This window comes from Cyprinodon tularosa, unplaced genomic scaffold, assembly GCF_016077235.1.
Source record: "Cyprinodon tularosa strain WSP-4 unplaced genomic scaffold, ASM1607723v1 ctg339, whole genome shotgun sequence".
Classification (NCBI taxonomy): Eukaryota; Metazoa; Chordata; class Actinopteri; order Cyprinodontiformes; family Cyprinodontidae; genus Cyprinodon; species Cyprinodon tularosa.
In genome coordinates this window covers 74,090-189,334 of record NW_024039051.1, presented here as the reverse complement: position 1 = coordinate 189,334, position 115,245 = coordinate 74,090, and the positions used below count along the sequence as shown (strand labels likewise).

Genomic DNA, 115,245 nt, shown 5'->3' with positions numbered 1-115,245 from the left:
ATACACAAAAGAAAAACATAACAGAAACAGAAACCTGACACTAATTTGTTTTTTTCATTTAACCCAAACAGAGCAAGTCATTTCTCTTCTTTACCCGTATTTTTTCCATATAGCAATCATACCTGCCATCTGTGTGCAGTTCTGTAACAAAACCCAAGATAAAGCCCAAAATAAATGTATTCAACTCTTCCAAAGTCTCAGTGGAGACAATAGCAAACACAAACCCCCATTTACTGTAAATAATAATAATAACTTTGATTTATATAGCGCCTTTCAGGACACCCAAGGTCGCTTTACAAGAGGTGAAGTAAGGGGGGTAGGGACAGGGAGGGGGTTAGGAAGGGTAGGCAAGAGAGAAAAGGTGTGTTTTAAGGTGCTTTTGGAACTGTGTCAGGGAAGTTGCGGAACGGATAGGAGGGGGGAGGGCATTCCAAAGAGCCGGGGCCACTGCACAGAAAGCCCTGTCGCCAAAGGGTAGTTGGCACCACTTTTGCATATCAGTTCTGCAGAATGTAAGTAGATAACCCACCACTCTATAGAGCCTGTTACCCACTGAAATTAGCGGATTAACACAAAGTTTTTCAAACACAGGTCGACCAGCTAACAATCTGCATTTGCATCTCTTCCTATTTACAAAATATTTGGGGTCTGACACCCACTAACAAGCTGCGTGGCCTCTGTCCCCCGACTGCTGCATGTCTGGTGACGCCATCGCGCTGGGTTAAGGCTGATTTATACTTCGAAACTAGGCCGTCTGTGTAGGTGTCGCAGTGAACGCAAAGACGACCCGTCCGCAGACACTCTACCGCACCTCTCCCAAATTGTAGGTCAGTGCCGCAGACAGGAGGCCGGCTTGTTTTGATTTTATGACTGCAATTGCGGAAAACAACTCGTGAAGTTGGACCAGCTAGAAGATCGAGGTGCGCGAGAACGCTGGGATCCTTTTTCCACCTGGATCCCCGCTCTTTTTTGTCGTCATGTCCCTCCGTTGTCAGACAAACTTGTCCCCACTTCCTCACCGCCTCGGCCGTATCTGGACCCGCAGCATATAGCGCAGACCACGCTTCAACATTGAAATGTCTGCGTCAAGCTCACTGCGACACACAGCTGCAGGAGGATAACCAGCCCTTTAGCGTTGATGATGTCACCAGAGTGACAGAAATCAGGAAAGTAAACAATGAGAGCAACAGAGCAGAGAGCCAGGGTGTAGTCAGGGTGCTTCATTGTTTCGTTCTTTTGTTCCTCAGAATCTCTCTTACCACGTTAATCAAATGTAAGCAGAGGTGTTTTGGCTTGTTAGGTGCAACTGTCGCTGTGTTGTGATGTCGCGTTCAGTGGTATCACGTAAATAAGCGGGTCGAATTAAGTCTGTTGGAGCCAATCTGTTTGAAGGCAATTTTAACCCAGGTCCCTTGTCATGTCGTTTGACTCAGGTCAACGCAGGTCAGTGTGACGTTCCCACTGCCACTAAAAGCTGATTGTTCGGACGTTGAAATGGGATTTCAGCCAGTGGGAAAGGGGTATAAATGCACAGGAAACGTGCTGGTGAAGATTCTCAGTTATCCAGGTCATAGTCATTCCAAAAAAGTAAAAAAAAAAAACAAAGCACTGGACTTTGTTTTCCAAGTGTGAAGACGTTTCTCTTCCCATCCAGGAAGCTTTTTCAAATCAAGACGTCTCAATTACCCTTGAGTTCCAACAAAGCCTTGTTATGGCAGGCCAACAACGACCTCAACAACTCTCCTTAACTAAGGGGTGGACCCGTTCGTCCGGTTCAATTTGTTTTTCTAAGCCATAAAAAAGCTCTGTTGAACTAAGCTATAAAGCCTGGAACTCAACACTAATCCAGACATTTTGAATTGAAAAAGCTTCCTGAATGGTAAGGGAAGCTTCTTCAAACTTGGAAAATAAAGTCCAGTGTAGGGATGCACGATATTGGGATTTTGGCCGATATCCGATATGTCGATATTTTACAACTCATGTAGCCGATAACCGATATCGATACCGATGTTAAAGCTGAACAAAAATAAGTAGTCATTGAAAATAGCAGTTTTGTTATCCATTTCTGACACTTTGAAAAATAATATACTCAAATATATTTTCATATGCTGATATCAAATTGATTTTTAAAAACGCGGTATCGATCTATTTTACTTTCAAAATCTCGGGAAATTTCATCGTTCTGTTACAAACTCTCGTGATATTTTGCAAATTCTTGTGAGATTTTGTTAGTAAAATAGATTGATACCGCGTCAATATATCAACATATAAAAATATGGCAAAATTTCGTGAATTTTCGGGGGATTTTGTAGCATAACGATGACATATAGCAATATTTCATTAGTAAAAGAGATTGATGTGGTGTTTTTAAATGGCAATATATCAGCATATGAAGATAGTGTGATATTTTAGTGTTTCAATATTTTTTCCCTCGTCTTTAGAAGTTTTTAAGTCTGTAAAAAAGAAGTTTTTGAGGAAGAAGAAGAAGTAGTATTTTTTATTTTTTTAGACTTTAGAAACTCAGAAGCTGATCAAATATCGGGTTAAATATCGGTGGGGTGGCCGATGGCCGATACAGGCCGATACCGATAGGGGGCCGATTATATCGTGCATCCCTAGTCCAGTGGTTTGTTAATTTTCTTTTACCTTTTTGGAATGGGCAATAATGTTTTCTGAATGTTCTCTGTTGAGAAAAAAGTAGATCTCTCTGGCCAGCATGCAGAATGTTGACAGCACATCAACCTGAATGGACAATTTCTATGATAAAACATGGTGGCCTCATGGTTTAGGGAGGCTTTTCTTTAACAGGGTGAGAAGATAAAGGATGGTTTAACACAGATGTACACAACACTTTTTTAGATTTTTATTAGTAAAACAGTGCAATACTTTCCTTGTACTTTACATTAATGTGTTTCTTGGTGTTGATATAATACATGGAATACTTTCAAATACACAGGTGTTAGGGTGACAGAATATAAAAAAGTAAAAGCAAGTTATTGTACTAAGTAGGTCCTTTTTTATTGTTATTTTACATTTAATTTAATATGTATAATGACATAAAAAAATAGGTTTCAGAACAAATCAGGACTTCAGCCTTTAATGACCAACATGTCTGTTAGAAGAAGCTTGCTGCTGGTGGTGTAAACTATATTAACTGAGACATGAAGATTGTCTCTTCAGACACCTGTCTGAAGAGACAGGTGTCTGTCTCTTCAGACAGACAACAGCCATTGACTCATTAATCCTGCAGCTGCTCTCATGCCTTCTGGCCCATTTGTTCATTTTAAAGATGCATCGTCTGACTGAGTTAAAAGAGGTTTATCAGGACTTTTAATATAATCCATACTGTATACAGAATGAACACAGAGTCTGGGTCTGTTCACACTGCGGAAAAATATCGGTTTTATTAATCAGTGTCGTGTGTCAAAGGAAAAGACGAGGGATCATAAATATTCAGTCTTTTCCCTAAAGCATCCAAGCCTCAACATTCCTGGAATTCTGCAGCTGATCTCGTCACTGTGGTGCTTCAAAGGAAACAGGCTTAATCTTCGAGTGTTTGGGGATTTACATGGTATGTTTCAGCATTTCCCAGATCATCTGTTACATAGCAGAACAAAAACCGTCTCAGGAAGGATGTCTAATCAGGGCTGATCTGCGTTGTATTCCCCTGGCTAGAAGAAAGCTATGCACATTACAAGCAACTTCCTTTACTCTCTTAGACTCAACAATTAGATGTTTTTCTGGGGTTTGTTCTTGAACATTCTCCGTTTACCCATATTAAGAAGAGCAGCAGTTAGGGATGGAAAATTATTGTCAAAATTATGGCAAACAGTCAAAAGTAATTATAAAAGATTATTTGGTTTGTTCAAAATCAGTTCAATCTTGCAAGCAAACTCTCACAGTATTAAAGTATTAGATTTTACTAGCGCATGAAATTTGAAAGACATTGAAGAAAAGTGTTTTCCTTGCAGAAAACTATGTTCAAGCAAACATTAAGCCCATTTTCAGTCTTTTTTTAATTCATTCAGTGCCATCTCTATAGTATAACCTGTTCTATGTTACAATTGCTACCTTTTTATAATTTAGTTTTAAGTAAATCTGTTTTGGAAAATCTCAGGAAAGGGGGGTTCATGTTTAGTTTAAATATTTAGTTAAAATCTTTAGAAGTGTGAACTAAGAAGTCAGAAAAAGGTTTAAAAAATGTAGTTTTAATGCAATCAGCTGTAAATCACAATGGTGGCAGTGTCATGGTATGGGGTCCACTCACCTCAGTTGTGTTTATTATATTTTTATTAAGTTTGATGGAATTTTAAGGGTTTGTATTCACATTTTTTTTAATTAAAATACAACTTCCTGTTCATCTTTTAACTTGAATAGGGACCCAAACACAAATGTAATAAAAGTACAACACTATTATTCTTTTACTTAGCTCCCAAAGAGCTCAGTTTTGACTGGATTTGATCAGTCTAGACAGGCAAGGCTTAACTGAGAGTCTAAAATCTTAATGAGGAAGTTTATTCAAATTGCAAAAAGTACAACTATAATCAACTTAAATAATATTGTTATTTAAAACCGGAAATGTCTTTGAGGGTGCTCAATTAGAGAATCTCAATTGGTGATTCTCATGGTTTAGTTTTAAGTTGGACTCAGATGTGGATAGGCAGCAAATTGTCTTTTGTCAACAGAACTTCTAAAATGAAAGACAGGGAACCAGAGGAGAACAAAAAGAGAGAATCCATACAGGATGCAGTAAATAACCAGGTTAATAACAAGAAGCAGCAGTGAGAGCAAGAGAGGAAGCTAAACACCGGGAATGTGAATGCTGAAACAACAGGCCTGACTGAGAGAAGAGAGGCTGAAGAGAAGGAGGAGAGGGGGATTAAAAAGGAAAATGCAATGATGAAGAAAAAAACTAGAAACATAGAATATATAAACTAGAAAAGACCACACTAATTGAACGAAAGGAAGACAACACAGCAATGATTAAAACTAGAATCAAATGACCCAAAGAATGCAGATCCTGACAATTACTTTAGGTAATTTCCCATGAAAGCAGACTTTGGTGAAGTGATTTTCCCACAATTCATTGCTGCATGTGATGTTTTAAAGAAAAAGTCCGGTCAGCAAGGATTAATCAATGGGTCATTATTCATACCTAAACTAATATGTTTGCCTTGATTGATTGAATTTAGCGTTAATCAGTCAAAAAATGAACACAATACTAGTGCTATAGTTAAACTGACAATACCCATGACAATACATCCAACATCGGTCAGTTAGAGAAAAAACACATAATATGTAGCCAACATTTGGAAGAAGAATGTTTTCAAGATGACTTGGATAATAGCACATTGTGACAAACACCAGATAGAGCACTGGTAGGTGGAATGGTGAAATGGTGCATCTGTTCTCAGTCTCTGGTTATCGATTTAAAACCTTTTTGTGGTTTCACCCTCATGCTTCAGAACTGAAGGAGACAGATCAGATTCTGAGTTGTTGCATCTTCACTATTGCCTCTTTATAATTCCAGGAAGTTCTTATTTTGTCTTTAAAATACATATTTATAAATAACTTTATATTTTTGTCTTTATGATTAGATCATTTTTACATATTAAATGAGTTATCATTACTTACCAAATAATTGAGTCATTTCTCGGTTGGCTACTTTTCACTTTTTGAGTAAAAATATGTAAGAGTATTGAGTAAAATGTTTGGCTATTTAACCCACCTGTGCATTTTAAAGTAATCAATATTTTTACTTTGTTTTAGTTAATTTTTTTTTAGTAAAATGTACCAGATTTACCTTTTTATGTACATTTTGGTAAATAAAAAGTTAACAAGCAAGCCACGAGTTAGATAAACGGTGGCAAAAAACAAACATAGACTTTATATAACTCACGTGCTCCCCCTATATAGTGTGATAGGCGTCTGTTTATTAATATAATAATCACCCTAATATGTATCACCTGGTTTTGGATGACTTGTTAAGTCTTAATGACGGTGGATGGCGGCTGTGAAGTAAGTTTTCAGTTGGATATTCCTGCTCCGCGCATTGGACAGATTTAGATCACTACAGGTGTTACAACAATATCTGTCATCATACATTGTGACCCAAGCGCGCGATGTGACCTGTTTATATTCTACTAGTCCCTAAATTCGCAGGATTCACACCTATATCTAATATCACAAAATTAATATCTAAACCTAAGATCTTAAGACATATACCTAAACCTAAAGAGGTATATGGTAAGACACATGTGAAGCCGCTGTTGGTCACAATATATAATGGGTTACAGAATATAGTGTAACACCGGTCCAAACAGTTAGCGAACTTCGTACCTCGCAGAGCGCAAACATCTAACCTAAAACTAACTTCCTCACATTGCAAGACCAAGGGTTAAACTTAATGTTTATTACAATGTATTGTTCAAAATAAAAAGTACTTAGAGATAATATGGTAAATGGCGACGTATATTATCTCATCTGTGTGGCGGTGGAAACTGTACACATCCTTCGATAGCTCAGTTGGTAGAGCGGAGGACTGTAGTGGATACATAGACATCCTTAGGTCGCTGGTTCGAATCCGGCTCGAAGGACATGTGTTTTTTTTTCTTCTTCCGAGTTTCCCTAATTAATGTCTTTTTCACAGTAGTCCTTCAATACTGAATTTACGGTAATTGAAATTATTTGAACTGGCACCAACGGCAAGAAAAGGTTGTATTATACATTTCTCGTGTTTTTTCGGGGTATGGTATCTATATTTTTTAAGAAATATAATCTCATTGTTATTTTAAGATATGATTCTATAATCATTATAACAAAATGTAACTCCGTAAAAATTCAAAAAATATCTAGGGGTCGGTCGTTTCTAGGGGTCGTTAACGACCGAGCCCTAGAATCATAGACAGTTTCAGATATTACAGGCTAACGATGGAACTAACGACCCATTCATCGGTTTCCATTGCATGTTTCCAAGCGATACAAAGCGTTGTCTATATAAGACTCAAACTCACTGCGGATCCAGACATTTGAATTGAGAAAGCTTCCTGGAGAGGTGGCGAAACGTCTTCAAATCTTGAAAACCAAGTCCAGTGGATATTTTTTGAATTTTTACGGAATGACTATGACCTGGATGACTGAGAACCTTCATCAACAAAATGTAACGTATTAATATAGAATTTTCAGACGATAAACCCAGAGGAAGCAGTTTATGGGAAAGTCTTTCATTCAGCAGAGATATTATACTCAGGTAAAAATATGCTAGTTGAAAGTCTTGTCCTAGACAAATGTAAAAAATGTTGAAAAGGGAACATAAGTAAGAAAGGCGTTTGGAAAATTCCTTTTTCTTGACAAATTTTGCAGCTTTGCCTGATGATATTGCAAAGGGCCAGCTTCTAATGCTGTTATGGAGACCCTAAGCAATTCTATTATCATTATTCCAAATTTCCCGTTTGGTTACGAAGCATTTACTTAAAAATTATTTAGGTTGTTTTTATAACATTGAAAACGTTTAACATCTGACTTTTGAACATATCTTTGTGATAATTCTTGAGGGGGGAAACAATTTATTAATTCAGATATTTGATATGAAGCAATGCTTTTCTAACAACTATTGTTAAAACTCATATTCATGTTTTCATATAGTCCCCTTAAGATTTAACCAACTAGCTTTTGGTATTAGGATGTTTGCAAACAATTTTTGCTTCCTTCTCGTACCAGTTCTAAGCTACTTGGTTTTCTGTTTCTGTTTGTTTTTTCTGCTCACAACCTGCAGGGGGCAGTATTGGATTTAAATCTGAGCAGGCTGGTCTTAATAACTTCAGCTGATTAAGGTTTTGGGCCTTTTGATTTGAATGCATGTATATGTCCTCCCACATTAAAAAAACACAAGGTTTAAGTCAAATTAATCTTTCTTTTGATCTAAATTTAACAATAGCCACATCAATCATTATGTCAAAAGCCTTAGAATTGAACAATACAGAATTTATTCAGAAAAATGTAGAAGTATCCAACTTAAATTTGAGTGCATATATAGTTAAAGCATTCAAGAGTGAGAAATAATAAATCAAACTAAATCCCTGGCATGTGATTGGTGGTACCTGTAACACATGGCTGAATGAGTGGTGCAGCACTTTAAGCCTACATGGGGTCAGGAACCTCTTCTCATTTTCTGGCTGAAAGTATCTGAACAAATACTACTGTGTTGGCTCCAGTCAACCTGGAAAATGTAAAGAAAACAGTCTTTGAAATCTCAGGCTTTACTGGAGGTTGAGGATGGGGGCAGATTTAGAGGCTCACCCAAGAACCCCCACCGTTTAGGCAATGAGCCTCTGCTGAATTATCTCTGTAAAGTGCCTTAAGATGACATGTGCTGTGAATTGTTACTATAGAAATAAACTGTATTAAATTCAAATGAAATATGCGCTAACAAACAAGACTGTTACTGCTTTGTCCCTTAGACCAGTTTAATATTTAATATCTTTTCAATTTATTTGAAAAAATATTTAGAATTCAAAGAAATGTATGGTTTGTCACTCAATAAACTAAAAGAAATGCTTTTGCTCATTTCTTTTTTTGTGTGTGTGTGTGTGTTACTCTTTTTTTTGCCTATATAAAAAAAAACCTGCCCCACCCTGCTAAATATAATGTAATACCTCCACTGTTTTCACCATTCTGAATAAATGTACACATGTTTTATATATTCCATTATGAATAAGCTTCTTTACCACCTTTATTATTTTAGTGACATTTTTATTAATAATTTACTGTTCAAATCAGCCTCCTGATAAATATGCATCCATAAAGTAAGTCACCAACAAAGCATGAAGATTATAATGTATTGTACGTACAAGAAAGAGGGTCTTATTTTCATCAGCTTTCCTGATTATTGCTAAAAGATATTGCCATAACAATAAAACAAGACACTCAGTGACTGCAGAAATAATGAAACTTACAGCAATTTTATTTATACACCAAGAAAATTTGATAAAGATTTGAACTAGAGATAATAGAACCTAAATAATTTGTAAAATTACATTTAAAGTTCCGGTGTATAAATATCCTACCAGCGAATAACTACACACAATATATCATATTTAATCAGAGGAAGATTACTGGTACATCATTAAAGGGATATCGTGTAAGAATTACTGCCGTCTAGTGGTGAAATTGGGGTATTTCACTCAAACGAACACTATGCCCTAGCACGCCACTGCCTCAAACACGCATTGCAGCAACAGTAGCTGCTGTGAATCAAAAAGCCTCGACAGCTGAGATGTAAATATGTCTTCTGAAGTGAAGTCTCTACAAGCTGACAAACTGTGACATAAATCCAGCGTTCACTGCAGATTTGAAAGCTATTGTAACAGGTGGCTCCAGTAGGTGCTGCACCCTCTGTAGCCTGAGCCAGGAGTGCACCTCCTGTGTCTGGGACCAGGGGTGTGGTGGATCCATGCTGCCGGCTGGCTGGGGGCCGCATTATTGGTGTTCCGCTGGTAGCATTACCTGGGCGTTTGGTTGTCCAACGCTGCAGGGTTGCGTTTTTTTTGTTAGTCCGCTCAGGTTGGTATTTGCATTTAATTTATATAGAATAAAGATTGGGAAAATTACTTATGTTTTGGTTATTCTTTCCCTTTCAGCCACAGCAACCATAAGGCGTTCCTACAAATAAAAATTAAAAACAATCCACTGGACTTTGTCTCCAAGTTTGAAGACATTTCGCTTCCCATCCAAGAAGCTTTTTTAATTCAAAATCTCAGGAATAGTTTTAAGTTCGAGGTTATATACAGTGGGGGTCATTTGGCTTCCATTTGACCCCCATTCCAAAGGGATGGACTCTTTCATCCATTTCAATTTGCCTGTTTTCAACTGTTGGGCAACTGTATAAAACCTCAAACTCAACGCTATTCCTGAAATTTTGAATTGAAAAAGCTTCCTGGATCGATAGCCAAACGTCTTCAAACCTGGAAAGTAAGTCCAGTCAGTGGATTGTTTTTTATTTTCCTTTTTTGGAATGACTGAGAATCTTACCAGCATGCAACCATAAGTCGGTGTCATGAAGCATTAAACTCACATTTAACCCATAGAAACCCCAAGTTAGACCTGTAACATTTAGCTTTGCTGGTAGGCTTTGTGAACCTACAATTCTATACAAGCAATGTATGTTTGCAGGATCTACTGTTATGCTTTCTATGGTAGGCAGGATGGATGATGATGGATAGATCGTCATCCATCCATCCCTCATGATCCATAAAGCAGTACAGGTCACAGTCGTTTTAAATGTCTTATTCTTTTCCACTTTCTTGGGGATTTTTTTGTGCTGCTGCGCATGCATGGTCCTGCATTGTGCTACAGTCCTTCAGAAGTTGTTGGGTTAGCATCTCCAGATTATCTTCACTATCGCCTCTTAGCTACATGCTGTTATTCCGTGCGTTACTGCTACTTTGTCCGTCGCCAGCGTATTTAGATTCAAGATGACAAACTGTCATGGCGCTTTGCAAACAGATGATCAGCCTTATGTATAAACTAACTAAAATTGTTGGCTTTTGAAAATGCATCTGATTATTAGTGCAGGTCATCGATTTCAGGCGGTAAAAAAGAGAAATTGTTACACAATGTCCCTTTAAAAGATGAAAAAGTAAAGAAGCTATAAAAACTGCATTAGCATCAGTAGGCGTGAGGAATACAGGTTTTATTTCTGTATGGTAGGGAAAAATATAAAGATGTTCAACAGATGATCATTTCCAAGAGAAATTAGCCAACGGTAATGTGTGTTGCAGAGTTAGGAACATATCTGACTGTCAAATGAGGAACTTTACAGGGTTTTACCAATAATTCATCCTCATTATGCTCCTTGGTTATCATTCCAGGTAACTTGATTTTAGGGCCCGTTTCACTCATGACGGAAACGCTTCCTGGGTGATGCTGGGGTGTCCAAGGAAAAGGCGGTGGGAGAACAGGGTCGAGACTCTGGGACATATTCTCTCTGATACTTGTCAATGTAAGGCTTGGCCACGTTCCACACCTTAGGATGCAAATACCCAATAAAATTAAATAAAATTTAAAATTTCAAGTTTTATTTCTCTCCTGTAAAATGCAGTGAGGTTTATTTGACTTCAAAATTACAAATGTTTAGAAATAAAATAATTTAGAACTTGCCTTCTGGTCAACTAGGAGACGGTGAACGGCTTCGATGTCTGGAGACATGAACCGGTCTTTAATCCAGGGCCTGTTAACAGTACAAGTAGAACATTAGAAAAAAAAAGCTACTAACTACCTTGGTTTTTGTTGTTGAGGACTGTAAGCTGCCTCACCTGACAACCGAACGCACCAGGTCATAGACCTTTTCCAGGGGGGTGGTGGTACGGAGCGGACGGAGGAATTCGATACCCTGACAGGCGGCCAGCAGCTCTATGGCAAGCACTGATCACAACAAACATCCATTCAGCTCGCTAAAATTAAGGACATCTTATAAATAAAAAATATAAATAAATAAAGAACAAGAGGGACAAGGGGCAGCACCCCCCTCCTTTGACATCTTGTGCAAAACATTACCTATTGTCTCTCATGAGCAATTCAATTCAGTTTATTTCTATAGCGCCAATTCACAAGACATGTCATCTCATGGCACTTCACAGCTCACCAGATCATCCATTCAAATTGAGTCAAAGTTTTCTATCTAAGGAAAACCAGTTGATTGCATCGACCCAAAGGCAATCCCTCACACTAAGCATGCTTGTAGCGACAGTGGAGAGGAAAAATCCCTTTTAACGGGAAGAAACCTCCAGTTGAACCAGGCCATATTCTTCTCACTGTGCAATAACACATGCAAGTACTGTGTGATTTTTTTAAACCTATTTATAAGTTCAGTGCATCTCTGCAGCGCATGTGCAATAACCCAAGTCAACTACTGCGTAATCTACCCTTAGCTCTCTATTGTGCAGATATTGTTATATCTACGGCAAACATATTCAGGGACATTTCAACTTTTTTCTTTTATTATTTTTTTTTGTATTATATACACTCTTTTTATACTGTCTTTCATATTTTTATCTTTAACGGCATGTTGCTTTAACTCTTTGAACTCTATATAAGCTACTGGAACCAGAAGGAATAATCCCAAGAGATAAATAAAGTTGAGTCTAGTCTAGGTCTATCTTTCCCTGCTTATGGTTTATCTGGTGAAAATGATAGAAATCAAGCAGCATCTGATGCACGTTCAGTCATTAAAAATAATACAACTTAATCCCTGGACATCAGACTCATCTATATTTTCTTCCCAAAGGGTAGACTTGCCTCGAACCTTTTTAAATATTCTTTGTTGATAATTTATTTTGGCTTTCTGAAGGCCTTTCAAAGTTGTTATTTGTGTCTGGCTTTCAATTTTACATGCATGATCAGGATAAAAAAAAAGTACTTTAAAATATCCAGTCCAGCTGATAAATTAAATAATAGAGTCAGCTCTCTCAAGCATCCCATCCCATTGACAGGATGCTTCATCACCTACTCTGTGATACAGTATGATTTTTTTTTTTAATAAATAGGCCTTTTTGAATTACTGCTATTGGTTGTTAAATATATCTCTTTCTTCTAAGAAAACATTTTCCTATGTATTTAATTACCCTAGTTTTAGTTGAAAAAAACAAGTCGGGCTACATGAAAACCACCATAACAGAAAATGAGTGAAAAAGCAGCCATAAAATATTAAAGATCTTAAAGATCTTAATATTAAAGATATGAAACTAGAATATAGAGATTTTTTTTAATGCTTTAAAGCTCATTAACAGCAGCATTAAAACAGCAGAAGTAGAGAATGTGATTGGATTATTTCCAGGTCTGGCAGGGTGTCGTAAATATCTGTATTTCCAGACTTTACATCCTCTCTTATTTTTCTAAATAGCTCCATCCATCCATTATCCATCCATTAATCCATGCATCCATTATCCATCCATTAATCCATGCATCCGTTAACCATCCATTAATCCATGCATCCATCCTTCCATTAATCCATGCATCCATCCATCCATTATTCCATCCATCCATCCATTAATCCATGCATCCGTTAACAATCCATTAATCCATGCATACATCCATCCATGCATCCATCCTTCCATTAATCCATGCATCCATCCATCCATTATTACATCCATCCATCCATCCATTAACCATCCATTAATCCATGCATCCATTAACCATCCATTAATCCATGCATACATCCATCCATGCATCCATCCTTCCATTAATCCATGCATCCATCCATCCATTATTCCATCCATCCATTAACCATCCATTAATCCATCCATTCAATATTCCATGCATCCATCCATCCATTAATCCATGCATCCATCCATCCCTCCATTAATCCATGCATCCATTCATCCATCCCTCCATTAATCCATGCATCCATTCATCCATCCATCCATTAATCCATGCATCCATCCATCCATCCATCCATCCATCCATCCATCCATCCATTAATCCATGCATCCATCCATCCATCCATTAATCCATGCATCCATTCATCCATCCTTCCATTTATCCATGCATCCATCCATCCATCCATCCATTAATCCATGCATCCATTAATCCATCCTTCCATTTATCCATGCATCCATCCATCCATCTATCCATTAATCCATGCATCCATTCATCCATCTATCCATCCATGCATCCATCCATCCATTAATCCATGCATCCATTCATCCATCTATCCATCCATGCATCCATCCATCCATCCATCCATCCATCCATTATCCATCCATTAATCCATGCATCCATCCATCCATCCATCCACCCATCCATCCATCCATTAATCCACACATCCATCCATCCATCCATCCATCCATCCATCCATCCATCACCTTGCTCCACGTGCTCCACCACCCTCAGAGCTTTCCGAGCGGCCCAGCCTCCCATGGAAACATGGTCTTCTGTAGCTGCACTTGTGGACAAGGAGTCCACAGACGAAGGATGGCATAAGACTTTGTTTTCTGAAACTAACAGAAATCGAGATTTAGTCAAATTTGATAAAAAAGCAAGAAACCCAGAAGGGCCTGAAAATGTAGAGAAATATAAAGACTCTCAGGTAACTACTTCATTAGCTAAAACTACTAATCTAACCTAAAGAAGCAGCAGTGCAGTGAGCAATCATGAACCCTGAGTTGAGGCCCCCCTCGTTCACAAGGAAGGCAGGCAGCTCACTCAGGGAGGGGTTACATAACCTCTCGATCCTCCTTTCACTGATGGAAGCCAGCTCATGGACAGCGATGCATAGAAAGTCTAGAGCCTTTATGAGAAAATAGGGCATTAGGAATAAATCAAATCCACCAAGATCATAAAAATCCTTATTACCCACAAACCTTTGCTGGATATTCTCCATGGAAGTTCCCACCTGAAATGGTTTCACCTCGTTCTGCAAATACCATCTTGTATGGCCGTTAAGGTAAAACCAAAAGGATGAAAATGTAATAAGTCGTTTAAAAAAAGGTTTCAGATTGACAGAACAGTGTGAAAGCTTTGTTTAGTCGACAGTGAAGGATACAGGGTTGTCCGTTGCGCTGTTGATTTCTGTGTTGATGATGTTCTGCACAAACTTTATGGTGTCATTTGCGATTCCATGGACCTGAACACGGTGGAAAAGATTACAGTGCAGCCTTCTAAACTCTGACTGTTTGACTGTATTAGCAGCATGTGGGGATTGTTATCACAGTTTGGATGGTTTGCTTTTCATTGAAGCAGTTTAGGGGGAGAGTAGAGGGGGTAACGGCTGCCTTCTGCTGTTCATCAGAGGTACTGCTACATGTGCAGTTCAATAAATTGCAGTTATTTCAGTAATTTTATTTTACAAAGATTCCTCACAGTTATATTATTCAAGTGTTTATTTTATGTGCAGCTTAAAGCTTGTGAAAACTCAAAAGTTTTGCTTCTCAGCTATGTTGAATCTTTCCTGAGACAGAAATTTTGATAATCTTTATTCACTCAGTATGAGTCATGGGTCCTATGACATGAACGAGGGAATCTATGGAGCATAGTGTGGAGGTGGGGCATAAATGAAGCCCTGACTCCTTTTAATAGCGGTCTTTAGATCATCAGTACTGTTGGTTCTGATCCTTTGTTCTTCTTTTTGACTTGGATCTCTAATGGGTTTGGGAAAGGCCAGTTTACTGGCCAACACAGTGCAATGATACCACAGTCTTTAAACCAGGTACTGTAATGCTTAGAGGGCAAGGTCATATAGAATGAAAGCATCAAAAGGGAAGCTTAAGGGTATTTTAAAGTTCTCCAATGGCAGCTGCTCTGATGTTGGACTGGATAAAAGACAGTGGACCATCACCAGCAGATGACTTCCCTAGTTACCGGAAACTTCACACCAGACCTCAACAAACTTGGATTCTGATCCTCTCCACTCTTCCTCTAGACCAGAGGTCATGGATTAGTTGACCGTGGTCAAAATTGACCCACCTGCTGGTTAATCTGGACCCAACCTGATTTAAAACATTTATAAATTACTGCCTGTTGTCTAACTTCACTTGTGCCGCTTCTCCTGTTAATAAGGTAAAGACCATCGGAGCGTCCGGCACCAGGCTACTCGTGATACAAATCAGCCAATGAGCTGCTGTCAGTCAGGGCTGCTGCTGTGAGCCACTTTTAGACACAGCAGGCAAACCTGTGGCAAGCCGGGCGATGGGAAAGAAGGAGAAGACAATGAGAAAAACCGAACTGGTGAAAGAAAAGTGAAATGGCGTGCTCAAAGATGATTTCTGCACATTTAGAGGATGTTTGGCTCAACCTGCTGCTGTGAAGCAGGATTCTCCTCCATGAACAGAATCAAAAATAAATCTGGATTCAGGCTCAAAATGAGCACCTTGATATGTACTTGAGAATGGCTTAGTCTCCATTCAAACCCAGGTTTAAAGCCTTGCAGGGCAGCCTAAAGCCCACTTCTCTCATTAAGCCATAGAAAAATAAAATAAAAAAAAACAATAAAAAAACGGCCAGTTCAGGTGTTTTTAAAAATATGTGAATCAGAAAACTGTCTATATACCGAACTGAACGATTGTTGCTCTCTACTTCAAAAAACACTTTAGATTTTAAAATGGAAAAAAAAAAAATCAATTTTTTTATTTAAAAATTCAATGTATAGCATGGATGCATAAACACCTAATTTTATTTCAGTGTTACATTCTGTTTAAAGTAACAGATTATAATTAAAAATATCTCCAGACCTTTACTGATTGATGGTTTTCTTTATTCGGACCCCGCTGGTTTTTAATTGGTTACCCCAGGTGTAGAGTCTGTAACCTTGCCTTCTAAATTAAATTAAAAAAATATCACTATCATCTTAAAAGAGGACTTTGCAACAGTTCACTTCTTTTCCTGTTTAGTACCAGAAAGACGCATCTGATATTTTCTCTGGTTCAGGACTTAAAACTTCAGACTCTGACTTAGACAGACAAACTTCAGACTTAGACATAAAGTTGAGTCTAAGTGTAAAACTTAATGCTAATTCTGCTTTCCTCCGTCTCAGTATTCCATGTTGCTTATGCGCCTTCTTCATTCACAGTTTTTCCTTCCACTAAACTTTCCGATGAGATGCGTGGAAACATCTCTTTGTGATCAGCCAGTGTCTTTAGTGAAGTCCTTATGTCATTTTCCATCCTTTGGGAGAGCTCCAATGATTGTTGAACCTTTATCAGGTCAGTGGTCTTCCCCATAATCACATAGACCACAATAGTAATAGAACGTAGCATTTCTGTCCTTAATAATGCTTTTTTTATTTGTCATATGAGATATTGTTTTTTTCTGAGAAACAGAATGTTGAATTTTGTAATCATTTGTAAGTCAAGAAACTTAAAGGTATACTATGCAAACGCTTTTCCAGCGAGGCTCCCCCCAGAGGGCGAAAGTAAAAGTGCACTGTCGTAAATATGCTTCTCCGTCAAGCCAGGCGCGGTTGTTTTGAGCTTAGCAGACAGGCGAACGCAAAGAATCACCATGTCTACTGGGGTAAGTGACTATTTTTTTTCAAATTTTCGAGTTTGAAAATTCTCGCCGGTTCCGCCATGATAACTGCACAAATATCACCACTGCGCTAGCAATGAGCATGCCTTTCACTGGCGGCGTGTAGCAGTTCTCGGCGTAAAGCAAGACCGACTCTCGCGATGCACGAGACTTCTGAGCCTGTGGGTGCGGGCCGAGGGCTCCTGCAATTGCAAGTACTGTATTTCCCCTACAGACCACCAGGGCGGCCGAGAAAACCTTTGTTCAACCTGAAATGACTCATTTAATCATCCAAAACGTTATGGAACACATTAATTAACTGGAAAATGTTGCATAGTATGCCTTTAACAAAAAAATATTATGTATCACTCTGTGTGTAATTAATCCAAATGGTTTAATAATTAGAAATACTGACGTTTTTGTGTTTTTCTACACATGTAGTAAACAATCTGGGATAATAACTGACTCTAAATGTTTTAGATAATTTCACTACAAATTAACTAGAAAAGATTTAACTATCTTATGGAGACCCTGAGCTGCTTAACCTCAACGGTTTAATTATCTGATTAATCACAGCCAGATTTGACCAGAAGGTACCTGAGGACAGCAGCGCATGGTGTAGGCGTCCTGGACTCTGTCACAGAACCTGTGGCTCTCTGAAAATACACGTTCACATCACACACATGAATCAGACACCTAAAGGGCATAGGGGAGACCTAATATAATAAGAAAACACGGTTGTACCAAATCCACATGGGAAAGAAACAAGGTTTGATCGTTCTAATCAAAGATCTGAGACTGAAGTATGGTTTGATTGCTAGAGGTGATAAAAATAGCATTCCTATCTCCCCACACCTGATTATTGGTGGTATATTTAATGTGGGTCACTATAAGAAATGGGTGTCATTGCATTAATCCTGCTTTAGAGTATGGGTTTGTTTGCTGACCTGCAATCTCAGATGGATGGTGATCAGAGTCCAGCAGCGAGCGAAAGCGTAGCGCGACCTCCGTCTGTCCTGGGTGGGGTCGCAGGGAATGGATGTCTATTGGAGGACAGCAGTGTATAAGCATTTATTGTTGGTGGTGACATACATGTGAGCATGTACAGCTTTTATGCGGATTTATTCACATCTGCCGCTCCTCACCGCTGTCAAAGGCCTTAGTGGTTCCCTTCAGCACCTCCAGAGTAAGAGCGGCGACGATGTCCGCCTGCTGGGCGATGGCCTGGGCGCGCTCCACAGCCTCGGCCCCTAAAGAGGTGATCATCTGGGTACCGTTGATCAGAGCAAGGCCCTGGGGGTATGAGGGAAAGAGGAACAGGTGCCTATTTTGGTTTGTCAGCCTACAAATTAGAAAACAGTAGTTAAAATGGGGAGATGTTCTGTTCTGGTCCGAAAATGATCGACACTTGTAATCGGCAAGAATGTGACAGATTTGGGATTCCCAATTAATTCTTTAAACCGGAAATAAACTGGAATAAACTCAGGAATAATGATAAATACAGTTTAAGTAATTTTCAAAAACAAGATTTACGTACATATGTTATGTTCAATTTATGGAGAGGCTCGCATACACCTGTACTTCACTGCTTAATCTCTAAGCAAGGTACGGGTTTATAAAACTCATCAATTTTTTTTATTTTATTCATTCACTTTTGTAAAGTTTACTCCATCTTAAACATTAAGTAATTTCCTCCTGCTTTAGATGTGAAGAACGTGTCAAATATACATTTATTAAGAAAAAAACTATCCATTAATTGTGGCAGCAGCAAGTACCTTGATCCCTTTATCTCATATAAACAAATACTATACCACGTGTATAGTTTTAAGCGTTACCTCTTTGGGTTTCAGAGATATTGGCTTTAGTCCGTGGGCCTCCAGGACCTGACCAGGAGTAAAAGAAGAAAGAACGTGAGCAAAGTCAGGGGTAATCAAAAAGCAAACATGTTTTCCCATTGAACCTCGCAGCCTTTCGCTTTTCCAAGAACGAGGCTCATTTCCTTCAGGTATTACAAAGTCGATGTTTTGAAACTATGGAAAGGTGACTGTACATATTTGGCATCTGCCCATCCGCTCTTGGGGGACCACATTTTCCCCTCCCCCATCAGTCCCAATGCGAGGTGTGAGAGGGGGGCCAAGTCTCCACTTGCTCCAACAGTTCCCTTCTCTGGAACGAAGGACAGGCAGGAAGCTGGGAGGGCAGAATAAGCGGGAGACGAGGGTTAGTCATGTGACAGTCGGCTTTGCAACACTGAACCTTTTAAAGAGGTTATCAGCATAGATTGAGACACCGATAAAACATATCAGCTTGGGTAAACGGTGCTGGCGGATCTAGCTGCAGGTTACCATTGAAGGCTTGGATCATGGCTTGAAGGGTTTCCAGAGAAATCCCGCTGTAGCCTTTAGCTAAAACATTGATCCGCAGAGCGAGCAGCATGCGGGTCCTCTCAGGGCTCAGCGGGTTCCCCAGCCCTATAAATCACAGCAAATCTCTGAAGCCTTTTCAAATACATCAGCGTCTGAGATACAAAATGCTCATAAAATGTCACTCTCAGGGTGAGCTATAGAGACTGTTCAATCACCTGCCGAGTGGGACCGCACCAAGTTTTCCTGGAGCTCCCTGTGGAACAGAAAGTGTGCGTTACATCAAAATCAAAGGAGGCGGATTCTACCGCAGTGATCAGAGATTAGAGCGTAAATGTTGCCTTTACTTGAGCTTGCTGACAGGGATGACGGTTCGGGCAAATTTGCCAAAACCTGTCGTAATTCCATAAACGACTGTGGGAGCAACAGATTCAGAGAAATAAATTCAGTTATCAGGATTCTGTAGTAGCCGAGTGACATAACAGCGTCCGCAGTGAATTAAGTCTTAAATGTGGGTTTTTAACCTTTGTTTTCTTTGACAATGGTGTCCAAAAGTTCTCGTGATTGCACAACTTTTCTCTCTGCCTCTTCAGTCAGCTGAAAACAAGTTTGGTGGAGGGAGGGAGGGAGGGACTACATTAAGTCAAAGATTACCACAGGCAGAAAAACAGAGAGTGTTTGATCATTACCTTTATCTTGTAGAGTCCTCGGCCTAAATTGACCAGATCTGTGGAGGTCAGGCTGTTGCCATCCAAACTAATGTACTGTACAGGTGAAATATGTGTCACAAGAAACTAATTTGAGAACATTTCTAAGACTTTTAACAAAAAAATAAAGAAAATCAGACTTACTTCTGCAGGTTCTTTATATGCTGCTGTGCTGTTTTGTAGTCTGATTAAGGATAAATGTCCAAAAGTATCTTTGGATTCTCAGAAGTCAACATGTTGTTAATAATTTTATTCAATTTGTTACCTATTTCTGTTTTGAGTGAACAAATATACTCAGCAGGTTTAACCCTTTAAAGCCCGATCCAAGAATAAAACAAAACAGAAAAATGACTTTTTTTGGTTTGAATTCCTTATTTTCCCTTTTAACAAAATATTTAAAAAGAAAAAACAGAAATACATTTTTTAATAATTTATTAATATGCGATAAGTCAAGATAATTTTTTTGTGTAGTCTTTTTTGTGTAGTCTTCTGTTATCAGGTATAGCCTATCTGATTGTGTACAATAGGATTTTGAGCAAAGTTTTTACCATTAAATTATGCAAAAGGTGTCAGATGCAAAACATTTCAGAAACCGTATGTATCAAATATGATACATTTGGCATTATAGGGTTAAGGATACATATTAGAAACTCCAGGCTCACAGGGAATAAAGTCTGAAGACATAGTGTCTCCTTCAATAGCTGGAAGATATTTAGAAAAAAATAAATACTCTTAAATTACTCAATTGATGACCTTATGTACTGATTGTTAACTTTAATTCATCACTAAACCTCTGTGTGTTCATTACCAAGCTCAACAAAGTCATTATCCTCCAGCACATCATCGATGGTGTCCTCTGCGTCCAACAAACCCAAACCTTGGCACCTGCGCACAAAGAAGCGCGTCTCTTTCACAGACCCGATGCCACCGTTGTCCGGCTTGTTCTTCATGTACCGTTTCAGGGCTTCCTGTCCGAGCCACTGGATGGTGTTGGAGGTGTCCCGGCAGGACACCGCCAGCCATTCATCTCGGATGTGGACGGTGAATCGAGGCATCGCGCGTCAGCGAGGCTGGTCGGCAGTGAGCGCCGCGCTCTGCGCTCCGGGGTTCCATCTCCAGCTGCGCGCCCCGCGGACACCAATCAGAGGAGGCTGAGGCGGACACGCCTCGCTGGAGTCACACTTTTTTTTTTTTTTTTCCCGGAGACCAGTGACCTCAGGTCGTTCACACAGATGTAGTTATGTGATCTGAGTCCAAATCACGAAATAACAAGGCGAGGACAGAGGCCTTACATGTGGAGCTGCTGGAAATGATTCACACTGGCTTTGCTGATTATGGAAAGTAAAATAGATAAAAGCTGCTTTTAAATGATGCATCTGTGTCTGGCTACATTTCTTTACACATTTCTCTGTTATGACGTGTGATGATATTTGAATGTCGCAAACTTTGCAGTGATTACTTATTGCACCACTAAGGCCCTTTTGTTTCTAATAAAATACAGGAAGTGTCCCTTAAAATTTTACACAGGTGTATCCTGTTAATTCAGTACTGAACTAATATATTCCAAATATTGATCCACTTTGTTCCTTCTGTCACATCGAACAAGAAACATTAACCCACCTTTTTTGGGAATGCTCTTTTAGCAAAGTTTTTTGGTGTGACTTCAATAATTTTGTTAATGGGAAATGCAATATACTTATTGCGCTGAATGTTAAATATGTTCTGTTTGGTATTTCCAAGGGCAGCATGTCTGGGAAAGAATATATAAATTTTCTTATTCTATTAGCCAAGTTCCACATACATGTTTGTAAATTTGCTAAAAACAAACCCAACTTTTAGAGCTTATATAAGTTGTTTTTTGGACTCCTTAAAATATGCACCAATTCTAAAGCTATGAAACTTATAAGCCTAAGTGGTGAACTTAATTTGTAATCTTTTTTTTTCCTGTTTCATAGAATCCTGTAGTTCTGTTACCCCAGTACCTCCAGCATACTACTGTCTGCAATTGTATATTCTTTGTTTGTAAATAAAGTTTGTTAAAAAAAAACAACAACAAAAAACACTAAGGCCTTTATAGGGCATACCCCTTACAAATAGAGTCCCCCCATCATTCAGTGAGCTCTAGAAGCACAAGATCTATATCCAGCCATTCAGTAAAGATGCTTCTACATGGCTGTACATCTTATTTTGACATTTGACTAATTAGATGAGCCCTTGAATGATAAATTACCTACTGGAAATTGAGTTGGGGAAAAAATTTACAAGAAAAAAAATTAATTGAAAAGATAAAAAGCTAAAGTTAAAAAGTAAATAGGCCTAGTTAACAATTATATTTAGCTTTATAAACAAAAAAATGTGTCAGTATCAGCATTAATGCCTCTTTGGTTATGTTGTACCAAACAAAAAAAATATGTTTCATTTACTCTCAGAGTTTTATTCATGAATTCCTTACAGAAGCACTTTTTTAAATTTCTCTTAATATATTTAAGCAAATTGGTATTTCTTGTTATAACATGGATTTTTGCATTTTTGTTACAGAGGTAATAAGGTCTTGTCCTGGATTCCAATAACACTATTGGCTTGAAATTTTGATTTTCAAAGTGTTTCACTGAGTGACCTAAATTGTGCTTTAAATTATCCTTTATGTGTGTGTAATATGTTGAAGCGTCTAATGACAACAGCTCCCGGATTATAATGTAAATATGATGGCTTCAACATCACATTTGGCTCCAGACATGTTTTACTGAACCTTTAAAACATTTGTATTATTTGGAATATCTTTAACATAAAAAGCTAAGATTATAGATAATACAGCATTGATAACATGTTTTTAATCCTAACTGATTTATTTTAGACCGCCTTTCTCCCAGAATAAACAGAGAAGCTTCTTCCAAACAAATATTTATTTAAAAGTCAGACACTGATCACTGCAATCCAGTCTGTGCCGTTGTTTGTGTCTATAATCATTGTGTCACTGGTGACTGTGTTGCATGTTATCCCTTGATACCTCTAAGGTAGGGACGCTTCATGTAATATGCGCTGGAAAAAAAAAGAAACAAATATTTTTTTGGGATGAAAAACTCTTCTTAGTTGTGGAAAAACTGTCAGGAATCCAGTTTGTTTGGTCTGTTTTTGTGTTTCCTTTCCCTGCAGCTCGTTGTGTTATTACCTGTGGAGTGCTCTTAAGCTGCTGACTGCCACTACCTTGACGCCAGAGTGTTTGCCAGCTTGGGGTACTCTAGCCATGTTTAGTTTAGCAGAGTCTAACCTGAGTCTTTGTTTTGCCAGTTTTGGGTACTCTAGCCATGTTTAGTTTAGCAGAGTCTAACCTGAGTCTTTGTTTTGCCAGTTTTGGGTACTCTAGCCAAGCTGAGTTTGCTGAGTCAAACTGAGTTTCTTGTTTACCAGAGTTTTAATCTTGCCGTTTTGTCTATGCCTTTCGGCAGGAAGTCATCCTGCGAACTGGATGTTTCGGACCTTCTCTCCCCTGGAAGGATCTTCTGGGAACCAAACTGAGCTAAGGATTCAAGTTTATAGTTTGGATCAACCTTTTCCCCCAAGGATTGTCTGGGGGTTCTCTCTGAGCAGGGGATTCATCTCCGCAATAACCCATTCAAGGACCGCAGGAAATCTAAGTGGCAGTCAGCTTCTCCGTTCACCAAGGAACAACCGCAGTCTGGGTAAACCCTGTCCTCCCACCATCAAACAAGACAATCACTGGAACATCCCACACAGACTGGATTCAATAAAGACACCTTTTTTTCTGGAAACGTGAATCTGCAACCTATACCTCCTCTTCAAGTCAAAGAATCTAATTTCCCACAGAGCCTGAACTAACCGCAGTGTCTTCCCCTCACTTTCCAGTTCTGGTTTGACAGTGTTCAGAGCAACACTGGACTCATCTCATAATACTAAATAAACCTGTTAAACTTTTCCCTGGTCTCTCTGTTTGGTCTTCTGCATTTTGGGTCAGACCTTTTAGTAAAATCACGACAAAAACCTGAAGATCTAAGTTTTAAATCGATGGATAATAATTTAAGTTAGTTTCAGAAAGCCAAACTAGTTGTAATGAATATTATTTGATGAGTTATCAGTGCTTATACTTTCAAGTTTCTGTGATTTCAACAGCCGTTTTGCTAGGGTTCATGATTTTGTTGTGAAATGAGGGAAAACCTACTGGAGGAGTTTAAGGTTGAATGTTTTTTTATTGTTCCATTTAAACAATAAAAACTGCTGCTTTTGTCAAGGCTCAGAACTGTGGAAACCGAATTTGAAGCAGACAGATAGAGCTGTTTCACAAAAACGTTTATTAATTTAAGTCGGATTAAAGACTGGAATTTCTGTAGAGGGAAAACTCAGGTTAGTGACCACGTAAATTTGGCGGAGGATGATTAGTAGCGTGTGAGTCACTAACCTGGTTTTAAAGTTCAATCTGTGCCCAGAAGAAGGAGTGTAATCCAGCTGGATGGCTACCATCAGCATCCCGCCCAGAGAGTTCCAGGAGCCGAAGCCTAGAAGGCTGCTGAACTAGCAGACGAGCAGATCCAAGCGGACGAAGGAAGGCAGGAGTTTCCAGAAGGCGAAGACAAAGCCGGTTTTGAAGAGGTAAACAAGAGTCCAGGCCAGAAGATCAGAGATCTGAAAAGGTATCAAAGTGAAATTCAAGTCAAAGTCAGGAGACAGATCCAGGTTCAGTCCCCTGTCAGAAACCAGCAAAGGTCCAATGACAGGTCAGGCAGACAAATCCGGAAGGAGCAAGCAGGCTCAAAGGTCTGTAGGCACAACTGGCCAGGATCAGGCAATGAGAACAACATACAATGTATGCTAGAGATCTCTCAACGAAGGCTCAAATAATCTGGCACTGATGACTTGGAGCAAGCAGCTTAAATAGAGGCAGGAGCAGGTGGATAAGATGGACAATAATGAGAAACAGGGGGAAGCTAGGCAGGTGAATACAACGAACCATTACGCCAGTCGTCAGTGCCAAGCTTAAAGGGATTTTGCCAATAAAAATAACATTTCATTTCTTGTAAAATTACAACACAGCTTCTTGTTTAAAATAAAAAATGCGTAAAAATGTAGATGACAATTTTATCTACAGAAGGACAACCAGCTCTAAATTCTTAAGTAGATTGAGATTTTTACTTTATTCCTTACCTTTTCTAATTCATCATGGATCGCAATTAATATTCTATATTCCATGGTAAAATAAAGTCTCTGTAAAGTGCCTTAATATAACATGTGTGGTTTATTGATCCTTTATAAATGAACTGAACTGGATAACAGAATTCAAAGCTTAGCAGACTTAAAACCAAAACTAATATGCCTTAGTTATTTTTACACTCAAAATTTTATGCAAGTCTGTTGCCTTGAATTTCAGAGTTTTTACTTTTTTTATTTTAAGTGTGGTTGCATTATGTTCTCAGTAATTGAAACTCACAGTTGTTGCAACGTATTACTTGGCCAAGATTTGGGATAAAACCGGAACAAGCTGACAGTCCATCTCAGGGCAACCTAGACATGCATAGAAGAAACAAACATGCACATAGACGCACAATAGGGACACTTAGAAAGAGATTGATTTTACACTAATGTTTTTTGTTTCATTTTTTTTTTTTTTACTTTGAGGTTATCTGAGTAGCTAGAGATGCATTCACAAAGAGAAGATGCAAAACTATAGACACCAGACCAACCATCAAGATTAAGACCTTCTTGCAAGACAGAGCATCTGCTCTCAATCTGCAGGTTTACTAGTGGTTCCTAGAATTTCTAAAAGTAGAATGGGAGGCAGATCTTTTAGTTATCAGGCTCCTCTCCTGTGGAACCAACTACCAGTTTTAGTCCGTGAGGCAGACACCCTGTCTACTTTTAAGGCTAGGCTTAAAACTTTCCTTTTTGATAAAGCTTATAGTTAGAGTGGTTCAGGTTATCCTGAGCTATCTCTATAGTTATGCTGCTATAGGCTTAGACTGCTGGAGGACATAGGGACCCCTTTTTCATAATTCTTCTTCATTCTATCTCTATTCTCCCACTCTGCAGAATCTGTTAGTTCAATCTCTAACGTTCTGCTCTCTCTGCTTTTTCTCATAGTAGCTTCATCTGGCCTGTTCCTGTTTGGCTGTGACTCCATCCTGGAGAGAAATATCAGCTGTGCTGCTGCCATAAACACCTTTGTTTATAGATGTTGGAGATCGGCCTGTTTTTCAGTGTATTCCTGTTTCTCTGACGGTGACTGGCTGGATGTGCTCTCTTCATCATCTGACATGGGAGCTGGCTTGGAGCTTGTCTGCCAGGCTGAGTGTTTCCTTTTACAGCTGCTTTTCGTATCTCTGCTTCTGTCTCCTCGAACCCCAGTCAGTCTCAGCAGATGGCCGCTCACACTGAGCCTGGTTCTGCTGGAGGTTTCTTCCTTTTAAAAGGGAGTTTTTCCTCTCCACTGTCGCTACAAGCATGCTTAGTGTGAGAGATTGCCTTCGAGTCAATGAGTCAATGCAATCAACTGGTTTTCCTTAGATAGAAAGCTTTAAATCATTTTGACTGTATGATCTGGTGAACTGTAAAGTGCTTTGAGATGACATGTGTTGTGAATTGGTGCTATAGAAATAAACTGAATTGAATTGAATTGCTGGAAGGCAACAGTGCAAAAAAGCTGCAACAACACGGAGCCCCTGGTTAAAATATGTGTGAAAGAACTTGAAACTATTTGAGGTGCAATAAAACCTGCTGTCCAGGTACATGATACATAACCATGTGTGTTAATGCCACAATCACATCTCAATACATAAATAAAAACAGTGTAAAGGTCATAAAAAAAACAATCTTAGTATTACTTTCGAATCTTCTGGCTTTGACTGTGGTTCAACATTATGACATGAAAAAGAGACACAGTCAACAATCAGCCAAAGCATTCAGTAATAGTTTCTTACACTACTTCTGCTTATTCACAGTTAATATGTTATTATAGTGAAAAGGATGTATAGTATAAAGGCCATGCATTCCTTTAAAGAAACTGATGAAAACTAGTTTTAACTGTAGAGTCTGTGCTCAGCAGCGCCCTCTGCTGAGCTGAAACTAATAAGTAACTAAAATAAATTGGTTTTCTAAATTACACATTTGATGTTTAATTCTATGTAGTCGTTTCTCTCTGCAGAACTAAATCCACACCTATATGAGTTTCTTTCTAATAAGTGTAGATTTTAAACAAGCTTGCAACAAAAACAAACCAAATAAAAGAAAAGAGACTGGAGGCAGCTGCAGCTTTACACAAAAACCATTTAAAAAAATATGTATTTTTGTAAGCAATGATTTGAGTTTACCTTTTATGATATACTTAGTAGAAATTTCCTGAAGTAAGCATAAAAAATGCATAATACGGTTTGATAAATGGTAGGTAATGATTAATAATTAATTATATATAATAAACAATTAATAGATAATTTGACTTATTTCCAGAAACTGGTATGGAAGGATAGAAAGAGAGTGTGGTGTTTCCTGCTACTCTGTAATAAGACTCAATAAATATACAACTTCTTCGTATATGTATTTTATAATTAATCAAATGCATTGTTTGGTTATTTATATGACACTCCAGTCTTTTTGTTGTTGTTGTTTGTTTTGCTTAGATTAATTCACAATTAATTAATTATTTTTGTGTAAAAAGGTTTTTGGATTGCTTTTAAATAGAGAGTGCAAAACAAAGAACAATCTTTAATATGAGCATTTATTTTGCTAATTTAGGCACAACTCTGACCACTAGAGGGGAGATAATGAAAAACCAGCATCAGTGTACCAAGGGTTGAGTCACTGTTAGGTTTAAACACCCAAACACTTCTCAAATAACCTGTGGAGGAAGGAAAACAGACGTTAGATTCTTTTTACCTGTGGGGAGAGACCTGGCAGAGATGTCCTACATTACAGTCTCCTACCGCTCTCTGAAGCACTTCTGCTGTCTTTATTGGAAAAAGGGAGTCCCTAGACCCTTAACCCCGACTCCTCTCCGGGCGCCGCACAATGGCAGCCCACAGCTCCTCAAGGGAATGGGTTAAATGATAAATGTGACATCAATAAAGTTTAATTATTATTATCATTAGTTATAACAGATTACAATGTAACTCTAAAGGAATCTAAGGGGAGTAAATTACAGCTTGATACAGTGATATGCATACATTTCGTCATGCAGGCAGTTACCTTGAGTTATACACATGAAAAACATTCAGCTCCTGCAAAGGAATACCTTCTGAAGAGTCTAATAAATATAATAGAAAGAATAAACAAGGTGAAATAAAATAGAATAGCTCCAACTATCACAGTGTCACTGTTAAAGGGTGATTGATCCATATTGAATCCAGTTATTTAGACCCTTTTGCTGCATTTTATTTCTCCTTCTCCTTACAAAAAATTTCCAGCCTAGACTGTCAAATAAAGTCCTTGGGCTCCATTAAAATGTCTGCAAAGGTCTGTTAAACATTGGTGGATCCAGGAAAGTTTCATGGGGTGGCCAGCCAGGGAGAAATGTTCACTGAGGGGCGGCTAAAGGCTAATAGCCACTGTAACTAGTTCAGGGTCAAACTATACTGATCACATGATCAGTCAGAAAAATGAACGCACGCATCTCCATTTTCCAAATAAATCACTGAGGACAGATTAAATTTTCATGAGGACCGTGTTAATAAAGCTACCGTAGGTGCATATTTATACATCAATTTATGGTTCTACACAATAAATAAATTAAATGGGTTGAATAATTGTTTTTTTTGTTAAAAAAAATGTCAAAGAAGAACATTCAGTAGTGATGGTATCACTCCTTGTGCTTTCTGGTTTAGATGAGCCATATGGGAACAACAAATCACCTGGTAGGGGTGGCCAATGGGGGCCATGGTCATGGTCCCCCGACCTCCTCTAGCTCCGCCCCTTCTCTCATGCACTGACTATTTTAGACTATTTTAACCTGAAAAGGCCTTTCCTACTCTGACTGCTTTAAGTCAAGACTCACATCTTCTCCAGCATAAATCTTTTTACTTAAGATATTATGGTGGCCCCCCATGTTATGTCGTCCAGAGTAGAAATGCCTCTTTCTAACGTTTTTTATTTTTATTTGTTTGAATTAATGTCAGAGTAAATATTATATATATTTACTCTGACATTAATTAATAATCTAACATTAACAAATGATATATATATAATATATAAAAAAAAATATATATATATAATAATAATAACTTCCAGAGTATAGTGGAGTAGAGTCGTTGCTCCTCCATGTGGAAAGGAGCCAGCTGAGGTGGCTCGGGCATCTATTCTGGATGCCTCCTGGTCGCCTCCCACAGGAGGTAACCAGGCATGTCCTACTGGGAGGAGGCCTCATGGAACGCCCAGGACACACTGGAGGGAGTATAAGCCTCTGAGCTGGCCTGGTAGCACCTTGGGGTCCCTCTAGAGTAGCTGGAGGTAGGTGGGTCGGTAGTTGGATGGGTGGTTGGGTGGGTGGAGGGATTGGATGGATGGGTTTTTAGGTAGGATGGATGGATGGATGGATGGACAGATGGACGGACGGATGGATGGACAGACGGACGGACGGGTTTTTAGGTAGGATGGATGGATGGACAGACGGACGGACGGGTTTTTAGGTAGGATGGATGGATGGACAGACGGGTTTTTAGGTAGGATGGATGGATGGACAGATGGACGGACGGATAGATGGGTTTTTAGGTAGGATGGTTGGATGGATGGGTTGGTTTTTAGGTAGGTAGGATGGATGGATGGATGGGTTTTTAGGTAGGATGGATGGACGGACGGACGGATGGGTTTTTAGGGATGGATGAATGGATGGATGGAAAGAAATCCCAGTTGCCACCTTCATGAAAATGAAATCAGGGACACTTCTTGGGCAGGAACTGTCTTCCACCTTCCTGACATTTTTTATTTATTTATGCCATTTATTGTATGCGTCTAATGTTTTTTTTTAAATATGTAAATCAACCCTGAATTAAATCTTACACCTTACTGTGCTTCTTAATATGGGCCAGTTGGCCCCTTTTTTTTAGCCGTCCCTGAAAGCATCACAGCGTTAACGGGTGATGTCAGTTCACGGACTGTAGGAGTTTCCGCCAGCGTGTGTTCAGACAGAGAGTAGGCCCACTGCTGGCCGCCGAGGAGGGGTAGGAAAAGTGTGTTTACACAGACGGCTAACTGCCTGGGGAATCGTAGGGGAGAGGAAGTCAGCCGGCTCTGCGTCTGCTGCTCCAACTTCCTGCTCAGAAAAAGAAAAAGCCCAGGATCCGATTTCAGCCCAACACAACTGTGCAGACCAGGAGTCAGCATGGAAAAACAAGGGATTACACAGGCATCGACGTAAAGTTCCGCGGAGAGAAGAAACCCAGCCGGAGATCGCAGGTAAACTCAACAAAAACTGACGCTTTATTCTTTATTTATTGATTTATTGAACACAAAGCGGACTTTGTTTGCTAATAGGCGGTGTTTATAGATGCAGACAGAGAAGTAGCAGCGGAGCTTCTGGATTCAGACTAGACTTCTGCTTTATGCTGAACTTCTAAGAAATAGTTGCTTTCAGTTAGAAAAGTAAAAGAAATTAAAGTCGGACACGACGCGGTGCTTTCTTCCGGTCCGGGGAACATCTTGAAAATGAGTGAGAGGGACAGAGCAATGGATAAACCTCTGCGATGTGGAGCAGATCAGCAAACGGCTTCATGTTGGCTTTTCCAGCCAACAGGAAGACAGCAGATCTGCTCAGAGCTGAGTAATGTCTGCATACAGCATCTAATCTCATTAGGATGTTCACTTCAGCCAACACTGCGTGGCTTTGTGCTCAATCTGAGACCTTCATCATCCGAGCATCAGCAGCAGGACTCCTCATCCTCACCTCCTCCCCAAAAACTCGGCAGTGATGTTCCTGAAAAGAGCAGGATCCTGTTTGCACCTTGCAAATCTCAAAGGCTTTTAGTAACAAGCTGTTTTCTCACAGGTCACTGTGTCAGTTTGGAGTTTGTGCAACAGGAAGTGTTAATGTTCAAGTTCCCAATTCCTATACATGCTGCATCTCCTGACCAACCGGCGAAAGATGTTTCATCAGTTTTTGGGTTTCAATTCAATTCAGTTTATTTCTATAGCGCCAATTTACGACACGCGTCATCTCAAGGCACTTTACAGTTCATCAGATCATACAATCAAATTGATTCAAGGTTTTCTATCTAAGGAAAACCAGTTGATTGCATCGACTTATTGACTCGAAGGCAATCCTTCACACTAAACATGCTTGTAGCGACAGTGGAGAGGAACAGCTCCCTTTAAACAGGAAGAAACCTCCAGCAGAACCAGGCTCAGTGTGAGCGGCCATCTGCTGAGGCCGACTGGGGTTCAAGGAGACAGAAGCAGAGATACAAAAAGAAACTGTAAAAGGAAACACACAGCCAGGCAGACGAGCTCCGAGCCAGCTCCCAAGTCAGAGGATGAAGAGAGCACATCCAGTTAGTCAAAGTCAGAGAAACAGGACTACACTGAAAAACAGGCCGATCTCAGACGTCTATAAAAGGTGTTAATGGCAGCAGCACAGCTGATATTTCTCCCCAGGATGGTGTCACAGACAAGCAGGAAAAGAAAGGGCAAAGCTAATTCCACTATTTATGATTTCCATCCAGTTTGCAAACGTTGCTTCAGTCTTTGTCAAAAGTGAAGTTCAGAGCGGGTCGTTGGGTGGACCTGAGAAGAGCGTACAATGATGTGATCTTTTAACCTGGGATTGTAGTGGGAAGCGTAGCTGAAGCGGGGAAATGCACCCCTGCTGTGGGATCCCCTCACCTCACCATTTGTCCTTGGAACTAGAATAGGAGGAAGTCCTGACTTTGACAGGTTTGTAGTTTCGCATGGTGAACAGGAGACTCTAGGGGATAGTTTGGGTCGGAAATCGGTCCCAGCCCTCTTTGGATGCTCAAAAAGCTTCTCCCTTTTTTCTTTTTTTTTGTTAAATTATTTTACTTTTTGCCTCTTAGGTTAAAAGCTGACATATTTTCTAACATTCAGTGTAACCAGTGGCTTCCTATCACATTGTCTTGTCCTCATAACCACCAAACTTATTGTATTTTATTGAAAAATGATACAAAAATATGTTTAATGAAGAAAAATCCATAAAGAACAGCCATATAGTGAAGAAATGGTCAAAATCTAACAAAGTGTAGCCTGTACTTCTAATTCAGAGTTTTGCTTCTCTTTTATTGAACATTATCCTAACATGCTGGTCAAGATTCACCAGTCATTCAGGTCATAGTCATTCCAAAAAAGTAATAAAAAAACAATCCACTGGACTTTGTTTCCAAGTTTGAAGGCATTTCGCTTCCCATCCAGGAAGCTTTTTCAATTCAAAATGTCAGAAATACTGTTAAATTTTAGGTTTTATAAAGTGGCCCAAACAAAGCCTTGTTTTGGCTTAAAAGACATGCAAATTGAACCGGAAGAACATGTCCGCCCCTTAGAAATTAATAATTTTCCAAAAAATAAATTAATCTAATTCTTAACATCCCGGCCCCTAATCGTTAGCCATAGCAAAATAACAATTACAAAAATACTATTCACAGGAGCCTAACATCTAGCAAAAACATTACATAAATTTAATCCTTTTGTCCATAAATGTTTCTCAACATTTCTAATGCAAAACAATGACTTTAATTTTTATGTTGCAGAACATCATCAAAAAGGTGATTGGCCAGAAGTTTGTCTATAAGTTTGTGTCCTTAGAAATGGGGAGTTGTTTAGGTCTTTGACCAGGTCAGCCAGGCCAACAATGCCCCTAACGACCCCCACTTTTCAGAAGCATAGGCCAGTATCGGGTATTGCAGGCTAACAAAGATCTCAATGACTCCCGATTACTGATGGGTGGACTCGTTCTTCCGGTTCAATTTAGATGTTTCTAAACCAAGACTTCGTTTGGGCCACTCTATAAATATTGGAACGTTAATTCTGACATTTTGAATTAAAAAAAGCTTCCTGGCTGGGAAGCGAAACGTCTTCAAAGTTGGGGAAAAAAGTCCAGCGGATTGTGTTTTTTTTTTTTACTTTTTTGGAATTTTCCTAACAATGATAAACGATGGTGGAAGAAGCATGCTGTGGGAATAGGGACAAGGAAGGTGGTGAGAGAAAACTAGTGTTACACCGATACGGACACCAGTATCTGGCAGGGCTGCGATCCAGCACTAAAATGGTAGCATCGGTATTGGCGAGTACCAACAAATAGGGCAAAGATACCATTTTGAGATGCAAACGTTTATTGAACTATTGTCACCCATTCCAGGTAGGCAATAAAAAGTTGGATTCTCTTTGTATTAGTCTTTTTTCTGCTTCACAAAGGTAGGCAGCAGCTTGACAAAGCCATGATGGCAATATTTTACATCCAGGTAGTATGCAGTTCTTCATATACACACATCAATTTCAAACAGATGGTATCGATATCGGTCAATACTGCACAGCCAGGTATCGGTTATTGGTATCAGGGCGAAAAAATGGCATTAGCTCAACACTAGAGAAAACAGGGCAAAACATCCAAGATAATAGGCCAAAGCTGCAATGGATCAATCGTATCTCTGTGTTAGAACGGCCTAGTTAAAGTTTCAATCACTAGACATATGCATACTTCTCACCAAGCAGCATTTATTTTCTATTATGCATTAATTTGAGAACAAAAGTCACAGATTGAAGATACAGTTTGAATCACGTGACAATTTAAATGCCTCCTTTTCATGAAATGTTTCAGTCTTAATCTGTTATTAATGAAACAATGAGTTACTGAGCTCCAAACTCTTCTGACTGTAACACAAACCAGCTGCGTTTTCCAATCGATTCTCTTTAACTTATCTAGAAATAAATAAACAAAAACACCTGGTAAATTGAGCCGCACATTGGCGTCACTATCTGTGAGAATTAGAGCAGAAAGGATTTTGGATTTTTCGGCGGTCAAGTCGTTGGGGACAGAAAGCTGGTAGTCGGCAGACGGGAGCTTGAAGGCAGCGCATTCCTCTATTAAAGGAATAACCCACCCTGGGCCGTCATGCTTCCTGTGGAGAGAGGGCCAGGTTGAACCGCAGCATATTTCTGGCTTGAGCTGTTGTTCCTCCTCGTATTTTTTTTCTCTCTCTTTCTCTCTCCTGCTGCTGCTGCTACATTACACCATATTCTTTTACACACACTGTTCTATTCATAACCCCCCCCCCCCCCCCCCCCCCCCCCCCCGACTGCAGCCTGCTTGCAGTTCAACATGTTGGCAAGAAACGCATCGGCATCAGAAAAGTGAACCGACGCCTTCTGCTCGTTGCAGGTATGGACAGCGCCATCACTCTGTGGCAGTTCCTGCTGCAGCTGCTGCTGGACCAGAGTCACAAGCACCTGATCTGCTGGACGTCCACGGACGGCGAGTTCAAGCTCCTCAAGTCGGAGGAGGTGGCCAAGCTGTGGGGGCTGCGCAAAAACAAGACCAACATGAATTACGACAAGCTGAGCAGAGCCCTGCGCTACTACTATGACAAGGTTAATTCAGCAAATCATGAGCTGCTTACCTCTTCCTCTGCAGCAGTCTGACTCCCCGCCACCCTGCAGCGGGTTTTAGCTAAAAGATAAAAATAATGGTTTCTTAAAAAATACAATTTATTCTCCTCTCTAAACTACGGTGGCCCTGAAGTGCAAACTGCAACTACAAATCTAAAAGCACAACTACATTAAGGAAATCGCAACTACATAAAGCAAAGCGCAACTACATTAAGAAAAACAAAACTACATAAAGCAAAGCGCAACTACATTAAGGAAATCGCAACTACATAAAGCAAAGCGCAACTACATTAAGGAAATCGCAACTATATAAAGCAAAGCGAAACTACATTAAGAAAAACAAAACTACATAAAGCAAAGCGCAACTACATTAAGGAAAACACAATTACATTAACCTTCCGAAAAAGGTAGGTACCAGTGGGAAACATGAGACATCGCTGATTGGACGACGGTGCCGTTTGACCCTTGAACCGGAAGTTGCATCGTCTGAACAGTCCAGCTTCTTTTAAGTGTGTCTTCAGTGTACGCAAACTAACTGAAATTTCGTGATTAGTCTTGAGCATATCCAGGATCACCTCGTACGTATGTCCTGATTCAAAATATTCCTGGATAACGGCAGCTATGTTTGGGGCGCCGACAATATCCATGTTTTCAAAAGCCGCAGCAGGCAGAATGACTTCCGGTTCAAGGGTCAAACGGCGTCGTCGTCCAATCAGCGATTTCTCATGTTTCCCACTGGTACCTACCTTTTCCGGTAGGTTAATGTAATTATGTTTTCCTTAATGTAGTTGCGCTTTGCTGTATCTAGTTGCGATTTCCTTAATGTAGTTGCGCATTGCTTTATGTAGTTGCGATTTCCTTAATGTGGTTGCGCTTTGCTTTATGTAGTTTTGTTTTCCTTAATGTAGTTGTGATTTCCTTAATGTAGTTGCGCTTTGCTTTATGTAGTTTTGTTTTCCTTAATGTAGTTGCGCTTTGCTTGATGTAGTTGCGATTTCCTTAATGTAGTTGCGCTTTGCTTTATGTAGTTTTGTTTTCCTTAATGTAGTTGCGATTTCCTTAATGTAGTTGCGCTTTGCTTTATGTAGTTTTGTTTTGCTTAATGTATTTTTGTTTTTCTTAATGTAGTTGCGCTTTGCTTAATGTAGTTGTGATTTCCTTAATGTAATTGCGCATTGCTTTATGTAGTTGCGATTTCCTTAATGTAGTTGCCCTTTGCTTTATATAGTTTTGTTTTTCTTAATGCGGTTGCGCTTTGCTTTATGTAGTTGCGATTTCCTTAATGTAGTTGCGCTTTGCTTTATGTAGTTTTGTTTTCCTTAATGTAGTTGCGCTTTGCTTTATGTAGTTTTGTTTTTTTAATGTAGTTGCGCTTTGCTTTATGTAGCTGCGCTTTGCTATATGTAGTTGCGCTTTGCTTTATGTAGTTGCGATTTTCTTAATGTAGTTGCGCTTTGCTTTATGTAGTTTTGTTTTTCTTAATGTAGTTGCGCTTTGTTTTATGTAGTTGCAATTTTTTAATGAAGTTGCGCCTTTAGATTTGTAGTTGCAGTTTGCACTTCAGGGCCACCTTACTAAACCCATAAACTCCTGCAGCTCCTACCTTTTTGTCTTCAATGACTGTTACGGCTAATCTTGCATCAAAATAGTTTCCCAAAAAAATCAAAAATTGCCAGAGTAGTCTTAGGAGGAGGTTTTTCGACTCACAAAACAAAAAGCACCTTGGAGAATTTTCTTGTCTAAAAAAGGGGTGTAAAAAAATAACAGAAATATTCTCAGAGTTGACTTACAAAAAAATCAAATATAAAGTTAAGTGATGTGTTTGAAAACAAACAATCAGATCCACCTCATCAGCTGCTTCTACTTGTTAATCTCAGCAGGAGGCGGACTGACAAGGAGGAGAGTCAAAGCCAAACCAATACATAAATAAATAAACAATAGCTCTACCATTCAGACAACCTTAGATCTTTAACATTAATAATTTTCCAAAAAATAAATTGATCTAATTCTTAACATCCCGGCCCCTAATTGTTAGTCTTAGCAAAATAACAATTACAAAAATAATATTCACAGGAGCCTAACATCTAGCAAAAACATTACATAAATTGAATCCTTTTGTCCATAAATGTTATCTAGAGCTTCTCAACATTTCTAATGCAAAACAATGACTTTAATTTTTATGTTGCAGAACATCATCAAAAAGGTGATTGGCCAGAAGTTTGTCTATAAGTTTGTGTCCTTCCCTGAGATCCTGAAGATGGACCCGCAGGCGGTGGAGATGGGTTTAGCCTCCGGGAGGTTCCCCCTCCAGGAGGACGAGGCCCCTGAGCTGGAAGCGGAACTGGAGGAAGAGGAGGATACCGAGGAGGAGGCCCAGAGGAGGACCCTGGCGGGGTTACGGGTGCAGCAGTGCCAACGGGATTACCTCCACTCTGGCCTCTACTCGTCCTTCCACATCAGCTCCTTGCAGAACAGCCTGCGTGAGCGTCAGGAGGAGCCGCGCTCAGTCATCCGCTTTGGCACCAACGCCGGCGGCAGGAGCTCCCCTCCTTCCGTCAAAATGGAATGCTACATCTCCCCCAGGGCGTCCAGACTCCCCTCCCATTCCCACTCCCCGTCCTCCCCGCCGCACACCCAGCCGGGGCGAAGCTGGAGCCCCTCTGATGAGGAAGAGGAAGAGGAGGACTCGGATCAGAACGCTCAGCCGCTCAATCTCTCCTCGGGACACAGGGAACGAGCCCTGCAGCTTCCTGAAAAGAGGAGCTGCAGCAGGGGAAGGAGCGTCTCCACTGACCAAGGAGATGGACTCCCACCCAAAAGCAAAAAGCCTAAAGCTCTGGAGATCTCCAGCCCGTCCCTGCTGCTGGCGGGGAGCGACATCGGCTCCATCGCCCTCAACAGCCCGGCGCTCCCCTCTGGCTCCCTCACCCCAGCCTTCTTCACCACACAGGTGAGGCGCTTATCTCCGTCACAAACATCTGCATTAGAACACATTCCCATCAGGAAGTTTATGGCGTGAGAAAAGTGAGATTTGTTTCCTTGTTTCTAGGCGTGAGTCACAGGGTTTGAAAATACAGACTCTGATCTATCAGATTTTTAAGGTGCTTTCCAGACACAAGTGGTAAAAAAAAAAAATCAAAGTCAGCATCTTATTTGTGCTTTGGAGCGATTCCAGACTAGAAGACCCATTTCCTGCGTGGATCCAACCAAAGGATGCCGTTGATTGTGTGCTGATGCGTGCGTGTGTGAGGTGACATGCTGTGATTTCTCTAAGAACTACCTTCACCTCCATCTTGTCTCGACATGTTTTCCACGCCCTTCTCTCTGTTCCTGAAGTCAAACTGGATTCTGTCCCTTTCTGCCAACCAAAATCAGTCCCAATCAAACGAAACCAATGCCCCGATTAACCCTTTCCAGGCTACATATCCATTTCCGGTTTATCTTTGAAGTCTGAACTGCCATTTCCAATTTTGACCCATTTCCCTTTTCTATGAACCTGGAATGAAAAGATAAAATGCAGCAGATTCCAATTAAACTTAAAAGTAAGGAGTTGGATGGGATTTTTTAAATAGTTTATCATCAAAGCATAATTCCTCAACCGCAGTAAACATTACTCAGTTTCAGAGGTGGAAAGAGAACTAAATATTGTAATTGAGTAAAAGTATTTTTACTTTGCCTAAATTCTACTCAGAGTAAAAGTAAAATTACCCATCTCAAAATTTACTCAAGTAAAAGTACAAAATTGCTTCATTTAATTGTAATTTGAGTAAAAGTTAATGTAATTTGAGTAAAAGTTACTTAGTTACTTTGAGTTACTTAAGGCAAAAAAGGATGAGTCATGAATGGAATTGAGCACAAGGTGTTTTAATCGATTTCAAGGCGTATTTCAGTGGACATCCACACTTGCAAAAGATCAGCTGGGCTAAAGAACATACTTCCTCACAGCACAAGGACACTCACAACCGGAACCATAAAGTGCAAACAATTTTCTATCCTACTGTCCAACAGACAACACCATGATAACTAACTTACCGCCACATTTTTTCGTAAATTGGATGTTGATGTTTTAAAAGCAGAAAGCTCTGTTTTGCTGGGCAGGCACATGTTGCACTGCATTATCACATTGTTCCCTTTTGTGCATTTGAAAACAAATAATCCTTCCAAATATGGCCGAGGGTTTTTCTGGCTTTCATCTCCAGAATATGTTTCCTCTTCAGGCCTTTCCTCATCCATACTCCCTAAGTTGTGATTAGCAACTGCCATCTTCCGAAGCGCAGCACTGGATTATGAGACAATACAAAGGATAAATGCAAGGCAGGGCCACATTTCATTTTTTCACCATCAGTATTTTTTATTGTTTTTACTCAGTAACGTGAGGGGGTTTTAAATGTAGCAAATTAAAACTATTTAGGTTAAAATTTACTCCAGTAAAAGTAAAAATTACATATTTCAAAAACTACTCAGAAAATTACAAATTACTCATAAAAAGTACTAAAAAGTACAGTAACGTGAGTAAATGTAATTAATTACTTTCCACCCCTGCTCAGTTTATATATCGGATAGGATGGAAGTTCTTAGCTTTTAGACTTAGACAAACTTTATTGTCACCTTGTAACCTTTTGATGCATACAGCTTTTTGAACAGCGAATGAGTCGCTTACAGCAGTGAAATGAACAGTTCCAGGGCTCGATGTTAACCATCGCCCGGGACAAGTCGTTTTTATTGTTGGGAGAGTACAAATTAAAAAAAAAATTGCAAAAAAAAATTATTTATCACTCAAAATTACTTTAAAATCACCGACATTCGCTGAAAACGACCCAGAAGAGTTGCCGGCGCCATTTTTGTTGTTTTTTACACATTCTCGCAGGGTGATTTTTCCACCAGATGGCGTGATTTTTGTCCACCTAGCGGTAATTTTGATGTAGTTACCAAAACAACAAATGGCTGCATTTATTTTGTCAGGGAAAATTAATCCCAAGTCAGTTAAAAGTCAGGGAATTCTGAAATTATGTCAGACTGTGGAAACCCTGTATAAAATAACTATGTATAATGATTCTCTAGAAAAGTCATATTATATATAAGTATTATTTTGTATAAACATACCGTGACTCTAAAATAAAAGTTATTCATTTGTGACATTGATTTCTATCTTGTGATTTATCTTAAGTTTTTAACCTGTCAAATTTTTTATATTTGATTTTTAACATTACAATACAGTTTAAAGCAAAGTTTTGTTTGAAAAGAATGTTCAGGAAGGATTGAATAGCATGTTAACACGGTAATGTAGGCTTGAGTTCATTATCTGACGCATGCTTATACACACCAGGAACCTGGAAACTTAAAAAATACCGAATTACAAAAAACATGTTTCATTGATATATATACAAAAATGAATATTAGGAACTATATTTATCAAACATTATACTGGGCAAGTAAAAAATTTTTCTGGGCAAATGAAATGTGAAAGTCAAGTGGTAAAAAATCCTTAACGTCAACCTCTGAGTTCCAGCAATGATCAGAATGTAGACGGTGTAGGAGAAAATGAAAACCAGTTTATGCTTCAAAAGGCATTGGTATGGAAAGGTTCAGTGCTGTGCAAAATAAATAAATATGGTGGAAAATGCATTAGAAAAACTGTCGTGTTCTATTTCAAGGGATTATGAAAAAAAATCTGCCAGGTTGGTAATGGAGATATGATGATTTCCAAGTGTGATGCAGTCTTGGTTTGAGTTTCAACAGCGAACAGGACCATGGTGGGGGTGTGAGGGGATGTATGCATGAATCGGTTACAAAAACGGGTTCCGATCCCCGAGAACATCTTCAATGTCTCCATCATCCCAAACTTTTTTTTTCACAAGTATTATACTAACTCTGCTTAAAAAATGAAAAAGATATTCAACTATTTTGTAAGTTAAATCAAATATTTACCTGGTAGGTTAAATATAACTTATTAGGTGCATATATATATATAATTCCACAAAATATTAAGATTTGTTTCTTTTATTAAATTAATGCATTTATTATTTATTTCTTTATTAAAAAGGGGTGACGATAATGAATAATAAACTGACCAAGTTTACAGAGATCCTGGCTGAGTCCAATGTTTTTCCAAAGAGGAGGTTTATAAAACCTTTCATTTAAGGAATATTTCTCCCTTTTTTTTTTCATTTTTACAAAGAAACGTCTTAAAGAAAAAAAAGTAAAGTACCTTTTCAGCTGCAGGTCTGTTTATGCATCAAATATTAGTCATATGTTCACCTAAAGTGTCACTCAGCTGACAGATTGATTGAACCACATTAGCAGATCAATTACTTGCTGATCTTCATCTTTGCCGTTTATTTAGTTTAAGTTGGAACTTTTTTGAGATTACCCCCCCCCCCCCCCCCCCCCCAGACTCCCTCAAGCTTCAGCTAATATTTGAGCGTCCATTTTAACTAGCATGTTTACCTCGGAGCCGTTTTTAACAGATCGTCCACATCAGAGGATGGTTCTGCTGCACATTAAAGGTATTAATAGCTCTTCCCACGTCGGCTGTTTATGGCTGCTGAAAATCCGAGGGAAAACAAGCAGTTTGCTGGATTCTTCAGCAAGTCCAGGCTGTAAAGGGGGGGTGGGGGGTGTCCCTAAGTGATGCCATATGCTCCAATAATTCCATTAATAATGGGAGCAGCAGCTCCGACTCGCGTCGCTGAGGTGACACAGGAGAAAGTGTGTGGGGGAGGGGCAATAGATGTAGAAATTGATTTCATATGTTTTCTCTCTTAAGCATCCCCCCCCCATCCCACCCCCTATATTCAGGAGAAACCACAGACTTCCTTCCTGCTCCCTGGGTTTGTTTTTCCAAATGCCAAAGCGCATCCATTTACCGTTTCTGCATGTTTCACATTATCAGAACCCCTCAGAGCAACGTTTTCCAACCCCAGTCAGGTTTTATTTACTGGTTTTTCCTCTAATATTTGCTTTCGATCTGTCGTTTCACAGACTCCATCCGGTTTGCTGCTGGCTCACAGTCCGCTGCTGTCAGGGATCCACTTCTGGAGCAGCCTGAGCCCCGTCGCCCCTCTCAGCCCCGCCCGGCTGCAGGGCCACGGCTCCCTCTTCCAGGTGAGATGCACCACAGATAGCGCAGGACGAGGCTCCCAAAAAAGAACAGGAGGTGTTCACAGAAGGTTATTGTTTAGCTATAAGTTCTCAAAAAGCAGAGGAGGAAGTGGCATACTAGAACACATGCTTCTGCAAAACGCTCACTCTTCCAAATGGTTTGGTTCGAAGGTCTTCCCCTTAAAGGGAGCTTATTAAAATCATCTCCAGCATGGTGGGATTTTTTTTGTTTTGTTTTGTTATTTGCAAAGGAGCAGAAACCAACGGTGAAGAAACAAGTTCAGACTTTGTAAGCTGGTCCTGCAGAGGTGTCCTGTTTCAGAGGGAGAGGAAATCCTGTGAATACTTCCTGTTTGAGCCCAGGGGAGCCTGGCTGAACAGGGTGGACTGGTTTGAGAGCTGCTCCTCATTTATTAAACACACACAGCGAAGACACTACCTCTGCAGGCACTCACACAGTAAGGCAACACATAGGATACCGTTTGGCACAAATAAAACAGAGGCTTCGTTCTGGGGTGGAGTTTAAGGTTATATAGACGAGAAGGAAGGAAGAGACACAATGAATTAAAAATTAAAGCGGAACAAATAAAAGAAAAAAGAAAACAGGAAAGCAGAGCAGTGACAATGCTACAGTTCCTTACCGGAAAGCAGCCACCCGCTAACTCTCAGCCCCTCTCTCTTCCCTCCACAGTTCCCCAGCCTAATCAACGGACACATGCCTGTCCCCCTCCCAAACCTGGAAGGAACACCCTCCTCCCTACTCCTGTCCCCCGCCACCTACAAATCCTGATCCAGGGTCTGCAGAAACCTCCAAAATTCATAGCTTAAAAGGTTCTCTATCATCGTCGTCTGTGGCCCGAGTTCAAATTCTGCTTGAAAGAATAAAAAGACGTGACCTTACTCCTTTTTGCACTTAAGCTGCTCCAGATTCTACTTGTTGAAAGCACTTGGTAAAAGCCATACAGCGCGATGTCGTTTTATACACGGACAGGCTCTCGCTCTGCAGAAATTAGCTGTTTTTTTGTTTTAATCCTGTACAAATATTGGTTTTTCTCTTTACAGCGTGAAACTGCTGGTTTCACTAATGTGGTGATGTAATGTATGCACTATGCTTTCCGGATAGTACCAGCTGTGCCTTATCGTCCCCCTTATTTGCTTTATTACTAAATCATTTTAATGAAGACGAGATTTCTAATCAATAAAACCTTTTTTGTAACAGTTATTTACTTTTTTATACTGGACTTGGCATACAGTTATGCATTCTGTATATGTTTTGTATTGTTAAAAAATAAAAAAAAGTAATTTCAAATAGATGAAACGTGAAGTTTTTTGTTGTTGTTTTTTTTAAACGGGGCCATGCAAAAAGCATTTATTCTAAAGTTGTCTTTCCAACTTCCAACTCTGACCAACTTTTCTAATGCTACCTACTAATTTCGATGCTGTATGCATGGAAATTTTATTTTGTATCAGAATCAGAATCAGGTTTATTGCCATTGTTAGTGAAGGAGTTCACAAACTAGGAATTTTGTATGGTACAATCGTGCAACATGAAACACATAATATGGAATAGGTCAATAAAATTATAAAAATATCTAAAACACTGTGGGTATAAGGCATGCAATAAAATAGACTAATATATACACTTAAGATAAAAATATGGATATAAAATATAAAAAGTAAACTAGCATCTTACAAGGAGTGCAAATAGAGCAGTGTGTATATAGTATACACTCTGTGTATGAAATGAAAAAGTTTCTCTAAGTCCACTGATAATTTAAAGATGATCCCTCAGCTGCCACTTTTTTTTTTTTTTAAATCATGCTGTGTGAGGTTCCATGCATTTTGCAAATTTAATTTGTCACACATGGGAATTTATAAAAGTATTTTCACAGTTTCTCACTTTTAAAGCATCCCATCTGCTGCCATAGTTTTTTTATAGTAGCTGGGATGATTTGTTTGAATTATTAGTTTCTACCAAACAAAGTGTTTTCCATATTAAATATAAAGTGACGTGATGTAATGAATTTAGTGTTAATCAGTAAAAAAAATAAAAACAGTAATTTTGGTTGCGATCTGGGAGCGGCCATTTTTACCAAAATACAGTAACCCCTCCCTCCTGACATCTTCCAGCAGTGACGTCACGGTGCGGTAAGCCTAGCGCCATTCTCCCCGCTTTAAAAGCAAAATCAATGAGAACTACTAGACACATCTGCAATCAACAACAATTATTGAAGATTTCCAGAGGACTTCACCACTGAAATTCACCAGAGCTATAGTGAAACTGACAATGCCCACGTGCAGTTAGATGTTGTTATACATCAGGTAAAAGTTATTTCACCTTTCTGATTCCTGATCCTCCATGGACGGGTTCGTCGTTGGATTGTCAACTTGAAGAGGGAGGATTTGCCATCGAACTTCTGGCCAGAGAAAAAAACACATCATTATTACGTAAAGTCTCTGCTTCACATAGTGCGCTGGTCGTCGCCATCATGGATAATAGCGCGTTGTGACAAACACCAGATACAGCACTGGGACTTGATCAACAGCCGATACCGCACCGTGACGTCACAAACCAGTAGGTGGCAGTAGTGTTCTTAGACAAAGATGGATGCCTTCAGTAAAGCACATTCACATGAAAATTACTCTTAATTAAAAACATGTATTTATTCAACAGGATGGAATCATTTCATACTTAAAGTACCTTTAGAAGTTTGTATTCTGAATATGAGCGGACCTTTCCTTTACCCAGGGTCCCTTCTCCACATATCTGTCATCAAATTCACAACTCAAACCGGCTTTTTGACCTCAGATCTCTTTTTTTGGATGAACCCTGAGAAATGCAGACTGGTATTAAGCATATATTTAAATACAAACTTTAATTGGTTTTTGATGTTCGCTTTTCAATAATGAATTCTGTATATTCTATGTTGGATGTTAATGGGGTGATTTTTTAACTCTTGAAGGCACTTTATACTACATTCATTGTATGAAAAGAACTTTATAAAGTTTAATTTGCAACCCAGGATAAAGGTGCAGGTCTGGGGGTAAAAACTTTGCTGCATTTCAAATGTCAGCACTGGATGGTACCGTCCAAGGAAACTGAAATCACTTGGATAAAAAGTATCTAAACACTGGGAGGCTTTATTAAGGAAGAGGATTAGGGCCACTGAAAAAAAAGAAAAGAAAAAAAGTTAACTGAATTTTTAATTTTATTTTAGCATAGTATAGGAAAGTTCAGAAAGTCTGACTTTTTCCTCAGAATTCCGACTTTTTTCCTCAGAATTCCGACTTTTTTCTCTCAGAATTCCGACTTTTTTCTCTCAGAATTCCGACTTTTTTCTCTCAGAATTCCGACTTTAATCTCAGAATTCCGACTTTAATCTCAGAATTCTGACTTTAATCTCAGAATTCTGACTTTTCTCTCAGAATTCTGACTTTAATCTCAGAATTCTGACTTTAATCTCAGAATTCTGACTTTTTTCTCAGAATTCTGACTTTTCTCTCAGAATTCTGACTTTTCTCTCAGAATTCTGACTTTTCTCTCAGAATTCTGACTTTTTTCTCAGAATTCTGACTTTAATCTCAGAATTCTGACTTTTCTCTCAGAATTCTGACTTTTCTCTCAGAATTCTGACTTTTCTCTCAGAATTCTGACTTTTCTCTCAGAATTCTGACTTTTCTCTCAGAATTCTGACTTTTCTCTCAGAATTCTGACTTTAATCTCAGAATTCTGACTTTTTTCTCAGAATTCTGACTTTTCTCTCAGAATTCTGACTTTTCTCTCAGAATTCTGACTTTAATCTCAGAATTCTGACTTTTTTCTCAGAATTCTGACTTTTCTCTCAGAATTCTGACTTTAATCTCAGAATTCTGACTTTTTTCTCAGAATTCTGACTTTTCTCTCAGAATTCTGACTTTAATCTCAGAATTCTGACTTTAATCTCAGAATTCTGACTTTAATCTCAGAATTCTGACTTTAATCTCAGAATTCTGACTTTTTTCTCAGAATTCTGACTTTTCTCTCAGAATTCTGACTTTAATCTCAGAATTCTGACTTTTCTCTCAGAATTCTGACTTTAATCTCAGAATTTTGGATCTTAATGTAGATGGGCACCATGATGGAAGAGAAGTGGGAGCACTCTGCTTCACTGACAAAGATGTGAGTTGTTTGAGGTGGCCAGTGACTCATTGGTGGAAAATGACGGAATTAGGCAACTTTTTGTGCCCGAGGGGTCCCCTCATTAATGGAGGAGCAGAAGGTGATTAAAACAAGAGAGCTAGTCTCTAACAGCCATGGCTATGGCTTGATGCTAACATGTTTGTTAGCTGTCAGAATTCTGAGAAAAAAGTCAGAATTCTGAGAAAAAAAGTCAGAATTCTGACTTTTTTCCAATACTAAATTGAAATATTTTAAAATCAGTGAACTTTTTTTTCCTCCAGTGGCCCTAATCCTCTTCCGTACTTTATAAATCCGATTTCTAATTCTTCTATCTTCTCCACAGTTTTCTCCTTTATCTGTATGCGTATGACTCCTTGTTCTTTTTTTCTTCTTTTTATGCTCCCAGACCTTTTCTTTAAAAACAAACAAAAAAGAAAACCTTTGTTTTCACAGAAAAGCTGGATTTATACCAAGATTTTGTCTGATTGCATGTAGGGATGTCAGATTAGAGCCTGAATACAAATGCATGACACAATTTCTTGTATGATGTCTAAAGATGGAGGAATTTCAGGAGGTTTTATATATTTAAAGAAACAAACATCAGCTGATATTGAAGACAAAACCAAAAATTTTTGCGTAAACTTTGAATTTAATTTCTTTGACTCTGGAAAAAAAAAAGTCAAATATGGGAGTGACATCTGCAACAAAATCCCACACAGTTATCAGTTATTCACCAATAAAGTTAAAGATTATCATAGAAAACATCTGTTGTAACACTGGTAGATGAACGGTGACTGAGACCAGAACAGCTGAGGGGGGAGGATGGACTACAGCTAGTGCTCCCTGGTGTAACAGATCACTAGCTGTGTGCTTCATCACACGACGGAGCAGGCATGCAACACAAAGATGGAGGCAAAGGAGAAAAAAGAAACTCCTAGAAAGAAGTAGAACATGAAGGTGTTTCCACTAGGATTTCTTCCAGTAATGCCCTTCTTAATGTTTCCTTTATCCCTGCTTTCGTTTCATTGGTCATGTTTGAGACCGCGGCATCCTTGCAGCATCTTCCAGTCGGGACGAAAGCGTTCAGTTATGTCAAACCTCGTCTCAGAAAACTTCAAACGGATGATCTGGGCAGCACCTCTTCTTTTACAAAAAAAAAAAAAAAAAAGAACATTGACCTCTGAGCTGCTACAGAAACATCGCTCCAAAGCTGGAGCAAATGTGTTAACAGTGGCCAATTAGGAAAAAAAAACTAATAAAAGACAAAATATAAACCACTTCAAAACTCAAAAAAATAAAGTTTAAAATCTATACACATGGCATGTATTCATTAAAGTGACTGAGCCAGTTAGAAACCCAAACAGTAGTTTGATTTAGCAGCAACTTCTTCTCTCAATAAATATAAATGTACAGTAAATAAACGTCTCTCATTGGAGCCAGCTTCAGACTAACCCTGGGGGAAAAGATGGAGGGCGAGTCCTATGGCGGACAGCTACGTTTTCCCAGTATCTTTAGAAACGGGCTGGGCTGAAAACGTCAACATATCCATCCATCTCTAGAAACTGATCCGTCTGCAAGAAGGTCGTTCTTGTCAGAAAAAAATAAAATAACAGTCCAGTCTGGAGTTTTTAAAACAGCATGCTTTGTCTTCTGTTCTTTCCATTGCCTGGAGGAGAGAGACAGGAAAAAAAAAAAGGATTAAAACCCAGTTTTCCGTGAATTACAACAGATGTTTTCAAAGCCAGCTGTTGATTTCAAACTCATAAGATATAATACAAAAAAACAGAATAAACAAGAAATACAACATTTAAGAGTTTAGTTTACTGTCAAACAATGTAAAGAATACGGTGGCCCTGAAGTGCAAACTGCAACTATAAATCTAAAAGCACAACTACATTACGGAAATCGCAACTACATAAAGCAAAGCGCAACTACATTACAGAAATCGCAACTACATAAAGCAAAGCGCAACTACATTACAGAAATCGCAACTACATAAAGCAAAGCGCAACTACATTAAGGAAATCGCAACTACATAAAGCAAAGCGCAACTACATTAAGGAAATCGCAACTACATAAAGCAAAGCGCAACTACATTAAGGAAATCGCAACTACATAAAGCAAAGCGCAACTACATTAAGGAAATCGCAACTACATAAAGCAAAGCGCAACTACATTGAGAAAAACATAATTACATAAAGCAAAGCGCAACTACATGGTACCTACCTTTTCTGGTAGGTTAATGTAGTTGCGATTTCCTTAATGTAGTTGCACTTTTAGATTTGTAGTTGCAGTTTGCACTTCAGGGCCACCGTAAAAGAATCATAACCAGGGTTAAACAATCTATCGGTGGAATTACTAGAGTCCTGCTATGCAGACATTAGGGATGGAACGGTTTATGAAAACCGTCCGAACCGTTCGGTTCGACCGTCTCAGTTCGATTCGCGTGTGTTGCGTTCGGTTCATGCGCTGCTCTTTTTTCTCATAGGCGAAGCGTGTACACTCCAGAGCAGAAGGTGGCGGTACTGCGACCAAAGCCAACCACCAGTAGTAAACAAGAAGAAGAAGCGAAGCAGTGTAGCCGGGTGTAGCAGAAAAAAAAAAATCAGTTGTTGTGGAGAATTGTGTGGGTATGGCGAGTGGGAAAGAACAGGAGTTGGAAGACGCGCCAGCAGCACTTTATAGGTCTGCTGTATGGGACCACTTTGCATTTAGAGTGACCTACGATGATGGCGGAAAGAAAATTGTGGATAAAACAGTGTGCAAGCATTGTGCAACACCCCTTTTGCAATAAATGTCATTTTTATATGGACCATCTTCTCCAGCCTGTTTCTTATACTATTAATGTCCTCCTTCTGTTGGGTAAATATCAGATCCACTGTGCTAAATGGAGAAATTCTAAACCTTCCTTTAACCTTCCTCCTTTTATGACTGACTTTAAAATCTATTTTTTCTTCTCTTAAGCTAAAAAATGACGAATATGCCAAAAAACTGAGACTTGATTTCTCCAAACATCTGCCATTTTGTTTTTATTATTTCTATGGATCTGTCTATGTTTGGTTTAAATGTTTGCTGAGATAAATCCCCAGTTAGTTATTTTACTTCTTTGTTTTTCTTTTATTGTAATTGATCTTTATCTGTTCATGTTCACCTTTGCTATCCTCTCTGAGAGTATTTTTTCATGTAAATGTTTGACTTAATAAAAAAAAAAGCGTCGTGCAACACGTGTTATACTATACAAGACATAATAGATTTTCCTTAAAATCAACATATACCGAACCGAACACCGTGACCACGAAACCGTGAACCGAACCGAACCGTGGATTTTGTGAACCGTTCCACCCCTAGCAGACACATCCTCCTAATTTGTAAAACCAGCTGCGATTACGGACTGATACGTCTTTTTTATACCGATACATTGGTCTTTCTCGGTCTCGGTCTACTGAGTAATGCATTCAGCAGGCATGCTTTGAGATCACCTAAAGCAAACGCATTGATGCTCCCTTCATTCACTTTTCCTCAATTATTTCTATTATTTGTTGATAAATGTTTTTCAGGTTAAATTTAGGCTTGTGTAACATCTGTAATCTTTATTATCAAATAAATGGAGAAAGAAAAAGCAACATGGACTTTAAAGGATTCCCCCAACCAAATAAAAGTCAAACAATCGATTGGACTCATGACAAAATAATCTGTACCGGCCTTAAAGACCCTGTGTCAGTTGATCTTTACTAGTTAAGGTGGAACCATCGTATTAAATACCTAAAATCAAATAAAGCTATTTAAGTGAATTTTAAATATACAGATATTTTAATCAAGTATTGAAAATATAAATTGGACTTATCGCCTGACGATCGCTGCAAATTTCAAATGTTTGCTTATTTAATATCTAATCTTTCGAAGCAGATTCATGAATATATTCAAGCATTTAAAAAAAAGAGAATTTAGTCAGATTGTTTAACCAGGATAAACATGCTTTTAGTTCGGCATCGTTAGCTGTGATGTCGAGCAAACAGGAGCATCTTTAAAGCTCCCAGCTGCTGCAGATCTTCTTAAATAAAGTGTTTGTACCCCCAAACCTTTTAATATTCTATCACATTGCCACTGCAAACACGTTCCATGTTGTGTTGGTCAACTAGAAAACACAGTGAAGGTTAGAACATGTGAACTAATGGTCTCACCTGATTCTGCATGCGAGGAGCTCCGGTAGCCGGGATCACGCTGCAGCTGCACCTCCTTCAGAGTGAATATAGACATGTCTGCAGAGGAGACAGAGTCGGTCACCTGGAGAGTTTGGTATAAAGCTCTTAGCAGCCTTCTGTGCCCTTTTCATTTCATTGATTTAAAACCGTTAGAGATCGAGATCTCTTTTGCAAGGGGGAAATGGGGGCAGAAAGTCTGCTGCTTTGGAATATCTTAAGCTGTACCTACTTGGCTGCATTTCTGCATCACAGTGTGATTACTCACTCTCTGGCAGCGTGTGCACGCGCGGCCCCAGGGTCCTGAAGTACGGCTGCCTCATTGCTTCATCAGCAGCGATCCTCTTCTTGGATTCATACTAGAATTTAGGTGGATTAAAGCAGAGAATAAGACCTAATCTGAAGTTGTTAAATGAAATCCTAATGTGGCTTTGAAGCATTTAGCTTTGTCTTCAATGTTCCATCCGTTTCTGTCAGGTGGTGTGACTCACTTTTAGAAAAGATGTCAGCAGTTCGATTCCGTCGTTATCCAGCCTAAATGGGAAGGTGGGGAAGAGGAGAAAGAGGGAGTGGGGGGGGTCAGTAAGGTGGGCTGACTCACAGATGCTGGCGGCTGTGAGGAAGGAAACTCGGCCAAACAGAGTCAACTATTCCACAGGATTTCCTTACAGGAAGTGACAAAGAGCGCACACTCTTAACTAAACAACCTCAGCCACACGAACGTCTACGTCTAACAGCTCTTCTGTTATACCTCGGCCTAACCAGGAATATCTGCTCATTCCCATTTCCAGCCATTAGTGGACTGCCAGAAATAAGCAGGAGGTTATGATAGTATAAGTCCAGAAGTATCAGGAAGATAACAGTGATAGATCTCTGTCCTACCTGGGTGCGTGATTGATCAGAGGCTGCTGCTTGTACTTGGAGAACTTGTGGGACCTGAACTCATCGATGGAGGAGATTCCAGGCCAGCTGTCTTCTGTGGGAGTGCCTGCAGAGGGACATTTAATCTGAGTCAGGCTTCAGCGCACCAGCTGGAGGGGTGGTTTCATACAGTCAGCGGGGGGGCTACATGCATTAAAAGGTTAATGCTCAAAGTGTGGAGTGTTTGTTCTTTCCTTGTCACCAGGGGGCAGCACTAACCTAACAGTCTGAAGATGAGGTGCAGCTCGTCCTCCACCGTGGAGCCGGGGAACAGTGGCCGGCCGGCAGCCATCTCATAGAAAATGCAGCCCACTCCCCTGATGGGATCAGATTAGAGAAGGAGGGGGGGGTCACAAAAAAGCTCGGCTTAAACTCTCACCAACATTTGGATCAAGTTCTCAGAGCTTTACAGGCTGGATGCAATCTGTCCATTATAAACCCCCCCCCCAGATACATTCATGTTCGGTTTAATTAGAACCAAAAAGATTCACTTTTCTATATAAAAAAATGGCAAAAAATGTTTACAGTTTATAAGTGTATAGCGATTTATATGTCAAGGCAACAGAACAGATGAGATACAGGAAATGAAGCATTTATATAGCCAAAAAGAAAAAAAAAATTCAAGCAATTTGATTTAATTTAGTTTCTTTTTATGACCCCATATTCTCTCTAGGGGGCGTCACATACAGCAGCTTTAATTAAACCAACCGTACAGACTGTCCAGTGCACTAAGTCACCAGCTTGCAGCAATCTGTCCTGATTGAGCAGGAGGCAGCGGTGGACAGAGACTTCTAGATTTCATACGAACCATCAGTAGAAGAGGAAGCTCTGTGCAGATCTGAACCCTTAAAGGTATAATGGAGGTTTTTCTTGTATTTTTTAAAGACCAGCTCTATCAACTTTTTTAAAAAATGCACAAGCACAACCCTTTACCTTCTCGTAAGCGGGAACGGTTATTAAACACGTGCAAGAGCGTGCACAAGCCCATTTCTCCTTGTGCACGCTCTGTTTAAAAGTTAAAAGTTCCTGTTCTCATAGCTCATACAAACTTACTGCGTCTCAACATCCACCATAACCCCTAAATCCCTCAATCAATATATAGAGCGGGGAAAATATACTGGACTTTATAGCAAACTCAGTTAACTGACCTTTCCGACTGATGATCAGTACTTTTTGCTCCCTGTTGATGACGTAAATCCTCCTCATCTTTGTTATTAGTCGCTGCTGTCGAGTAGCGACAGCCTAAGCTGACAGCAAATCCCATTATGCTTTGCGAGGAGTGCTCTCTACGCAAAGCATTCTGGGATATATCTGCCTTTCTTTTCCTCTCATACACTTTGTAGACACCGTTTCTCTTATGATCTTCGGCCATTTTCACAGAACGGTGGTGAAAGGTGAGCTTCAACAGCTGTCTGAAACTGCAGCTCACCACAGATATACGCCTGAAAGTGCGCATGCGCAGAAGAAGATGGCTAACGGGACGAGCATATAGGACGGCCTTACGTAAACATAACCCCAGAATGATTGACAATTAGGAGGACCACTTATTTGGATGATTCACCTAGAAAAAGAAAATCCTCCACTATCCCTTTAACTTTAGCATAAAAAACCTGATCCCAAACATACTACTCCTACTGAGAAACATAATGATGGCAGCATCATGCTGTGGGGCTCAGCAGCTTTGGATGATGCCGAATGTAAAGTAACACAGTTTAGATCAAAGCTTAATCATGTGTTGGGAATAAATACTAAAATTTCCAGTTTTTAGTTCAGATTTAGTCCAAACCTTTAATACCCCTGCCTCAGTCTCCTTCTTCATCATACATCGATCAATAAGGTACGTTATTTTAAGATCTGAAAAGCTTCACATGCTTTTCCAAGACAAGGATAAGAGGTCACAATGCACCATTTTCTAAACCAGATTTAAGCTGCTTAAATCTCTGTTTCAGAGAATCTATCTGCCTGTTCCTCCACTGCGCAGACATACGGACCGGTCGCCATCTCCTCACACAGTGAGACCCACTCACCACATGTCTATCTGCGTGGAGTATTCAGAAGAGCCCAGCAGCACGTCCGGAGGCCGATACCAAAGCGTCACCACCTCGTTGGAGTATGTCTTAGTGGGCACGGACTTGGCCCTCGCCAAGCCTGTGGAGAGCATTAATAAAGTTAGACACAAAAAAACAGGAAATCTATGAAAAAGAACAAGGAATGTAGCAATTAAAAATATATACACTACCCTACCGTTCAAAAGTTTGGGGTCACATTGAAATGTCCTTATTTTTGAAGGAAAAGCACTGTACTTTTCAATGAAGATAACTTTAAACTAGTCTTAACTTTAAAGAAATACACTCTATACATTGCTAATGTGGTAAATGACTATTCTAGCTGCAAATGTCTGGTTTTTGGTGCAATATCTACATAGGTGTATAGAGGCCCATTTCCAGCAACTATCACTCCAGTGTTCTAATGGTACAATGTGTTTGCTCATTGGCTCAGAAGGCTAATTGATGATTAGAAAACCCTTGTGCAATCATGTTCACACATCTGAAAACAGTTTAGCTCGTTACAGAAGCTAGAAAACTGACCTTCCTTTGAGCAGATTGAGTTTCTGGATCAATTAAATGCTCGAAACGGCCAGAAAAAGAGAACTTTTATCTGAAACTCAACAGTCTATTCTTGTTCTTAGAAATTAAGGCTATTCCATGCGAGAAATTGCTAAGAAATTGAAGATTTCCTACAACGGTGTGTACTACTCCCTTCAGAGCACAAACAGGCTCTAACCAGAGTAGAAAAAGAAGTGGGAGACCGTGTTGCAAAACTGAGCAAGAACATACGTACATCAGAGTCTCTAGTTTAAGAAACGGATTCCTCACAGGTCCCCAACTGGCATCTTGATTAAATAGTACCCGCAGTAGCCTGTTGTTTTGAGCGTTTAATTGACCCCACAAATGTGATGCTCCAGAAACTCAATCTGCTCAAAGGAAGGTCAGTTTTGAAGCTTCTGTAAAGAACTAAACTGTTTTCAGATGTGTGAACATGATTGCACAAGGGTTTTCTAATCATCAATTAGCCTTCTGAGCCAATGAGCAAACACATTGTACCATTAGAACACTGGAGTGATAGTTGCTGGAAATGGGCCTCTATACACCTATGTAGATATTGCACCAAAAACCAGACATTTGCAGCTAGAAAAGTCATTTACCACATTAGCAATGTATAGAGTGCATTTCTTTAAAGTTAAGACTAGTTTAAAGTTATCATCTTAGAAAAGTACAGTGCCTTCAAAAATAAGGACATTTCAATGTGACCCCAAACTTTTGAAGGGTAGTGTATATATATATATATATATATATATATATATATATATATATATATATATATATATATATATATATATATATATATATATATATATATTCTAAGAAGCCTTTCTGCTTTTTTTTTTTTTTTTTTTTTTTTACAATAAAACCCATGATCCAGGCCATAATCTAAAAGAATTAGGCATAAAAGGACCCTAAACTGAAACTTTTATCACGCCTCTGGATCGTACCAAAGTCAGCCAGTTTGAGCTCTCCTCTGTCGTTGATGAGCAGATTCTGGGGCTTCAGGTCTCTGTGGAGAACTTTCCGCCTGTGACAGTAGGCCAAGCCTCGCAGGATCTGGAACAGAAAAATCTACAGAAAACAAATATCAGTGATTAATAAAACTAGTATGTAACAAATACATCAGATTTATTGTGGTATAATAATGTGATAAAAAGCACATCAGGGTGTTATAAATGACTTCCAACACAGGGTTGCTAACTTCAGTCTCTTGCCACCAGGGGGCACACTAGCAGCATTTCTTGGATTTACACCAGCAGACAGACAGGAAAAAAAAAAGAAAACCTCTTGGGAGTCTATTAAGGCAGCTGGCCACCTGTGAGGTCTCACCTTTACATTCTGCATGCTCAGGATGTTCCCGCAGTCATCCATGTACTGCTTAAGGTCTTTGTCCTGGAAAAGAGAGAGAGGGCGTTTAGAGAAGAGAACTGAAAAGCCCTTTAACATTTGGAAAACAACCCTTCAAATGCACAACATTATGAATAATAAAGAAATGAAGGAGTATATTTTAGCATCCGCAATGAGAGGAGGAGTTAGAGGACAAGGAGGCTGAGGAGGTGAAGGCGGCCTCACCAGGTATTCGAACACCAATGTGAGAGACTTGTCTGTGTGGACGATGTCGTGCAACGTGACGATGTTGGCGTGTTTAAGGTCCTTCAGTAGAGACACTAAAAACAAAGAGGAGAGGATTAACTAGTAGCAAATCTAAGACAAATAAAAGTAATTTATAACCTCATGACAGATACATGCATCTGTTCGCCATTAAGTAGCAATGTCTTCAAATCACATGCACGGTCGCTTTCTCCATTTACTATTTGTTACAAATGTTTCTGATCTTTATAACCTAGAACATAACATCTTGGCCTATTTGCAAAAGGACTGGTTCAGTGTAACATTTAGGTGGCTGATATGTCAGGAGTCACGCAGAAAAACTCTGCTTACCAATGAGAAATATAGTCAGACTCCTGCTTTACCCTCATCTCTTAGGAAGGTAGTGGTGCTATTAAAGTTATTAAACTGTAAACAAAGTTTCAGATGCTGTTTAAAAAGCTAAAACTGCTTGAACCTTCTGCACACAACTATCCCTGACCTGCATGATCAGCCTTTATTAAATAAACTGGGCTGGATCCTACTGTTCTGTCAAATTTTAGGCCTATTTTTAAGTTGCCTTTCTTCTCAAAAATCTTAGAGAAGATTGTTTATTCCCAGCTCATGGACTTTTTAAATGAACAAAATGTTCTTGAGATTTTCCGATCTGGTTTTAAAATATTGCACAGCACAGAATCAGCGCTTTTAAGAGTTTTTAATGACATCTTTTTAGCTACTGACTCTGGACAGTCCTTGTACTTTTAGATTTGACTGCAGCATTTGATACAGTGGACCATGAAATCCTGATTTCTCGTTTGAAGCAGTGGGTGGGCATCAGTGGCTCAGCATTGGAATGGTTCATGTCCTACCTGTCACATCGGACTTTCTGTATCAGCTTAGATGACTCTGTGTCCTCCACTGCTCCTCTCTCATGTGGGGTCCCACAGGGCTCCGTGCTTGGACCTCTTTTATTTTCTCTCTATCTACTCCCACTTGGCTCCATTCTCAGGAAACATGGCATTTCCTTTCACTGTTATGCGGATGACAGCCAGATGTATGTCCCCCTCAAAAAGGCTAATTCCTACTCTGTTGAACCACTTTTAAAATGTTTACATGACCTTAAAGCTTGGATGTCTTTAAATTTTCTGAATTTTAATGACTGGCTTTTGACACCATGTAGAGTGTTGATTTTATGTATACAGATGCATATTTTTATCCTGTGCGGGCAGTGCTTTTATTTTATTTTATTTACTTTTATTTATTTGAGGTATTTTATCTTTTTGTGCAGCACTTGTGTTTATTGAAATCGTGCTGTATAAATAAAGTGGATTGGATTGGCGTTCTGTGGCCTTCATGTCATTTTTGTCTGGCATTTTTATTGTCATTACACTGTCACAAGTACAGCACAATGAAATTAACTCTGCATTTAACCCCTTCCCTTTGGGAGCAGTGGGCTGCCATTATGCGGCGCCCGGGGAGCAGTGTGGGGTTAAGGGTCTTTGCTCTGGGATCCAGAGTGGCAGTCTGTGGGAGTGGATTTCGAACTCACAACCTCAGGATTCCATGCTCTATGCCCTTACCACTAGACCACCACTCCCCTGTTGCTTGATGTTGCCACTTTAATATCGCTAAAGGTGAACAGCATAAATTATTATTAGCTATTATTATGTTCTATGACCCTGCAGCTCTGTCACAGTCCTATCTTCTTAAGGCATCAAAAACTATTTCTTCAGTGTATCAGGATCCTGTTGCATTCATATACTTTTAATGCTAACCTCAAAACAGCCCTGGAGCTCTTAGCGTTACGTTTACCTCAAAGCAGAACAGGTTTGTTTGCTTGTTACATAACCTCCAAGTGTTGTTACCTTCTCTGATAGCCGTGCACGGGGCCCCTTCCTCATGCTCCAGTCTGATCTCCTTCAACGCCACCAGGTTGTCCGTCAGCTTACTCCTCCCTTTGAAAACTGTTGCATAGGTTCCCTGCAGAGCAGCAGGACAAGACTTAAAGCACAATGCTGGACAGAGGATGCACGTTCATGGCAAAATGGCAGATTTTTCCCACTTTAACCTTCTAATTTTAAATATCATTATTTCTAAAGGCCCTTTAAAAGAACACAATGGGACGGAGGGGCGTAGAAAGGAATTGAATATATTTAACTGATGGCAAAAAGAACAAAGTCTGCAAATACAAACATTAAAACATCAAAATAAAGTTTTTTAATTTCCCAGATATAAATTCACTAACCTGCATCTATTTTCTATTAGTAACTAACATCAGGGTTCCTACAGCATAAGGCAAGTTAAATTCAAGACTTTTTAAGACTTTTTAATGCCACTTGAAATAAAAATTTGAGACAAAATTCACAAGAAACACAAGAAACGCTTTGTGTTTCGTGCTTCGCATGTGACTCCACTGCCTTAATTCACATCGTTCCAAGGTTAAATGACTTCTTGCACCAAATCCACTGATCCTCATGTATGTTCCCTGGTTTTAGCCATGGAGAAAACTCTTGGCTGGAGCCAATTTTGGTTACATTTACACCAGACAAAAAGTTAATGCCGCATCTCCCAAATGTCCCGGCCGCAACAACGCTTTTATTGGTTCCGCTATCGGGACGGAACCAATAATGGCGAACCGTTATTTAAAAAAAAAAAAAAAATTGTAAATTTTAAATTTTAATCTTTTATTTAGATTACAAAAATAAATCCTAATAGAAATAATCCTATTTATGATGTTTTAAAAATTAAGACCTACGAAAGACTAATTTAAGACATTTCAATAGCAATTAAGGCCTAAGTTTTATTTTGAAGAATTCGATGCCTTTTAAGACTTTTTAAGGACCTGCGGTAACCCTGAACACCTTTGTTTATAGATGTTTGAGCTCTGCCTATTTTTCAGTGTAGTACTGTTTCTCTGACTGTGACTGACTGGATGTGCTCTCTTCGTCCTCTTCGTCCTCTGACGATGGAGCTGGCTCGGAGCTTTTATGCCTGGATGAGCGTTTCCTGGATGCGGCCGCCTGTGGAGCTGTTTTACAGCTGCCTTTTGGATCTCTGCTTCTGTCTCCTTGAACACCAGTCGGCCTCGGCAGATGGCCGCTCACACTGAGCCTGGTTCTGCTGGAGGTTTCTTCCTGTTCAAAGGGAGTTTTTCCTCTAAACTGTCGCTATAAGCATGCTTAGTGTGAGGGATTGCCTTTGAGTCAACTGGTTTTCCTTAGATAGAAAACTTTTAATCAATTTGACTGTATTATCTGGTTGAATTTTAAAGTGCCTTGAGATGACGTGCTGTGAATTGACGCTATATAAATAAACTGAATAGTATTGCATTGAATTAGTACCAACAAGATCCCTTTGTGTCAAACTGCGTCTGCTTGGATGTGAACCCAGCAGTACAAGATTGGGCTGAAAATGTGACGTGGGAAGACTGCTAGTGCGTGGTTTGCTACAGAGTCGAGTCACTACATACGTCCCTGTAAGGCTGAGCCTATTGTGTTTATGACCTTAGTTTGTTTCCTTTTGCTTCGTCTGGCAGGCTGCAGCCCAGTAAACTGATGTGGGTTGCCTTGCTATGATGACAGGTGGATGCTATTGTTGAGACGAACCGAAACGAAGCAAATAAAGGTGCAGCCAGATGAAGAGGGCCCCTGGAGGGCCGTGTTGGCTTCTTTAGTAACTATGACACCATTAGCACCCGGGAGACGAGAGGAAAATGTAAAAGTCAACAGACTCACATACCTCCCCCAGTTTGTCCAGCTTGATGTACGTCTCCAGCTTCCCGAATCCGATTTCTGACTGGAGGAAAGAAAAGGACAAACATCATTAACGTTGGCAGCATCTTTATTAGCGGGGACAAGATTAACAGACACAGCGACAAATCCTTCTGAATGCCTTACAGCATGAGACGAGGGGCGAAAAGAGGAGATCTAACGCCTGAACCCAAATCAGAACTAATCGGTTATGACAAGAAAAAGTTATCTTGTGGGTTTTTTTTTTGGGAGTTTGCAAACAGTAAGATGAACCAATGAAAACGGTTCCCACTTATAAAGGAAGAAACCATACGGTGAAATTTTTGAAACTGGTTTCAGAGATCAGGTTAATGTATGAATTAGATGCAATCAAGAGGGGAGTTTTGATGAAGCCCCTTCAGAGCTGAAAGGTCAGGTGTCTAACACACAACGGAGGCTTTATAAACGGGGAGTAACGCTAATAAAGAAAACCAGGTGGCGAGGAGGTCTACACGTGTCTCACTTCTGCTTTTTTCTCTCTCCTGTTTAAAATCACACGCCTAAAATCAAAATCTCAAGCAAATTACTGAAGCAAATGACAAAGTGCACGTTTGAAAACAGCAACCTGGAAATTCTCACTTCTGCTTTTCTCTAATGTTAAATGAACCCGCCTCTCACAGCTGGCCATGACACAACAGCCCATCTTCTGTTAAACGCTCCCTTCTCTACCTCACTGTTAGAAATATTTTATTTATACTCCGTTTGTGTTTTTTATGGGTTGTGTTCTAATGAACTATTGTGATGCATAATGTGTGATTAATTTTTTATTAACTCTTGCTTAAGATTGTTCCAGATTAAGGTCATGCAACGGACGGGTTGTGAAGGATGCCTGAACATCCTCTATCACATGTTTCTTCTAAACATGTGTTTTTGGAAAAATTCAATTGTAAAACAACCACATGCTTTGTTTTAACATATGTGCTGAGGTTTAAAGTAAGATCCTTTTGTTTCCCTTTCCCTTAGTTACACCTCAGCTGGTGTAATTAGGGACATCCCCTTTTCTTCAATAAATAGCAAGGAGAAAGCTGAAGACTGCAGAGTGGGGTGGAGATTGTAAACTCTGCAGTCTCTTTCAACTCTCCTCGCGAGTAACAAAATTAATTGTCTCTATGCCTTCTTTCTTTCCCTGTATGTATGTATGATGTTTTAGGTGCTTAGACCTTACACTCACCATCATCGTGCTCTGACATTGACACGAGGAATCACTATTTAATACCCTGTGCAATAACCTATTTTATATTTTATGCCCAGTGCAATAACTACCTATATAATTGCCCATTTATATAAATACCCATTTAATACTCTGTGCAATAAGCCTGTATAATCATCTTGTTAAATAAGAAAATTTAAAGTATTTTTAATAAAGCAGGGAGCTTTTATTAGCTGAATATTAGCTCATTTAAACATTAAGTGAAGAAAAAAAAAGGTTCAATCAGGAAATTTCGAATGAAAAATCAAATAAATAAAAAAATAACTGTTTAAGGCTACCTTCTCTGAAGGGTTTTTAAAAGGTGGGACAACATGGCCTGTTTGGACATTTCCCTCCTTCACAAACTCCCCATTTAAACACTTCAGCTGTGATTCATTGTTATGCAGAAATGTTGTTCTCAAATCAAGCCTCTGGGAGAAACCCTCTGAGTAGCATCCTGTCTGTATATCAGCTCCGCTTCCAGGGAATCGCCCTTTGAACCGAGCTCACTAAATCCAACCCAAACTAGTTGGACTCGAACTGTAGAGACAGAAAAATAGGCCTCAGCAAACCAAGCAACATGCCGACACCATCCTTTGTTGTTTCTTAGGTTTCGTTGAGGTCGCTATGTGCCGGAGAGAAAGAGGGGAATTACTCTGGAAGTTATCCAGAGACGCTGAGGTCACAAAATGTCAGCATCATAAAACCGGGAAACAAACCCAGATTTTAACCCTTGACCTGCCGTCCATGACGTCAATAAAAATATCACATATCAGAACCTCTCCTCACCAGTGATGCTCTGCGGGAACGTCGGCTCAGCGGCTGATCGAAGGGCGGGCTGCTCAGCTGCAGCTTCTGCAGGTAGCCGTCGGGTATCCGGATATCGGCCGGTAGAGACAACCGTTTGTTCAAGTCCTGCAAACACAGATTGTTTAAATAAGAAGTTGTTAAGATTCTGGGAAGCTGTAGTCCTGCAGAGATGAATAAACCAATTTTACAGGATGGTATTTTCTACAGGATGTGAGGACACGTCTCTGTTTCATTCAGGCTCCAAAAGCATAAGAGAGAGCAACACTTTCAGCAAGCAACAAGAAGGCTACAGTGCAGCTAAACTCTTAAGCTCTGGACATTATAGTAAAGGATGGATTTGGAAATATGGCAAACTCTTTAAATCTTATATTTCTGAAATACCGTATTTTCATGACTATAAGGCGCATTCCCTCAAAATATGCGGCGCGCCCTATAGTGCGGTGCGCCCTATGTGTGTTGTTACTGCATACGTTGTTGAGACCACCATGACAACGTTAAAGGGGGAAGTGTGGGCATGGATTGTGTATAAAAGAACAGGTATGTGCTTTATGCAGAACATTGTTGCCATAACAACCCTGAAAATGGCAAAGAGACACGCCTATGAAGCACAGTTTAAACTGAAGGCTATCAGCTACGCAGAGAAACATGGAAATCGAGCAGCCGCGAGCGATGGATGACCGGCGGAGACCACAGTTTCACGAAAAGTGGAAGGCAGCGCCTGGCAAGTTACGCCACAGTTTGCGGATGGATTGTAGATGCTTGGGCTAACGTGTCTGCTGGCTCTGTTGTTCGAGCTTTCGCAAAAGCCGGCGTCATTTCCGAGGAGCCACACGGCACGGAAAGTGACTCTGACAGCGAAGCAGGGGAAATTGGCATGTCTGATTTAGTGCAGCTGTTTAATTCAGAAACAGAGGATGATGACTTTAATGGGTTTGATTAATACTTTGTAATAAATACATGAATAAAGCACAAACATACTCAGTTTTGCTCCCGCTCTACTTTTAAATACGCAGTAGAGGTATTTAAACGTAGTAGAGGATATGTACCGGTATATAAAACCCGCGCCCTATAGTCCGGTGCGCCTTATGTGTGTCAGAGAAAGTTGTTCTTGTCATGGCATTAGCTATTACAAGACCCTACTTACACTAATGACACTGAAGGTACTTTTCTAAAATCAAATGTACCAGAAACTGGTCCTTAAATCACATTATGTCATCATCTTTACTTCCAGTATCAGTATTAATGCTCAGAGAATCCTTAAAAAAAAAAAAAGGGTTGTTTCGAAAGCCACTTCAACATATTCGTAAAATACTTATTCTTGAAGAGAAATCTCTGTCATCAAGTCTGATGAAATCAGTTTTAAATCTGGCAGAAAAACCTGTCAGAGCCGCCCACGCAAACAGGAAGTTTACATTATACACCTGCAGATGAAAGCTTCTCTTTGCATCAAAGCAGGAAGCGCCTGTTAACGTCCAACTCCTGACTTATTAGATAAACTCAAACTCACTCAACATCTGGATCCGTCCCAAAATGCATCTCCAGTTTGTTAGATCATCGTTTTTAATCTGGCCTCTCTTACAGCTTTCACTCTACTTGCAGCAGGAAATTTTTCACCTTAACTTTTATTTTTTCGCCAACGCAGACTATTATGTAAATAGCATTTTAACGCAAGGGAAACTGATAAATCTAAGAGCCTCCTGGACTGGTCGGTTGACCTTTAGCTGCTTTTTTTTCCAACTTTGGGTCACCGTTCCCTGTTATGATCTGCTGCATTTATTAATTTCTCCAAAACAAAATTGGGGGGGAATAATGTTTTACTTTCTGCAAACTTCTGCGGAAATTAAATAACCACCGATTAAATCTTAATCACCTTAATGCTGTAACCTGGTACTAATTTTTATTAATTAATAATCATTCCCACCCTATAAATAAATGTGCTAAAAAGTACATGTTTGTAACCTTTTTATTTATTTTCTTTCTGTCAATCCAGTGCTATAGATTTCATGCCATCTTTGCTTTAATTGAAACCTATTTAAAAAAAAAAAGATAATATCCGTCCTTTTTTTGGAACAACTTGCTGATGGCTGGATATCCAACAGTCACATTAAAACAGATGCTCGGTTTGGTGGCAGCTGCTGCGATGTTTGCATGTTTTCAGAAACATTCCTCTGCTGCCTTGTCGTTACGATTCACGCGGCCAGATTTGGCGGCTCTGTTCATGCGACGGCCATCCATCGCCTGACCTTTGCACCCACACCCTCTCCGGGAGTCGTCCAATCGTCCCGTCCTAATCCCTTACAACAGGGGCCCATCTGGACGGTATTACACTAATCCCGGTGATGTAATCCCAGGACGGCATGGCTCCCTGCCGCCATGCTCTCATTTCTTACTTTGTCGTTTCTTCTGCTGATGTGAAGCAATGAAATGTTTAATTATAGCAGGAAGTGCTATACAAGTTTCCCCTGTTGCCATACGTCTTAATTTCACCTTGAAAAGTACACTTTTTCTGATTGTGAAACAGTCACAGGAAGTATGAGGTGTAGGCTACATGTTCTGCTCTCAGAGATCTATGTGTGGGCAGCACATTTCCACCACCGGTTCTTGAGGTTATTTTTTTTCCATCCTCTTGCTATTTTGCATGCATGGTTTGTCTTTTCTGCGGCCTGCAAAAAAAAAGATTTTGTGTTTCTCTTGACGAGCTTTGTTTTTTAAGTTTCTGCCAGGATCACAGCTGGAGCAGAACTGAACCTTTAAAGAGTTGAAGTTTATGTTCAGCCTCTATGAATACGTAAAAACGAAGGAGGGATGCGTTTGCTCTCCTCCTGAGAAGAAGACAGACATTTGCCCTGATTCCTGATTCATGTCAGGTGTTCCTTCCTGAAATCCAATTAGCAACAGTTAGCCAATTATAAGCTGTGGTGTCGCATCTTTCCCTAATGATCAGAGTCCTCCAACTGTTCAGATAAACCTTGTTTTGCTGTTAATATCTTAAAGAAACCAGGTTTGTTACGGTACTTAAAAAAGGAACCACTTTAAACTATGTCTTAGCTACACAAGGACAGATATTTTGTAGCTACAGCTAACTTTTCTGTTATTTTTCTTTCCCCAATAATGAGCTCTCTGACCGTTTCTCCTTCCTGGTCAGACTTTCTGCACTCCAATACTACAATCTTATGCAACTACAGGCCAGAAAAATCCTCAGCTAAACTATTTTTTTATTTTTCAAATTGGACAACCAACTGAGCTCCTATAAATGTTATTTATTTAGTATTTCTGTATAAATCAAATGTACTTGCATTGGTTTTTTGTTGTAAATTAAGGTACATAATTTACCTTTTATTTTCTGCTGAAAACAGTCTGATCGCATAAGTTAAATAATCAGCAGATTTATGAACTTGTGAACCGAATTAAGGCGACGGAAATCTGCTAAAGCCGGCAGCAGCTAATAAGAAATCTAAAGAATTTTATTACACTGTAAAAGAGTTTTACTTAAAACTAAATTTTTGGAAATCTGTATTCAAATAAGAGCTGAAGGAGGAAGGCAAGAGGAAGAGGGACATCTATAACCCTTAAAAAGATAAACATTGAATAGAAAATGAGTTGCAACAAATAAATATCTGTTACTGTTAGCATCCTGTTAGCACTAGCCTCTTAATGAAAACACAGGAACAATAACTGAATGTTTTCAGGTTATTAAATCATGCTAGCCTGCAGCGAGCTGTTTGCTCAGTGCTATGATAAAGTATTTATCCTCATTCAGATTGGTTAATTTTTTATGTTTCAAAGGGAGCTGGAAGATAAAGCTGTTTTTATTGACATTATTTAGAAACAGCCACCAAAAAAACATCCTCTGTGAAACGGTGAATGCTTCATCTTAAACAGACTGTTATCAAGCACATTTCAGGGCAAATTTTCTGAGCCACACCCACAGCAGGTTCTGGTTAGACCTGTAAAGAAATTCCCGAAATAGAACCTGTCTGACGACGACCGACAGGAATACATTTTCATTTTTTTTTTTATCTTACACAATACTTTCTGTTGTGCTGTTGTTTAGGAGAAAATATAAAATTATCTTTACCTATTGTAAGATTTTTCAATGTTGAAAATAGATTTTTGTTTTACACTATTACTTCATTTTTAGTGGTATCGATGTCATCCGATCATATTAAATCAGTGCGACTCATTTTCCACCCAAATCGTATTCAAATAATAATATAAAAAACATATTTCTAAAATTTGTATCCAAGTAAAGAAAATAAATAAATAAATAAATCCCTTGAAACGGACAATAATAGTTTTGTTCCTGAAAGTCTTCATATTATGTAATAACCAGAGGTGCGTCCAACTCAGGTTGCAGGAAGTTTACGTAAATTTGAGAGACAGAAGGAGAACAGGTTTAGTGTAGGCGGACGTAGTGACAATAGGTAAAGGTTTCAAACCACATTTCAAAACTGATTTAAACAACAATAGGTGGAAGAACGGCGAGTTGAGAAGAGCTGCTTGTCTGCAGGAAAACCTTTAGAGAGATGATCAGACTCTGCCTCATTCCGCTGACATCTTCATGACATACGTTTAGCCACAGAGAGCGAGCTGAATAATCAGACAGACACAGACTTGGCTGAGTTAATGCGTTGGAGCACTTTTCACACGTCAAAGATCGCTTTGGCAGAGCGAGTGACTCACATCTAAGACGTCTATGGTTTGATGAGCAGGGAGGGGAGAAGGGAGAACTGAGGCTGAAGAGACTCTCACCTCAGCAGAGATGCGTCTGTTCCCTTTGTTCCTCAGACAGACCCCCGTGGGGGACTGCACCTCATCGGAGGATGTCCCTGACGCCTGATCGCTCTCCCCGTCTGACCCCATATTTATGTTTTCATGGACAATGTCTGGAAAAAAGAAGGAAAACACTAATGGAGCATATACAAAATAACAGAAAACAAGACATTTTGCCTATTCATTTTTATGGAAGAGGATTAGGGCCACTAAAAAAAAAAAAAAAAAAGGTTAAGTGATTTTTTATTTTAATTTCAGTTTACCTGGGAAGAATTCTGATTTTTTTCTCAGAATTCTGACTTTAATCTCAGAATTCTGACTTTAATCTCAGAATTCTGACTTTAATCTCAGAATTCTGACTTTTTTTATTGTCAGAATTCAATCAGAATTCTGAGAAAAAAGTAAACTTTTTTTTTCTTTTCCCATGGCCCTAATCCTCTTCCGTACATTTTTGGCACCATTTGGTACCGGGATACTATACGTGGGGAGTGGTGGCCTGGTGGTTAGAGCTTAGAGCTTGGCTAGGTTCAGAGTTCGAGCCCCACTCCCACAGACTGCCACTCTGGGTCTCTGAGCAAGACTCTTAACCCCACACTGCTCTCCGGGCGCCACACATTGGCAGCCCACCACTGCCCAGGGGGCTGTGTTAAAGAATGTAAAAACTCAATCCTTTAGTCCTTCGTTTAGCTATGCTGCGGTTGTTTACATTACGCCTTTTCCACCTAAAATGGCGTCTTAGCAACAAATGTCACGTGACTGGCGGAGACCGATGTGCGGTCAACAAAGTTCAATTTTATTATTATTACTTTAATATCAAATCACTAAGAAGCAACAGATCAGCTTCTAATATCAATGACCCTGAGAGATTTGGGTTTAAAACCATTTAAATTCCACTAAGTTTATTTCCAACAGAAAACCATACAGACGTCTCTTAAAAGTTAGACAAAAGCAGTTCTTAAAATAATCAGTTTTGGTTTTAATTACCTTTCATTTAAATCCCCTTATTGCCTCCTAACTTATAGCTCCCTTCACTGATTCAAGCTAGAAATCTGGCTGGACGGGTCCAAAAGCTTTAAAACTGCTCCCAGTCAGAAGAGAAGACGTTTAACCTGCGTTTAAAGTCTCTTTTTTAAAGAATCTGATGTGATTTATCACCCAAGTTAGCTTCCTATCTCATCAGAGATCCTGTAAAAAGCAGGATGCAGGTTAACCAATTTGTTTTTGAACCCTATGTGCTGAGTCAGGTCGCTATCTAAAGATAGTTTATTGGAGAAGGGCGTTCAAAAACTCTGCAAGAAATAAATATTGAGCACTGTTAAAAAAAAAAAAAAAAAAAAAAAATATCGTAATTCAGATAATTAGAGCTATGCAAGCTAGAAAAAAACTGAAAACTAGTCTGGATAAATCTTTAAAGTAGAAATGAAATGAACTTAAATCATGAGATTGTGTCTTACTATCATCAACATGGCGAATGGGCTCAAAAGCATAAGCAAAGCCATTCAGAGAAAATTTTTATTTTATTTTTATTTTATTTTATTTTTTTTTACAAAAGGGTTCAATTTCTAATTCATTTGGAATAAATTTCTACTTACTGTTGAAACTGATTGTAAACTATCGCTGAAGAATGTTTGCGTACCCTACGTGCACAAAGGAACGTCACTGCAGATCCTTCCTTCCAGCAGTCTAAGAGCTGCTGGAAGGAAGGATCTGCTGTTCTTGGACAATAGTTGGTTAAGTCGGGCATACACTGTATGATTTATTTAACTGTTTTCGCGCCTATTTTCCAGTCTTGCTTTGCTTTCAGCCTGATCGTGCGTGGTGAAGTGTACTGTACAGGGGGTAACGAGGGGCGATCAGCCTCTAACGACCACCTCTCGATCAGGAATCGTGAGTTCAGGAGAAAATCAAACATGTTTTAAATTCAGTTGGCTGTCCTGGGCAAATCGTTCAGTGGGCAAACGAGGATTCTTCTTCTTCCTCTTAGACGAAAACACAGAAGCATAGCGGGGGTGCGACTGAAATGAAGTAAAATTGACAGACCGTAGTAGCCACGTTTACTCAGCCATGTCTTTGACCAAATACGTCGTTGCCTTTTCTTTTTAGGGTACAAAATACCAATGCAGCGCATTTGACTTTATAAGTGAGCTTTATATTCCTCTTCTTCTGGTTTGGCTTCCGGATAGACGAGTCTGAGTATCGCCATCTCACTGCGGAGCTCAGTCCGACATGGTTTTTAAGACGTACAGCGTGAGCAGGTAGATCACATCAGAGTGTTGGGTCGCACAGTGAGAACATACATTGTGAGCTGTGAACTTTTAAACCCTGCGTTTTCGTAGTACAGTGTGAGCTGTTAGCCTCGTGAGACCATCCTGATCTCGCGGGCTTTCAAGGTTTCACTTGCAGATCAGTCTGGAGACTCTCCGTTGAAGAAAATTTGGAGCCGTTCACCAAACGAACGTCCAATCAGCGTTGGCTTTGAGGCGGGTTGAGGTGTGACGCAACGAGAAGCGCGACAGTTCAGTCTAAAGAACATGGCGGCTTCAGCCGATGAAACTAGCGTTAGCGTGGATATTAAGCAAGTTTTATCGGAATTACAGAGTATTTCTTCACTGAAAGAAGAGCAAAACACTGCTCTGGAGGCTTTTCTCAGAGGAAAATATGTTTTTGCTCTTCTCCCGACTGGTTTCAGCAAGAGTAGCCTGGCTTGTGGTTGTGTTTTCGTCGTCGCTCTGTTAGTACGTCATATGCTTCGTTGATCTGATTGGTTTATTTGGCCCGTCTATCACCAACATAGGCCAATCAGCTAACCAGTATTTTCGCCCCTTCCCAAAATTACTTGAACGGAAGGTTTCAAGATGGATATGCGGAGCAAATCAATCTGGCGGAGTCAGGTTAGTGAGCTGTAGCCGCGTGCAACGATTGAAAATATTGCACAGTACATGCCTGGATTTTGTGTTTTTTTTGCACACCTTTTACAATAGATCTTGCTATTCTTATTAACCAACAATTCGACATTTTCTTCTTTCTTATGTTACAAAATTCTACTATTGTCATTAAATGGTTTTATATTTAAACCTAATGTGATATATATATGTGTAATATAGTTTTATTTTCTGTTTTATTCTATCTAGCCTCCTGTCTGTATGTGGAAGAGGAAACAATAAGTAAATAAGATTTAATAATCTGTCAGATTTCATCTAAGTCACTGATGATGCGGCTGAACGAGAAAAAACCCCAAAATAAACAAGGCATTAAATATAATTTTCTTTATGCCTGACCACATTCAGAAAACAGCACACTTTTTATCCCTTTGGGGTTTTTAATCAGCCTGAATTCCTGGTTTGCTTTGAACCATTTAGTTTATCTCTAGTTATGTTTATTAGAGATAAATACAGTATTTCACATAGAAACAGGCCTTGTTGAAGTCTCTGTCATGTGTGTTCATGCATGTGTTCACAAATCAGCATGCTGGGGCCCATTAGACACAGCTGAAATGTTTTCTAAGCACTTCCAGGGGATTTTATATAGAGAATCAGATTTTAATCTATTTGTAACTAAATTCACTTTAAACAGAAGCGAAAGAAACATATTTGTAGGCTTGTTTTGATTCCTCCTAAGCAAGGTTTGATGAAAACATTGAGTGTCTCACCAAGGCGGCTGCCGTTGCGAGGCATGACCAAACCCAGGCCTCCCCCGATGACACTCTGAGGCCGTCGCATCGGCGGCTTCTTAAATGAGCCCGAGTACTGGTGGAGGAAAGAGTGGACGCTGTGGGCCGAAGCAGGGCGGCCGTTCCTCACTATGGGCTCTGCAGGACAGAGAAAAGGCTCCGTTAGAAATGAGGTGGCCTAAACACAGGAATATATCATCCAATCAATGGATCTGCTAACGGAGAACATTTCTATTAACCTTAGAAAGTTTAAACTTCAGTTAAACAAAGATTAAATAAAAGGTTGAATTTCCTCTAAAAGTTCATTTCTGAGTTAATTTAAAACACAAAAAAGTTCCTCGTTTGTTAAATACTAACCAACAAAAAAATTAAAAAAATAAAACTAATCTATGCCAAACAGCGTTAAGAAATTAATAAAATAAACCTTTCATAAGCCTGTCAATACTGCTGAAGGTCAACTTCTTTCTAAAATAATAAATTTTTTGGAGAAACTGAATACCTTTTTTTATTATCTGCAATCATAAAATTTAAAAAGGCTTAGAAATATTTGACTCTCCATCTTAAGAGTAAATAATGTGTGCGGCTCACTTACTGCAATGGACAGAATCTTTTTTTGTAATTTTCCTTCTCATTAGATGTATCTTTATCAACAATTTATAGGAATAACATTCTGATAACCAATTTAACCCAGAAATTAACATTTCATGTCTAAAAGTCAATTATTCACATTTGAAAATTCTTAAAAGGGTTAACTGAAACCAATGTAGAAAAAAAGTGGATCTCACCTAATAAATATTGTAGAAAATATATTTTAATTATTTTTTTTTTTCTTTTAAAGCAAATAATACAGATAAAGAAAGTCTGATTTGTACTGGTTGAGAATCCAGGAATGAAAGTGTAGTTGGGCTGAGAGTGAAACCCTATAATATTAAACCACCTTTATAAATCTATTAATCACTGCAAACCTTCACTCCACAATCATTTTCAGTGTATCAAACACACACATCTTTAGTCTCCATTTTATTTTGCCTACCAAGAACCAGAAGCAAACAAGGTGAAGCAGCTTTTAATTTTTATGCTCCACTAATCTGGAATAAACTCCCAAAAAACTGTAAACGTTGCTTTAAATTGAGATTAAAAAACACATCTGTTAAAAGTTGCCTTTGATTGTGTTATCTAAACATGAGTAATTCAGTTTCCGGTTTACCTTTCATTCCATTTTCTTAATCATTTCACCCTTTTTAAAATATATAATCCACTTCTTTTAAAGTCACTTTTATTTTTTTTATATTTGTGTTGCGTCCATGCCTCTGCAATGGACTTTCCTCCTGCTTTTCATTACAGCACTTTGGGTTGTCTTGCCAATGAAATGTGCTATGCAAATAAATTTGAAAAAAAAAGTCAAATAGTAAAATAGATTAATAAAAAAATAAAAGAATACACAACCTTGAATGAATACAATCTATAACAAATTAAAACCTGCCCTTTTCTATCTATTAAATTCCCCTTGATACAAATGTCAACACATAGTAGGTTCAATAATACCACCGGGCCTGTAGCTTCCATCCTTTATTCTCTACAGTCATTAACAATGAATCCTAGATGGTTAAGTTTTTTTGTCAAAATATAAATTAAACATAGGGCTGGGCAATATAGAAAAAAAGCTTATCAATAAAAAAAAATGCATATTGATCGATATCGATAATTATTGAAAAGATTTGAAACCATATTTTATGTGCAGCTCTGCCTGGACTTGTTATAATATTGCTAAATGATTTAATTTTAATAAAAAACACAAACACAGACTTCGAATTAAATCTTTATTTAACCAACTTTTTTAACCATAACATAATTGTTTTAAAGAAAAATAACTTAAGAGACCTGGGTTATGTTATTAAATACTGACAAAGAATAAACTAAAGTGACCAGAAAAGTGACCAAAATAAATATAACAAATAAATAAATGCCCCCCCACCGCCGCCGCCGCCCCCGTTTCCTGCTTTAACCTGAGTTATTATTTTGAAGTTGCTGGCCCCTCAGCATTTTTCTCTCAATTGAACTACGTGGGAAACTGCCCAGAACTGAAAATATATATATATATTCCCGAAATTCCCGAAGATTCCTCGGAGGAGAGCCGCGCCGGGGCCTACACAGCTCGTACTCCTGCGGGTGTGAGCGGCTGAGATGATAAAAAAAAAAAAAGTTGGTTGTGTTATCAGACTTCGTTTTCACTGGTTCCTGACACATTTTACAGATGACTGTGGTTTGTTTTTTGTCCGACTTGCCATGACCGAAATACTGCCAGCCTGCCGAACAACAAAAACCCTTCTTTGAAACAATTTCCTCCGCCTCTCCTTGCTGCGACATCTTCATGTGCTCTGTGTTGTAGTTTGAGAGGGCGGCGCTTGGTGACGGCGTGTCTGGGTCCGCGATTGTGATTGGTTAGGAGGAAGCAGTGACTAGCATAAACCTACATGCTAGGCTATAATGAGAAGGAAGGAAAACTGTGTTTCTTTATCGAACTTTTATCGACCCTCTTTTTTTCTATTGCGCCACACGTCTATCGATCGATATATATCGTTATTGAATTATCGCCCAGCCCTAATTAAACATATACCGTATTTTCACGACCATAAGGTGCACCGTACTAAAAGGCGCACTCTCAGTTATGTGTCCCATTTCTGTATTTAACACACACATAAGGCGCACCGGACTATAGGGCGCGTTTTTTATATACAGGTACATGTCCTCTACTACCTTTAAATACCTCTACTGCGTATATAAAAATACAGCGGGAGCAAAACTGAGTATGACTGTGCTTTATTCATGTATTTATTACAAAGTATTAATCAAACCTGGGTGCTGGCCGTGAGACAGACACATCTCAGATGACACAGCGCTGTGATCACTCCTAAATTAACTTAAAATCCTGAAACCTGCCGACGGAATATGTTCGCTTTTATTACCGGTATCCTGGTGCCTGCAGTTTAAATTATTTAGATGAAAAACACCTGCCAGCCGCCACGGTGAACCCGGAGGCTGCCCAGCCTAGAGGCTGCTGTTGAAGGGATTTCTGCTGTCGGTGCACCGCTGGTATGTGGGGGTCTGAGCGGCTCCGACAGAAATAGTATAGGCAGGATAATAATCTGGATGAACTGACTGCAATTATGAAGTTTTCAGGCGGCCTTTCTCACTTAAAAACATATTAAAACTACTTTATTCCCACTGATCACAGCAAATATAGCTGCAAGATTTAGATTATTTAGATGAAAAAACACCTGCCAGCCACCGCGGTGAAGAGGAGGAGACCCGGCCCAGAGGCTGCTGTTGAATTAAGTTTTCAGGTAGAAAAATAGAGCGGGAGCAAAACTGAGTATTTTTGTGCTTTATTCATGTATTTATTACAAAGTATTAATCGAACCCATCAAAGTCATCATCCTCTGTTTCTGAATTAAACAGCTGCGCTAAATCAGACATGCCAATTTCCCCTTCTTCGCTGTCAGAGTCACTTTCCATGCCGGGCGGCTCCTCAGAAATGATGCCGGCTTTTGCGAAAGCTTGAACAACAATGCCAGCAGACACGTTAGCCCAAGCATCTACAATCCATCCGCAAACGGTGGCGTAACTTGCCCGGCGCTGCCTTCCACTTATCCTGAAACTGTGGTCTCCGTCTGTCATCCATCGCTCCCACGCTCGCAGCCTTACTTTGAACGGCCGCGCTGCGCCTGCTGCTCAAAACGCGCTGCGGGACCTTTTGCTGCACCTATACGCGCGTCAACCATTGACTTTGCATGTAAACTCGCTGCTTCTGCTGCACCTGCTGGGTCCGGTTCACACCGATGTCCAGCGGTTGAACAGCGAGCACAGCGTTAATTTGTTTCCCCATGTTTTTCACATCAGCTGTGAGATGGGCACGCATGGAGTTACATATTAACAGCGATGGTGATGAGTGGAAAAAAAACACCTGGTCTCCTTACATTCAGCCACTCTTTCATCATCTCCTCAAGGAGGTGGTCTCAAAAGTCGCAGTTACAACACACATAAGGCGCACCGCACCAAAGGGCGCACCGCACATTTTGAGGGGAAAAAAAGACGTTTAAGTGCGCCTTATAGTCGTGAAAATACGGTATTTTATTATGTTGCCTAAAAAAAAATGTCTGATTCTGTCTCTTGAACCCCAGTCAGCCTCAGCAGATGGCCGCTCACACTGAGCCTGGTTCTGCTGGAGGTTTCTTCCTGTTAAAAGGGAGTTTTTCCTCTCCACTGTCGCTACAAGCATGCTTAGTGTGAGGGTTTGCCTTAAAGTCATTGAGTCGATGCAATCAGCTGGCTTCCTTAAATAGAAAACTGAATCAATGTGGTCTCTGTAAAGTGCCTTAAGATGACACGTGTTGTGAATGGGCGCTATATGAATAAACTGAATTGAAAAAACATGATGCTCCTTTTTTGCCGGTTATATAAGGTCAATATTTTCACCCCATCTCTTATAGGTTTTTCGCAACACTAGTTAAAAAGTGCAATCTTAAAAAGGTGGTCAGAATTAGCTTTAATTGAGACAAATTATCCTTTTAATGCTTAAATTTATTCTGACCAAATACAAACACAGCTGTGGGGTAGTGCTATACTCTTCTGTGCTACAAAAAAATGGGACAATACAGAGGTTTATGAGATTCCCCTGTCATCGAGGAGAAAATGGTTCTTCGGATAGAAGCAGCTAATTGGCAGTAGTAGCTCAGACATGGGAAGTGATGTAGGACTGGGACGCGACATAAGGCTGCATCTCTGCCGAGGATCGTTCTATCATTTATGGATTAAGCAGATTAGTGTGCGTCTCTGTCAATTCAGGGTCACAGAGAAACATGTTTTCATGTGTTTATGACTGATGGATTTGACTGGCTTCCAGATCTCAGAATCAGCATAAATCTAAAAGCTAAAGCTGACCTTAAAGAGGCCACTGACTGGATGGACGTACGGGTCATTTTCAACATGAAAAGCAGATTTTAGTCAGCAGCAACTCAGTTAAACGTTACAGCTTTTAAAGTTCCCTATTGGCATTTTATATGAGGCTGCCTGATCTTTGGTTGGATACGGATGCACATACATGAAAGAAATCCAAATAATGTTGAAATTTAAAAGCGATGGCTATAGCTGAAGGTTTATCTCCAACAGCAGGCCTGTTGGAGATAAATGGACGTTCACATTTAAAACAAAAAGCCTATCAGGATAAAAGTGCGTCATGTAAACACGGCAATTGGAATATTGTGATTGGATTTAGCACAAAAAAAAAAAACAACAAAGAACATGAAAAGACTACTGGAGTATTATTCATCAGGCCACTTTAAGTAGTGCTGACTTAAAAAGACAGCGGTCAAAAATATGCAGAATGAATTTAGAAGCTGGAGAAGATAGCTCAGCTAATAACCTAGCTAACATATAATAATAATAATAACTTTGATATTAATATAACAGTAAAATAAAATCGTAAGATTATTTAGAAGCAGAAAAATATAATTACGTACTAAGCCTATAATAAAAACACTAAAAAACGAAAATTCATGCATGCAAATAAGCTGAATAAAGTAAAATACAGGAAAAACTTTTAATCCTCCATGAACATTAAAAAGAGGTGTATGTAATTTTTTTAATCTAATAAACCATTATTAGGACAAATAAGTAGGTTAGTTTACTTGAACTTTTTTTGCTCTCTTTTTGAACTTCCTCTTGGTTTCGCTTGCTTGCTCGGCTCAACTGCTTCTTTATCTACTCGTTGTAAAAATCTCCATTGAGATTGTTTTGTCATGGTGTTAGGGATGTAAATCACATCCATCATAGCGATTCGATTCAGTATCGATTTCCTGACCCAACGATTCAATTATTTTCGATACTCAAGAATGCACAACGATACGATTCGATTAATTGGTTCATTTTTTTTTCTTTTTCACCTTACAGGCTAGACAATGTTTCAAATCCCCGCTCTTTTTGGCCCTCATGTCCCTGTGTCGTCGGACTAAACTCGCCCCCAATTCCTCACCGCCTCATCCGTATCTAGATCCACAGTGTGTAGCGCAGACCACGCTTCAATATTGAGCATAAATCCAAAAATTTCTGTGATAAGCTCACTGTGACACACTGCTGTAAGTGTATAACCAGGAAGCGAGGTAGGAGGGCAAAATAGGTTTAGTGCCACCGCAGCACGGGAGGGAGAATTACGTCCAGGAGCAAATGGATAAAATTAGACCGGAGGAAAAAAAACATGAATCGATTCTCTTGCGGACGTATCGATGCATCGGATCGTCGGCTGTTGGATCGATGCATCGATACAAAACGATTATTATTTACACCCCTACATGGTACATATACCCAAAAAGGCTTTGTTTGATGACAAATAGAGGAAAAACTAGTGTAAAACACAAAAATAAATAAAACAGTCCAAAAGGGCGTGATAGTATAGATGGAAGACCCTTGTGTGCGATCAGTGTCATAAGCCCTACCCTTTTGAAACCGTGCCGAGATCGGTCCGAGCACGGTAACTGAGATACCTGGTGAGTGTAAATCGCACACAGAACTGAACCGGACCGCGGCAGACACAACCGAACCACGCTAAACTGGTACTAGTTTTTTTTTTTTTTTTTTTTTTTTTTTTGAATAGGGACAATGCACATTAATGAACATCAGTATAAAAACTAATGTAAATATGCCGGATTATAGCGACAAAGCTAGTTTTCATCTGTAGTCCCTAGGCAGGCAAATACATAAGAAAGAAAATATAACATATAATACAAGCATCACAAGGAAATGTTAAGAGTTTAGTGGTCACATGACTGGTTTGTTTTCATCTGTAGTTTGAGTTGAGCTCTAAAGCTGATCAGTGTAGGGCTCTCCCGTATGTGCAGAGGAAGACTGTTCCAGATGTTAGTGGCTCTCACAGAGAGTGTCCTGACCAAAAGTTGTTCTTCTGTGAGGGACCTCACAGTCTCCTCTGAAGGGAGGCCCTGGTTCTTAGGCCACCTGAAGTCTTGGGTTTGAACAGAGTAGACACAGGAGGTGGGGCTAGTCCATGAAGTGCTTTATAAATGAAGCATACATACTCAAAATTTATACAATTTTCAAAATTTAAAAGATTGTATTTGTTCAAAATATTACCTACATGGAAAGAATTGGATTTTTGGTCAAACACTTTTAGAGTTTTTTTGTACAGTGATTCAATTAATTTTAAATTGGTAACTGTGGTGAGAGACCAACTTGTGATGCAGTATTCAATGTGAGATAAAATCATTGATTGGAGAACAATTCTAGCAGCACCAAGTGTTAAAAAAGGTTACATTTGACAGTATTGGAAAGTTTTTTGATATGATTTTTAAAGGACAAGTATCACGCCAAGGTACTTGAATTCTGTGACAAGTTGTAATTCTTCTCCTCTAAAAAATACTCCGGAGCTTTTTATTTCTTTTGATTGCTTTGAGAACATCAAACAGACCGTTTTTTTTTAAATTGAGAAGCAAACATGATTTACTTGCTCCATGGCTGAGGTCAGAATAGAAGCTGCCTCTTTAACACTCCTTGCATGAGTATAAATTACAGCGTCATCTGCATACATTTGAATTCACTTTATTACATGTTTTGGGAAGGTCATCAGTAGGGCTCGGCGTGATTCAGTGCATGAGCATCGGTTTTCAAAGGGTAGTGTAAATGGGGCTATAGAAAGTGACTGGGGCCCTTTGAGGTTATTTCTAGTCGTAGCTTTTTCTCAACATGTTTAACTGAATGTAAAAAACTTCCTAGAATTCAGATAAAAGCCGTCTCCATTCAGCAATGTGATTTCCAGCTTCTTATGTCACTTCCCCTTATCTCAGGGCAGCTGCTGCTGCTGGTGCTACTGCCCTGTTTTTTTGTTTTAGTGTTACATAAACAGATCAGCACCAGAACCAATCAAACAGTTCAGATCAAATCTCATCTGGCTACTCCATTATGTCTCATCTCTACCCTGCTTACTGTTAAACAGCCTGCTAAGTCCCCTCCCCTTCCCCACCGTACTCTCCCACAGAAATACTCAGATTCTGCATCTCCATTAAACAAGCACAGAATGCTCCAAACTGGGTGTTAATCACAGCACAATAAGCTCTTTGCAAAGCACCATCGGTTCTCAGAAAGGGCGGAGGTGGGGTGATGGAGGACAGGGAGCAGAGGGTCAAACTCTGCAGCCAAAAACTGAAAAAAAAAAGAAAAAAAGAGTAAAGAGGTAGAGGGATTAGAAAGAGAGGGGGGCCATGAATAAAGATGCCTGAATGATTTCACCAAGTCAGCCAAGTCGCCGTGGCAATGTTATGGAAATCCAAGACTGTTTCCAGACCTTGAGAGCCATAGCAACGACATGATAGCACGCCGAGGCCCGCTCCCCTCCCTTTACATTCACTGTAGGTTTACAAAAATTGAAATAAAACATCACCAGAGGGGTAGGAGGGGGTAATCTGCCACCTAGCTTTTGACCGACCACCTCCAAGGTCGAAAACTTCAATATAATCCGGGAAGAACAAAAGGCCACTGCGGTGAAGACAAGTACGACATGTTTCTACATTAAAACACTGAGAAGTAGCTGCTGCCATTGTGGAGCTTCCTTCCTCTTTAGAAGCAGATAACATTCAAGGAAAAAACAGCTGAGGGATTGCCTGCGTCTAATAGATCGGCCTAATAAAGCGCATTAACTTCCAGACAAAACTAGTCCAGTTTTCCTTTTTTTTATTGCCAAATCAATACAAGATTAGAGGCGCGATGATGGAGCTTTTCCATCAGACAATCATATCGTATTTCTGGTTAAGGTTCAAACATGGACAGTTTCCCTTTTAAGAGGATGATAAAAAGCCAATCAGCTATAGAAGCTTAGACTGAATGAAAGAATAAAACCAGCCCTGTGTTCAGGTTTAATGGTGCATTTTGTTTGTACACAGAAGTCAGAGAAAGGATTTTCAACGGGTCCATCCCTGAAAATAGGAATCCTGAGTCGGAAGTTTCAGAACGCCAAGGTTCCCGCCCTCGTCTGCCACCCATCACACATTGCACCCGACCTCTTTGGCCCCTCCTACAGGTGGTGAGCCCATTGGAAGGGGGAACCATGTTTCCTCTTTAGGTTGAGCCCGGCCAGGCTCCATGGGTGAAAGCCTGGCCACCAGGCGCTCGCCGGTGTTCCCCACCTCCAGATGTGGCTCCAGAGTGGGAACACTGAGGTGCTTCGGGCATCTGGTTAGGATGCCTCCTGGACGTCTCCCTGGTGAGGTGTTCCATGCACAACAGACCGGGAGGAGGCCCAGAGGGAGACCCAGGACATGCTGGAGGGACTATGTTTCTCGGCTGGCCTGGGAACGCCATGGGATTCCCCTGGACAAGCTGGACCAAGTGGCTTTGGGGGTGGGGTGGATGGAGTTGGAAGTTGGGGCAATGTGACTTTTTATTATGGCAGCTACTCGCCTCAAGCTGGAGTAAAACTGCCTTACTTTGACCGCTTTAGCCATTCTTTCTAATTAAATCATATTCAGTCACATACATCAAATTTTTGCATTTTTAGTCATATGGATTTCCCCGTCACTTCCCCTCGATCTGACCACACCCCTGCTTAATTCTCACCTGCCATCCCAATGCTTGGGAGTTTTTATTGTTGCTTTCCACCAGTTTTCCTTGCAAGCAAGATGAATTGTGTGGAGATTTGTAGGGATGTAAATCACACCCATCATGGCGATTCGATTCAGTATCGATTTCCTGACCGAACGATTCAATTATTTTCAATACTCAAGAATACACCACGATACAATTCGATTCATTGGGTCATTTTTTTTATTTATTTTTTTTTACAAAGGCTAGACAATGTTTCAAATTTGAAATAAATCAATGAAAGCTGTAATATTGTTATGCATTTTTTTGAGAAACAACAGCAAATAACAGAAGTAGAAAAGTTGCACTCCACCTATTCCTATTAAAATCTCATTCACTGAAAAATAATAATACCTCTGCGTTATAGATTCTGAAAGGCCTCGCATCAAAAAATGCTGCACAAAATCAGTGCAATGCACTACCTCGGCTCCAGACGTCCCGCCCCCTTCAGAGACGCTCCGCTGCTCCTCTCCCAAATTGTAGCTGACCTCAAACAGTGCCGCAGACAGGAGGCCGGCTTGTTTAGTTTTTATGACCGAAATTGCAGAAAACAGCTTGTGAAGTTTGACCCGCTAGAAGAGCGAGGTGCGCGAGAACGCTGGGACCCTTGTTCCACCTGGATCCTCGCTGTTTTTGGCCCTCACGTCCCTCCGTCGTCGAACTAAACTCGCCCCCACTTCCTCACCACCTCGGCTGTATCTAGATCCACAGCTGGTACCACAGACCACGCTTCAATATTGAGCATAATTTAAAAATGTCTGCATCAAGCTCACTGTGACACACTGCTGTAAGAGTATAACCAGGAAAAGAGGTAGGAGGGCAAAATAGGTTTAGCGCCACCGCAGCACGGGAGGGAGAATTACGCCCAGGAGCAAATGGATAAAAATAGACCGGAGGAAAAAAAAACATGAATCGATTCTCTTGCGGACGTATCGATGCATCGGATCGTCGGCTGTTGGATCGATGCATCGATACAAAACGATTATTTACACCCCTAGAGATTTATGAATTAACAAACTCCTGAAAACACATAAGTGTTTACATAAGTGTTAAAACACTGTTTAAAAAAAGAGGAGGTTCTTTCACACTGGATTAGTTTGTAATATTTATACATGATGCTGATATTAGGTTACCTCAACTGTGTCAAGCTAAAAAGGCCAGAGATGCTTAATAAAGATCTGATGCAGGAAGTTTAGAAAATGTAAGAAGTCATCTTTAGAACAGGACAGGAAGTGAAAACCTTCATTTAGATTGAAGCAAAGCCAAATCTAAAAATTTATAAACACAAACTTTAATGGTGTCAGTTTAATTCTATAATACAAAAACAAATAGGACCTGATGTTAAAGTTTAAAAAAAGAAGCATAGGGTTGGTTTTTTTTTGTTTTTTTTAGTGATGAGCAAATCAGTTTCCAAACAACTCAAACAAAGAACGTTTGCTGGGTTCCTTGGTCTCCATGATCCAGAACTGCTGAATAAAAACAAAGCAGCTAAGAGATTTTTAATCACAGTGAGATCTACCTGGATAAATAAAGGTTACATGCCAACAGCATAACACCAACACCACCCTGTATTGCCATGGGGTGGAGTGTTTAATACTCTACCAGGTTGTTTTTGCTTGTAAAGTGAATTAGATCACAAGGTTGTGATGTGGGGGCTGCTCAGTGGCGTAGTGGGTAGCACTGCTGCCTTGCAGCCAGAAGGTTCTGGGTTCTATTCCCGGCCCGGGTCTTTCTCCCTCAGCATGCGTTAGTTAATATTGTTATACTTAACAATAATAGTAATGACTGAATGGGGATAAAGGTAAGAAAAAACACCCAAAGTTGGATTTTCTTTGCTTTTTGTAGCTTTTTCATTTACAAAGAGGTTCGCGGCCAAAATACATACTTATATGGGGATACGGTGCGGCGGACTGATCTGGAAATAGGTTAGGTTCTTCAGATTAGTGTATTTGGGCTTAATTTAAATTTGAACAAGAAGATCTGACAATGAAATAAGTATTTTGGCCCTTAAAATAAGGTAGGAAAATTTAATAAAATATGATAATTGAGGTGCTCAGTGAGGCAGTGGGTTGCACTGCTACCTTGCAGCAAGAAGGTTCTGGGTTTAATTACCGGCCCGGGGTCTTTCTGCATGGAGTTTGCATGTTCTCCCTGAGTATGCATGGGTTCTCTCCGGGTACTCTGGCTTCCTCCCACAGTCCAAAAACATGACTGTTAGGTTAACTGGCTTCTCTAAAGTCCCCTTAGGTATGTGTGTGAATGGTTGGTTGTCTCTTTGTTGCCCTGCGATGGACTTGAGACCTGTCCTGCCTCTCGCCCGTAGACAGCTGGAGAAAGGCACCAGCAACCCTTGCTTGGGATAAACATGTAAGAAAATGGATGAATGGGATGTGAAGTGATTAAATATTTATACGTGTGAAAATATCTGCAAAGAACTAACTCAGGGTAGTTTAATTGGAGTTTGTCTGCCGATTTTGTTTATTTTCTGCAGCTTTACTCACCATCTGTGGTGGTTTAGGTAGTGGGTGCTACCATTGTTTCCAAAATATTTAATAAAAGACAGCTTTGCTTAGATCTATACTTATTATTACTGATCAGTAATGTGCAATATGTCAAAGCCTCATATTTATTTTCACATTTTCATATTAACTTGTTCATAGTTGGTATGTAGAATAATATTGCAGGGCAGCCATGGATGCCAGCGTTATGAAATCGAATGCCTTTAAACTATGGAGTATAATTATTGAGGATCTAAGGAAGGAATGTAGAGGCGTTGCACTCCAGCAAACAAACAATGAATCAACCTTACCGCTGTCCTTCAGCCCGTTCTCCTCTATCGTAATCTGCTCAGCCAGCTCAGACAGAGACTCGTCGATGGAGTGGCTGCCTCGTAGAGTCTGAGTGAGACGTCGCTTGAACCGCTTCATCTTCTCCATGGAGCTCTCAGGAAGGGGAGGCCTTCAGATGACAAATAAAACAAGTTTTGTTTTTTTTACCATTAACATGAGGCAGTGATAACAGATCCTATAAGCGGTCTTTCTGATGGAACTCTGTAGATCTGTTTCGTTTTAAGAGAAGACCGCTCATCCACCTGCCATTATGTTAAAGAAACCCCACACTGAGACAGGAAGAAGAAACAGGATCACCTGGAACCTGACAGGGCAAACGATACCACAGACGAACCAACGCCGTAACGATAGTCATGACTCAGCTCTGGCTCTGCATTCCTCCCTCAGGATAAGCATGACAGCTTGATAAAAGACTCCTACATGCAGCCTTTAACAGCGCAGTCCTTTGGCACACCGAACTGTAAACGCGAATCAGAGGAACCAGCGGGGATTAGCCGCTGAATGGCGCAGGACGAGCCCGGGCCGCGCTGAGTCCACATCACATTCCAGCTTCAATTACAGGCTGAACCAGAGCCGCTGATTGGGGGAGTTTGGTGGCGAAGCGTGTGTCTGTGTGTGTGCGTTTGTGAGGGAATAACACTTCGAATCAATGCTGATGATGCTTGCAGATTAAACGAGCAACCTCTCCCTGTGATCTCATGCAAGGATCCAGACTTCTTCAGCAGATCCTGACATGCGGCTGTCTGCGCGTGTGATGAGTAAGGCCAGACACACAAAGGAGCGGCAAAGCTCCCTGAGGGGATCGATGTTGGGCAACGGCTCCCCACAGTTTCAGATATCACTCATAAAATGAAGCCTGTGCAGAGAACCAGCTGACTAACAGGTGTTTTTATGAAGTGCAACCATCTGAATGGTTCATTTGTTCGTGTATTCACTTTAAATATGTTATTTCTCTGCAGGCGTTGGTTCCTCACATGATCCTGCGAGAAAATAAAGCACTCTCCTAAAGCTCTTAAGCAGAGGAATGTATATCTTGTGAATTAAACTCCAAATCTCCAGAAAGATTTACTTTACAGGTGTCTCAGACCTGCAGTTATAGCTACTGAGGTTCACCTTTCTAGCATACCTATCCATCCTTTTTACCTTTTCATTATTATTCTTGTATGCTTTGATGTTACAGGGTCAAACCATCCTCGTGTCAGTTTAAAAAAATGAAAATAAACACTTACATAGAACATCTTAATGAATTTATTGAGAGCATACGAGTTTCTTTTTTTACTTGCAAACTGCTTTCCACTCCCGTCATCTCCGCATTTAACAACCTAAAATCGCAGCGCGGCAGACGAGTCTTATTTTTAACGACCTTTTCCTAAAATAGAGCTGAAATTGAAACCTGTTTTTTCATCAACACTTCTTCTCAAATTGAAAAGACTCAAGAACAGGTTGTTTTTTTTTAGATTGTCAGAGCCAAATTTGTTTGCGTTGTGTAACCACCGGCTCAAAACACCAACCAACTCGCTCAGTGACCAAAAAAAACCCAGAAAAGCTGTGAATATGTCTGCAGATGGTTTTATTTTGCTTACTGTCAAGAGTTTTTAAGATACGAACCTGTAAAGAACAAACTGTAGGATAGTTTAAATATTTCTATTAAGATTAATCTGATTTAGTTTTAAAATTGGGTGTTTTTTCCCTTTTTTAAGAATGTATAAGTCATTACAGTGAGTTGATAGGCAGCCAGCGTGTCCTTATTCCCCCCACACACCCAGCAGCAGCATCAGCAGACTGACCTGGGCTCTGGGCCAAAGCAAATGGGGACAGCGCAGAGCTAAATACTAATCTGGACATCATGCATCAGGACATCGAGATCCACATTAAACTGAACACACTTTTATTTATCCAAAAAAAAGGTGGAAAACTAAGCAGTTAAGCTTTTCAGACCCTGAGGAAAACATTCATTTACAGCATTCAGTGACTTTCCTCAGGAGGCGTTTGTGACAAAGACCTTCAGTCGCAGGTGGATGGAGTCAGACATACGGATGGGTGACGTACCGATTCATCCTGTCATGACAACAGCGACTCCAAAATCCAGAGCTGGAGGTATGCTGACATTTTCAGCAGGTAAACCTCTTTTTGTGGAATGTTTTAATCCTTTTATACTGAATTTAGGTATCAAAAAAAATACCAATAAGCAAACTTTTTATACAGCTTCTATGATCAGTGGATTACGGATTAATGAGGGGACCCCTCGGGCACGTAAAAAGTTGCCTAATTCCGTCATTTTCCACCAATATGTCACTGGCCACCTCAAACAACTCACATGTTTGTCAGTAAAGCTGAGTGCTCCACATCTCTTCCTTCATGGTGCCCATCTACATTACGGTAAGATCCAAAATTCTGAGATTAAAGTCAGAATTCTGAGAAAAAAGACAGAATTATGACTTTTTTCCCATACTAAACTGAAATTAAATTTAAAAATCAGTTAACTTTTTTTTTTTCCACTGGCCCTAATCCTCTTCCGTAGTAGATAAATAAATGAAAGTTCTGCTATTTTTTCCTATATACAAAATGTACCAACACTAAGTTTTCCAACTTATTGGTCTGTAATTACATTTACATTCTATTTTAAATCAGATTTAAGTAAATAGGAATAATCTTGTAATTCTTTCATTTTATAGTTAGCTTTGTATTGTGGTCTTTTTTAGAGTCCGCAGCCAATTTTCCCTCTTTTATGTGTTAAAACAAAAATGTTTGACCTCAAAGAAAATCATAAATGAAGAGAAAAATCCTGGTCAGTTCAGTTATGACACATAAAAAGACAAATTCTAAATAATTTCCAAACGAAAGGGAGAAGTGAATTAGTGAGAAAGAGGAAGACCACAAAATATTCTGTTAAAAAACGTCTCTTCTGCCACTTCTCCCCTAAAGTTATTCCTAGCAAGTTATTCACCGAGTTATTCTTAGTCAAAACATTATCAATCTGATTTTCCGCCCGCCAAGATGAGGGAAGCAGGACGTCTGCTCGCCTGTCATAACATTAGATCTGTTGGTTCTGCTTCGTGACACGCCAGCGGCTGCATGGGCGAGCGGTACATCATCTCCTGCACAGCTCACTGCTTCACCTACTTCTCCTGCTCCAGTCAAACACACAGCCTCCAACCTGTGTGCAGCACACTCACAACTTTGCTTTTTATTAAAAAATATATATAATAGGGGTGGGTATTGCCAAAGAAGTCACGATTCAATTTGAATCATGATTCACATGCCACGATGCGATTCTATCACGATGTATCACGATACTTGAATTATTGCGATGCATTGCAATATTTTTACTAAACACTGTTACAAAAAAATACAGCCATTATCAGTGGCTGACTGAGTATGATCTGGGTAGTGTCTTCCAATTGATAAATAACTGAAAGCAACTGCATTCATACATAGCTGTATTTATTAAAATGACTTTTGGAGGTGTTGCCATGAAAACAAATATTACTGTAACAATATATCAACTTCATTTTTACCTTTGTTTTAAAACCAAAATGCTTTCAAACATCGGATTTGAAATGTGATGGAGCCGGACAAAGTTTCTCAATCTCCTCCATGTTTTGTTTTTGAATGACTCAGCGTAGTATCCTGCGGCCGGAAATGCTTGTGACACAAGGCAGCGTACGTCAACACATCCGCAGCGACATCTACTGGACTGGAAGTTGTATTACACTTGTTTTTGGCTGATGTTCGCCAACCATTCATGCAATTTTATTTATAAATTTTTTAAAATTAATAATCGATACTTGGCGTCAAGAATCGATGCAGTAGATCACGAAAATTAGAATCACGATGCATCATCATGACGATTATTTTGCACACCCCTAATATATAATGTATCACTGCTGAGGCTGGTAGTGCCAGAATAAAAGCCTCATCTCTTAAAACAATTAAAATATTACTTCAATAATATAATAATTTATACAAGGCTGGACAATTAATTGCATTTGGAATATAATTGCAGTTTAGCAAAACACAATTTTCAAATCACAGAAGCACTCATTTTTAGTCACTTCACATTTAACAATAGTGAGATAAATTAGTTAGGTAAATTTATCCCTCCAGCTTTTTAGGTGGCATTAATTTTACATTGAAGTCCCGAAACAAGTTCAGGAAAAAACTGAATCTCTAAAGTGAAACATCTACATATTTGTTCTTAATGTAAGGAGGAACCTAGGGATGCACGATATTGGGATTTTGGCCGATATCCGATATGCCGATATTTTAAAACTCATGTAGCCGATAACCAGTTAAAACTAAAACTTCTCCACTTCAGAAGGCTTTCTTTTAATCTTAAATGCAAAATGTTCATATATTTTCTTACAATTTTAGTATAACTACTGCTTTAAGTTGGTCACTCTGTCAGCTAAAGGGATGTTTTAGAGTCTCTACACTCTAAACACTCCAATTAAAGTAGTTGATAATTACTTCAATAATCGATTAATCCGAATAGTTGTTTCAGCTCTATTAATGGCCCAAACATGTTGCTGTCCTTACAGCCAATAAGATCAGATCAAATGCTGATGATATGGCCCCGATCGAAAACATGCAACCCTTTCACTGCTTCTCCTTGTTTCCCAGCTTCATATTACTCAGAGTCCTCCTTCTAATTCATGGATGCAGACTTTAGGAACATAAGTAATTCATAACTTATGGGTTTCTACACTCTTAAGTTCAAATGTCACAACTATCCAGATTTTTCAATACTCTGATGTTCTTTTCCTTTTAAGATTAAAAATCTGATTCATTATATCAAACACAAACAATAGATGAACCCTGATAAATTACAGCAACAGGTGGAAAGAATCATGAAACCAAACGGGACAAGAAGAAGACCCCTGAGCACCTCTGCTAGCTGCACTGCGAACATTCAAATATAAATAAGCATCTTATTACTGCAATTCCTGTATTTCCAATGGATCTGAGCAGGTTAAAAAGTCGATTTAATACCAGAATATTATTTTTTGTTTAATCCTATCATATTTTATCCAATTTTCCTACCATATTTTAAGGGCCAAAATACTTATTTCATTGTAAGATCATCTTTTTCAAATTCAAATTAAGCCTGATTACACTAATCTGAGGAACCTAACTTATTTTCAGATCATTCTGCTACGCCGTATCCCCATATAAATATGTCTTTTGGCCGGGACCCCCTTTATAAATGAACAAACAAAGCTGCAAAAAGCAAAGAAAATCCAACTTTGGGTGTTTTTTCTTACCTTTATCCCCATTCAGTCATTATTTAGTATAACAATATTAACTAACTTTTATTAGTAACTATTATTACAAATTATATATTATGATGGATGATAGAAAATATATTAATTTCACTTTCTTTTTTATGCAAACCCATGTTGGACATGATCCGTGTTCTGAGCTTCATTCATTCAGCTTTGCTGTGGGAAGGTAGGGTGGAGGGGGGGTCCGTATACAGTGCCGTTTTCAGGATCATTTGTTGCCACGGCAACCCTCAGTGTATTTTCCATACGGGAAATGCAAAGCACTGCAGGAGACTTCCATGCGTGCAGATTTTCCGATTCCCTTCATCAGCAGATCGAGCCACGCTCAATGCTGGTATTTTTCGGGTCCCAGTCTGGGCAGTAAATCAAAAAAGACCAGGAAGATCGCAGTCCCCCCCCCACCCCCCCTCAATGTGACGATGACCCCTGCAGGGCTCAGCAAAACCCCCGACGTCATTGCCTCTGTGGACGACGGGAGCCCCCGAATACACCCACGTCCGCTGCGCTCGCTGTCAGACTGAAACGGGGGAGCGAGTATGACAGCTGGCATGATTCATGGGTGAGCTCAGCCTCGGGTTTCTAAATGCAGCCTTTTCTCCAACCTGCCCGAGACAATGAGGACATGACAGAGAGCGCCGGCTCCAGTGTGGGGGTCTTACATAAAGGCTGCACTGTGCAGAGTAAAAGATAAAAAAAAAAAGTGGGCTCCTTCGTAGACATGAAGAGGAGCGCTGCATGGTGCTGAACAAACGAGCACGCACTCGTCACTCCCTGCACCAATAATGTGTCATTTGTTCCTTATCTTCACTCTTTTCAGCTCTCATTGACATATTTTCCCGCTCACAGCTCTATCACACTAGTCACACGTGTCTCCTGTGTTCAAAGGGTTCGACAGGGGCTGGCTGACAGGTCGAAAGCTGATGGTGGGAAAATGAAGAGAAGAAAACGGGGGAGGACACAGACCACAGTTCTGGATTGGCCCGATGCAGACTTAAAGCAGCTGCGTGAAAAAAAAGGGACAGTGGTGCTGAAAGTCGCTGTGTTGTTCTGTAGGCTTAACGGCAGATTAGACATTTGATGTGTGCATCCGCACACATCAAATGTCGCTTGGGTCTGGTCACGAATCAGTTTTGCTGGTATGCTTCTGCACCGTCGTTCCAGAATTTCTAGGGATGCACAGCAGTTTACCACCAAAGCGCAAGGAGGAGCCTATTCCAGAACTCGGTGGATGGTCACAGAACTTCGGCGGTGCCGGCGGGAGTGTTTATCTTCAAAAACAACAATGGCGCGTCTGCTAGATATCACGGTCACGGAGATGTAACTAGAGTTGCTAGACATCCAAGAGGAACAGGTTCTGTTAATGGAGTTGGCAAAAAGACCAATTAACCTTTCGTCCTAGTTGTTCCTCAGTTTTTAAAAATGGCATGCCCCGGCAAAGAAGCGAGAAGGACGAACATACAGACAGCTGGAAACGCATACCAAGGACCAATCACAGCTGCTTTTTGTCTGTGCACTTCCGCTTGAGGTCTGCGCAGGTTTGCAACACGTAACTGCGTATTCAGGATTTTTTTGAGGTGCGCACAGAGAGAGATTTGAAGGTTGCAGCGGCTATGCGTAAGACGCATAAATTGTCCTTTACACTCCAGATACTGAGGGGCTACTGAGAGATTTAACTTCATTGTGTTTGTCCCAATAACGTGACTTTACACTTGTTATGGAAATTATTAGGTATGGCACTTTTGCAGCAAAGGGAAAATAATTACGCTTTGCAACATAAGTTTGCTAAAGAAATGTTTTAAAATGTGTGTTTTTTAGCTGTGTAACTCGGTTTAGGTCAGTGGTTCCCAAAGATTTTCTTCAGGGCCCCCCTTTGGATTACAATAACATTTCCACGCCCCCCCCCCCCCCCCCAAAAAATAAAAATCAAAAATCAACTGGGCACACACATCGTTCAACCAAATATAATAAAGCTATACACATATTTTGTTTTCAAACTCCCCTTAAGTTTATTTCACACTTTACACCATCTTTACAGTGGAAAACTTTTGTGTAACTGTATTTTTTTCATAGTTCTATACTGTACATTAGAAGAGGATTCTTTGTTGTCTGTGTTATTTTAAACATGTTTTTTTTATTTGTAACAATATTTAACTTTGCTATCATCAATACATTAAAAAAGCCTCTGTGCAAAATGGAGTGAAAACATTGAACAGCTCCCTGAGAGTTTTTTCTTTGTATTTTAATCCTCCCATCTTTTCAGTGGCTGTAGTGAGCCTGCTTGTTGCTGCAGATCTTCTCAAATCTGGGTTGCAGTGTCACAACTGTCCATTATGCTCAGTCAAGCAAGCACTGTTTTTTTTTCTTCATTCATCCATACCGCTTCCCGCGCCCCCCCTGCAATGGCATTGCGCCCCCCCTAGGGGGCACGCCCCACACTTTGGGAAACACTGGTTTAGGTTAAGCTGTTAAAAAAAACACTGTCCTAAACTTTGGAAGAGGATTTTACTGGAATTGTCAATTTCTGAAGACATCTTTTCAGAGAAACACAAAACAATACTAAATACAGTAATCTGAGATAAACCTAAAAAAAACTCCAATCTGAGCTCCAGTTAGCAGAAGAAAGGAATCCGTTAAGAGAAAAAAAAAAAACCATGCTCCTTATGTTCCCAGAAATTATGATGAGTAAGACTATTTTCCACATATCTGTGATTTTTTTCCACAGAATGACTAATTAACAGGTAGAAGAATGGAGCCACATGGCACTTATCCAAGCTGATACACCTTTGATTGCTCATGCTACCTAATAATCATGTTGATATCAGGCTCCTCCAATGGAACCAACTGCCAGTTTTAATCAGTCAGGCTAACACCCGGTCTACTGTTAAGGCCAGAGTGGCTCGGTTTATCCTGAGCTATGTCTACTGTCATGCTGCTATAGGCTTAGACTGCTGGAGGACATAGGGACCCCTTTTCCTCATTCTATCTCTATTCTCCCATTCTGCAGTATCTGTTAGTTTAACCCCCAACTTGATGCCCTCTCTTTTGCTTGCTGTGTTGGCTTCATCGGGTCTGTTCCTGTTTGGCTGTGACTGCATCCTGGGGAGAAATATCAGTTTGGCTACTACCGTCAACATCCTCAGTTACAGATGATAAATTTGAGCCTGTATTTTTTTATTGTTTAGTCCTGCCTCTCTCCTGGACATAGCTATGGGCTGAGCTTTGACAGGGACTAACTAAGTGCTCTCTTTCATCCCCTTGGCAGAGGAATGGCTCAGAGCTCCTCCACTTAACCGTTTCCTTCCTAGACATATCAATCGATAGAGCTAAATTACCGTTACCTTTTCAAACATAGAAATTTTGGCTTTGTGCTTATGTGCTCCCTTCCTATATGAAGTTCTCTCTCATTAAACATCTGCGGAAGACTTGCGCCGAGCCTTGTCCCGCTGGAAGTTTCTTCCTGTTTAAAAGGGAGAATTCAATTCATTTTATTTATATAGGGCCACCTCAGATTACTTATGGGCCTATTGTGAACCCCTGTCACTTGGAAGTATAATAGCCTATACTGTTTAGTTTTATGAGGAAAGTAGAGTTCCTGAAGAACAGCCCACAGTCTTCAATAAACACATCTTGCCACTTGCCACATGTAGCGAAAGAGCTAGGCTAACATTAGCTTATTTTCTCTTAGTTCTGATAAATTGTTGAAAGCTTTCCCCTCAGCATATTTCAGTGCACCTGCAGTGACTCATGTACAGACAGAGCCTATGAAAAAGTCATTAGCCAGCTTTGCTAAGTTAGTGCATTGCTTTAAATAGTAAAAACTGTATTGAGTTCAGCTTCCGCTGAATTTGACAGCTGTTTGTAACTGCTGACATCACAGAAAAACATGAGAGCTGCAGCAGCGAGCAAAGTCTCTCTTTTACTGTGAGCTAGGGGTGTAAATAATAATCGTTTTGTATCGATGCATCGATCCAACAGCCGACGATCCGATGCATCGATACGTCCGCAAGAGAATCGATTCATGTTTTTTTTTCCCTCTGGTCTATTTTTATCCATTTGCTCCTGGGCGTAATTCTCCCTCCCGTCCTGCGGTGGCGCTAAACCTATTTTGCCCTCCTACCTCGCTTCCTGGTTCTACTCTTACAGCAGTGTGTTGCAGTAAGCTTGACACAGACATTTTTGATTTATGCTCCATATTGAAGCGTGGTCTGTGCTACACACTGTGGGTCTAGATACAGCCGAGGTGGTGAGGAAGTGGGGGCGAGTTTAGTCCGACGACCGAGGGACATGAGGGCCAAAAAAAGCGGAGATCCAGGTGGAAAAAGGGTCCCAGCGTTCTCGCGCACCTCCCTCTTCTAGCTGGTCAAACTTCATCAGTCGTTTTCCCCAATTTCGGTCATAAAAACAAAACTAGCCGGCCTCCTTCAAATTTGAAACATTTTCTAGCCTGTAAGGTGTAAAAAAAAAAAAAAAAGAAAAAGAAAAAAAGAACAAATTAATCGAATCGAATATCGTGGTGCATTCTTGAGTAGTTTTTCTTGAGCATTATTGTAAATGGAGGAAACCATCTCGTTGTTAAGGTGATGTAATGAGGTGGTCCTGAATTAGTAGCTAGAGTAGTGGTCTTCTAAACTAAAAGCTAGCCATGCCACATATAGAGGCGCCTATCAATAACTGCGCATTATGTACGTGAATACAGCTTAAAGGATGAAACTAAAAGCAACAAAGCGGTTGATATGTCTAAAGAAAGCTCCTTATGTTTGGCTTATTTTTCATTTATGGATCATATAATTCAGTTCTGCAAAAATTGCACCATAATTATAAAAAAAATGGATGTGCAAACTGCAGAATTAAAGCTTCCCGGGGTTGTAGATAGTCGACCAATAGGCAATAGATTTTTAAGTTCAGCCAGAAACTTTTTAAAACATTTAATGTAATGAAAAAGGATCACTGATGTTTTGGCTTCATTATATGCTTCATCAAACTGGTCTCAAAATATGCTCAGTTGTGTAACCTGACTTTGTCAGCGAATTACTGGACGTGATTCGTCATAACAATGCCCGACACCTTAATCTATTAATATTCTTTTGAGAGCTCAAAGCAAAACAATGAACTACTTCTGAGAAGTAGGGAAAAACACCCCCCCCTCCTCCAAAAAGAAGGATTATTAGAACATAATAAGCTATTAAATTAAGGAAAATTCAACAGTTTATGGACTCCAAGTGACAGTGTTTTGTGAATGGGGGAAAATAGCCAGCATCATCTAATGTGGGAGATAAGTTGTTAAATGCAAATTTAACAATTTACCTCATATCTTTTGTTTGCTTTTATCCTTACAATAACAAGCACATTTAAAAGGTGTAAATGCAGCTCATTTGAGGTTCAATTGTGTTATTACTGCAAGCAGTCTGGCTCATTATAAGACAATCAGACTCATCTGATCCGAGCTTTGACTGGGGTCGTTTTTAAGCTGAACATTAGCATCAGAGAGAGCGGCGAACGACCCCTTTATGGCTGTTAAAAACAGGAACAACACGCCGGGCAACATCCACAGCAATAAAGGCCAGATGGCAGAGAGAGGTTTTCAGAATCTGGGAGTTTAGATCTGAGAGCAAACAAAAGACAGCTGCCTCTGTAGCGGCTTCGTGCAGCCTGCATGTCATTCGCCGCTGCATGTTGCACTGGATGATTGAAAATTGACAGGTTTTCTGCTACCTTTTTTTTTTTTTCAAACACATGAAACAGCATTTCAAAAAAGAAAATCAAAAGGATGAAATGAATCATCTCAGATTCACACATAAAAAGTGTGTGAGCTCTTCTGGAGGAAGTGCCACCTCTGTTTATTCTGTTAACTGATTTTATCACGCTTTTGGCAGCTGATTCAAGGCTTATGAAATCATCAGGCTGTTGCACTTGTTTCTTAGGAAGAAACGACAACACCTGATCAGCCAGTGAGTCAGAAATCAACAATAAAAATAATAAATTATTAAAGCAGTCGGGAAAACAACACAAGAAGTGACATGTCAGCAGGAAGTATGAGATTTAGGAGGTAAAAAAAATGAAAATTAAGACAGAAATATGGAAAAATCAGCTGCCGCTTTAGATAAATTGGAGCTTAAAGTTGCCCCGATTTATCCCTTTGAGCTTCAACCTGGTTCTACGGAAGAGGATTAGAGCCAGTGGGAAAAAAAAAAAAAGTTAACAGATTTTTAAATATTTATTTTAGTTTAGTATGGGGAAAAAGTCAGAATTCTGACTTTTTTTCTCAGAATCCTGACTTTTTTCTCAGATCCTGACTTTTTTCTCAGAATCCTGACTTTTTTCTCAGAATTCTGACAGCTAACAAAAATGTTAGCATCAAGCCATAGCCATGTCTGTTTTAGAGACTAGCTCTATTTTTTTAATGACCTTCTGCTCCTCCATTAATGAGGGGACCCCTCAGGCACGTAAAAAGTTGCCTAATTCCTTCATTTTCCACCAATGTGTCACTGGCCAAATCAAACAACTCACATGTTTGTCAGTGAAGCTGAGTGCTCCCACATCTCTTCCTTCATGGTGCCCATCTACATTAAGATCCAAAATTCTGAGATTAAATTCAGAATTCTGAGATTAAAGTCAGACTTCTGAGAAAAAAAAGTCAGAATTCTGAGAAAAAAAGTCAGAATTCTGAGAAAAAAAGTCAGAATTAAGAAACAAGTCAGAATTCTGAGATTAAAGTCAGAATTCTGAGATTAAAGTCAGAATTCTGACTTTTTCTCATACTAAACTGAAAAAATGTAAAACTCAGTTAACCTTTTTTTTTTTCAGTGGCCCTAATCCTCTTCCGTATGTTTCTATTGTGGAACAGGCAGGATTTAAAAATCACAGGCAGCCTTTTGGAAAACTCACTGATCTACATTCTCTTTGGTATTCACTCACAGCCTACTGCTTTTGTTATTCCCATCAAAGCATGTCAAGCTCATTATGTTTCTTTAACCCTTAACTTCAAGCAACTATCGCCTCGCAAACCAGGTATGAAACTGGACATGTCTGCGTATCATCCAGAGACTAATGTTAGACATGAACTGTTGAACTGTGGTCTACTTTCACCGTCTCTCATTAATAAAACCTTTGACCTGAAGCCAAATGCTGCAGGTCTAAATTTAGATGTAAAAACAACAAAAAACAAACAAAATAGACACTGAAATCTAAGTCGGATTTTTACTTAACCAGAGATAAGATAACTATGTGCATATGACACCGGGCATCGGAAATATGTAGAGCTTAGCCGGCTCAAATGACCGTGGGTTTCTGCTTCCAAATAAAGACCAGACAAGTGTTCAAACATCTCGCTCTCTAAAGCTGCCAAGAATGATGGGAAAGAAAAAAAAATAAAAACAGCAGCAGCATTCGTCCATCAACCTGTCTCTAACTAATGCAACAGATGACGACAGAGTTACTGAGTCGGTTACTCGTGGAGGAGTTACACAAGTCCTCGGCCGACCAGCTCCAGGCTGCACGGCCATCTTTAGGATCAACGGGTTGCTTGAATTAGAAAGAGACAAAAGAGTCGGGGAGCGGAGGCCAAACACGCAAGAGGCGGCAACTGGATGGGAGCGAGCAGAGCTGCATGCTGGCGTTAATGCAGCATTAAATTAAAAGAAGAAAAAACACAGGAGGAGTTTGTATTCATGGCTATCTATAGATGGGAGCGGAGGCAGCGAGGGAGCAGCTGCCCCCCAGAGAGCAGAGACACAGTAACCTTCAGCCAGCTGTCTGAGTCTGCAGCTTCACCTCTACCTAATACTGAAACTACTTTCACTTCTTTAGGGACTGAACAAAATACATTCAAATGTGTGATGTCAGCTAATCACACAGAATAAAGTAAAAGATAAAAAAAGAAGAAGAAAGCAATGGAAATAAACAACTGGAAGCGCTGAAAATATATTTCAATGAAATCCACTCGTGCACGCTCACACACCCATTCCTATACTGGACCATCATCTGATCCACTCTGACACTCTGTGGGGCTACAGCTGTTTCCACAGCGGGTCAGGTTACCCTGCCACCACCATCCCCAAGGCCTTCACCAAGGGAACGGCCCCATGTCGGGACAAAACAGCTCCCTGCCCTCCGTGCTTCTGCGGAACGCTGCAGCCGTGCGAGGGACGCAGACCCACTAAGGGAAGCGTTCACAAGGAGGCCTGCGGCTGTCAAAGTGAAACCTGTGCACAGGAAGTGTGCAATGAAAACAACCGCTCCTTCATTCAGTCATTCAGAAAACATAAAAGACAATGGAGCACGCCTTCTTACCTCATACATGTTTGCATTAAATCAAACACTTTATTACTGAAAGGATTCTTATTAACATTTTGCTGATATTATGGATGTAGACTGAACAACGACAGTCTGATTCCTTTTTTCAGCGTAATTTAGAGAAATACAAAAACATTTGTTCCCACTAGGACTAAATCTTCAAATCATTTCCTTATCTCTTTATCTCAGTTGAATCTTTAAAGGAATAGTACACCCAAAACATGATTAGCCTTCATTTTCTACTCACCCCCATGCTGAACAACACTCTGGAGTACTTTTTTGATATCTCAAATGCATCTGGAGATCTGGGAGGCTTCTTGCTGTCTGCTGACATTCAAATAATGGAGGTCTATGGTGCCCGAGGCAGAAAGGTCCATAAAAGTCCACAAAAAACGTGTCAATATTCCTCCATACTGCTCGTCCAATGTATTCCAAGTGTCCTGAGTGGGTAGCATCCAGAATTTACTCGAAACAAAGTCATTTAGAATGTTTTTAGAGCATAAACAGTAGTGTTTAGGATTTCCTGAAAGCGCGCACCTGCGCGTTCACAACGCTACGGAAGCCGGCAGACCAAACCAGATGAAAGTGCGCATTCAGCGTCCGCTCTGCCAATAATGCAAGCGTAGAAGAAGAAATGTGCTGTTTACCTGTGCAAAGAAAGAAACAACGAAAGAAAAATGTCTGAGGACTTCAGTGTTGAGGAAGAGCATGAGTTCTTTGCCGAGCTGAATGCGCACTTTCATCTGGTTTGGTCTGCCGGTTTCCGTAGACTCGTGAACGCGCTTTCAGGAAATCCTATACACTACTGTTTATGCTCTAAAAACATTCTAAATGACTTCGTTTCGAGTAAATTATGGACGCAACCCACTCAGGACACTTGGAATACATTGGACGAGCAGTATGGAGGAATATTGACACGTTTTTTGTGGACTTTTATGGACCTTTCTGGCTCGGGCACCGTAGACCTCCATTATTTGAATGTCAGCAGACAGCAAGAAGCCTCCCAGATCTCCAGATGCATTTGAGATATCAAAAAAGTACTCCAGAGTGTTGTTCAGCATGGGGGTGAGTAGAAAATGAAGGCTAATCATGTTTTGGGTGTACTATTCCTTTAAAAAATTATTTAAACAGTTCTATTAGTATTCAATTATTATTATTATTCAAGTTAGCCCTTTTTGCTCAGAGACGCACCAATCAGGGTTTTAACTTATTACCAGGGATTTCTTGGACTATCTAGTTAGGATCAGATCTGAAGAAATTAATTCGATTCAATTCAGTTTATTTCTATAGCGCCAATTCACACCACTTGTAATCTCAAGGCACTTTACAGTTCACCAGATCAGACAGTCGAATTGATTCAAAGTTTTCTATCTAAGGAAAACCAGTTGATTGCATCAACTCATTGACTTGAAGGCAATTCCTCACACTAAGCATGCTTGTAGCGACAGTGGAGAGGAAAAACTCCCTTTGAACAGGAAGAAACCTCCAGCAGAACCAGGCTCAGTGTGATTGGCCATCTGATGAGGCTGACTGGGGTTCAAGGAGACAGAAGCAGAGAAACTAAAAGCAACTGTCAACCAGCTCCACGGGCGGCCCTGTCCAGGAAACACACAGCCAGGGAGACGAGCTCCGCGCCATCTCCCATGTCAGAGAATGAAAGTGAGCAAACCCAGCCAGTCACAGTCAGAGAAACAGGACTACACTGAAAAACAGGCCGATCTCCAACTTCTATAAACAAAGGTGTTGATGGCAGCAGCACAGCTGACACGGTTTTCGGTTCGGTATATGTTGATTGTTAGCCTGACATGTTGGTCGTGTTGCTGTTAGCATAAACAAAATGTGTTGCACAATGCTTGCACACTGTTGCACTTTTATCCACAACTTTCGTTCCGCCGTCATCGTAGGTCACTCTAAATGCAAAGTGGTCCCATACAGCAGACCTATAAAGTGCTGCTGGCGCGTCTTCCAAATCCTGTTCTTTCCCACTCGCCATACCCACACAATTCTACACAACAACTGATTTTTTTTCTGCTACACCTGGCTACGCTGCTTCGCTTCTTCTTCTTCTTCTTGTTTACTACTGGTGCTTGGCTTTGGTTGCAGTACCTCCACCTTCTGCTCTGGAGTGTAAACGCTTCGCCTATGAGAAAAAGGAGCAGCGCATGAACCGAACGGTTCGGACGGTTTTCATAAACCGTTCCATCCCTAATGACCAATTACCATTATAAAGGTACAGCAAATTTTTTAATAACATTACTGTATTTTTAAATATATCTAACGCCAAAGAAATTGACTGCAGTTCACTGAGGAGCAGAGTAACACTAGGCTCTATTTGGCTCTAAACTTATATATATATAAAATTTATTACTACTAATAATCAGCATCTAGTTTAGCTTGTGTGATGTTTTGTATTTTTCTGTTTTTGTTTGGGATGCACCGGTTCACATTCTTTCATTTTAAACTGATAACGATACTTAAATTCTGAGATTCTAAATTTTTTCTGATACCAGAACTGTTTGCTTTAACGTTATCATCATTACTGTAATTTTTATTCCTAAGAGATGCCATAAAGTCAGCTCAGCAAGCCACATGTGCATGTTTATCTCAAAAGGTTGTTCTTAACAGTTCTTACAAAAGGTATTAAAATGACTTTTCTGCTGTTCAGGATGTGTTTGCTAACCAAACTAAAATCTAGTATAGAAATAGACTGAATTTATCTGCTCAGGGATGGATACAGATACAATTGGATCAGTGCATCTCTAGTTTTCATTACTCATTTCCATTTTCATACATGATAAACTAGGTGTTTAACAGTGTTTTATAGCAGCACACGCCAGTAAGAGCAAAGAGGAAGCCGACATCTGGGACTATAATGTTGAGCTTTCTCCTACTTTCAGCACTTTTTGATGCTGCAATGGGGGACCCCTTTATCCACAACTCCAAACCTATTATCTACATAAATACCCATGTAAATACCGTGTGCAATAACCATTTATAATAATCCTGTTATAAAAAAAAGAAAGAAAAAAAGCTTTCATTTGTATACTGTATATATTCCATGCAACTTCTCTTTTTGACTATTTGAGCTGATTTAACCAATACATTTCTCCACTGGGAGCTCAATAAAGTCAATCAATCAATAAAATACAGAGATCTGCCTAAAATCGGCTTTTTTTCAAATGAAACAAATAGGTTCCTTGATAGATGTTGTAAAATATAGGGATGCACGATATTGGGATTTTGGCCGATATTCGATATGCCGATATTTTAAAACTCATGTAGCCGATAACCGATATCGATACTGATGTTAAAGCTGGACAAAAATAAGTAGTCATTGAAAATAGCAGCTTTGTTATCCATTTCTGACACTTTGAAAAATAATATACTCAAATATATTTTCATATGCTGATATCAAATTGATTTTTAAAAACGCGGTATCGATCTATTTTACTTTCAAAATCTCGTGAAATTTCATCGTTCTGTTACAAACTCTCGTGATATTTTGCAAATTCTTGTGAGATTTTGTTAGTAAAATAGATCGATACCGCGTCAATATATCAACATATAAAAATATGAATTTTCGGGGGATTTCGTAGCATAAAAAAGAAGTTTTTGAGTAAGAAGAAGAAGTAGTATTTATTTATTTTTTGACTTTAGAAACTCAGAAGCTGATCAAATATCAGGTTAAACATCGGTGGGGTGGCCGATGTCCGATATTCAGTTTTAAGGCCGATACCGATAGGGGGCCGATTATATCGTGCATCCCTAGTAAAATATCTTGCAATATTTAAGAAAATATCAAATATTACCCTCATTTAGACTTCATAAATCACAACATCCTCTCTGTAGATCTGTCTAAAAAGCAAAAACAGTAGAAAGTTTCTTTTTCATACCTTTAATAAACCCCTTAAACTGCTTCTCACCAGTCAGAGTAAAGCTAAATAACTGAAAACTAATTCATTGCTAACACTGGGAACCCTACAAACATTTAATAAGGTAGTTGGGTCTCCTCTTATTCTGGCACAAGAGGGGAAGCGTCCACATCTATGGGACATTTTTCCCTTTCTTTGACAAAATAAAACTCTCCTGGTGTTTTAGCCGTTTCCCAGCTCTTCTTCTACAGATCTTTTAGGGTTCAGCAGCTGTACTGTAAGGAGAGAATAATGGACTGTGGTCTGCAAAGGTTGATTAGGTGGCAAATAATGTCCAATCAATGGAAATACCAGGATCTAGAGATAAGAATCAGCCTTGTTGCTCACTGCCCCTGTCAAAGGTTATAATGCTGGAGCTGATAACCTGCTTCATCTGGGCCGTCTGCATAAAGTTAACCTGTTTTTTTTTTTAAGACAAAGGATTGTGTGGATATTCGGGTCCAACCCCCCAGGTTTTCTCCCTACATCAGTGAAAGACTGTCGCTAATTACTGTGTTTCAGTCCCGGACTTCTTGCAGCACGGCGATGGGAAAGAAGGAGAAGTCGATCAGAAAAAGAGAGCAGAGAAAGTGTGGACTGATGGAAGAACTGCAGTGAACTGGTGAAATGTTGTGCTCAAAGATGACCCTGCACATTTAGAGGATGTTTGGCTCAACCTGCTGCTGTGAAGCAGGATTCTCCACCATGAACAGAATTAAAAATAAATATGGATCCAGGCTCAAAATCAGCACCTTGATATGTGCTTGAGAATGGCTTAGTCTCCATTTAAACTCAGGTTTAAAGCCTTGCAGGGCAGCCTAAAGCGCAGATTAGACTTTCGAAACGCACACATCAAATGTCGCTTGGGTCTGGTCGCGAACCAGTTTTGCTGGTATGCTTCTGCACCGTCTGTCTGGAATTTCTAGGGATGCACGGCAGTTTCCCGCCAAAGTTCAAGAGGGAGCATAATTGAGAACTCGCGAGAACTTCTGCAGCGCCGTTGGGAGTGTTATTTTCCAAAACAACAATGGCGCGTCTGCAAGATATCACGATCACGGAGATGGATCTAGAGTTGCTATTTATCCAAGAGGAACAGGTTCTGTTAATAGAGTTGCCAAAAAGACCAATTAACCGTTCATCATAGTTGTCCATTGTAGTTGTTCCTCGGTTTTTATAAATGGGACCGAATGGAGAAGCCGGAAATGCATGCCAAGAACCAATCACAGCTGCTTTTTCCTTGCGTACTTCCGCTTGAGGTCCCGCCGACGCATAGTCAGGATTTTTTTGAGGTGCGGTGAGGAGGTTGTGGTCGAGCACAGAGGCAGATTTAATGTTTGCAGAGGCTATGCCTCAGAAGCCCAAATTGGCCTTAAAGCCCACTTCTCTCATTAAGCCATAAAAAAGGAAAAAAATAAGCAAACAGTAAGTTCAGGTGTTTTATAAAATATGTGAATCAGGAAATTGTCTATATATCAAACTGAACAATTGTTGTTCTCTACTCCAAAAAAACACCTTAGATTTTATAATGTAAAAATGTTCTATTTTTTAAAAAGTATTTATTAAAAAATTCAATGTATAACATGGATGCATAAACACCTCATTTTATTTCAGTGTTAAATGCGGTTTAAAGTAACGGACTATAATTAAAAACATCTCCAGTCCTTTATTGCACTGAAAAAAAATCTAAATCTAGATAAGTAATTTTTTCTTAAAATAAGTGCATTTGTTCTTGAATTAAGGAGATAAAAGAGACATTTTGGCCAATTTAGATTTAAAATAAGAAAACACAATTGGACTGTCTTATTTCAATTGCATATTATCGAATTATCTTATTTTAAGAGTAAAAATACCCATTCAGCTGGCAAACTACCTCATTTATGGAATCAAATCAAGGGTAAATACTAGGGCTGGGTATTTTCGCCAAAGTCCTGAAACGATTCAATTTTGATTCATAGATTTCTAAATCGATTAATTTCAATTCAATCTGTTTTTACAATAATGAAAGTGGTTCAACTGTGTTTAAAAATGCTCCTGTATTTTATTTTTTCCTTTCATGTTAAACACAAAGTAAAAACTTGTAAATCAGACGGTTTACACTTGAGATGTGAACAAAAACTGTCTCAAAAGTGAAAACTTATTTATGAAAAGTGAAGCCTAACTCAAGCAAGCAGACGTGACACGGGGGGACATGGCAGACATGCATGAGCTGCATTATCTTCACTATATAAACCATATTTGCAGCCCTGTCTGTAACAACTACAGGGTGTTTGCTGGTTTGTTAATGTCTTCAATCGACCTATTTGCTATATTTGCTGCTGTCTGGCTTGAAATCATCTTTAGTGCATCTTTCCTGCTCATTTGAATGTGAACGTCACTCGATTTTTTTACCCAGACCTAGCAAATACACTTAATTTAAAGGGGAACACTGTTTTTCTTTTTTAGTCATTGGCCCCTTGATTTTACATTATTACATCATGTTCTACTCACCCATATGAGTTTTGTGTCATTTGAAGCTGTTCTGAAGATATTCCGTTAGGTTATATCCAAGTAACGTCTTCCTATGGGCAGCGACTTTAAGGCACAAACTAAACTGTTCATAATTTATTCTTTATGGTACGCCAGCATTCATAACATGTAGGCGAATGACTGTCCCCCAGACATTTGCGGCGCGTGTATGACGTCATCCGTGTATGCGGACTGAAGTTGTGGCGGCTTAGCCTCGTGAGACCATCCTGATCTCGCGAGCTTTCAAGTTTTCACTCGCAGATCAGTCTGGAGACTCTCCGTTAAAGAAAATTTGGAGCCTTTCCCCAAATGAACGTCCAATCAGCGTTGGCTTTGAGGCGGGTTGAGGTGTGACGCAACGAGAAGCGCGACAGTTCAGTCTAAAGAACATCGCGGCTTCAGCCGATGAAACTACCATTAGCGTGGCTATCGAGCAAGTTTTATCGGAATTACAGAGTATTTCTTCACTGAAAGAAGAGCAAAACACTGCTCTGGAGGCTTTTCTCAGAGTAAAAGATGTTTTTGCTCTTCTCCCGACTGGTTTCGGCAAGAGTAGCTTGGCTTGTGGTTGTTTTTTCGTCGTCGCTCTGTTAGTACGCCATATGCTTCGTTGATCTGATTGGTTTATTTGGCCCGTCTATCACCAACATAGGCCAATCAGCTAACCAGTATTTTCGCCCCTTCCCAAAATTTCTTCAACGGAAGGTTTCCAGATGGATATGCGGAGCAAATCCCTCTGGCGGAGTCAGGTTAGCGCCGGCTACGCTCTACCCCTTCTATTCATTCAGCTAGCTAATCTGAATCGTTCAATTCCATTTGGAGAGCGAGATAATCTGTGGTAGTAGCACTAGACATCTTCCAGGCATATGAGGAAAATAGCAGCAGTTCAGCGGACAGGATGAATGAACGGTAGCCGGCGCGCGCGGACGACGTCATACACGCGTCATCATTGTGCCTTCAAGTCGTTGCCCATAGGAAGACGTTACCTGGATATAACCTAAAGGAATATCTTCAGAATGGCTCCAAATGACACAAAACTAATATGGGAGAGAAGAACATGATATAATAACGTAAAATCAAGGGCCCAATGTAAAAAAAAAAAACGGCGTTCCCCTTTAAGAAATTTTTACTTGTTTCTAGATTTTTTTTTTTTTTTTTTTTTTTAAACAATGTGGTTGATAATAATCTTTATTCAGACACTGCTGATTTTTAATTGGTTACCCTGGTCTAAATTGACACTGAGGTTCTGGCACCTGTTCCCCGAGGGGACATTGTTTGGTGCCTGGCCACCTTTATCAAAATGTTCTAGCTACGCCTCTGGGTGAGGAACGGTTGGATCCAGGGAGCAGGACATCTCTGAAAGCAGCAGCCATCCCTCCCTTTGACAGCCTGTTAGTGGAGCTCCGCTCGGTGTGAACCAGCAAAGATGAACCACCGGAGAACCAACCACCAGCAGCAGCAGCCATGACCCTCAACTCACTCCAACATCATGTGTCTCACTACAAACTGGACTCAAACACCTCTCTGTTCAAACACCCTCTAAATAAACATTTTAATTCCGTTTTATCCTAATAAAGCTTTATATTCTCGGTAATATACCAAATAAATAAAGTTGAAATGTGATGCCCCTCACCAGAAGCGATGGAGGCTGCTCCGACCGGAGTCCCCGACCTCGGAGCTTCTTCTTCTCAGGCCGGATGCCGTCGTTCCCTCCGAGAGCGAAAACAAGAAGAAGAAGAAGAAAAAGGTACACCAAAGCAGCTGCTTCTGCTTTTGTGGTTTAATATGAGGTCGATACTTTCTCCTCCGCGGTGTCGCTTATATCAGCGGGCTAGGAGCGTCCAGCATCTTGTTTTGTGGCTCCAAATCAAAAGTTTCTCTTCCTGTAGAGAATAGGAAGCTCAAGTCGAAGGGGTTTGCCTCGAGAGGTCCATGGCTGAGGGGACGCTAGCGATTACTGGTTGATCTGTCCCTCCCTCTGCGCCAGCTGAGCTGACGCTGCCTCTCTCCTGCCACCATGGCTGAGGTACTGAGCCGCCAGTGTTATCAGCGCCATCTGCCGGTAGCTCTGGGGATAACACGCTCGTCAAACACGACTAAACAGCGACATCTGCTGGACATTATGTATTATAATTATTTGTTACCTTTTTGTGAACTTTTTCACATTTTACGCGTTAAAATCAGAAATTTCAGTGATTTTCTGTGGTTTACAAAAAAATAAAAACTGATTAGTAAATATTATTTCAGTTTAATATGGGAAAAAAGTCAGAGTTCTGACTTTAATTTCAGAATTCTGACCCTGTTCTCAAAATTCTGTGTTTAATCTCATAATTCTGACTTTTTTCTCAGAATTCTGACTTTAGTCTCAGAATTCAGACTTTTTTTCCTCAGAATTTTGATTTTAATCTCAGAATTCTAACATTTTTCTCAGAATTAAAGTTGGAGAATCTTGTGCAGGATATCTATTAGCTGTGAAAAAATATTTTAATAAAATTTGAAAATAGTATAAATACAGTAAAAACAAAGATTTAAGCAATGTTTGCAACAAAGATGTCATAGATGCAAAATTTGCTTTCAGACAGAGATCATATAGGAGTCAGCAAGGTGTTCTGATGAAAGGAGAGCAGAAGGGAACTATCTGTCACACTCGCGTGAACATAAACTCCCCATAGTGAAACATGGTGGTGTTATCATTATGCTGTGTGGATACTCCTCATTAGCAGAGATGGGGAATTTTGTTTATGTTTTATAGAAGGATGGATCGAGATAAATTCCGATAAATACTGTAAGAAAACCTGTCAGAGGTCATAGAAGACTCGAGACTGGGCTTGGTTCCAGGTCCAATAGATTTAGAAAATCCTTTCAAACCACAAGTTTAATTTAGATGCTGTAAAAAAAGCGACATAAAATAAATCAACGTAGGTCATAAAACAGATAACCCCTCTTCTACTCTTTCTGCACTTCCCTGTCTCTCTCTTTGCTGTCACCACTGATTCAGACTAGGGATTTTCCTCTAGAGAACCTACAGTCATATTGATCATAACCGTAACATTGTGTCCACTTTGTAAGTCGCTTTGGATAAAAGCATTTCCTAAATGCATAAATATAAACAGATGGTCAAATGCATAAATGGCAGATTTTAAAGGAGGATGTCCTCTCACACCAGCCTAAAAGCTATTGGGAAAGGAGGTGCAAAAAAACACCAAAAAACTTGTGTTTATACCCTTAAAGGTAATGCCTGTGGTCTAAGAGGCAAAGTAATCCTGTGTGGAATGGTATGGATGAGATTATATCCCTGAATGATGCAGTCAACGACCAGATTGGAGTAAAATTAGGACTTTACTGCAGAGCTGCAAGAGAATCATTCTTCACAGACGTTAATTTTGTAAAAAGATGAATAGACACATTGTTAATGCGGAAGAGACACACCCCAGAAAGGCTTTAGGGTGTTTGTTCAGTGAATGATGGGCTGTAAGGGTATTAAGTCAGGAGCGCTGAATGCAATCAACAAATTCATATGTTCATCAGGAATGGGACATTTGGATCTCTAAATGTGGTCACACGCTATGCAAATTTTATTTATTTATTTTATTTATTTATCCTTTACTTAACCAGGTAATACCCATTGAGATTAAAAATCTCTTTTGCAAGGGAGACCTGGCAAAGATAGGCATCAAAATTACATCACATCATTACACACGTACAAAGACACACACATAAAAGCCAAATATGCACTTACAATAAAATTTCAATTAAAACATTGACATGTGAGGGAGTCCAACTCAAAACATCTAATTTTCAGCTTAAAAGTATTCAAAGGAACCAATTTACTAAGTTTCAAGTTATTTTGCAGCAAATTCCATGTAAAGGGAGCAGAGTAAGCAAAGGCCTTTTTACCCAGCTCAGTACTGACACTAAATGTGGAAAAGGTCAATGTTTCAATGTATTTGAAAAACATATCCCTTTTCAATACTTATAATATATCAGAGGTATTTTGATTATTCAGTTTGCTTTTTTTAAAATTAAATTGTGGCACTTTTGGAGCTCCGCTTAACAAAAAATGATAGGATAATAGTTATGTTTTAATAGTATAATTTACTGTAATAGAATGGCGACCAGTCCAGGGTGGTCCCCACCTCTCACTCTTATACAGCTGGAGAAAAGGCACCAGCACACCTTGCAATTCCAGCTGGGATAAAGCGTGACAGAAAATGGATGGATGGATGGATGGATGGATGGTACAATTTACAGTTACTGTAGTACTTTTATTTGTTTTTAAAACTCTTAATGGCCTTCCCCCTCCTTATCTGTCTGAGCTGTTACATTCTTACACACCCTCCCGTTCCCTCAGGTCAGCTGATCCGTTGCTTCTGAGGGTCCCAAAGACAAAATGCAAGCTCAGAGGAGACCGTGCTTTTTCTGTGGCAGCTCCTAAGCTATGGAATGATCTGCCTCTGAGCATAAGACAGGCCTCTTCTCTTGCTGTTTTTAATTCCCTTCTTAAGACTCATCTTTTTTCCTTGGCTTTTGGCACAATTTGAGAGGTTTTACTTTGTTTTATTCTGTTTTTAAGTATTCTACACTCGTTCTTTTTCCTATTTTATAATTTTATTGTATTTTATGATTGTGTACAGCACTTTGGTCCTGTCCGGTGCATAAAGTGCTTCATAAATAAAGTTGGTATGGTATGGTACATAAACAATAGGTAGGCTGATATGATCTGGGCAAATTGTCCTACTTACCTGTATAATTCACTTACAGGTGCTGGTCATAAAATTAGAATATCATGAAAAAGTAGATTGATTTCAGTAATTCCATTTAAAAAGTGAAACTTGTATATTATATTCATACATTACATACAAACTCATATATTTCAGATGTTTATTTTGTTTTATTTTGATGATTACAAATGACAACAAATGAAAATCTCAAATTCATCATATCAGAAAATTAGAATATTACTGAAGACCAATAAAAACAAAGGATTTATAGAAATGTTGGCCAACTGAAAAGTATGAACATGAAAAGTATGAGCATGTACAGCACTCAGTATTTAATTGGGCCTCCTTTGGCCTGTATTACTGCAGCAATGCAGCGTGGCATGGAGTCGATCAGTCTGTGGCACTGCTCAGGTGTTATGATAGCCCAGGTTGCTCTAATAGTGGCTTTTAGCTCTTCTGAATTGTTGGGTCTGGTGTATTGCATCTTCTTCTTCACAATACCCCATAGATTTTCTATGGGGTTAAGGTCAGGAGAGTTTGCTGGCCAATTAAGAACAGGGATACCATGGTCCTTCAACCAGGTACTGGTAGCTTTGGCACTGTGTGCAGGTGCCAAGTCCTGTTGGAAAATGAAATCTGCATCTCCAAAAAGTTGGTCAGCTGCAGGAAGCATGAAGTGCTCTAAAACTTCCTGGTATGTGGCTGCGTTGACCCTGGACCTCAGAAAACACAATGGACCAACACCAGCAGATGACATGGCACCCCAAACCATCACTGACTGTGGAAACTTTACACTGGACTTCAAGCAACGTGGATGAAGTGCCTCTCTTCTTTTCCTCCAGACTCTGGGATCTTGATTTCCAAAGGAAATGCAAAATTTACTTTCATCAGAGAACATGACTTTGGACCACTCACCAGCAGTCCAGTCCTGTTTCTCTTTAGCCCAGGCAAGACGCTTCTGACGCTGTCTGTGGTTCAAGAGTGGCTTGACACAAGGAATGCGACAGCAGAAACCCATGTCTTTCATACGTCTGTGTGTGGTGGTTCTTGAAGCACTCACTCCAGCTGCAGTCCACTCTTTGTGAATCTCCCCCACATTTTTGAATGGGTTTTGTTTCACAATCCTCTCCAGGGTGCGGTTATCTCTCTTGCTTGTACACTTTTTTCGACCACATCTTTTCCTTCCCTTCGCCTCTCTATTAATGTGCTTGGACACTGAGCTCTGTGAACAGCCAGCCTCTTTAGCGATGACCTTTTGTGTCTTGCCCTCCTTGTGCAAGGTGTCGATGGTCGTCTTTTGGACAACTGTCAAGTCAGCAGTCTTCCCCATGATTGTGTAGCCTATAGAACTAGACTGAAAGACCATTTAAAGGCTTTTGCAGGTGGTTTGAGTTAATTAGCTGATTAGAGTGTGGCACCAGGGGCCATCAATTTTGAACCTTTTCACAATATTCTAATTTTCTGATATGATGAATTTGAGATTTTCATTTGTTGTCATTTGTAATCATCAAAATTAAACAAAATAAACATCTGAAATATATGAGTTTGTATGTAATGTATGAATATAATATACAAGTTTCACTTTTTAAATGGAATTACTGAAATCAATCTACTTTTTCATGATATTCTAATTTTATGACCAGCACCTGTACATTACGTGGAATAAAGAAAATAATCACAAAGAAATAAATTACATGATAAAAAAAAACATGATTACCACCAATGTAAAATTGCATCCTGGCACATGGATGTTACATATGGATAAATTAAGTCAATAGTGTTAGAACCAATTAAATTCTATTCACTTTATTTCTATAGCGTCAATTCACAACACATGTCATCTCTTTACAGTTCAACCAGATCATCCAGTTAAATTGATTCAAAGTTTTCTATCTAAGGAAAACCAGCTGATTGCATCGACTCATTGACTCAAATACAATCCCTCACACTAAGCATGCTTGTAGCGACAGTGGAGAGGAAAAACTCCCTTTGAATTGGAAGAAACCTCCAGCAGATCCAGTGGCTGCAGAGTGAAGAGGTTTTTGATTTTTGGCTCTGATCCATTGCAGAAACAATGCCTTTAAAGTCGCATATTCATTATGCATGGTTTCCATTTGCTACCTCCCTCTTAAAGAAGCTTGTCTTTGTCCTGGGCATCTCTGAGTTGTTCTGTGACCTATTCTAGGTGTTCTTATCAAATTCTGGACATATGCATTAGGCAATGCAACCCTGGAATTTATTAGGCAAGTAGATAAATTAGACAGATTGATCTAGATATGCCTATCTGAGTAAAAAGTGATGCTTCATCTGTGCAAAGCAGAATCCTGTTTTTCTATAGCTTTCACAGCGAACTGAGTGAAACATTGCCTCTGCTGTCTCACCTTCAAATTTCTCACAAACATTAAGATATTCACTGTGTTCTGGGAAGCAGCCAGGTTGGAAAAAAAAAGAAAGCAAACACAGGGCTGCTGACGCTCAGACTCAGTTCTGCCGGGCAGAGGGAGCGGGGGCCCCGTATGAAGCCCCCCCCCCAAAAAAAAACTCTGATTTGTTTGGATATGAGAGGTTTGGCTGGAAATTAGTTCTGCAGCTCAGCTGTTTTCTGTCACTTTTCCTGCAGGAAGATCAATATTTTTCTTGAACCCTGTCCATGTGTTTCTACTAATACTTCACACCATTAGAACTGGGTTTGTATCCATCTCTGACCAATAGTCCACCTTCAAATTAATCTTAGCTGCAGTGTGTAGTGAAACACAAGCCAATCCTAAAAACAAAACCTATTAAAGGCTTCTTACTTTAGCATTCTCTGTTAAACGACTTAAAAAAAAGAATAAAATTGTGAATGATGAAAAAATAAACCTTCAGGTGATTTCTGGTCTGCTGTTTTTATTCTCAGACCTGAAAGTCCCTCTCTCCCACCCCTGATGAGTACTCAGGGTTGCTCCCGGCTCTCCTGCCCACCTCTAATCCATGCCGCACTCATCTCGGTCCCTCCTGCTTTTCTTTCACCGCTGGTTTCACTGAACACATCAGACAACGAGTTAAAAATGTCCTGGACGTTTGCAACGCTCCTGACTCTCCTTGCAGTGCTGCTTGCACTGAACTGTGAGTCTAATGCTTTCATATGCATCTATATATGAAATGTTATGTACTATTAACTGTTTTAAGTACTGCACTCTTTGTTTTTGATTTTACTTTTCTCATTTTTGTCTCCAAACTCAGTGTCTCCCGAGGCTGAATCTGCAGCTGTGGGCAGCAACACAGGAAGTGTAAAAAGTCCAGCAGGTGTGGAGCACATATTTAACTGCTGTGCATCATATTGTTTTATCCTTCAGCTCTAAAAAAAAAAACCCAACCTGCTCCCCCCACAGGTCCGCTGAGGGGGATCTTCATGAAAGAAACCGATGCCTCCAGTTTCTTCAGAAAACGCAGCAAACGGGGCATAAAATCCCAGCATGAGATCAACGGTGAGTTTATGGTGGATTGAACGATGTGGTTTGATCAGAGATGCTGTGGCTGTTACTGCGTTTAAGTGGTTAAGGTGGCAATCTGTGTGTTACCATGAAGAAGAACAGCTTTACAGGGGAGGAACTCAAACCTGCACAACTGTTTACCCAGTTAAATATATTCTAAATTCAATGCAGTTTAGAGACCAGATAAGAATCCTGCACAAGAATGTTTTCTAAACATAAATTATTACTCTTAAAAACATTCATTATATCTTGAAATGTGTGCAATAACCACTGGGCTATACTGTTCTCAACATATTAGAATCCTTTGCATACTGAGCTACAATATACTGTATGCTTCGTGCATTAGATGCACATTTTGGGGTGAATTAGGAACATTAGATATTATGCAAATGGAAAATATCTGCAGCATGCATAAGACCTGAAACTTAACGTAAAGGTATGTCTGATATGTTGCTTCATTTCTAAGAAGAGAGGAGAAATCATCAACTCATAATAAATTTAGATATTCATTTAAATCTCTAGTAATATAAGAAACAAGCTCCTGTGCACCGCAAAAAATGGAAATCTAAATAAGTAATTTTTGCTCAAATTAAGTGCATTTTTTTCATGAATTGAGGAGGTAAGTGAGACACTTTGCCAATGGAACAAGACAATTTATATTTAAAATAAGAAAAAAACTATTGCTTTTTCTTATTTCAAGTGTATATTATCTAATTATCTTATTTTAGGAGGAAAAATACTCATTCCATTGGCAGATCATCTCATTTGGCTGCTCAAATTAAGAGTAAATACACTTAATTTAAGACATCTTTTACTTAATTCTAGATGTGCAGTGTGATGCTTGCGATGTTCTGCCCGTTTCGGACCCTATTTTCTGGACTTTGACCGACCGCAGACCATAGAAGTGTTCGTCTGCTGCGGCAGGAGTCACAGGACAGCATGGTGCTCCCAGAGCCACACCACTACAAGCACCCACTCACTGTATAGTGATTGATGGTTGCAGGATAGTGAAGGGATTGATGCTGTGTAACATGTTGTGCTTCTGCCAACAAGGTGAAATGTTCTGCAGGTTAAAGAGCAAGAAAAGCAAAGCTGGGAACGGAGAGTTCTGAGTGGGTAGGTGGGAGACGTATGAGGAATATGCAGCCATGTTAGCAGAGAGGGGTCAGAAAAATATTATATAGACGAGACAAACGGGCTGCTTAGAGACAAACAGGCTTTTAAAATCTTTACTGCATTCCATTTAAAAAAAAACATTAATACTAATTATATTATTGATGATAAAAGCCTAAATCTGTAAATGTTTAATGTTCTGATTTATTTCTATCTGACATCTCTGAATGTGCTGCAGCTCCCAGTGAAAGCACAAATGTGAGCACTGAAGTCTGAACAGGTCAGGGGTCGTGACCTTTCTTTGAAAAGGTTGGCGCTGCAATCCTAAACTCAAAGCCGATGTCTTTACTGATATCGCAGACGGTGTGGAAGTTACACCGACAGACAGAAATACAATCCTGTGGAAAAAAAAGAAAAGGTTTCCTCTATTTTCCTTTTTGACAATTTAACTTTAGACATCAACAAATAGGATTCAATATAAAACAGAAAAAAAACAGGAAAAGGTTTAATAGAACCTGATTAGGTGAAAAAGAATAAAGATCCAAAAACTAACAATCAGGACCTTCTCTAAAATAACAGATGGGTGATTAATTAATAGACCTGTATCAGTCTAGATCCAATAACTATAGGCAAATCAAAAAGCCTAACAAAAAATAATAAAATAATGTATTTTCACTGGAAAAATGATAGAAATAAGTAAAAATTTCTTAAATTAAGTGTATTTACCCTTGATTTGAGTAGGTAAATTAGATACTTTGCCAATGGAATGAGTATTTTCAATCTTCAAATAAGATAATTTGATAATATGGCCTAGAAATAAAACAATCCAATTGTGTTTTCTTATTTTAAATTATCTTGTTCCATTGGCAAAATGACTCTTCCGTCTCCTCAATTCAAGAACAAATTCACTTATGTTAAGAATAAATTGACTTATCTAGATTTCGATTTTTTTTCCAGTGTTATAATAGGATAATTTACAGTTACTGAAGTACATTAACAATAATTGGGATTCTTTTTCACAATCCTAACTTTATTTGACTAGATAATAATGAAAAAATAAGTAAATTTTTAATCGTCTTATTTATTGTCATAAAATGTCATAATTAACATTAAAAAGGCCTGAAAACATCACCCTGCATGTAAATGTACAGAGATCATCCCCTTCTTTACTATTTTCCAATTTTGTTAGAATCAGAAAATTCAAAGCATCTAACGGCCATTTTAAAACACAAATCAGTGCATATTAGCTTAATGAGAATAGAAGAATTAAAAGTCTAATAATGAATTTAAAAATTCAAGTCTAGTAAACATGTGAAATGAATTTGTATTCAACTCTATCAACACTAAACAGCTTAATTTCCCCTTCAGCAGATCAAAAATGTAACATTTGATCTCAAATGTTCAGAGCATATTTGCTGTAGTTCCAGTGTATCTTCTAGGACTACAACTTTTGTTTGATTTGTTTATTTATTTTTACTATTTTTTTCCATGAAAATAAGATTTGCAGTAAGCGTTAAATGTGCCTCAACATGCCTGTGAACTTTTGCAACATTAATTTGTTGTATTTCTGAGGGAAATATTTCCTTTTGACATCATTCACAGAGAAGAATTTCCGAAAAGTCGCATTTAATCTGATTCTTTATCTTATCGGAAAAAGAAAAAAATATGCTTTTGCACCTTGTCTCGTTGAACAACAGGCTGTTACTAAAAAAAAAAAAAAAATGACACAGCCCTTGAATCTAAAATACAGGTAACATTTAACCTGTCATGATTTTGGTCTGTGGAGTACCCAGAGAGAACCCATACATGCAAGGAGAGAACATGCAAACTCCATGCAGAAAGACCCCAGGCCAGGAACCAAACCCAGAACCTTCTTTCTGCAAGGCAACAGTGCTACAAACTGCACCACCGTGCAGCCCAACTGCCTATTTGGTTCATTTCTTCCATGATGTGTTTGCAGCTGAGCAAATGCAAGTTTTGGCTGCAGACGAGCGAAGGAGGGAGTTTCATGAGGACAAGAGGAGTAAGTTTGAGAGCTACGCTGAGGAGGATAATGATGGTATGTGAAGCCTGCAGAAAAGAGGAAAAATGGGGAATTTAGACATTTTTTTCAGCTTATCTTTCTTATCCTGATCTCTTCAGAGCAAAATGAGAGAACAAGAGAGAGCACCGAGCAGTGGAGGGAGTTCCACCATGATGGGATGAATCCTCCCTATGAGTACAACCGTCACACTGTCTGAGAACCGAACAGGAAGAGACCTCAACAGCTGCCAAACCTGGAGAAATAAAGCTGCAGTAAATATGCTTTGCTCTCCTGAAAACATGAATTTTATTAGTCTGAGGATATGAAACAAACGTCTTCTCCAGTTTTAAATGCAGTTTTCCTTTTACAGTTCAATTATATTCATGTAGGGATTGATCAAACCAGATCAGACCCATGATATAGATATTTGTATTGTCAAATATGCTAGATATCAATCAGATTGTTTAATAATGCCAGAAAGTATTCAAAAGAGTAAAACCCAAATTAATTTGAATTTATAGTATTTTTAACTGTGTTCAAATTTGATCTATGACAGTAAAATAAACCTATCCATAAATATCTTATCATTTATTTATCATGGTGTAAACTATGAGGAATTGGACTCTAAACCATCACACTACCACCTTCATGCCTCCAGATGACATTTTAGGCATCTTATTAGCATGAATCAAGTGTTTTACACAAGTGATTGCGTAGTATAATATACAAACAGGATTGTGTTATTTTTCTCAGCTAATGGCAGGGGTTAAAGGTATAGTGGAGGATTTTTGCAAATTTTTGAAAAGACCCGCCCTCTCCTTTTAAAAAAAAATGCATATGCACAACCCTGTACATGCTCCTGAGAGGAACCGTCTATTAAACGCGTGCGAGAGCGTGCACTAGCCCGTTTCTCCTCGTGCACCCCCTGTTGAAAAGGACCAGTTGATGATCCAGCCAGATAAAGAACATCCTCAACTATTCCTTTAATACTCCGTACTCTGTAGCATAGTTTACATCAGAGATGGGAAGTAACGAAGTACAAATACTTCGTTACTGTACTCAAGTAGATTTTTCTGATATTTTTACTTTACTTTACTACCTATTTCAATGGCGACTTTTTACTTCTACTCCTTACATTTTTACACAAATATCTGTACTTTCTACTCCTTACATTTTAAAAACTTGGCTCGTTACTTTAGTTTTGAATCATTTCAATGGAGTTACCGTTATTATTTTTCACGTCATCAATACCAAATTCAATCTAATTGGATGGGAATCTACGTTGCATTTGACGCACCACTACAAGATGAATCGACAGATTCGGCGGTATTCATTGGCGGCAAATCATTGCAGCTTGGTGGCGGTGGCGTTAGCATAGTAGCATGGACGACGAGATGATTGAAAATGAACACAACGGAGATCTAGTCCTATTAGCAGACATCCATTTAAAATGTAGGCAACGGCATGAAAAAAGTGGTTTCTACTTTTACTTTTATACTTTAAGTAAATTTACAAGCCTGTACTTTGTTACTTTTACTTGAGTAAAGAAGTTTAATCAGTACTTCCACTTTTACCAGAGTATTTTTTAACACAAGTATCTGTACTTTTACTCAAGTACGGAAAGTGAGTACTTTTGCCATCTCTGGTTTACATTAAACGTAAAGCTGAAAGTTATTCTAAACTAGCAAATCGTGCCTCTATTGCCTCAGTTCTGTTTTTTAGCACATAGTTTAAGCTTTTACTTTATTGTATGAAAGCATCATATCTGTTAAAAAGCTCCAATGTATTTGCCTTTCAGTGGTGTGCAAATTGTAGCTTACTTTCCTTTAAAGAGCATAAAACACAGCGGATATTAGAAAACACATTGCTGTTAAAATGGTAGGATTTTTCATATTAAAACGAGAGCTTTAAAATCATTTCAGAGCTTTTTCCATCTGTTGGAAAAATAAATAAAGATTAAATACTGTGGTTGTTGAGGGGGCAGTAGATGAGTGGATTAGTATCTATTTTTTTTGT

The 115,245-nt window shown here is 39.5% G+C and overlaps 4 protein-coding genes and 1 non-coding gene across 5 annotated transcripts; 3 read left to right on the top strand and 2 right to left on the bottom strand.

Annotated features, from left to right (window-relative positions):
• The first annotated feature begins 6,510 nt into the window (after positions 1 to 6,510).
• trnay-gua lies at positions 6,511 to 6,596 on the top strand. The gene is given in 2 exon segments: positions 6,511 to 6,547; positions 6,561 to 6,596. It is a non-coding gene; the product is annotated as a tRNA-Tyr (tRNA).
• Positions 6,597 to 10,668: 4,072 nt separating this feature from the next.
• Positions 10,669 to 21,185, bottom strand: hal (histidine ammonia-lyase). The gene is made up of 20 exons (XM_038294326.1): positions 20,877 to 21,185; positions 20,709 to 20,769; positions 20,213 to 20,240; positions 20,051 to 20,125; positions 19,886 to 19,958; positions 19,709 to 19,775; positions 19,580 to 19,617; positions 19,344 to 19,469; positions 19,049 to 19,188; positions 18,834 to 18,881; positions 18,144 to 18,291; positions 17,946 to 18,041; positions 17,596 to 17,654; positions 14,540 to 14,620; positions 14,358 to 14,423; positions 14,119 to 14,284; positions 13,860 to 13,994; positions 11,313 to 11,421; positions 11,158 to 11,227; positions 10,669 to 11,023 (listed from the first exon to the last, which is right to left on the bottom strand). Exons 1-20 carry the CDS (start codon positions 21,121 to 21,123, stop codon positions 10,892 to 10,894), a joined length of 1,965 nt encoding a protein of 654 aa, XP_038150254.1. The 5' UTR covers positions 21,124 to 21,185; the 3' UTR covers positions 10,669 to 10,891.
• Positions 21,186 to 30,165: 8,980 nt separating this feature from the next.
• On the top strand, positions 30,166 to 43,031 carry LOC119789453 (ETS domain-containing protein Elk-3-like). The gene is made up of 5 exons (XM_038294329.1): positions 30,166 to 30,457; positions 34,386 to 34,594; positions 36,801 to 37,562; positions 41,594 to 41,716; positions 42,405 to 43,031. The coding sequence occupies exons 2-5, from the start codon at positions 34,388 to 34,390 to the stop codon at positions 42,501 to 42,503; spliced, it is 1,191 nt and encodes a 396-aa protein (XP_038150257.1). The 5' UTR covers positions 30,166 to 30,457; positions 34,386 to 34,387; the 3' UTR covers positions 42,504 to 43,031.
• A 3,470-nt stretch (positions 43,032 to 46,501) lies between these two features.
• LOC119789452 (cyclin-dependent kinase 17-like) lies at positions 46,502 to 103,899 on the bottom strand. Its single transcript, XM_038294328.1, has 17 exons — positions 103,533 to 103,899; positions 81,867 to 82,015; positions 69,395 to 69,553; positions 65,725 to 65,858; positions 60,952 to 61,077; positions 58,924 to 58,980; positions 57,051 to 57,165; positions 55,171 to 55,265; positions 54,928 to 54,990; positions 54,546 to 54,669; positions 53,020 to 53,140; positions 51,212 to 51,309; positions 50,954 to 51,059; positions 50,563 to 50,605; positions 50,340 to 50,430; positions 50,054 to 50,131; positions 46,502 to 47,538 (listed from the first exon to the last, which is right to left on the bottom strand). The coding sequence occupies exons 2-17, from the start codon at positions 81,991 to 81,993 to the stop codon at positions 47,501 to 47,503; spliced, it is 1,575 nt and encodes a 524-aa protein (XP_038150256.1). The 5' UTR covers positions 81,994 to 82,015; positions 103,533 to 103,899; the 3' UTR covers positions 46,502 to 47,500.
• A 5,635-nt stretch (positions 103,900 to 109,534) lies between these two features.
• Positions 109,535 to 113,813, top strand: ucmab (upper zone of growth plate and cartilage matrix associated b). The gene is made up of 5 exons (XM_038294324.1): positions 109,535 to 109,725; positions 109,843 to 109,905; positions 109,992 to 110,087; positions 113,167 to 113,265; positions 113,349 to 113,813. The coding sequence occupies exons 1-5, from the start codon at positions 109,545 to 109,547 to the stop codon at positions 113,444 to 113,446; spliced, it is 537 nt and encodes a 178-aa protein (XP_038150252.1). The 5' UTR covers positions 109,535 to 109,544; the 3' UTR covers positions 113,447 to 113,813.
• The last annotated feature ends 1,432 nt before the right edge of the window (positions 113,814 to 115,245 follow it).

Bases quoted from the DNA above. Each gene is read 5' to 3' on its own strand.
- hal (XM_038294326.1), bottom strand. From the start codon at position 21,123: ATGCCTCGATTCACCGTCCACATCCGAGATGAATGGCTGGCGGTGTCC. The intron at 19,470-19,579 runs GTGATTGAACAG...TGTGATTTATAG, and splicing joins GGTGCGGTCCCACTCGGCAG to GGCTGGGGAACCCGCTGAGC. The intron at 17,655-17,945 runs GTCAGCAAACAA...GTGTATTTTCAG, and splicing joins CCATCCATCTGAGATTGCAG to AGAGCCACAGGTTCTGTGAC.
- LOC119789453 (XM_038294329.1), top strand. From the start codon at position 34,388: ATGGACAGCGCCATCACTCTGTGGCAGTTCCTGCTGCAGCTGCTGCTG. The intron at 34,595-36,800 runs GTTAATTCAGCA...TTTATGTTGCAG, and splicing joins TGCGCTACTACTATGACAAG to AACATCATCAAAAAGGTGAT. The intron at 41,717-42,404 runs GTGAGATGCACC...TTCCCTCCACAG, and splicing joins GCCACGGCTCCCTCTTCCAG to TTCCCCAGCCTAATCAACGG.
- LOC119789452 (XM_038294328.1), bottom strand. From the start codon at position 81,993: ATGGAGAAGATGAAGCGGTTCAAGCGACGTCTCACTCAGACTCTACGA. The intron at 55,266-57,050 runs GTAACAACACTT...CTTTGTTTTTAG, and splicing joins GTGCACGGCTATCAGAGAAG to TGTCTCTACTGAAGGACCTT. The intron at 51,060-51,211 runs GTTAGTGCTGCC...GTCCCTCTGCAG, and splicing joins CCTCATCTTCAGACTGTTAG to GCACTCCCACAGAAGACAGC.
- ucmab (XM_038294324.1), top strand. From the start codon at position 109,545: ATGAGTACTCAGGGTTGCTCCCGGCTCTCCTGCCCACCTCTAATCCAT. The intron at 110,088-113,166 runs GTGAGTTTATGG...ATGTGTTTGCAG, and splicing joins ATCCCAGCATGAGATCAACG to CTGAGCAAATGCAAGTTTTG. The intron at 113,266-113,348 runs GTATGTGAAGCC...TGATCTCTTCAG, and splicing joins CGCTGAGGAGGATAATGATG to AGCAAAATGAGAGAACAAGA.